This window comes from Schistocerca cancellata, chromosome 7 (assembly GCF_023864275.1).
Source record: "Schistocerca cancellata isolate TAMUIC-IGC-003103 chromosome 7, iqSchCanc2.1, whole genome shotgun sequence".
Lineage (NCBI taxonomy): Eukaryota > Metazoa > Arthropoda > Insecta > Orthoptera > Acrididae > Schistocerca > Schistocerca cancellata.
Window position 1 is genome coordinate 379,477,357 of NC_064632.1, and position 144,179 is coordinate 379,621,535.

The 144,179-nt window shown below is 41.8% G+C and overlaps 2 protein-coding genes across 2 annotated transcripts; one reads left to right on the top strand and one right to left on the bottom strand.

Annotated features, from left to right (window-relative positions):
- Positions 1-12,153: 12,153 nt before the first annotated feature.
- Positions 12,154-27,115, top strand: LOC126092947 (NADH dehydrogenase [ubiquinone] 1 beta subcomplex subunit 3). The gene is made up of 2 exons (XM_049908678.1): positions 12,154-12,318; positions 26,645-27,115. The coding sequence occupies exons 1-2, from the start codon at positions 12,173-12,175 to the stop codon at positions 26,823-26,825; spliced, it is 327 nt and encodes a 108-aa protein (XP_049764635.1). The 5' UTR covers positions 12,154-12,172; the 3' UTR covers positions 26,826-27,115.
- Positions 27,116-27,233: 118 nt separating this feature from the next.
- On the bottom strand, positions 27,234-104,994 carry LOC126092946 (acyloxyacyl hydrolase-like). Its single transcript, XM_049908677.1, has 11 exons — positions 104,679-104,994; positions 104,406-104,562; positions 104,163-104,298; positions 103,807-103,980; positions 100,387-100,650; positions 100,148-100,252; positions 85,414-85,607; positions 85,165-85,337; positions 73,486-73,604; positions 53,590-53,763; positions 27,234-27,478 (listed from the first exon to the last, which is right to left on the bottom strand). The coding sequence occupies exons 1-11, from the start codon at positions 104,761-104,763 to the stop codon at positions 27,350-27,352; spliced, it is 1,710 nt and encodes a 569-aa protein (XP_049764634.1). The 5' UTR covers positions 104,764-104,994; the 3' UTR covers positions 27,234-27,349.
- Between the last annotated feature and the right edge of the window lie 39,185 nt (positions 104,995-144,179).

Sequence of the window (144,179 nt, forward strand, 5' to 3'; positions counted from 1 at the left end):
TCTTATGAAATATCTCTATTTGCATGAGTCCCACTGGAACAGTCTTTGAGTTTGATTAGTGAAAAACTGGATGAGGGATTAGTGAAGCTTTGTCAACATCTGCTGAGATTGGTGTATTTTTTATTTAATGACAACATTTTTTGACAGAGTGTTGGAGAAGCAGTGAATAGCCCTTTATCACTCATAGTTGCCAATTTATTTATGGAGGACTTTGAGGCTAGGTCTTTGAGGACTTCATCTTTGCAACCAATGCACTTTTTGACATGTGCTGATGATATCCTTTACCTTTTATGATACTTCACATCATGACTTCATCCTAGCATTAAATTTACCGTGGAAATCGACAGTGATGAGAAACTTCCAATTTTGGATATCATGTCACTCTGGGATATGGTGTCCATCAAAAGCCAGCACGTACTGACTGGTATCTGCATGCTAATAGCTGCCATGCAACATACCAAAACAATAGCATCCTTCAGACTGTGGTATGCAGGACATATGCTATTTCCGACACATGCAATTTAATACAGGAACTTGCACATTTTATATGTGTGTTTAAGAGAAGATACTCTGGGAAGCAGATTCATCAGACTGTCCATCTTTGTAGGTGCACAAAAAGGAGCATAGATCTGTAGCCTTTAGTCCTTATGATGTCAGTGTATCGTTTAAGATTAAGAATATCGCCGCATCATGAGGCTACAACAACCTGAAAATATGGCAGTAGTGGAACATTATTTAAACAAGGAAGAGGGGATAAAATTTCATGAGACCTTGATAGCTGCTAGGTTTTCCAGTTTTTGGAACAGTACAGTTTGATTCTTGTAAATAAGAAAACAGCAACCAGCTGCAATTGTAATGTTAGTTATTTACACAAATAGCGCAACTGCTGGTTTCAAACTGACGGGATCATCATCAGACTGCTGTTCACATCTGTATGCACATTTGATAAAGTTTGTTGGGCCTTCATTCCCCATTGTGGTGAAAGATTCTTAGTATGGTGGTGCCCTATAGTAAAATATAACTACCAAAAATAATGACTGAACACAATGTAAACAGATCTTTGTGGTTGAGATGTAGTAGTTATATTTTACTTACATTAAAACCCTGTGTCATTATGTTGCAGTGTTTTTTGCTAGTGTTCACGAAATACTGTAAAGTACTGTATACAAAGAACTTGTTCGATTTTATATGTACCACATAAAGCTCCACATACACAACAAAAAGTTTTGGCCACATGAGAGAATGTATACAAAGATGGCAATATCACAAATACAACACTGCCAAATAAATTTTCTCTCAGAGACAATAGGTACATTGATTTACAATAGAAATTTACAAAGAATAAACATTAAATTATAATATTTTACATCAAGTAAGCATTAATTATAAATAAATTAAATACATGTAGAAACCAGTATGGTGGAAAATGTTACTCAAATGATATTATATAAATACTGTGGTATACATAGGAACAAAATAAAGGCCGAGAAATAAGTCTAAGTAACTAAATAAACATTACATTAGTCGATACTATACTAACATATGAAGCCAAGTTGAAAGATTAAATTTATTTGATATTTGTGTTAAAATATAACTGACCAAGCTGTTATACTTTTGTGTAGTGGTTCAATTTGAGTTACTATCTATGCGTTGTTATTGAAGGAGTAGTGTTTATTTCTGTTTCAGATAAGAAAATAGGTGAATGAAATTTTGTAGAAAGGCAGCATTGGCTAAGTCTGTTTGCTGAGAATATGATGTAGTAATTTCCTTCAGTGGACATATATTTCTATGTCTCTGAGTAGATTGGAAATGCTATCTTTCTCAGCACACATGAATGTTGTCTTTAGTGTGTTTTACTCCATGTCTGTTAAGAGTTATGTACACACATCAAGAAAGTTTTGCATCACCTCACTTCCGAGAATTCCGGAACCTGTACAGAAAATTGGATTAGAGATCAAATAAACATCATTTCTGCCATTTTTATTGCTCATGAAAACCACACATTTCATGTTGTACCAGGACACAGCGAGACCTTCAGAGGTGGTGGTCCAGATTGCTGTACACACCGGTACCTCTAATACCCAATAGAACGTCCTCTTGCATTGATGCTTGCCTGTATTCGTCGTGGCATACTATCCACAAGTTCATCAAAGCCCTATTGGTCCAGACTGTCCCGCTCCTCAACAGCTACTCGGCGCACATTCCTCAGAGTGGTTGGTGGGTCATGTCGTCCATAAACAGCCCTTTTCAATCTATCCCAGGCACGTTCGATAGGGTTCATGTCTGGAGAACATGTTGGCCACTCTAGTCGAGCAATGTCGTTATCCTGAAGTAAATCATTCACAAGATGTGCACGATGGGGGCACGAATTGTCGTCCATGATGACGAATGCCTCGTTAATTTGCTGCTGATATGGTTGCACTATCGGTTAGAGGATAGCATTCACGTATCGTACAGCCGTTATGGCGCCTTACATGACCACCAGCGGCGTAGTTGGCCTCCCATAATGCCACCCAAAAACATCAAGGTACCTCAACCTCTTCACCTTGCTGCACTCGCTGGACAGTATGTCTAAGGCGTTCAGCTTGACCAGGTGGCCTCCAAACACATCTCTAACGAACGTCTGGTTGAAGGCATATGCGACACTCAACAATAAAGAGAACGTGATTGCAATTCTAAGTGGTCCATTTGGCATGTTGTTGGGCCCATCTGTACCGCACTGCTTGGTGTTGTCATTGCAAAGCTGGACCTCGCCATGGACGTCAGGAGTGAAGTTGCACATCATGCAGCCCATTGCGCACAGTTTGAGTCGTAACACGACGTCCTGTGGTTGCACGAAAAGCATTATTCAACATGGTGGCTTTGCTGTCAGGGTTCTTCCGAGCCATAATCCGTAGGTAGCGGTCATCCACTACAGTAGTAGCCCTTGGGCGGCCTGAGCAATGCATGCCATCGACAGTTCCTGTCTCTCTGTGTCTCCTCCATGTCCAAATAACATCGCTTTGGTTCACTACCAGACGCCTGGAAACTTCCCTTGTTGAGAGCCCTTCCTGGCACAAAGCAACGATGTGGACCCGATCGAATCGCGGTATTGACCGTCTAGGCATGGTTGAACTATAGACTACATGAGCCATATACCTCCTTCCTGGTGGAATGACTGGAACAGATCGGCTGTCAGACCCTCTCCATCTAATTGGCGTGCTCATGCATGGTTATTTGCATCTTTTGGCAGATTTAGTGACATCTCTGAACAGTCAAAGGGACTTTGTCTGTGATACAATATCCTCAGTCAACGTCTATCTTCAGGAGTTCTGGGAACTGGGGCGATGAAAAACTTTTTTTGATATTTAGACATTACAAATGTAGATTTTGATGGGTGTTCCAAATATGTGGTACAAAAATGTTCTTTGAGCCAAATCTCGAAGCTTCTCCCAGTTTTTCCCATATAGTAGGAGTGGCAACTCTGGCATCAGCGTTTATTTTTGATCTGTTGTATGGCAGTTGTTATTCCTTGAATAGTGGTTGATGTTAGTGGTTTGAGTGGAAGCTTATATGAAGGGCATGCAGTAAGTAAGGCAATATATTTTTTTTCTGAAAGCATGTTGGTTTTATTCAGGATTCCAATAAACCATATTATTCCCTACTCTATTGGCTACAAAACCCCATTTTTCCACACAATCTCCATTCAATGTGTCGGCCTTACACCACCTCCTGGGTGGTCCTGTATGCTGCATGATACCACTCTACTGGTCACGCCAGAGCCAACGTCTTGCTGCATCAATAACCTCCACATCGTCCACATACTGCTTTCCTGCGGAGTGAATCCTTCATTGGGCCATATACCACACAGATGGCCTTCGTTGCTCTTTATCATCTTTCGTTAGGCGATGAGGAATCCAGTGGGCACACATCTTTGAGTACCCAACTATTGGACATCCAGTTAAGCATCGATGTGGTTGTGATCCATCGATAACCTTGAATGACAAAGTCTGCACATTTCAACATTGCAGGAGTCATAGGAGCGTGCAACTGGCCTACATGTTTGCGCGATCTTGTTGTGATAATGACAGACGCCTCATCCAATGACTCACCATGCTTTTGGTTCACAATCAGGTCTCCGCAGACATTCAGCGAGCGCCTGTAAATGTCTGGGATGCTCTGGTTTTCTGCAAAAAGAAATCTAATTACAGCCAGAAAATCTAAGACGGCTCTGGTAGAACAGTGCAGTGAGACTTCAGTCTAAGCTATAAAGCAGATTTATAACAACTCACATAGTGAAGAATGCAAAGTAAGAGTGTGATAAAAGGCATCCTGTGTGTGAAATGTAAATTCTGGTTATAAAATTTTTGAAAACATTATCAGCGATCTTCAAAATTAAAATGTAAAGATTAAAAACAGTCTTGATCGCAACTTTGGAATAACTGCAACGCTGGAATAAGTGCTCCAGCGTCGAGGGTCGGCGCAACTTGCACCACAGAGTCCACCCACCTTTCTGGAGTCTGAAGATGGTTATTAAATAGAATCGAAACCGGTCACTCCAATAAAAATAAAAAGTTGCGATCAAGACTGTTTTTAATCTTTTAACTTCTGGTCACATGAAGAATATGAACATGTGAATCTCAAGTTCATAAATAATAATGTTAGGTGGTCATGTCGTAACTGTATTAGTGATGAATACGATAAATTCGAAAGACGAAATAATAATGTTACTGAATAGTAGCATTGAGGCTCTCATAAAAGAAATAGTAATCTTGAAGCAAGAAAACATGAAACTATTTAATGAAAAACGTTTACAGTTTCGTAGAAACAGTGCTGGAAAATGACCACAAAACAAATTCAAAGTGTTAAAAGTGATGAGCAAACCGAATAAGTAATAATAATGACGAAGATCATATAGAAAGAAATATAAAATACGTTGAAGCTAGAAATAAATATAAGGGGATTGCGGTAACGTACAAAAACATAAGAAGAAAGCATCAAGCAAGTGACAAACAAAGCGCCAGAAACGACTTAATAACTGCCGATTCACTAATTAAAAACGTTGCAGTACCGGATACTAAAATAAATGTCCGCCCAGGTATAAGTATACCTCAATTAAATAATACCTTCAAGAACATGCAAACAAAATGCATTCCCGCAGGTAAACCGCAATGAAAACTATAAAGCTACACTCCTGGAAATTGAAATAAGAACACCGTGAATTCATTGTCCCAGGAAGGGGAAACTTTATTGACACATTCCTGGGGTCAGATACATCACATGATCACACTGACAGAACCACAGGTACATAGACACAGGCAACAGAGCATGCACAATGTCGGCACTAGTACAGTGTATATCCACCTTTCGCAGCAATGCAGGCTGCTATTCTCCCATGGAGACGATCATAGAGATGCTGGATGTAGTCCTGTAGAACGGCTTGCCATGCCATTTCCACCTGGCGCCTCAGTTGGACCAGCGTTCGTGCTGGACGTGCAGACCGCGTGAGACGACGCTTCATCCAGTCCCAAACATGCTCAATGGGGGACAGATCCGGAGATCTTGCTGGCCAGGGTAGTTGACTTACACCTTCTAGAGCACGTTGGGTGGCACGGGATACATGCGGACGTGCATTGTCCTGTTGGAACAGCAAGTTCCCTTCCCGGCCTAGGAATGGTAGAACGATGGGTTCGATGACGGTTTGGATGTACCGTGCACTATTCAGCGTCCCCTCGACGATCACCAGTGGTGTACGGCCAGTGTAGGAGATCGCTCCCCATACCATGATGCCGGGTGTTGGCCCTGTGTGCCTCGGTCGTATGCAGTCCTGATTGTGGCGCTCACCTGCACGGCGCCAAACACGCATACGACCATCATTGGCACCAAGGCAGAAGCGACTCTCATCGCTGAAGACGACACGTCTCCATTCGTCCCTCCATTCACGCCTGTCGCGACACCACTGGAGGCGGGCTGCACGATGTTGGGGCGTGAGCGGAAGACGGCCTAACGGTGTGCGGGACCGTAGCCCAGCTTCATGGAGACGGTTGCGAATGGTCCTCGCCGATACCCCAGGAGCAACAGTGTCCCTAATTTGCTGGGAAGTGGCGGTGCAGTCCCCTACGGCACTGCGTAGAATCCTACGGTCTTGGCGTGCATCCGTGCGTCGCTGCGGTCCGGTCCCAGGTCGACAGGCACGTGCACCTTCCGCCGACCACTGGCGACAACATCGATGTACTGTGGAGACCTCACGCCGCACGTGTTGGGCAATTCGGCGGTACGTCCACCCGGCCTCCCGCATGCCCACTATACGCCCTCGCTCAAAGTCCGTCAACTGCACATACGGTTCACGTCCACGCTGTCGCGGCATGCTACCAGTGTTAAAGACTGCGATGGAGCTCCGTATGCCACGGCAAACTGGCTGACACTGACGGCGGCGGTGCACAAATGCTGCGCAGCTAGCGCCATTCGACGGCCAACACCGCGGTTCCTGGTGTGTCCGCTGTGCCGTGCGTGTGATCATTGCTTGTACAGCCCTCTCGCAGTGTCCGGAGCAAGTATGGTGGGTCTGACACACCGGTGTCAATGTGTTCTTTTTTCCATTTCCAGGAGTGTATTTTCATCCATATGGGGACGAAATCACTTCGAAACAGCAGCGAAGAAGAAATCTAATATGAAGCACGAAATCAAAGCTGGACGGTGAAAAACGTATACCTAGCATCAAAGCTAAGTTTAAGTAGTATCCTGCACGGAATATCAGTAACTGAAAAATACATAAACATGATAAACAATCGCATCAGAGAGCAGTGCAACTGACATGGTGCAGTTTTTGTGGATTCGAATGAACTTGTTAGTGATAAATGTTTTGGGCAAGATGGGATACATCTAAACAGGCTATGTTCAGTTACATTCAGCGATATTTACAGTGATATTTGTAAGATCATACTTAGTTGGGAAACTAGAATGCAGACATGAGGGTGTTAAAATAAATGTAAATAAACAAACAGCATTGCAAAATAGATGCCATTAAGAATATTCAAAAAAGTAACAATACATTATTAATGCACTTGAACAGAAGTTGGTTCAGTTCAAACTATACAAATGACAAGAAACAAAACTTGACGACTTGCAAATCATTTTCTCAGACATACCAAATATCAAAGTTGTGTGCTTGAATGAACACTGGCTCACAAAGGACAGTATCAAAATCTTAAATAATGTTGTTTATTTCAATGTTGCTAGCAGGTTTTGTAGGAGTAATTTAACTCGAGGAGGATCAAGTATAATTGTGGAAAGATCAATGGAATATAAAGCAAGATTTTATTTCGATTCACTTAATGAAGAATGTATATTAGGAAGCTGCTGTGTACAGAATTCCAAGTGCAGAAATAACGAAACAATTTTTGTCGAAATTCCAGTGTTTAGATTTAGGACTTTCCAATCATTGTGCTCTGTTTATGAAGCTACCAAAATCATTAGAACCTTGCTCCAAAATAACCTGCACCATACTCCAGTTCAGCACAGAAAATATGAACTTATTCCATCACAGAATAAAAATGAGGTTGCTACAACCCTGTCTCACTCCCTTTCCAACCACTACTTCCCTTTCATGCCCTTTGACTCTTATAATTGCCATCTTGTTTCTATACAAATTGTAAATAGCCTTTCGTTCCCTTATTTAACCCCTGCCACATTCAGAATTTGAAAGAGAGTATTCCAGTCAACATTGTCAAAAGCTTTTTCTAAGTCTACAAATGCTAGAAACGTAGGTTTGCCTTTCCTTAATCTATATTCTAAGATAAGATGTACAGTCAGTATTGCCTCACGTGTTCGAACATTTCTACAGAATCCAAACTGATCTTCCCCAAGGTCATCTTCTACCAGTTTTTACATTCGTCTGTAAAGAATTTGTGTTAGTACTTTGCAGCTGTGCCTTATTAAACTGAGAGTTCGGTACGTTTCACAGCTGTCAGCACCAGCTTTTTTTAGGATTGAAATTATTATATTCTTCTTGAATTCTGAGGGTATTGCGCCTGTCTCATACAACTTGCTCACCAGATGGAAGAGTTTTCTCATGACTGGCCCTCCCAAGGTTATCAGTAGCTCTAATGGAATGTTGTCTACGACCAGGTACCTGTTTCGACTTAGATCTTTCACAGCTCTGACGAACTCTTCACGCAATATCATATCTCCCGTTTCATCTTCATCTACGTCCTCTTCATTTTCCATAGTATCGCCCTCAAGTACATCGCCCTTGTATAAAGCCCCTATATACTCTTTCTTTCTTCTCTCCCTTCTTTGCTTAGAACTGGTTTTCCATCTAAGCTCTTGATATTCATACAGATGGTTCTCTTTTCTCCAGAGATCTCTTCAATTTTCCTGCAGGCAGCGTCTATATTATCCCTAGTGACATATGCCTCTACATCCTTACATTTGTCCTCTAGCAATCCCTGGTAGCGACAGAGCAATCCAGCTAAAAAACTGGAAATGTTTAGGATATCCATAATCCTACACCAAAATGACAAACATGGTAATTATAGGAATGGCTAAGGAAATGCTGACTGACTATAAAATAACTTCCAGCTGCTTCAATAAACCTTTCAAGGTAACAGTGGGAAGCAGTGGAAGAATGAAACATGACACCATTCAGGTGACATAGTGTGGTTTACTGATGAGTCGAAAACAAAGATATGGGGTAAACACTAGACTAGAGAGAGTAATTACTCTAGTGACTCTGGCCATGGTATTCCAGGCAGAGAACTTGCATAGGTGCTACAAGGATGGTGACATCTAGATTTATTCAGACAGGCGAGCAGCTCAGAAATCTCTATCAATCCCTGCAATGAGATCAAAGATGTTGTAGTCTGCCATGACCCCTTATGACACGGTGGAGCGGTGGTGTAATCAAACCCACACAGCTGGATCACTAGCAGCGCTTAGAGTATTGGACTAAGACCAAAAACATAAATATTGCAAGCTAATGATGCCAAAGCCATTCTTTAAGAGAAGTTCTGAAATCCTAGGATTAAACACAAGACAGATTAAAATCATGGTACTAGCGCCAGTGACTGGGCATGGGAAGTGTAAGAAACATTTGCACATGACAGGTACAGAGAAAGAAGCACTTTAGTGTAGACTACGTGGCTAGGAGGTTGAAACCACATCACATTTAATCTTCAGTCACAGAGCTTTGGAGGCCAAAAGACACAGAAAATGCTGGTCATTAATTCCTGAAAAAACTGTGTCTAATAAAGAACCAGTAAAGGGTCTCCACTACTCTTTGAGATACTGGCTGGCCTTTCTAGAATGACAGGGAGAGAAGCTACGGCCGAGACTAGACCACTGTTGTTTTATCTCCCTGTATATTTCATATTCAAATCATATTAACTCGTTAAACAATGTTCAGAATGCATACATACTTCCTTCCCACCTTATCCATAGTATTTTTTTCTTTCTGTGTATCAAGTAACCTCTGTAGAGCTGACCTCTTCAATCTTAAGGAACAGTTATTTAATGAGAATTGTTTTATCAATTTACGTTCTTATTTACGCACAGTGATAGCTTTTCTTCGTCTGGGTACTGTGATACCTAACAAATTTTTCGTTTTCATATATCAGACCTTTTTTGTTGAAAACACTAATAAAAGAAAAAATGTCTAAATCCTCAGGGAATATGGTTAATATGTCACTTAAACATAGTAAACAATACAATAAAGACAGATTATAATAACTGTAATTAGTTGCCTCTTTATCTCTATCACTATATTCCTTACTCTTAACATTCCAAAAACATTTTTGAGTACCACATATTTCGATAAACGTACTCTCTAGACCAATGGAGCATATATTTGTGGCAATTTCTGTTTAAGTGCTACAGTTTTACTGATGAGATGTGATTCATGTACAACTCTGACTCACAGTTTCAGCACATCTCATATTGGCACAAATTTCTATTTCACACTTAACTATCTACCCGTGAGGATGAGATGTGCGCAGACAGATCATTGCATCTGAACCTGCGTTATTCTCGCCGTGCTCACCATTGTTTCTGATTACTACAGACGTTACTTTACTTCGCTACAAATCGTGTTTCTGTATAGGGTCTTGGTATGTACTCCTCCATTAAAATCATTCTTTCTTCTAGTTTCATAATTGTCAACTCGCTGTTCGAAAATGGGAAAGAAGTAGGGACGATTTCTCACAATGCAATAAGTACGAATATTTTTAGGTATGAATTAAATGTCTCATCTAGTGTGTTCTTGGTAAATGGTCGATGAAATGTTGACAAAATTAAGGCCAATTCCTAATGACTGTCACATCACATGATGTACCATCCCATCAAAACATTGTACAATGCTTGTCAAATAGCAGCATCCACACTGGCTGTCCCGTCACGTCACGTCACAGAACCGTCAAGGTTTCTCGGGAAGGAAGTTTTGCCAGCTGACATCATCTGCCCGCTTTTGATAACGTGATCCCCATGTTAATTTCCTCTCGTTACGGGGTCAGGATCAGATCTTTGTTGTGGTTTTCGTTGTTAATATCAGTTGATTTTTGCTCATTATGCGTTATAAATTGTTTTGTTTCGTTATCTCATTTGTTGAAGTATATAATAAATGAAGTAAGATTAATTGGAGCAGTGAGGCAGCAGTCTGGATTGTACAACATGAGTGTACTAAATTACGTGCTCTCTACTACATTTGGGAAGTAGTTTTTTATACATACCAGTACAGTATTTAATATCTTATAGTGAAATGCATTGCAACGTGGCTCCAACTTAAAGTGAAAAAAAGTACTATGGGCAGAATCAGATTGACTAATAGATGGAATTTATTTGTTAGGCATTTCTAGCGTTTCACAAAGAAATGGATTGAAACTGTTAGCCAATGTGGGTTGTTTCTTTAAATATGTTTGTGGCAGGCTTATTTACTGTTAAGTAATTCCCTGGATTGTGTGTGAAACAGCTTAGCCAGCGTCAGTGGTCAACAATATTTACGTGGTCTCACTGCCTAACCCCAAGACAAGTTCTTGAACTATTAAAAGCCAAATGAAACACGGAAAGGTAACCTACAAATCTCGAAGGGAAAGGTATTGAGGGATGTATGACTATTGCACAAAAATTTGCAGTAGACAAGCAGCTCAACCTCAAACCAATATTTTGCAGAATGTGAAGGCTACTCGTAACACAGTGCATCTTTTAGTAACTCTTGGTCCAGTTTGACGTAACAAATGAAAAAAAATGCTTGGACTTCCTAAAATATAAAACGAAGATTCCTCTTTCTCGAGGTCCTTGTATAATGTGTGAAGTTCCCTTCTGTACCACTTAATGACATTTTTCGGACCCATACTTTTTATGTTGTTTTGCACTTCTGTCTTCCTTCTCTAATACAGAAGCTATCTCTGCAAGCTGTCAACAATTTGAGTCCAAGAAACGTCAATTTCGTACAAATGTGGACTGTAACATCTTCGTACATGAGCTACCATGTTGTGTATGTGGACTTTGCGCGTAAAAACAGTAGAAAACAATCTCGAAAAGATCGTTCCCGCGAAAAAAAAAAAGAACAGCGGAGGACAGCCATGCAAGTTGAGATCACGTGACTTGAATTGACCAAATGTGCCGTGACGTGACCGACCATAGAAAAATCTATGATCTACGTGACGGACAGTGTGAATACACCTTTTGACGGTTCTGTGAGATACGTCCAGTGTCAATTGGCCTTTAACTGTGACATCTGGTTAATATTTATTTTATTTGTTCATACATCTGTAGATACATTTCTTTGTACTATGTCGTTATTATACTTAGATATACATAATAAATTCATAAAACATACATGTATACATTATTTGACACTGAATTACGTGTGGCTGCTACGAGCAGTCAACATTCAAACTGTATAGACAATAAATCATGGATCTGTAAACACCGTGAAGAGCAAAACAAGTGTTAAACTGCATGCGAAAACTTGCGATATCTCTACTGCCACACACATCGACCTATATAAACATACACCTCTGTGCCCACACAGCTGATACCAAAGATAGTAACACTAAGCTACTGCAGGTAGTATCGTTGCACAGGTTGTAGCAGAAATAACAGTAGGTAAAAAATAGAATGATTTCAACGTTCTGATTCAGATTGTTTTTCCATGTGTGATTTGTAAATTTGAAATATCAGAAATTGGTTTGCCATAGCAATGGGCGGAGATCATGGACATGGACACGGACATGGAAAACCATATGAAGTACCGGATTGGCGAATATACAAGGTAGAAGATTGTCCTCAGTTGTTAGCTGTGCAGAAGGCTCTGGCGCAGAAGGGACTTAAGGATCCATGGCTCAGGTAATTCTTACGGTATATTTTTTAAATGAAAATGTTCGATAAAAATATCCGAGTATAACATTTAAGTATTTGGTGTAGACAAACACACACTGCAGGCGACGAAAATATCGTTTTGTGAAGTGAGATGTACTTTTTTTTCTTGTAGTTGCTGGAGTCTTCCCTCTGAAGGCGATAAAAGCCTTTGTACGTTGAAATATTTACCCCGTTTTAATAATTGCACAGCTTGTTATTTTGGCTGTGATTGTACATGTAGGAAAAAAATTAATTGGCTACTGTATCAGTTACGAAACGACGCTATTACGTTATATGTTTGACTTGTTAATTCTCCACTGTTGCTCCATTCTCTATCTCTCTCTTTTTCCAGTTAAAATCCCTGCCCAGGTATTGTAATTTAGATTTCTCATGGTTTTCCCCCAAATTGCTTAAGGCAAATGCTGGAAAGGTTCCATTGAACAGGCATGGATTATTTCCACTTGATTCCTTTAGAGGTGGAGCAATCCACTGCTGATGACTTCATTACTGATGAGACATTAAACTGTAATCTTCATTTCTTCTTTCATGTTTTAAGTTTTTCCAGTGTTTTTTAATATTTTAGAAATTGAATACCATATTGTTTTCACATCTGTTTAGTGAAAATTTTCATCCTGAGAACTGTTGTGCTGTCAACTGTATAAAGCTTCAGAATTTTATTTCACTGTGTTGTCACGCACTTGAACATCTCATCCTAGCAATTTAAGACATAGGTCTGCCTCAGTATCCCAGTTTTTTTCAACACTCAACTTTGTATTGTGTGTGATCCAAATATGTAGTGAATTTTGCAGTTCCAGAAGCTCCAAGTTTTAACTTCATTGGTAAATGTTTTTGTTATTCACTACACTTTTTAATTTTGCTAAACTTTTCATCAGTTCTTCCTGTTTCATAGTGCACATATTTATGCATGTCAGCAAGTTACTGATGTGTACATCATTTTCGTATTTTTAATGATTTATTTCATATTTACTCAAGATTAACTCAATATTGCATGTTACTTACACATCTCATTCTAATTAGTCTACTGCGTAATCTGCGTGCAGTAGCTTATTCAGTATCTTTGCACCAAAGTACACAAATACCCTCTGAGCACAAGAAGGCAAAAGATACATTGAAATTATTTTTGGCTTGTATTCTGACTGTCCAAATCACATTTCATATGAAACTGATTTCTATGATCTGCAACATAAACCTTTAAAGAGTAAATTTACTGGAAAGTGAGTGGGAGAATTCAAAGATCCTTGGGGACCTGTGCGAGATGTTTAGTTTCTTACATTACCTGTGGATGATGATTGTGGAACTCACAGATGTGCAGTTTCTGTCATATTGGCCATTTACATAATTGATTTCAATTTTCATCTTAATCTACAACACATTTGAATGAGTGTAATATAGCTATATGCATATTGTCCATTAAGAAATTCATTTATGGAGTAGGTGTTGTCAACCAGAAGTGATTAAAGTTCATTTTTAAAAGTTTCATTATGTGGCATCAACTTTTATTTGTGGGGGAGGTTGTCTAATATTTCTGATTGCGATCTTTGCAAATTTCTGTGTGAGAGCATGGCTTGGCTATGGATAGTGAGGGCTAAATTTGTTCCTAATATTATATTACGAATGTTGTTTCTATAGAGATTCCTTCTGGGTTGTATGGCCGTGGTCCATGGAACTCTTCTATCCCTGACATTGTATCCAAAGCTGCGTTGGACATCTTCGGAGGTGCTCCTGGTTGTGCTAAGTCTTTCTGTCAGGGATAGAAGAGTTCCATGGACTACGGCTGTACAACCCGGAAGAATTCTCAGTAGCTGAAACATCCGGTCATGAAAGCCTTCATTGTATGGTTGTTACCATCATTTACAAATTGTGCCTGATTCTTTGTATCAAAGGACTGTGTATTGAATGGTTGTTGTTAGCGTGCTTAATTCTTTAAATAGTTGCCTGGACGTAATTTGAGGAAGGATACCAGGTACTATCTTCAGAGCATGTTTCTATGCCATGAATAATTTTTGCCTGTATGTGGAATTGACCCGGAAACTTGGGATACACTGACAGGTACTGAGTGCTTGCTTCATCCAATTGAATAATGATGCGGAATGTGATATCCTGTAAGCAAAAATAAAAAGAGAATACAACACTCACAATGTTTCCTGTATATCTATAATAGTTTTTAAAATGTGTGTTGTGGTCATGCTGATCTATTGTGTGGGTGAGACTGACGTTAGGTTGGAAGGTATGACACTTAAGTTAATGTGGAAATTATTCTGCATGGCATCAATGAATGGAAGTGGGGGAGTCAATTTTTGAATCATCAAATCACTGAAAACGATAATTGGACATGGAACAATTGTTACTGAACTAAAGTGTTTGAGAATATCATGTGATTAAAAGTTCTGATGGTTTGCAAACCCAAGAGTTTTGAACAGTCTGTTTTACATATTTTTCTTCCGTGTGCTATTGCTTTTGAATGTAATCATACAGCTGATAGGTTAGAAAATTTGAAAATGGAAATGGATAGGTTAAAGTTAGATATAGTGGGAATTAGTGAAGTTTGGTGGCAGGAGGAACAAGACTTCTGGTCAGGCGAATACAGTGTTACAAATACAAAATCAAATAGGAGTAATGCAGGAGTGTGTTCAATAATGAATAAAAAAAATAGGAACAAAGTTGACAGGTTGAATTCTGCAAAGAGCTTAACCTAATCATAGCTAACGCTTGGTTTAAGAACCATGAAAGAATGTTGTATACATGTAAGAGGCTTGGAGACATAGGTAGATTATATAATGGTAAGACAGAGATTCAGGAACCAGGTTTTAAATTGTAAGGCATTTCCAGGGGCAGATGTGGACTCTGATGACAATCTTTTAGTTATGAACTGTAGATTAAAACTGAAGAAACTGCAAAAAGGCTGGAATTCAAGGATATCAGACCTGGATAAACTGAAAGAACCAAAGTTTCAGAGAGCATTGGGGTATGATTGACAAGAACAGGGGAAAGAAATATAGTAGAAGAAGAATGGGTAGCTTTGAGAGATGAAATAGTGAAGGTAGCAGAGGATAAAGTAGGTTTATAAGGCAAGGACTGGTAGAAATCCGTGGGTAACAGAAGAGATACTGAATTTAATTGATGAAAGGAGAAGATATAAAAATGCAATAAATGAAGCAGGTGAAAAGGAGTACAAACGCCTCAAAAATGAGATCAACAGGAAGTGCAAAATGACTAAGGAGGGGTGGCTAGAGGACAGATGAAAGGATGTAGAGGCATATACCACTAGGGATATGATAGATACTGTCCACAGGAAAATTAGACACACCTTTGGAGAAAAGTGAACGACTTGTATGAATATCAAGATCTTAGATGGAAAATCAGCCCTAAGCAAAGAAGGGAAAACAGAAAAGTGGAAGGAGTATATAGAGGATCTGTACAAGGGAGATGTACTTGAGGGCAGCATTATGGAAATGGAAGAGGACGTAGATGAATATGAGACAAGAGATAAAATACTATGTGAGGAATTTGACAGAGCACTGAAACACTTAAGTCGAAACAAGGCCCCAAGTGTACATAACATTCTGTTAAAACTACTGACAGCTGTGGGAGAGCCAGCAAGGACAAAACTCTTTCATCTGGTGAGCAAGATGTATGAGGCAGGTGAAATACCTGCAGACTTCAAGAGGAATAGAGTAATTCCAATTCCAAAGAAAGCATGTGCTGATAGTTGTGAAAATTAACAAACTTGCAGTGTAATGAGTCATGAATGAATGCAAAATACTAACATAAATCCTTTACAAAAGAATTGAAAACCTGTTAGAAGCCAACCTCAGGGAAGATCAGTTTGGATTCCAGAGGAATGTAGGAACACGCGAGGCAACACTGTCCCTATGACTTGTCTTAGAAGATAAATTAGGGAAAGCATTTGTAGACTTAAAAGAGAAAGATTTTGACAATATTGACTAGAATACTCTCTTTCAAATTCTGGAGGTGGCAGGGGTAAAATACAAGGAGCAAAAGGCTTTTTAAGTATGTGCAGATACCAGATGGCAGCTATGAGAGTTGGGGGCATGGAAAGGAAGCAGTGGTTGAGAAGGGAGTTAGATAGGGTTGTAGCTTATCCCCGATGTTACTCAATCTGTGTATTGAGCAAGCAGTAAGGGAAACAAAAGAAAAATGTTGTGTAGGAATTAAAATCCATAGAGAAGAAATAAAAACTTTGAGGTTTACCAATGACGTTGTAATTTTGTCAGAGACAGCAAAGGAATTGGAAGAGAAGTTGAACACAATGGACAGTTTCTTGGAAGGAGGATATTAGACAAACATCAATAATAGCAAAATGAGGATAATGTAATGTAGTCAAATTAAATCAGGTGATGCTGAGGGAATTAGACCAGGAAATGACTCATTTAAAGTAGTAGATGAGCTTTGGTATTTGGGAAGCAAAATAACTGATTATGGTCGAAGTAGGAAGGATATAAAATGTAGACTGGCAATGGCAGGAAAAGCATTTCTGAAGAAGAGAAATTTGTTGACGTCAAGTATAGATTTAAGTGTCAGGAAGTCCATTCTGAAAGTATTTTATGGAGTGTAGCCATGTGTCGAAGTGAAGCAGGGACAATAAACAGTTTAGACAACAAGAGTATAGAAGCTTTTGAAATGTGGTGTTACAGAAGAATTCTGAAGATTAGATGGGTAGATCATGTAACTAATGAGGTGGTACTGAATTAAATTGGGGAGAATAGAAATCTGTTGTACAACCTGACTAAAAGAAGGATCAATTGGTAGAACACATTCTGAGGCATCAAGGGGTCACCAGTTAAGTAATGCAGGGAAATGGGGGGGGGGGGGGGTAAAAATCGTAGAGAGAGACTAGGAGATGAATACAGTTAGCAGATTCAGAAGGATGTATGTTGCAGTAGTTCCAGATGAACAGGCTTGCATGGGGTGGAGTAGCATGGAGAGCTGCATCAAACCCGTTTTTGGACTGAAGATAACAACAACAACAGCAACAGCATTGAAACTGCATATTTGCAGAATAAGCAAGTATGAATACAAAATCCACATAGTACAGCATGCTGGCCTCAGAAACTGTGGTGGAATGCCATTTCATTGCTATTGTGCATTAATGATCTCTCAGACAGTGATCTTTTCTTTCGTGTTTTGTTGTGCTTCAGTGCATGAAAGTGCGACACCGATATATAAAAATTCCACTTCCCCAGTGGTGGATTCCATGTAACAGAAAGCGAAGATGTGCTAAATAAATCAATTAACCCGTCTTTGATTCAACAAAATAGATTCATTTAGTGGCAAAATGTACTGAACGGAGCTTCTTCATTAGTTAATCGATGTGTGTTCATTTTTTTACCAAACTGGACCCAATGGAATTTTGTACACAGTTTTTCATTTAGTGTATGACTATTAATGTGTATTTCTGTTTCTAGCAGGTCAGTTTTGCTTTTATGAAATCACAAAATATTTGCTCTTATCAGGTGAAGACTTACCTGTTCACTATGAACCAGTTGTAGGCCTGTACAGCTGTCTACTGAGCTGTGTTGGTAAGGTTGAATATCGACCTTTGATAAGTACATTTTTGTCATCAAAAAACTTTAGCCATAGAACCAACCTGCATTGGCCTTGTCAATAGGAATGTAGTTCAAGCAGCTCAACTGGTTCGCACTGGGGCAACATCCAACATATGTCCCTGTATCGCCCATTGCGATATAGAATGCTGATCATCCCTTGTAACTTGTCTTAAGATACATGACCAGGGAAATTTCATGTCATCTGATGTGCCTAGAAAGCATTTGTTTTATGTAGATGAAGCAAAGCTACACCCATCTCTGTAGTTACTTTCTGGATAAAACTTTTGCATAAAAAATTAAATACCACTGTCTTGGGATTTGCGTGCATTCCCCACCATGCAGTACTTCTCATTCAGTTTTGAGGAAACTATTCAGTAAATAATAATTTATTTTTCCAAACCTTATTGTCTGACATCACGGCTTCGTAATGAACTGGTTTTCTTCTTGTTATTACCAATAGTTACTGTCATTTCTGAGATAAGTAAATCACCAGGCATATTTTGGAAAGCTTGCAGTGAAGTACGTAGTCATGGGGCAGTTTGTTTGATGGGTTTTAGGTCATGGCTGCATATGAACTATAGCTAATATATCAAAATTGTTTTCCATTCATTGGAAAGTATGAGAAAGAGCTATATGTTGGAGATTTTCTGCAATGAGGTTGGTAGCTAGATGCCAAATACAATGTTATTAGCACCAGCGTAGTGTCTCCTGTTTCCCCTTCTCATATGCTGTGATAGAAGCTGAAGTGGGATATGAAAAACTTACCGAAATGAAGAAACTCGGAGTCATCAGCTGATGATTCTGACTAGATATTTTTGTCAATCTATGCTCCCTGATATTAGGAAATTTTGTGCAGTGCATAAGAGAACTGAAAAGTAAATTCACGTTACTTCTGGATGAGCAGCTGGACGAAGCCGATGAGGACATGTTGGGATTTTTCTTGTTGTGGGCTTCTTCCAATTCTTCAGATACACTGTCTATGCACAGTTCACCACCCACTGCTACTCCATTAGTGGTGACAATATCACTTCAAATACGATGGCATTTCTTCTGAATACTCTCCAAGCTGAATCATGCACTACTTTGTGAAATTAAACAGTTGTAAAAGTACTATCTTAGGTTTATTAAGTTGTAACCATTATTTATGCATGTATCACATAAATAAAGTTCCATACTAAGTGGTCTTTCAAAAAGTAAACTTTTCATGGTTACATTTTTAATTTCATTCACACACTTTCACGAACTTACCTTACTGTAATGTGTAGCTACCCAGCAGGAGAAATAGCAAGTAGAAAATATGTACCATGCTTTGTCAGAGGAGCTGATACCAGTTGCTACAAAAAACAGAAACTGTCTAGGCTCTGTAGAATTCAGAATTCTGTAGAATGGAATTTTTCATATTGAGAGGCCTTAAGAGAAACCACACCCATACTATATTTGATATGTGTAGCATTGTATTGGTGCACACAGTACTATATCTTCTCTTCAGAAGAGCTCAAGGTTGCAACTAACCCGACCCCCAAAAACATTCTAAAACCATCAATGAAACTATTAGAAACTCTTCCACAGAAATTCACAGCACCAGTAACTCCATAAGTCATCACCTGTACTTACCTGTACAACCAGTTCCTCTAATCTGTACCAACCCCCCCCCCCCCCCCTCCCCAGACTGCTCACAACTCTTTTATGAGTACATGCTTGGCTACTACATGGCTCGAGTCTTTGCAGCTCTACTTCTCTTTCTGTGCTGCAAGCCTGTACTTCCATTATCCTTGTCCCCCTCTGCCTTTCCATTGGATAGTCTTTCTGGTGTAGAACTTAATTGAACGTGGTGCATGATTCAGTACACTGGTTTTTCCATTTGCCTTTTGGTGCTCTCTACACCGTTTTATTAATAAACAGATAGTCCCTGTTGGGTTTGACCTGCCACCACTTTTCCAAATTTTCCAGAAGTGTGGATTGTGCGGCAAAGGTCACCAAATGTAGTGTATGTTCCACCTCTGTGTCGTTGCACCCCCACACCCTTCCTTTCCAATAAGGTACTATGTCCAAAACCCAGCATGGTAACCATCTTGCAGTGGAGGGGGGGGGGAGAGGTCTTCAAGAACTTGCATAGTAGTAGCTCCTAACCTCGCAAGAATTGCACTGTTGGGGGTCTGAGATACCTCCCCATTCATGCCAAGGAGTGTGTGTCTGTTGTGACTGGGACACAGGGACTCTTGAGCAACAGGTCACTGGTCAGGCAGGTGTTGCTGAGGCTGGGTGGCACCCAGGGGGAGAGACCCCATTTGGAGTGGGTGGTACCATGGTGGATAACTTGCATGTGAGAGTGATATGACCCCAAAATGTTTCCCTCTATGGCTATGCCATGGGAGGAACGTTGGGTTAAGTGATTAGCAGAGAAATATTCCCCCCCCCCCCCCTCCCCCAATAGCTGGTTTGTACAACAAACACAGATGGGGATTATTTTTTCGTCACAAAGGCTTTATTCCTTGTAGAGATTATAGAGGACAAGTTGGGACAGTTGCTGTCATCTCCAAAGTGAAGAGTGGATCAATTGTGATTAAAACAACATCCCTGCCTAGTTATGGGCGTTACTTGCTTGTGACAAGCTGGGTAACATTCTGGTGAATATCACTCCTCATAATAGTCTAAACATGGTTCAAGGCATCAGTCTTCGTCATGCCCTCCTCTTGCAGTCTGGTGATGAGCTACACACCAACTATGAGTGATGGGATGAACACTTTGTCCATCATGTCCATAGGTGGCCAAAGGACAATAAGGTTGCTACCGGGTCCTTCATATTTGTCTTTCAGGGTAATTCATTGTCTATGCATTGTGATGCTAGCACAATCTGTAGGGATTGCAGATGAACGTTCCTTGTGCTCCTCGCCCTTTCTGCATCGGCTGTTGAGAGCACTTCCCCCAGCTCATGAGACTGCACTGTCCTTCAGAGATAAAAAAATACAAGAATATAGGACTCCAGACAGACTGACATACCAGGAGAACAAGAAAAAGTATGAGCATCTACATCATGCACGCATGACATTGTTGTGCACCACAGCTATGATGATGTTGCTGTCTCTGCTGACGGTACTCTCTTCATTATTAATACTACGAGATCTCAGAGCCACTCAATTGTGCTTGCCCCTTGATGGTTGGGGGCTCTCCTCCTGCTGCTTCCCTAATACCCACTTTGGGAGCAATGCCTCTCCACCCACTGTGGATGCAGATTTCCATCCCTTAACTGGAGAAACATCACCCTCATCTGGCTTCTCATGTCAGGAAGAGGTCCCTCGGGATACTCCCCTCCAAGGTTTCTGCTGGCCTGTAACCAAATATCAGCTAGTGGCTGAAGGAGTCACAGGATGCTGGTCGTAGTGCTTGCCACCAAAACCCATATGTTCTGCTTCTGTGGCTGTGGCAACAATCCCAGTGGCCTCTGACATTCCCGATCACACCACACAACATGTCTTAGAACTTGTCTCATGATACCATACCTTCCTAACCAGTGGTAGCAAGTGACAACCAGTGGTAGCAAGTGACCCTGGGACATAACCTGACCTCGTGGTCCGTCCACACCTTCATGACAGCATGATTCTCCAGTAGAATTGTATTGTTTTTTTCCACCACTTGGCCGAGCTACATCATCTCTTAAGCCCTTCTCCTACTTTCTGCATTGCTGTTCAGGAAACTTGGTTTCCAGCAACATGAACCCGTATCCTTTGTGGCTACTGGGGATATTTTAAGAATGATGAACTCTGTATCTAGCGAACTTGAGCCTCTTGATACAACTTTGGAAGCTGTGGCTGTTTGGGTAAGGGCATCTCAGTATTTACCATCTGTAATGTTTATCTCCCTCCCAATGGTGGAGTGTCTCAGAACGTACCGCCTGCATTGGTTTCTCAGCTCCCCCCACGTTACCAAAAACATACTAGCAGTTCTTGACCTCTGTTTCTTGAATATTTATGCCTCCACATACTTCAGTGTGGCACATGGAACTTACTCCGCCATTAATCTTTCTGTTTGCAGCCCTGGTCTTCCCATCCATCCTCTGGAAGGACTGCAGTGACCTGTGTCGTAGTGACCACTGCCCAGTCTTCCTGTCCCTCTCTGTGTCACTCCCCTAGGCACCCACCTACATTAGCTCTTCTCAGTGCCAACTGGTATGCTTTCACCTCCACTGTCCTTCTGCTCTCCCAGGTAAATAGAGGCATTGACAAAGCTGTCCAGAATGTAGTAACAATGGCCATTTTGTCAGCAGGAGACATAGCAATCCCCTATTCTTCAGGATCCCTCCATAGGAAGGTAGTACCTTGGTGGACCACGAAAATTGAGGCCATTAGAGATCGTAAGCAGGCTCTCAATGCCGTTAATGGCATCCATCAGCCAAGTACCTCATTGCATTTAAACTGCTCTGTGTCTGGGTCCACCATTTAAACGACGGAAGCAATAATGCTGGGAATGGTACATTTCAACCATTAGACCATGTACTCTTCCATCAAGGTTTTTGTGAAGATCAGGTGTTCCTATGAATACCAGACCTTTGCAGGTGTAATTGGTATTTCCCCGAACAGTGCTGTTTTCACTGACCCAGACACTGTAGCTGAACATTTTGCTCTGCATTATGCTCAAGCCTCGTATGTTTGAGAACTATCAACCTGCCTGTGATAGCCTTAAAGCGTGGATTGCACTTATCTTTCACTATATGCCATCTGTGGCCCTGTAATACCCACTGCTGATAATTTGGTTTGCCTGGAGTTTGCCATCTGACAGCTTTTGACTGGCGTCATCACCTTATTGCTGTCTTCTTTGACATACGAAAGTTTTATGACATCACATGGTGACACCACATCCTTGCCACCTTACATGAGTGGGGTGTGTGGGATCAAATTCCAGGTTTTGTCCAGAACTTCTTGTTACACCAAACTTTCCATATTAGAGATAGTGCTTCACACAGTAACACCCCCTCAGTATCCAAGAGAGTGGAGTCCAGCAGCACTGTGTATTAAGTGTACCTCTGTTTTTAGTTAAACGGTCTAGCAGCAGCTGTGTGGTCTTTAGTATCAACCTTCTTGTACGCCAACAATTTTTGCTTTTACTATTTCTGGTCTGAAGCTGCCAAGTAATCACAACTAATCCAACTATTCTCTCTCATCCTTGAATATTGCTGTCCTGAAATAGAATGTACTTGGCAGACCTGCAGCTGCTGCTACAGTCGCTATACCCAGCTGTCGTATCCCTGCAAGAAGTGAAAATATGGCCTCAAGACTGCTTTTACCTTTCACCTTAGTATATTACAATCTTCACTCTATCTCCTGGGAGTGTAATGATAGCCGGATTATTCTGGTTGCTCAGTGTTGCTGTTTGTAATTCCCTTCCTGAAATTGCATTTTCTGTTGGAAACATCTATGTACTCTCTTTCCGCTCAGCAACAGTAGTGCCCACCATCCCAATTGGGAGTCCCCAGAGGCTGCACGAAGCAGCATGCTGTTGGCAGATATTCTGGACCAGCCAAACATTGTTTCCCATAACACATGTGAACTTCTAGTCTAGAGTAATCTATTGTCTCAACTGACCATCTTCCATGTGTAATTTGCTTGCTGAACCATATACGATCTGTTTGTACCATGGCTTGGCTGCTTTTTCAAGTTGAGTGGAAACTCTGCTTTTTATTTGTGATCTTTGACAAAAAATTCCACCAGGTTGAGTACCTTTCAAATATCATCTCTGCTGCTGCACATTCCATACCCTGAATGTCTTCCGTCCCCCCGACAGACCACATCCCCTTGGTGGACAGAAGACTGCTGATGTGGGATTCGTGTGCAAAGATGTGCTCTTAGTGTCTTTAAACACTACCTCAGGATGGAGAACTGTGTCTGGTATAAACAGATGCATGCAAAGAGTCTTTGGATCAACAGATAGCAAAAAGAGCCTCTTGGATACACCTTGTTAATTTTCTAAACAAAATCCCTTTTGTGATTTGGGATAAATTTCATAGTGTTTATGGCAACAAGTTTCTTCTAATACATAGCATGGCCATTGCAAACAACATTAGAATGGACCTTGTTGATACCTCCAACAGCTTGGCCGAGCTTTTCAGGTACTTCGAGTTCCGCCCATTACAAACCTGCTTTCCTGCCTCAGAAGTGAGTGGTGGACTCTTTCATTTCTTATAATCACAAATGCTACAGTTTTTTACTGTGAAGGAGCTAGAGAATGTCTCTCCATCATGATATTCCTCTGATCTGAAGCTAAATGACATTAACAATCAAATGTTGTGGCACCTATCTCCTGATGACAAGTGTCTTTTCCTCCATTTGTACCTGGAAGGAAGCCATCATACCACCTGTGCGTAAGCCTAACAAAGAGACATGATCTTTCCCAGCTACCACCCACTTCTCTCACCAGTAGTGTCTGCAATGTGATGAAATGAATGATTAGTATGAGGCTAGTATGGTGGCTCATCACAAAAATTGCTAATAAACATCCAATGTTGAGGCATCACTGTGCAGTTGTCCATCTGATTACACTGTAAACCCAAATCGTGAACAGTTTTCAATGTAAGTGCTAGAAAGTAGTAGCTGTAGTTTTTTGATTTGGAAAAGGCATAGGAGACTTGCTGGAGGACAGGTGTCATTCCTATGTTACACAGATGAAGCTTTGGAGGCAATACGTCCCACTTCATTAGTGAATTTTGAAGACTGGGATTTTCATGTATGCATGGGTCTGGCTTTATCAGACCTTTTATCCAAGGGAATGGGGTACCTCAGAGTTCAGTATTGGGCATAACTTTATTTGGTGCAGTAATCGACTCTGTTATTGACTGTGTCCCACCAGCCCCCCCCCCCCCCCCCCCTCTCTCTCTCTCTCTCTCTCTCTCTCTCTCTCTCTCTCTCTCTCTCTCTCTCATGAATTTCTGACACCAAAAGGAATTTCTCCCTCTGTCCCTACATCATCAGTCCCACTGCTCTTCCGGTCATCAAAACCACTTGGGATTAACACTAGATAGAGACCTAAATTGATTGCCCCATGCATCCTACTTGTCAGCTGGATATGTCCTTCCCTGAATGCCTTGCATGTTCTAAGTCCCACGTCATGGAGAGTGGTCCAGATGGTCCTTCTTAATTTGTATTAGTCCTTTGTCTGATCGAAGCTGGACTACAGAAGCATTACATATTTGTCTGCACAATTGTCCTTTTTTAGACCACCTTAATGCAATTCACCATCACAGAAACAGTTTGGCCACTGGTACATTCTCCACCAGTCCAGTTATGAGCCCCAATGTGGAATTGGCTGAATTACTGCTGTCATTCCAGCATAATGTCCTGCTCTGCAAATACGCTTGCTGATTGTCCTCGGTGTCCAGCAACCCTTCTAATGCTTACTTTTTTTCATTATTACCTTGACAGCCAATATGAGGCGTACTCTGCTTCCATTTTGCTGCCAGAGTTCACTTTAATATCCTACTTTGAAAGCTTCATTTCACATCCTTACCTCTGTGCAGAGGTCCATGCTTATCTTTGACTTACTTTGCTTCCAAAGGAGGCAGCTCTGGCTGGACATTTCTGGAACTTCAAATGCAGTTTGGGGACAGCACCTTAATTTACAGTGATGGTTCTAAGGATGACCATGGCACAGAGTACACCTTTGTTGTTGGTGAAGAAATCTTCTGGTATTATTGTTAGACCAGTGACCAATTTTTACTGCAAAGCTGTTTGCCATTTATCAGACCATCTTGTACATTCATAGAGATGAAATTTCTGAATGTACACATACTGTCCTATAGTACAGCAGATCCAGAAGGGCCTTCACTTGCTCACTGATGCTAATATTAATGTATAATTCATATAGGACTATAAAATATGTCGGGGGATGAGGCGGCACCTGCTGCTGCTGCTACTACGAAACATTCTATCATTTTGGCACAGTCATCTTAATCAGATTAAACCCCTCTCCCTACAGTTCAAGCAACTTCTTCTCGTCCATCTTGTTGTAAGGAGAAATTTTAACTAGGCTGTGTATTGGGCAATGCCTACCTGCAGTCATCTGCTCAGCAGTGACATTGTTCTAGTTTGCTCTCACTGTAATGAACCACTGGAGTGTGCCAATGTCAGTTTTTGGTACACCTTACACTATAATGTGCATTTATCATCACAGCCATCCAAGGTTCTGTAGAACACATTCTATGCTCAACAACATGGGAAAGCAGAATTAATTGTAGCCCTTGGACACTAGTTGTCTAGAAATTCTTCCCAAATGACCTCTTTAAAAAAAGACTAATTGAAACTGTTGATTTTAACTTCTATTGTTTTTTCATTGCCCTTTTCCTGGTTCACTGTCACTATTCATTGTCATTTCATCCACCTACTAATGCCATTTACATTCCTACTGGCATAAAGAACCACAGAGCACTTTCCACAATCAGCCATTTAAAGGCACTATCTGGACACTTATGACCTCAACTTTGAGTGCATAGTGCTGTGATCTCTGGGCGAGATGAATTTCACAACCAGTTTTGAAGAAAAATGTGATACTATATGGTATTCTTTTTCAATAAAAATGACTGACATATATGGAGGCCCAGGGACATTTAACATTCTACAGAATTTTTGGCTCTAACTAGATGCTGATACCTTTGTATTATAAAACTGTGAATTATGTACTTTTGAAATAAAACAAGCTTCAGAACTACTGCTACAACTAAACATTACTATTGTTTACAGGAACGAAGTGTGGCGATTCCTTCCACAAAATTACGGCACAGAAGGACAGAGGCTCAGAACACTTTTATTCAGGGGATTTAAATACGGTTTTGCAGCTTTCTTAGTAACAATTGCAGTTGAGAAAGCTTGGGAGAAGATGCATCCTGGAAGTGGACATGGGCATGGCCATGATCATCATTAAGAAGTATTTTGTGAAGTCTGCAGATACATGATGAACATTAGTGTACATAAGTAGCTTTGTTGCATTGTAGTACTGTGATGATTGTTGTCAGAGGCTTTGACACTGTTTTAAAAACCGTACTACTGTGTTTCAAACAGGATCTCAGTTGTTTCATACTAATTTTGTATGTGTAACAAGCAAAGCATTGGCTGAGATCTACCATCGTGTGGTAGTGTTGGTACAATAATAGTTACAAGTGACTAAAAGATACACTTGAAAACAAAATAAATACTGTCTTGTAATTGTGGTAACATTGCTTTTTACAAATAATAACAAAAATCATGAGTTTTTATAAAATTTCTCAGACAAGATGAATATCTGTCATTGTCTGCCCCAAAGTGGCTTGATCTTTCTGGAAGAAAATTGTGAGTAACTACAGCATAAACAGTCGTTGTTCCAATGTTTCTTTTTGTAGGTTTTTTTTTCCTTCTTTAAGTGAGGTAGTTGCCACAGTATTATTGTCATTGCTCTTGTTGGTCAACTAATTAGTGGCCATTTTGATCACCAAATATTTTTCTGATTCTTTCATTGTGTGGATTGGTTTCACCAAGTGCCTGAGGAAACTTTTTGCTGATGTCCCGCCACAGATTTTCAGCAATCAATGGTTGAGCAATCTGTAAAAACAAATGTTTATGGTGATGCATATTGTCACTTTCTTTTGAAGAAAGGAAGCAAGGTAAAAATTATAGTTCATGCAAAAATCGTGTAAGCACACTACACTTGCCGAAGATATTGGGAAGTCACTCAGATGAACACAAGGTACAAGTAGGAGATATAAAGTTCCAGGATACATTTAATGAACATTGTATTCAAACAGTTTCTTTGGGGATCACCCTTGTTGTTAATAAATGCTCAATGAACATTAGCAACAGACAGACAATGTCTACCACAGATGTACTTACATTCAATACAGAAGGTACTTTGTATGAAAAGAGTTTGTAGAAACAAAGTACTTACCAGACATCAGTATTTCTTAAAAGTTATAACTCATGTCAAAAGATTTCTTGGACACTAGAAACTACTGCAATTTCAGTTCAATATTTCATTTACCCCATTTTGAGGTCAAAATTTACTGATAAAATTAGTATCACCTCTCCAGCAATGATGGATACTGAGCTATGACCATGGGTTTGAATTACTTTTCATTTAATATCTACCTTCATGTTCATAATAGCATTCTACTTACCTTCTGTTGGAAGATACACCAGTACTCCTTGCACTGTAAGTAAACTTGTGCTACAGTGGATGGTATTACAAAGAGTTTCTGTAATATGATGATCAATGGCGGTTGCACGCAGGTGATGATGCAACACAATGAGCCTTGGCAGCAGATCAGGAGATAAGACCGTGTCAGTCAAGATGTGGATGGTACGGAGGAAAGTTCAGTGTGTTCTGTAGCTTGCTAAATTAGAATCCATAACCAACTTTAAACATAAATATTGTTGTGTGTACCATGAAGAGCCACCACATAGAAGTAATGTTAATTGTTGAGATAAGCAATTTGTTCGACAAAACACATTCTGATGGGGTAAGTGCCAAGTCTGTAGAAGCTATACGGGATAGCTAGCTAAGGATCCCCAAAAACCCTGCGTGCATGTGTCCAAGTGATATATGCAAATGATTAGAGTTTGTTACAGATATGCTTCATGAGATCAACTAAAATATTTATGAAGAAGATTTTGCTCATCACTGTCAAAAGATGAGCTTGATGTAACACTCCTAAGGTGAACCTGTGATGTGCCATGATACACTTATAATCCCACTTTTTGCGGGGCAGTCTGTGATGTCAAACTATCCCCTTGACATGTTGCAATTCTATGCACTGCCATAATTTGCAAAAGGTGTCACCCTTCAACAAGCCAGCACTCCTCCACACTATGGGAACAATGTTCACAGATATCTGGATACAAAATTTCCCCAGCAGTGGACAGAAATGAGTGATTTTAAGTCATGGACAGTAAGATTCCCAGACCTAACACCACTACACTTAAACTGTTGGAGTTATTTGAAGTAACAAGTTTTTACACTAGATACCGTTACATTTGTGTGGGACAAACTACAATATCATTTAGTGGTGTGTAGGGAGAAAAATGGAAGACACACTGAACTGCATTGAACAGGTATGCACACTTGGAGAGTTTCCCTTTCATTTCCATCTTGTTTCACGTACTTTCATTGCTTTTCTGTGACCATTTAAAACTACACCATTACTGTTTGGGCACACTATATATCTGCAGTGGAGAGTAGTGCTACTGACAGAAAAGAGCATAGTTTTACAAACTGTGAAGTAAAATTTGCATCAGTTTGTGTTCTGTCAATGGGTTTTTGTTAAAGTGTTAACTCATGATTTAAATGTTATTATTATTGTGCAGGGAAAAATTCACTTTACTTTGTGGCCAGTTTTGTGTTACCTTTTGACAGCTTATTTTTCAGTATTACATTAAAAATGAAAACATGTTAACTCATATTTACTAAATGTCATACATCACATTTATATTATTGGAAAGAATAAGAAACTTCCAAATACCATATTTACTCGAATTTAAGCCGCATTTTTTTTTTTTTTTTTTGTAATCAAAAAAACTGCCTGCGGCTTAGAATAGAGTGCAAAGTAAGCAGTTCTGAAAAATGTTGATAGATGCCACCACAACTAACTTCTGCCGTCGAAAAAATGTAGCGCTACACAGGCTTGCTTTGCAGGCACAAAGATAAATACTGACGCCAAAACCTCTGCGTCAGTAAATGAATTAAAAAAAAGGTGGAAGACGAGCTTTTTTTCCTCCGCCCCGAGTTTCGACCACTGCATTTTCCTACATTATCCAACGAAGTAAATACAAATTCCGTATTGTTCATCTTCTAATGTAGCAGCATTTCAATGTGCTACGAAAATCCGACTGGCAAGACTGTTTGGGATGTTTGCCAATATGGCCAACTCTACTTTCTGAATTTTTTCCTACCTATGAGAAGACATGGTTGCTAATAGGAACTTTTATGAATTGTGAATCACGTGCAGTATTCTCTTCACCATAAGAATAATACGAATATAAACATTTTGCCATGTATTATTTCATGTTTGCTGCTATCTCATTTAAATCCTGTCTGCATAATAAACTATGAAACTAGAGTGAGACAACAGCAAACGCGGAAGAATATACATACCATGTCATGTTTATATTCATATTATTCTTATGCCTAGTGGTGATACAGTCATAAATGAAACGGCAATTGAATAGATTTTTAAATCTAGGATGACTCTAATTTCTGTGCAGAATGTAATGTACTAAAAAGGCGTCTGCAAAATCTTCTATCATACGCAGTCTATTTTTGGTTCTTGTTGATCATAATCAAAGAAAGCAGCAGTGTAAGTAACAACAAATAGTCTCATGCCACTGTTTTGCTAATGAGACGATTCCTCCCTCCCCCCCCCCCCTTTTTTTAAATTGTAAGCGGCGGTAGCGTGCATGAAAGAAAGCCATGCCGCAAGCGGCGACAGGCTGTAAACACTCATTATCAGAATGAGACAAACAATGCATGACACAGTACAGTAATTAATTTTCAGCTTAGAGTGACGTAAACACCCTATAACAAAGAGAACAGCACTTATCAGATCAAAGAAAAATAAGCAATCAATTCAAACCAGACGAAGCACGTGAAACAGGAAGGGTACCCGTATAAAAACGGACGGAGCGCCTGACGCATAGCAATGTCTACCTGGTAAAGCTTAACTGCTAATCTTACGACTCGAACCAAACTACTATAGCTGTATCGTCATTCATTCAACCTGAATTGCCTCATATTACAATGGACCAACTTTGTTTTGATTTGGAGGTGCGGCCTAAAACTTCTCTCCCCCCTTGAATTTCGAGTCTCATTTTTCAGGTGCGGCTTAGATTCGAGTAAATGCAGTAAATCTAATCAATAAAAGAAAAAAAAAATAGCTCTTCTACCTATGATAGTGAGTTTCTTAGAAGGAAGCTCACATCCAAGAGATTATATAGCCATTTGGTCTACATATTGGAACTAGCTGAGAAACCCAGCATTGCCTAGGTATTTACTCCAGTCTCCTGTTAGTCCATCTCCTGCTTTGGCCCCCTTCTCTTTTTCACCGCCTCCTCCCCCATCTCTCTGCCTATTACCTCTCTCTTTATCCACCTCTGTACCCCCCCTTCCTCTCCCTCACCCCTCTTTCTTTATCCACCTCTCCCCATCTCCTGCCTGTCCACATCATCACTCACCCCAATAGGAGGCTGGTAATTCGTGTCCAAAAGTATTTATTCCCAGATCATAACTGGCATGTGTGCTAAAATTTGACTATCATTTCAGTACCTTTGCTCACACATGCAGCACATGCCAAATGTATTTCGCACATGTTTGAACACAAGTTTCATAAGTATGTCGTGTAAATTTTGCCCTGCAGTTAAAGTTCACATATGATGTGTCAAAATATAATAGAGGTTGACGTCTATTCACAAAATCTTTATTATTGAAATATACAGTTTAGGATTGTACTTAAATGTAATCCAGCATGCGTATGGCCCCCATTTAAACGACGAACAAAATTTTACATTACGGCTCAGTATGTAGACACTGGGATGGCTGCCACTTTGCTATGGATATTTTCTTTCAAATGCTACAGAAAAGTCTGATTATTGACACACACTTTAGATTTGACATAACCCCATAAGAAAAAAAAAATGCAAGGGGGTAGATTTGTCACCTCTATTGCAGATCAATTTGCAGGGAAAATTTCACTAACTTGGAGCATAAACTTTTGGATGTGTTTGCTATGGCTCCGTCTTGCTGAACCATCAGGGTGTATACAGTCCGGGAGATCCGGTAAAAACCCGGGAATTTTTTCATCTGGGAAAAACCCGGGATTTTTTAGAATTCCGAGATTTTTCATTGTTTTAGATTTCAGTTAAATTTTTGTAGGTTTGACGTGTAAGATCTGATATGCTGACAAAGAACTTTAGCCCACTACTCCTGAATAATACTGCAGCAATGAACCATAAATCAGAGAATAACACCAAAATAAAAGTTTAGTTGCATAGAAAATGGGTAATTTACACAATGCACAGACCAGTTTGCTGACACCAAAAAGTGTCAAAGGCTTTAGGTCAAAGATTATGCAGTACGTCCGTAACAACTAATGTGCATTCGATGTGCGAGACGTCACAATTGTTTACAGTTCTGACAGGTCACTGGAAAAAATTGCGAATAGTGGCTTGAGAAGTGTTACTTTCAAAGTAAATTTCCACGCAAGATGATTTATGTTACGTGTGAGACTGTGCAGTGAATTTCTTAAATCACAGGGCGTCATAGCTCTCATTCAAAACGGAACACTTTGAGTATCAGCCATTTGAAAAATTTCGGGCCCAGAAGATAAGCCACTTATGCCACTATTTAAAATTTTACCGGCACATTTGTATATGATATGACCTAACATGTAACACATGCTAAACAAAAGACCGAGCTTCAAGTTAGTTTTCATATTTAATGTTGTTCTTTCATAGATAAAAAATTTTACAATCAATGGCAAAAAGTATAATTGACCTTCAAAAAAAGTGCATAATGTGTTACTGAGCAATGTCACAAGTCTCTTTATGCCAGAACATTTCGACTTTTCTATAGTATAGAAAAGACTAAGTGTTCTGGCATGAAGAGCAATACCAGTTCGCTTCTTTGCCGGTGAAATGTCTCTTTGTCTCCGAACAGCTCCAACTAATCCTATAAATGGACAACAGAAGGCAGCATCAGTCAAGCAGCGACAGGTAGCGGGACATCCGTACCTTGCTCTCGTAAGAAATTAGTCCAGTTTTGGAGCAAAAACCTGTGTCAAGCACAGCTACTACTCTAAAATTTGCTTCCAGTAAGGACAAGTATGTCTTTTACTTCTTCTATTCCTCAATTTTTCTGATTTTATTATTTTTATTTAAATAAAAAAGCTTGCGATTTAATCGTTGTTAAAGACCTTTTATTATTCTAAAACGAAAGAAAGTAATTAGATATTTTTTCTGTAAAATATTGTGCATTTTTACAGTCTTTTCTTTTCGGATTTTCGTGTTCCTAAATTTTACATCTGGTCTTTATTTTCATACTTAATTTCTTAAATTAGATTTATTTTTCAAATATTTTTGAGTCACGATAGTTATTGTATGAAATGTATATTTAAACATATTGGGAGTCAGCAGTTTAAAATAAATAACGCTATCATATTCATTTGTTTTAAAAACATTTTATTAAAGAAACATTTTAATTATTATTAGACAATACAAAAAATAATTTAGAAGAAAGTACCAGGTTTAACAATAAATACTGTAATTTAGGAATTGACTTTGGAGATGTGTGCGAGAGCATCGATTCATTCTGTAATAGATTCTCGCTCTATCTGAGCGTTTTGAATGGTCCCCTCAAGTTTTGCCTTATTCTCTTTAAGCTGTTTTATTTCTGCATCAACAATCTTCCTTTTAGTCAGATGATCCATTTTTCTGGATGACCCGTCATTTCGATTTTTGTGGTCTTCAGCATATCGATCTCGTGAGTTTCTTACAGAGTGTATAAGGAACTTTGTTATAAGCACTCCATGGACTCTGCCATGTGTCTTGACGTCGTACACCAGTCTTCTGCTCACTACAGATTGTTCCCTCCTATTCTCGAAGAGGTACTCTTTGTTCTCCGAGAATCCTCGCTCCGCAGCTGCTTGACTGTGCAACAAAGTGAGCGCGATTTCCATTGCCTTCTGCAGCTCGTGGCACATTGCATACTGGTTCTTGAGACATTTCATCCAGAACTTATCCAGCCGGTGCTCGTTTTTGTTGAATGTTTTGAATTTTGCTTTGCAGTTCTTCTTTACAACACAAGCGTATTGCACTTCTGCTTTATCGGCACATCCATCATCTATCTAATTGCTCTTCACCAAAATCTGTAGAAAGGAATGAAATCGTATGGCACGCTATTGTGGGATCAAAGCAGCTTACAGCTTTTGTCAACCTAAGGTGTAGGGGAGATTTCTCCATCAACTTTGACACGAGCTTGATCATTCCTCTTCTGCATTCGTTCCAGAACTTAGTGATTTTAGAGCCTGTGAGAGACCTGCACTTCCTGAACTCATTCTTGACGGTGAACCCAATCTTGACGTGGTTCACACCCAAAAGATTGGATTCTTTGTCCAAATTAACTGATGGCGAGATCTTTGTCGGCTGGACAAATCATGTCATCGTTGTCTCCATTATCTCTGTCAAAGCAGAGTGGAGGAACAGTGCTAGTGGCCAGTCGGATTGGAAATCCTTTAGGAAAGGTGTCAAGTCTCCAGCAAGAGTCTTGAAAAAGGCAATTTTCGGACTGAGTAGCTTGTCCTTGAGGTGATCCTCCACTACTCTGTAGCTAGCACATTTTAGTTTGTTTTTTTCTTCCAGCTTAGCAACAAATATTCGTAGAAACAGAAGCATTACTAGAGCTTGCTCAGCAACTTCCACATTCTCCAGCCATCGGATCGTGCAAAACTTTAAAGGAAAGAGTTCAGATTCCGTTGTCGAAATATACAGAGCTCTTGTGGCACGGACATCCTTAAAAAGATTGTACAAGGCACATAAAAACTGAATTATCATCCACTGTGTTTCCTGAATTGTGGACTTGAAGGCGCCGTGAACAACGTGAAGCCTACACGTTCCAATTTCCAATAAAACGGTGTCTACTCAAACAATATCTTAAAAAAAAAAATTTAAGTTCCCTTAAGAACGCGAAGTTGATGTTAGGACCGTCGATCGATACTTGTAAAAGTTTTTTCATTGCTTCGCCGGGAATTTTTTTTCTTGAAGGACTCGAGTAGCTTAGCTGCCGTCGAACTGCCTAGAAAAGCCGATGCGTAGTAACAGGTGCACACTAGATTTTTTTTAATGTCCCAATAACCCACTAAAATGTCCATTTGGATTCTTTTGCACACCTTGTTCAAGGATTTGTCAAAACAAACAACAATCTGTGATGCGTTTACAAGATCAGCTTTAATTTCAGACTCAAAGAAGGGAGCTAGTCCATATTGCACGATATAACCGATTTTGTCCTTTCGTAAACGCATGCTCTTGGCCACTTCACTGTCTCTGGGAGCATTGCAGGGAAAAGTAACAAGTCATTCGCAGAACTACGCAGTGACTTGTGTGAAACGATGCACTCCAAACACCACAATATTTCCGCCTTTGTTACTTCGTCCTTTGTCATCGGATCAATTCCTCTATCCCTGGGTTTTGACATTGCAGTGACATCCTTCTGCGGAGGCGCAACAATTCCAGTGGCCAACGCCATTGTTGTTGACCCAGCTGAGTCCCCAGATGTGGTAGTGGAAGTAGAATCTGTCTGCTGGGTTGAAGTGGTCACCGCCGGTCAGGTGTAGACATACAAACTTGCTGTGCTTCTCATGGCAGCTGCTTTCGCGACATGCTTCTTGGATTTTGTCATGGGACTTGTAAGAGCCGATCTTCCCATAGTACGGATGTTAATGGGGTCCCTGGACAAAATCCACATTTAGTATTATAAAGGCCAGTGGGTACTTTCACCAAGCAGTCCTTGAATGCTGGACCTGAAAGCCAGCTATCTTGAAAACCAATGGACATGGCGCAGTTGCAGTGATTGTTGGTGGGCAACCTGTATTGGAGAAAGAGGAACGATGGATGTAAATAAGGCTGCGCCTCATTATTAAGCATAATGAAATATGACACAATGAGTGTTACCTATCTTGTCAGTTTATAAAACTTTGCCCCGCACGTGTGCAGAACTGAATTCAATAGTTGAGCCGAGCACGCTGACTACTGACAGATTGTGTGATTTGAAAAGCGAGCAAGGCATGTTTGACAACACTGCCTCTGCCAAGCAACAATCAGCATTAATTATGATATTATTAGTAGCGCTGAGTTTGTTGACCCTTTAAGAAACTATGAATGACAAGACTTGTCAACCAGTCTTACTCCAGTAATCTGTTGCAAGTTTCTAGCTAATTTCACCTCCATTATAAAGACGAAAGATATTAAGGCCACCGCACTTATCGAGCAAAGTTCTGAAGGCTTCGTCACCTTTTCGTTCTAGCTTATTCCTTACTATAGGTCTCTCTCTCTCTCTCTCTCTCTCTCTCTCTCTCTCTCTCTCTCTCTCTCTCTCTGTCTGTTGCTATTGGTTATTTGGTCTCATCTCCCATCCACAATTTCTAAGTTATGATGTCTGCCAGTTACGAACGGCTTGACCTCCCAGTTACTTTACAGCTGAGGCGCTCTACTGTACATAAAATTTCTGAAGTGCTTCAGGACTTGGAAGACATTCTGTTGTACATATACCAATTTTAATTTAATGCCTAGATTGTGTACCAGCGTACATGTTGATTTACCTGTAGAGGGATGATTTACCCGCTTAATTTTCAAATAGGTTTTAATTGACATCCAGTATATTGATAACATCGCTTTTTATGTATCCCTCTGTACCTAGAAATGTAATAAATGCTGTTCAGCTGTTATTGTTGTCTTCACATTGTTTTCTTGCTGTTCTTTGACGTACTTGCAAGCCCCCTCTCCATATTTGTCTGCTAATCAAGTTCACAGTAAAGGAAACACTCTGGATGATAATTCAGTTTGTACATGCCTTGTGAAACCTATTTAAGGATTTGCATTCCAGAGTAGCTCTGTATATTTGGACCACGAAATCGGAACGGTTGCCCTTAAATTTTTGCGTGATCCGATGGCTGGAGAACTTAGTTGTTGCCGAGTGCACTCTAGTAACTGCTTCTGTATCTGTGAATGTCTGTTGCAAAGATAGAGCACAAAAACAACCCAAAACATGCTAGCTACACGGTAGTCCATGATCATCTGAAGAACATGCTGCTTGCCTCAATAAACTCATATTTCAAGACTCTTGCTCCAGACTTTTCTTCTTTAATTATTGACCAACTTACATAATGTTTTTGTTTACCACTTATCTGCCAGCTAGCATTTTCCTGTAATACTGTCTCGAAGTTGTTTTTTTTCCTTTTTTTTTTCTCTCTTTACATATACCAAGTTATCAGTGGGTGTTTTATTATGGCGTTTCACGGTATTGGGATTCTGAGCAGGCATGTAATGATGTCAGCTGCTGAAAGCGATGGCTTGTCTTTCGTGTGATCAATTGCTGGCTTGGATATCTCACCTCGCCTCCCCACTTCATCCAGTCACTGGGTCGTTTTGCATTGACCAGCTGACGCCGTGGTGACTGCTCCTATTCTGTCCCACCCTTCACTGCCACTCCAGTCCCACTCAGGCAGAACGCAGAATGCTCGCAAAGATCCCCAGACCTTGTTGTGTGCACTCGCGGCCTTATGTCAGCGGGTGTTTAAATGTTGTACAGTATATTCGGCATTTCGAATAAAAACAATGTAAAAGTTGTTGCATCGCTCTTCGAGAAAACATGCCACAGACTACAGCTAAGTATAAACTTCACTTTGTAAAGGTTCTCCTAAATCACTGCAGCCATGATCACAAAATAAAAATTAAATAAATTGTGTTATTGGAAAATGGCTTATGGAAAGCTTAGGGGTTTTATACTTCCAAGTACTTTAGGAAACAAAATCCAGCAAAGAACGTGTTTTGGAAAGATGTTTGATTCACATCGGCATTTGAACTGCATGTTTGCGTAATACGAAGGTAGATGTATTTCATACATCAACTACAGCAGTTTAGTTTCCAAAGCATTCTTAGGTTCCTGCCTAACCATGCCCTCTGGAAAAAACAAAAAACATTGTTAATGCCCAAGTTCAGCTTTTCATGAAGATATAGTGTACTTATATTACTTTAACCCATTAACCTTTCGTCTTTGTATAGTCGCACTGCTTAACAATGATGCTGCTAGTGGTTGATTACATAATATGGCTTATGCTCTGAACGAGGCGCACGAGAAAGGCAGGCCACGGTGTGTACGTCACAAAGGACGGCCTGAGCTCGCTCGTTCCCGTAACTCAGCGGGCAAAATGCATTTTTAAATCTGTTACCTCGCAACTGAGTGCGTGCATACTAATGAGAATTGCATCTTGTACTGGAATCTGTTATTATGAAGTCTTACTGATTACTGTTCGTACAACAAAATTTAAAATCAATTCTCGATAGAAATGGTATAACTGCTCGTTTATAGCATTTAGTCTCTTCTTCGTAACAGTTCTCCTTTCATAGAAGGTGTGGTGCCTTTAACCAACTGATAATAATTTTGACATGATTTTAATTGCCAAATTTAAGCCTCTTAGTAGGCCCACGGACTTCCTATCATTGTAGGACTAATAATAGTGGATTCCAATAGACGATGCAATTCTCGTTCATACATACACATCTAGTTAAGAGTTGACCAGTGTACAAACGCACTTTGCTGAGTTGAGCGAGCTTAGCCTACCTTCGTAACGTACGCACCGCGGCCTGTCTTTCTTGTAGGCCTCGTGCTCTGAATAACTGCTGTCATTCGCTAGCGAGATCACGTGACATGAGCTATGACTGGCTGACAAAAGTGCATCGCTCAACACAATCTCTAAAATAGAGCTTCGGAAGCTACCGAGCTGTAATTTATGTATATACTTTTGCAATACGAAAATAAACTCTGTGCATATTGTCTTGCATCAAACATCTTTCCAAACACATTGTTTTTCCTGGATTTCTTATCCTAAAGTGCTGGGACGTCCTCCACTGGTATAAGACCTTTACGATTCAAAGGACTGATAGGTTTTACATCTCTGAGAGAAAGTATTCTGTTGCTTAACATGGATGTATTTTCACCTGCTTTATATGTAATTTCATCCGGGAATTTTTTTTCTTGTCCACGTGGACACCCTGACCATGTTCTTTGGTTATAAGTAGGGAAGTTTTGCAATTCAGGCACCAAAAAGTTATCTAACATCATCACATAATGTTCTGAACTCACTGTAACTGCATGACCACTCTCATCTCACAAAGTACAGATCAGTTGTTCCTTGAGATGATGTCAAAGTAACTTTCGGCAAATGAATGCCTATATCATGCTTCTGTTTATATAAATTTTTTTTTTGCCCTCTAGTAGTGGTGACAGTTTTGCTAATTGACATGACCGTTCAGGTGAAAATAGCCTCGTCAGAGAACAAGGCATTGTTAAATGAAGGGCACTCAGTCACATCATTAAAAAATTACAGCTTATGTCTGGCATCCTGAGGTTTTAATTCCTGCACCAATTGGATTCTGAAAGGGTGCAGTTTAAGGTCTTTGCAATTTGATCAGTGTTGAACCAGTCTCACCAAACGTTTTGATCCATTTCCAGATAAGAGGAATGCTTAGATCATTTACATTATGAAATCCACAATCACTGTAAAATTTGCTCCGTGCTATAGTCGCCAAATCAGTTTTTGTAAAATTCTCTCACACAGAATGTGCAGTCTGCTCCTGAGAAGCAGTCTGTATAGACTAAATTCCTAAAAGCCACACAAACAATGAACATACCCCCACTCTCCTCTGATTTGTTGGGCATGCACGGAGAGCTCTTAAATTGTAAACTTTCTTTTGAGACACCCTATACAATGATACCATTCACAGGTACATCCAGTGGTATGTGCCTACTGCCTGCATCTAATTCTATTTACAACATATTTTACAAAGATGTAATAAATTACAATGTCTCGAATCTCAAGTGTTTATAATGTCATATCCCTTGAACTGTTATATATATAGAGGGAAACATTCCATGATGTGACTTACCAAACGAAAGCACTGGCAGGTTGATAGACACACATACACACAAAATTCAAGCTTTCGCAACCAACGGTTGCTTCATCAGGAAAGAGGGAGGGAGGGAGAGGGTAAGGAGTCATTCCAATCACGAGAGCGGAAAGACTTACCTTAGGGGGGAAGAAAAGGACAGGTATACACTCTCGCACGCACACACATTTGTAAAGGCAAAGAGTTTGGGCAGAGATGTCAGTCGAGGCGGATGTACAGAGGCAAAGATGTTGTTGAAAGACAGGTGAGGTATGAGCGGCGGCAACTTGAAATTAGCAGAGGTTGAGGCCTGGCGGACAACGAGAAGAGAGGATATACTGAAGGGCAAGTTCCCATCTCCGGAGTTCTGACAGGTTGGTGTTAGTGGGAAGTATCCATATAACACGGACGGTGTAACATTGTGCCAAGATGTGCTGGCTGTGCACCAAGGCATGTTTAGCCACAGGGTGATCCTCATTACCAACAAACACTGTCTGCCTGTGTCCATTCATGTGAATGGACAGTTTGTTGCTGGTCATTCCCACATAGAAAGCTTCACAGTGTAGGCAAGTCAGTTGGTAAATCACGTGGGTGCTTTCACATGTGGCTCTGCCTTTGATCGTGTACACCTTCTGGGTTACAGGACTGGAGTAGGTGGTGGTGGGTGAGTGCATGGGACAGGTTTTACACCGCGGGCGGTTATAAGAGTAGGAGCCACAGGGTAGGGAATGTGGTTTGGGGATTTCATATGGATGAACCAAGAGGTTACGAAGGTTAGGTGGATGGCGGAAAGACACTCTTGGTGGAGTGGGGAGGATTTCATGAAGGATGGATCTCATTTCAGGGCAGGATTTGAGGAAGTCGTATCCCTGCTGGAGAGCCACATTCAGAGTCTGATCCAGTCCCGGAAAGTATCCTGTCACAAGTGGGGCACTTTCGGGGTTCTTCTGTGGGAGGTCCTGGGTTTGAGGGGATGAGGAAATGGCTCTGGTTGTTTCCTTCTGTACCAGGTTGGGAGGGTAGTTGTGGGATGCGAAAGCTGTTTTCAGGCTGTTGGTGTAATGGTTCAGGGATTCCGGACTGGAGCAGATTCGTTTGCCACGAAGACCTAGGCTGTAAGGAAGGGACCGTTTGATGTGGAATGGGTGGCAGCTGTCATAATGGGGTTACTGTTGCTTGTTGGTGGGTTTGATGTGGACGGACGTGTGAAGCTGGCCATTGGAAACATGGAGGTCAATGTCAAGGAAAGTGGAATGGGATTTGGAGTAGGACCAGGTGAATCTGATGGAACCTTAATAAAAGTCCTCAATCTTTCCTCTCCCGTATCCACTGTTCACAGCATCCTCCTACAGGCCAACCGCAAATTAGAACAGCATGCCACCCTCAACCTCAAAAAACTATCCAATCTCCTGGTTTCCCACCTCCGGAAAGGCAATTTACTCACCCTTCACAACCTTTCTAGCAAACCTCAACCTCCTCTCATTGCACACAGACCCAGTCTCTCCCATCTACTCAATCTCTCACTTCCAGCTCCACTCCCCCCAAAACCTCAAAATTCCAATCAACACAATCTGGAACCACCACACCCTAATTCAGTAGTTAACCTTTCCTCCAAACCTCTCTCCCAATCCGAAACCTCTGTCCTATCCAAAGGCCTCACCTTCAGCCCCACTCCCAGATTCAACCAAACAGCCCTCGTCAAAGATTTACTGTCCTACACTCGTACTCTCTGCTGGAAATATCACTTTGCCACGAAGAAAAATGATCCTAATCCTACTCCTAATGTTCCAACTCCCCAAGACACTATCCAAATTGAACCCTGCCTGGAACAGTTCCGTCCTCCGTCACAGCAGGACCCACCTCCTCTTCCTCAAAATCACCCTCTCCAAATCTTCCAGCCTTGCCTCTCAATCCTTCTTAAAAAAACCTTAATCCTACTCCCAACATCACCATTGCTGAAGCCCCAGGCTATCTGTGATCTGAAGGCTGACCGATCCATCGTCATTCGTCCGGTGGACAAGGGTTCCACAACCGTGGTACTTGATCATGGTGAGTATGTGGCTGAGTGACTGCGTCAGCTTTCAGACAACACTACATACAAAGTTTGCCAAGGTAATCCCATTCCTGATGTCCAGGCAGAGCTTCAAGGAATGCTCAGAACTTTAGCCCCCCTACAAAACCTTTCACCTGACTCCATCAACCTCCTGACCCTACCGACATCCCGCACCCCTACCTTCTACCTTCTTCCTAAAATTCACAAACCCAATCATCCCGGCTGCCCCATTGTAGCTGGTTACCAAGCCCCCAGAGAACGTATCTCTACCTACGTAGATCAACACCTTCAACCCATTACATGCAGTCTCCCATCCTTCAGCAAAGACACCAACCACTTTCTCGAACGCCTGGAACCCTCACCCAATCTGTTACCCCCGGAAACCATCCTTGTAACCATTGATGCCACTTCCTTATACACAAATATCCCGCACGTCCAGGGCCTCGCTGCGATGGAGCACTTCCTTTCACGCCGATCACCTGCCACCCTACCTAAAACCTCTTTCCTCATTACCTTAGCCAGCTTCATCCTGACCCACAACTTCTTCACTTTTGAAGGCCAGATATACCAACAATTAAAGGGAACAGCCATGGGTACCAGGATGCCCCCCTCGTACGCCAACCTATTCATGGGTCACTTAGAGGAAGCCTTCTTGGTTACCCAGGCCTGCCAACCCAAAGTTTGGTACAGATTTATTGATGACATCTTCATGATCTGGACTCACAGTGAAGAAGAACTCCAGAATTTCCTCTCCAACCTCAACTCCTTTGGTTCCATCAGATTCACCTGGTCCACTTTCCTTGACATTGACCTCCATCTGTCCAATGGCCAGCTTCACACGTCCGTCCACATCAAACCCACCAACAAGCAACAGTAACCCCATTATAACAGCTGCCACCCATTCCACATCAAACGATCCCTTCCTTACAGCCTAGGTCTTCTTGGCAAACGAATCTGCTCCAGTCCGGAATCCCTGAACCATTACACCAACAACCTGAAAACAGCTTTTGCATCCCTTAACTACCCTCCCGACCTGGTACAGAAGCAAATAACCAGAGCCACTTCCTCATCCCCTCAAACCCAGAACGTCCCACAGAACCACCCCAAAAGTGCCCCACTTGTGACAGGATACTTTCCGGGACTGGATCAGACTCTGAATGTGGCTCTCCAGCAGGGATACGACTTCCTCAAATCCTGCCCTGAAATGAGATCCATCCTTCATGAAATCCTCCCCACTCCACCAAGAGTGTCTTTTTGCCATCCACCTAACCTTCGTAACCTCTTAGTTCATCCCTATGAAATCCCCAAACCACCTTCCCTACCCTGTGGCATCTACCCTTGTAACCGCCCCCCCCCCCCCCGGTGTAAAACCTGTCCCATACACCATCCCACCACCACCTACTCCAGTCCTGTAACCCGGAAGGTGTACATGATCAAAGGCAGAGCCACGTGTGAAAGCACCCACGTGATTTACCAACTGACTGCCTACACTGTGAAGCTTTCTATGTGGGAATGACCAGCAACAAACTGTCCATTCGCATGAATGGACACAGGCAGACAGTTTTTGTTGGTAATGAGGATCACCCGTGGCTAAACATGCCTTGGTGCACGGCCAGCACATCTTGGCACAGTGTTATACCATCCGTGTTATCTGGATACTTCCCAGTAACACCAACCTATCAGAACTCCGGAGATGGGGACTTGCCCTTCAGTATATCCCCTCGTCTCGTTATCCGCCAGGCCTCAACCTCCGCTAATTTCAAGTTGCTGCCGCTCATATCTCACTTGTCTTTCAACAACATCTGCGCCTCTGTACTTCCGCCTCGACTGACATCTCTGCCCAAACTCTTTGCCTTTACAAGTGTCTGCTTGTGTCTGTGTATGTGCGGATGGATATGTGTGTGTGTGCGCGAGTGTATACCTGTCCTTTTTTCCCCCTAAGGTAAGTCTTTCCGCTCCCGGATTGGAATGACTCCTTACCCTCTCCCTTAAAACCCACATCCTTTCGTCTTTCCCTCTCCTTCCCTCTTTCCCGATGAAGCAACCATTGGTTGCGAAAGCTTGAATTTTGTGTGTATGATTGTGTGTGTGTGTGTGTGTGTGTGTGTGTGTGTGTGTGTGTGTGTGTGTGTGTGTGTCTGTGTCTGTCAACCTGCGTGCAAGAAGTATTGCAAATAGATAGTAGCAACAAAGTAATTTAAATGTTTTGTATGATACACTAGTTTTTCATGTATTCTGTGTTTATAGCAGTTAAAGAGATATACAAGTTCTGTACAATGATGGAACTTTCCATATTCAGTGGTGTGAGTACTGTCTGCAAATGTGTCATACATACCATTACTAGTAAAGAAGTAGTAAATTAAAATGTCATGATTTATGTGGCAGCTCTACTGCATTAACAGAAAAAAATGCAGTAAGCAATAAACATTTTTCCTTTCATCATTTTGTAGGGGTTGGCAGTGAGAAAAAGTGTTGTAAAGATTTGAAATTATGAGTATAGTTTGTTGCAAGTCTCCAAGTGCTCTCATTCTCAAACAATGGTAACTGAAGTATGGATATTCTCGCATTGGGAGCAACACTGCCTTTTCACCTCCTACCTGTTTAATAGGTGGATGATTCTTACCCCCACAGTGATTCTTCCATACATTTTTATAATTCGTATGGATGTGGAAGACAATGCCTTCATCCCAACAACTGAGAATTTTGGGTTATAGAGTTCCACTACCTGCAGACATATGGCAGTGTCAACATTTCTGCAGAAAAGGAAAGCTGCTTCTCCACTCAATTTGGAAAGAATTAGTATCCTTGCAGAATATCAACACCTCCTGAGACCTGCCATTTCAGGCATGTGTGTCACTCTTTCCCATGTTCTCACTAACAGGGTCTGTCATCCTAGGGTTGAAACCAGAACTTAAGGCTGTAAATGTGGTCTTGTATGGATCTATGTCCATGATAGTCGTCATCCTAATTTGAAGGTGTGACCCAGGGTGTTTACATGGTTCCTCCGCCTGTGCCTGTAGTATTCCTCTTCCTGTGGCTCAGAACTTGTTCATTTCATCAGCAAAAACTGACTTTCTCACACTAATGATGCCTTGTTCAAGCAATTTTAACTTGTAGTAGTTCACTGTTCACACATTTTCAAAATAGTCCACTTTCCATCATATTTATTATCTATGCTCTTTGACTTAATATTGCATAGTTAAAGTTCTCCTGAAATTCAGCTCCCATGCCATTCCCAGCACTTAACTTTGTTGGTCTCCACAATCGTTCCTAAAGAGGTGACACATTTGTTGATATATTTACATTGTCCATCGATGAAACAGTGTGGAAAAACAATACCAAATGGTGTATTCATGCTATACAAATTGTCAACACAATTTCAGGTCACTCAGTTCAATACTGAACAGTGAAAGTCATGATGAACGTGCCAGTCTTACAAAAAGTGTGAATATAGTGTTAGCAGTTTCACTGGTAGAAGTAATTCTGAATGGACATTCTTTGTGAAGGTTGTTCGGTAAAATTTAGACACTGCTGGGAAACTGGAAGACCAGGAATAATATCATATAAACAAAACATCAGAATTTATTTGCTTCAAAAAGTATATACGAACAGATAAAGTAGTTAGGAGGCAGTAAATATAATCTTGTTTTATGAACTGCATTTTGTTTGTTTTTTTTTTTTTTTTTTTTTTTTTTTTTTTTTTTTTTTTTAGGCCAAATAATGACAAAATACTGCGTTTTTCTCCCTCAGGACAGCTGATTTTTGCTTATTGAAAATTTTCTTCTTAAAATGAAAACTGCTTCATATACGTTGTTGTTGTGGTGGTGGTGGTCTTCAGTCCCGAGATTGGTTTGATGCAGCTCTCCATGCTACTCTATCCTGTGCAAGCTTCATCCTTCTGAATCTGTTCAGTGTATTCATCTCTTGGTCTCCCTCTACGATTTTTACCCTCCACGCAGCCCTCCAATACTAAATTAGTGATCCCTTGATGCCTCAGAACATGTCCTACCAACGGATCCCTTCTTCCAGTCAAGTTGTGCCACAAATTCTTCTTGTCCCCAATTCTACTCAATACCTCCTCATTAGTTACGTGATCTACCCATCTTATCTTCAGCATTCTTCTGTAGCACCACATTTTGAAAGCTTCTATTCTCTTCTTGTCCAAACTACTTGTCGTCCATGTTTCACTTCCATACATGGCTACACTCCATACAAATACTTTCAGGAACGACTTCCTGACACTTAAATCTATACTCGATGTTAACAAATTTCTCTTCTTCAGAAACGCTTTCCTTGCCATTGCCAGTCTACATTTTATATCCTCTCTACTTCGACCATCATCAGTTATTTTGCTCCCCAAATAGCAAAACTCCTTTACTACTTTAAGTGTCTCATTTCCTAATCTAATACCCTCAACATCACCCGACTTAATTCGACTACATTCCATGATCCTCGTTTTGCTTTTGTTGATGTTCATCTTATACCCTCCTTTCAAGATACTGTCCATTCCGTTCAATTGCTCTTCCAAGTCCTTTGCTGTCATCGGCAAACCTAGAAGTTTTATTTCTTCTCCATGGATTTTAATACTTACTCCGAATTTTTCTTTTGTTTCCTTCACTGCTTGCTCCATTATACACATTGAATAACATCGAGGAGAGGCTACAACCCTGTCTCACTCCCTTCCCAACCACTGCTTGCCTTTCATGTCCCTCGACTCTTATAACTGCCATCTGGTTTCTGTACAAATTGTAAATGACCTTTTGGTCCCTGTATTTTACCCCTGCCACCTTCAGAATTTGAAAGAGAGTATTCCTGTCTACATTGTCAAAAGCTTTCTCTAAGCCTACAAATGCTAGAAATGTAGGTTTGCCTTTCCTTAATCTAGCTTCTAAAATAAGTCGTAGGGTCAGTGTTGCCTCACGTGTCCCAGCATTTCTACGGAATCCAAACTGATCTTCCTCGAGGTCGGCTTCTACTAGTTTTTCCATTCGTCTGTAAAGAATTCGTGTTAGTATTTTGCAACTGTGGCTTATTAAACTGATTGTTCGGTAATTTTCACATCTGTTAACACCTGCTTTTTTTGGGATTGGAATTATTATATTCTTCTTGAAGTCTGAGGGTATTTCGCCTGTTTCAGACATCTTGCTACCCAGATGGTAGAGTTTTGTCAGGAATCACTCTCCCAAGGCTGTCAGTAGTTCTAATGGAATGTTGTTTACTCCCGGGGCCTTGTTTCGACTTAGGTCTTTCAGTGCTCTGTCAAACTCTTCAGGGTATCATCTCCCCCATTTCATCTTCATCTTCCATTTCCATAATATTGTCCTCAAGTACATCGCCCTTCTATAGACCCTCTATATACTCCTTCCACCTTTCTGCTTTCCCTTCTTTGCTTAGAACTGGGTTTCCATCTGAGCTCTTGATATTCGTACAAATGGTTCTCTTTTCTCCAAAGGTCTCTTTAATTTTCCTGTAGGCAGTATCTATCTTACCCCTGGTGAGATAAGCCTTTATATCCTTACATTTGTCCTCTAGCCATCCCTGCTTAGCTATTTTGCACTTCCTGTCGATCTCATTTATTAGACATTTGTATTTCATTTTGCCTGCTTCATTTACTGCATTTTTATATTTTCTCCTTTCATCAATGAAATGCAATATTTCTTCTGTTACCTAAGGATTTCTACTAGCCCTCGTCTTTTTACCTTCTTGATCCTCTGCTGCCTTCACTACTTCATCCCTCATAGCTACCCATTCTTCTTCTACTGTATTTCTTTCCCCCATTCCTGTCAATTGTTCCCTAATGCTCTCCCTGAAGCTCTCTACAACCTCTGGTTCTTTCAATTTATCTAGGTCCCATCTCCTTGAATTCCCACCTTTCTGCAGTTTCTGCAGTTTTAATCTACAGTTCATAACCAATAGATTGTGGTCAGAGTCCACATCAGCCCCTGGAAATGTCTTACAACTTAAAACCTGGTTCCTAAATCTCTGTCTTACCATTATATAATCTTGATGGTGTTAGGACAGCAACCAGCCACAAATTTACTTTGTCTTAACACCATCAACATTTGTCTTCAAACAACAGCCACAGTCTCCATCATGTCATCATATGATCTATCTGAAACCTGTCACTATCTCCAGGCTTCTTCCATGTATACAACCTTCTGTTATGATTCTTGAACCAAGTGTTAGCTATGATTAAGTTGTGCTGTGTGCAAAATTCTACCAGGCGGCTTCCTCTTTCATTTCTTACTCCCAATCCATATTCACCTACTACGTTTACTTCCCTCCCTTTTCCTACTGCTGAATTCCAGTCAGCCATGACTATTAAATTTTTGTCTCCCTTCACTATCTGGATAATTTCTTTTATTTCATCATACATTTCTTCAATTTCCTCGTCTCTGCAGAGCTAGTTGGCATATAAACTTGTACTACTGTAGTAGGCGTGGGCCTCGTGTCTACCTTGGCTACAATTATGCGGTCACTATGCTGTTTGTAGTAGCTTACCTGGACTCCTATTTTTTTTCGAATTCATTATTAAACCTACACCTGCATTGCCTCTATTTGATTTTGTATTTATAATCCTGTACTCGCCTGACCAAAAGTCGTGTTCCTTCTGCCACCGAACTTCTAATTCCCACTATATCTAACTTTAACCTATCCATTTCCCTTTTTAAATTTTCTAACCTACCTCCCCGATTAAGGGATCTGACATTCCACGCTCAGATCCGTAGAATGCCAGTTTTCTTTCTCCTGATAACATCCTCTTGAGCAGTCCCCGCCTAAAGATCCAAATGGGGGACTATTTTACCTCCAGAATATTTAACCAAGAGGATGCCATCATCATTTAACCATACAGTAAAGCTGCGTGCCCTCGGGAAAAATTACGGCTGTAGTTCCCCCTTGCTTTCAGCCGTTCGCAGTACCAGCACAGCAAGGCCGTTTTGGTTAGTGTTACAAGGCCAGATCAGTCAATCATCCAGACTGTTGCCCCTGCAACTACTGAAAAGGCTGATGCCCCTCTTCAGGAACCACACGTTTGTCTGGCCTCTCAACAGATACCCCTCCGTTGTGGTTGGACCTACGGTACAGCTATCTGTATCGCTGAGGCACGCAAGCCTCCCCACCAACAGCAAGGTCCATGGTTCATCTATACATAATCTTTATTACTATGTATTGTAAAACAATTTTCTTTGACTTTTTTCGCAAGCAAAAATATCACTTGTGCTACGCAATAAAATGTAGTATTAAGAAGTTATAGCTTTGCAAAATCCAGGAGTACTGCGCAACCGAGTACGATGACAAAAAAGTTAATTTGCAATGCTAGCAAATAATGTCTGTGTTAGAACTTCCTTCCTGAGAAACTTTGACAGTTTCAATGTTGCCATTTGAAATGAATTGTGTTGTTTCGACATTTCGTTTTTTTGATGCCCTCAGTACAACTGCCTTCAATTGTGAAACTGACAGTGATATGATACAGCCACAAAAAGCCATATGGAACTACCATGTATTACTGTTAATTTACTGGCACAGAATACTAGTCTATCTTCCAATAATGTGAAAATGTCACATTGTCAATATCTAATGTAATAGAGAAGTCCATTAAATCAGCCAGTTTCCCATCATCATCTCAATTGGATTCTCATAAACAATGGTAGAATTTGTTCATCTAGCAAGCAAATGTTACCACCTTCATCACAGAAGTCCAGTATTTCCTTGTCTTGTGTCTTCCGACATTGAATCTACAGTATCAGTTCTTTAAGGGTATGCTGAATAGTCAATTTAATATTGGAAATAACTGAGAACTCAGATTTACTATATTTATATGCAGGAAATGAAGTCACATTATTGTAAAACTAATTATGGATCCCATTGTGGTTGCCTCTTTGAGGTGAGGGCTCGATATCATCAGATGGGGACTGCTGGTTAGTGGTCGCAAGCAGCAGCTGTTGCTATCAGCTGCTTGCCTGCCTGTCTTAACCAGCAGTCTTCATCTGATATCAAGCTGTTGCCTGGAAGAAATATTGCCAGATAAACAGAATGACCTCCATGCCAACCAACGCGGATTCCAAAAACATTGATCATGGGAGACCCATCTTGCACTTTCCTCACAACATACTAAAAACCTTGGATCAGGGCAATAAGACAGATGCAGTATTTATCAATATCAAAAAAGCATTTGACTCTTATCAGCGAACCCTTGGTAAGTGCCAGAGCCAGGCTTGTGATCAGAGCCATCATAGAGGTTGTCGAGATGGCAGCTAATGCAGCAGTGTAAGCAGCATGTGTGGATACAATGGTTAAAGGGTTACCTACCACAGCTGCAGCAGAGGTTCTAAGTGATCATCAACAAATGACAAGCTACAGTCAGGTACATTTGTTTTCCTGAATGAAGACAATGTGCTACCCATCTTGTGGCAGTCAGAGGTCATTGGTTGCACATAGTAATTTGAACCCAACTTGTGGTGACAGCACACAGCAAGTAAGGCTACCTGGGTTTCCACACAATGGGACAGCCACACAAGGGCAGAATGAGGGGAGGTGGGTTATGACTGTCAAACTATGCAGATGTACCTGTAATTGTCTCACAATGCAATGTTAAATATACAGTCCACTTTTATCAACCATAAAGAGCGAGGCAGTGCAGAAACACAATTTCCGTGTCTGCTTAAAACCATGAATCAAGGTAGTCTGGCAGATGCAGATGCCTTGATTTCCAAAATGCATTTCACTCAGTACTGCAACTACTTATTATTAGAAGTACAATTGTACAGGGTATCAAGCCATATTTTACTGGATTTTTTTTTTTCTTTTTTTTCTCAAGAGACACAGCAAGTTATCTTCGGTGGAGAGTCATCACAGATGTAGAAATTACTTATGAGTATGCCCCAGGGAAGTGTTGGGGCCCTGGCTGTTTATGTTGCATATTTATGACCATGTGGACATATTAACAGCTCAGACTTTCCACAAATTATGCAGTTATATGTAATGTACCGTGTGAAATAAGCTGCATACATATTTAACCAGATCTAGATAATATTTCAGAGTGTTGCGAAGATTGGCAACTCCACAACATTAAAAAAAGTATCCTGTAATTATATCAGATTCACAGTTGGAACTGATCAACATGTACATAGAACTGGGTGTAGCACTTCATAGGAATATGACATGGAGTGGTCTCATAGGCTCAGTTGTGGTAAATTAGGTGGCAGTCTTTGGTTTACTGGTAGAATATTGTAGAGTGCAATCAGTCTACAAAGAAAATTGGTTACAAATAACATGTGTGACTTGTCCTAGAATATGGATCCAGAATATTAGACATAAACCAAATTTGACTAATATGGAATATTTTAATGTCTTCAGAGAAGGGATCACAAATGGTCACAGGTTTGTTTGACCAGTGTGTGTCACAGATGCTAAGAAACTGAACTGGTAAGACTCTTGAAGATGATGAAAACCATCCAGAGAAGGCCTGTTCACAAAGTTTCAAGAACCGGCTTTGAATTGTGGTGCTAGGAATATACACTGATCAAAAGTATCCAGACACTTGGCTGCAAGTTCGTGGCACCCTCCATTGGTAATGCTGGAATTCAATATGGTGTTGGCCCACCCTTAGCCTTGGTGACAGCTTCCACTCTCGCAGGCATACATTCAATCAGGTGCTGGAAGATTTCTTGGGGAATGGCAGCCCATTCTTCACAGAGTGCTGCACTGAGGAGAGGTATCAATGTCAGTTGATGAGGCCTGACATGAAGTCATTGTTCCAAAACATTCCAAAGATGTTTTATAGGATTCAGTTCAGGACTCTGTGCAGACCAGTCCATTACAGGGATGTTATTGTTGTATAACCACTCCGCCACAGGCCGTACATTATGAACAGGTGCTCAATCGTATTGAAAGGTGCAACTGCCATTCCCAAATTGCTTTTCAACAGTGGGAAGCAAGAAGGAACTTAAAACATCAATGTAGGCCTGTGCTGTGATAGTGCCACGCGAAACAAGGGGTGTAAGCCCTCTCCATGAAAACCATGACCACACCATAACACCACCCCCTCTGAATTTTACTGTTGGCACTACACACACTGGCAAATGATATTCAATGGGCTTTCGTCATACTCTCACCCTGCCACTGGATCACCACATTGTGTACTCTGATTCGTCACTCCACAAGACTTTTTCCACTGATCAATCGTCCAATTTTTACGCTTCTTACACCATGCAAGGTGTCATTTGGCATTTACCGGCGTGATGTGTGGCTTATGAGCTGCCGCTCGACCGTGAAATCGAAGTTTTCTCACCTCCCGCCTAATTGTCATAGTACTTGCAGTGGATCCTGATGCGGTTTGGAAGTCCTGTGTGATGGTCTGAATAGATGTTTGCCTGTTACACATTACGACCCTCTTCAACTGTTGGCAGTCTCCGTCAGTCAATAGACGAGGTCGGCCTGTAAACTTTTGTGCTGTAAGTGTCCCTTCACATTTCCACTTCACTATCACATCAAAAACAATGGATCTAGGGATGCTCAGGAGTGTGGGAATCTCATGTACAGACATATGACAGAAGTGACACCTTATCACCTGCCCACGTTCGAAGTCCATGAGTTCCGCAGAGCACCCCATTCTACTCTCTCACTATGTCTAATGACTGCTTAGGTCACTGATATGGAGTACCTGGCAGTGGGTGGCAGCAGAATGCACCCAATATGAAAATAGTATGTTTCTGGCGGTGTCCGGATACTATTGATCACTTAGTATACCACAACCCCCTACATATCACTGTAATAGGATCGCGAGGACAAGATTAGATTAATTGCAGCATGCACTGAGGCATGTACAAGGTCATTCATTCTGTGCTCCATACATGAATGGAACAGGTAAAAATTCTAACAGGTACAATGGGATGCACTCTTTGCTATGGATTTCATCGTAGTTTCCGAGTATAGATGTAGATGAGATCCAGTGGTGATCCCAAGGGCCATATATTGAACGTTTTTCACCAGGAAAGTCGGAAGATTTGGCGATACAAATTACTTTTTAATTTGGTCTGTTACTCAGTGCAACTTATGATACAACTACATTGATTTATTTCAACTATAAAACAAGTTGCATGCTTAACCTGGCAAGTTTCTGAACAAGTTTACAGAACACTGCCATAGCTTTTTAATGAAAAGAACAAAATGATCTGTGCAATTGCAGAAATTATAAACAAAGCAAAGTGGCGGTTAATATTTTTTTCACTTTTTTAATCAGCCCAATGTGTAACTATGGGCAACCGATAGAGAAAAGACTGACTTACTTTGGGGTTTTCCAGTTCTTGCAAATTTACTTACAGTTCCAGGTGCTGCAATAAAGACTAGCTTAGTTTCATTTACACATTTCAAATACTTAAGCTCTTTATTCACTGAAATTAAGTTCAACTCAAAAATGTTACTCCTTTTTCTTGTTTTATTTGTTGCTACAGCAAACTATATTATAAATAAGTGGTTTATCAGTATGTGCAAGGGCGTATCAGTTAAATATGATGGTTACAACATACATTTCCATAGCTGTAAAAGATCAAGTTATTTGTGTACTATGAAGATATGCAAGTCTCAAGAGCATAATTATCAGACTTTAGAATGAGTTTTGTATTCCTTAGCAGTTCTGTTGAAGTTTGCAAATGTGTACACTTGTGCAGTTGGCTAGCAAGTCAATTTTAACATTATGCAGAAGTTCATCTAAGCAGAATTTATAAAGCCATTGTTTACATAGCAACTGAAATGCTGCAGCTACACTTCTTTTATTGGTGATGGTTGAGTAAAAAGTAATGCAAGGGAACTTCATGGACTCTAACACCAATAAGCAGTAACTAATTTGAAATGAACACTCATTGGTGTGTGTGTGTGTGTGTGTGTGTGTGTGTGTGTGTGTGTGTGTGTGTGTGTGTGTCAAAAACATTCTTCTCAAAACCATAAAATATCTTACCTGATTGGGATGAAAACTGTCAACTGGATCCAAAAGCTGCCATACTTGGTTTCCTTTCTCAGTCCATTCTTTGAATACTTGATGTATAGGATTTTCCAGATAAAACACCTCAAAAGATGAAAACTTCTGCTCTTTTGCTATGTTTTCTAGAACATCAGACAGTTCTTGTGCCCTCTGAAAAATTATCAATTTTATCATACATCTCCAATCTGTAGAGAAATGTCACAATAGTTTATAACATCTTATTTTACAGATACCTCTTGAAAACAATTTCGGTAACTAAAAGTAGTGAAAGAATGAACTTAATTTTTCTTAAATGCTATATTTAAACTTTTGGAATTTGACCACAGAAATGGAATTTTTCAATCATGAAAGTCGTAAAACAGAGTGTCGTCAGAAATGAACTTGTGACAACAAGAACTAATCTGTGGAATTGTCATACGAGACTAAAGCAGCGTTAATTCACACTACTGAATGCTTACAATACAGGTGGGCAGAGTGTGAGAATGTCCAATTTATGAGAAGGGCCCAAAGCTTATTGCAGCCAGCTGAAATGAAATCAGCAACATGTGTTTATTTTGGCAAAAATTTATGCCAGAGTTTTTCATACACAGATCAGCAGTTTCAGGTGAAAGGAACAAATGTATCGTGACTGGTAAAAACAATGAAATTACTGACAGCTTGGGATGATAGTGCTTGAACTGGGCCGGCCGCGGTGGCCGTGCGGTTCTAGGCGCTTCAGTCCGGAACTGCGGGACTGCTACGGTTGCAGGTTCGAATCCTGCCTCAGGCGTGGATGTGTGTGATGTCCTTAGGTTAGTTAGGTTTAAGTAGTTCTAAGTTCTAGGGGACTGATGACCTAAGATGTTAACTCCCATAGTGCTCAGAGCCATTTGAACCATTTTTTGCTTGAACTGGTCCCTCTTGTAAGAAGCTGAATGGTGTAGGGGTAAGACAATCACATATGGCCACATTACAAAAACGGCAACAAGCTAATTTCCCTCAGAAGCATATTATTTTGATCATGTTGGAATGTTCCATGAAAGAGGTATCTACTACAGCCTGCTCTTATTTTACTGCATGTAATATTAGTAGTTACACACACCAGAACAATTGTAGGTATCTACAGTACAAAAATGTGTACTAATATGATGTATGATAGCTAAAAGGTAAGAGTTGTTCTTGAATGAGTCTGGATTAATTATACCAGAGTCTATCTCTCACACTGAGTTGGACCTTCTGCCTGGTTTGCTGGAGAATTTCATTCCATAATTGCAAACAGTACTGTGCTCACCTTTCTTGAGATTTCCTGCCATGCCCATGGCCACCATCATCACAGAATTTGCCTCCATTTACATAACCTTTTTTTTTTTTTTTAGAGAAAAATATCCACACAATCATTTACTAAAAATAAGTGGCAATTTAAGAGTTTCCATTTGAGGGCATTGCCACAACGTAGCATGATTCTGATGTGGTATATAAGCACAAACACACAGACAAGGAATTAATGTGGCATTCACGTCTTTCTGACATGCATGCTGTAAATTCAGAATTGTGAACAATGGTGATATTACAAAATACATCCAAACTGAACCAGTATTGTTATTTTTTACTTGACTGGAAGAAACACAAGCTGACACGCATCACAGAATGAAGAAAGCATATGGGGCAGCATATCTGTCAAAAACCCTCATTGTGGAATGTTGTGCAAAGAGGTGCCGTTGCTTCATCATCGCACACATCTTCCTATCGCAAATCTCATATTGCAGAAGTTATGCCAAATAAAGTGAGACACACTCAACGACCCACCCTATAGGTCCGATCTCTCCCTATGCGATTATCACAATTTCGGTCCCATAAAGAAAACCCTTGAAAGGCAACAATTCCTATTCAATGCAGGTGGAGTTACAAACTTCTTCAAGCAGCAAGAGACTGTTTTACCAGACCACTACCTTCAACCTGGTACATTGATGCCCTCAATGCTTGTGGCAATTTTGCCTTACTGCCATACCAAGTATAGATTGCACAGCCTTGTATTGGAAATTTTTTGATCATCTCTTATATACTTTGCACTCGTGTGATGGAAGTGATAGGACTGTTCATTAATGAAACTTTCAAAGGGTTTGTTCTATAACATGTGCACTACAAATTGGGCTTGTGTAGTAATATGACATTAAAACTTTGTACTTTCCTCCCTCCTCCCAGTTATAATCATAACCAAATAAGTAAGGGCATGTCAGCAAGATGACAAGCTGTGCTTTGCAGTTATAGATTTGAATTACTTAATGTTTTATCTTTACACTGTCACCATGTGTGTCTTCTTAATTTCACATTACTATCAGTTTTGTTTTGGCTCTTCTTCTTCCTTGCTCTAGTTCATGTCACAGCAATGCATATGGTCTTTGCATGGCTCAGGATGTAGGTGAGATTTATTACAGGAACCTATCTATGTAGGTTGGCCTGATTATGTGAATACTGACATGCAGTGAATTGTTCCAGAGTCTCAATAGAATTCACTCCATGTATTTTCCAAATCATTCAAGAGGTAAAATTCCCCATATAATGAAGTCACAATTTTATTCAGGCAGATGCAAAAATTATTTTGGAAGCCGCCCAAACTGCTAATAGCTGTTCCAATTTATTAAAAATATGTGTCATTTAATGTCACATAAATGAGATACTTAAGCCAATGTTAATAGATTTTTATTTGATTTCTTCTGGAAATTTTAATATAAATCTTACAGAATGAGTAGCTTCAAAATATCAGCTGGAACTAACCTGGCTTAATATAGGTCTGTTCAGTAGAATGTACATCTTGTTTTAATTTACATGGGACATTCTGTTTTGTCATCACAGCACAGTGATAAAGCAGCATTTGAATGGCAACAAGTGCAGAAAACACACTGGAAGCTTGGCTCACTAGCGTCAGATGCTGATAGTCAGCTACTGTCCCCTGACACTTTGTGGCTGCAGGTATGTGACGAGACAGGTAGGAGCTTACTAATGAGTTAAGGCTGAAATGACAAGCTCAAACTAAAAGATATTTGAGCAGAAGTTGTGTTGTAGGTCTTGGTCACACCAAGGTATACACTCTCAACCAGATCATTATGACCACCTACCTAACAGCAGATATGTCCACCTTTGGCACGGTAACAGCGGCAATCTGTTGTGGCACGAAGGCAATGAGGCCTTGGTAGGTCGCTGGACACAGATGGCACCACATCTGCGACCCGCGCACACGCACACGCGCGTCACCTAGCTCCCGATAATTCCAGGGAGGGGGTGATGAGCTCAGACACCACATTCAATCCCATCCCAGATGTGTTTGATCGGGTTCAGATCTGGCGAGTTGGGGGGGGGGAGGGGGCAACACATCAACTGGAACTCATCACTGTGTTCCTTGAACCACTACATTGTACTCCTGGCATTGTGACATGAAACATTATCTTGATGGAAAATGCCACTGTTGTTGGGAAACATGATAATCATGAAGGAGTGTAGGTGGTCTGCAAACAGTATAATCTTGGTGCCTTGTTCAAGCTCCACTGGACACATGGATGCCCATATGAAAGTTCCTGAGAACATAATGGAGTTGCCACCAGCTTGTCTCCACCCCATTTATAGTGTCAAGGAGCTGTTCCCCTGGAAGACAATGGATTCATGCCCTCCAAGTGGCATGATGAAGAACGCTCTGCCACTGCGCAACATTCAGTGATGATGCTGAGATGTTAATGTTGGCATGTGCATGGGTCGTCTGCTGTGGAGGCCCATCGTTAGGGGTGTTCGGTGCACTATGTGTTCACACACTTGTACTCTGTTTAGCATTAAAGTCTGATGTTAGTTTCACCACAGTTCACTGCCTGTCCTGTTTTACCAGTCTGCCCGGCTTATGATGTCTGGAAGTAATGTGTGGTTTTACCACTTGGTGAAATCACTCGGCTTAGCGCTCCTCAAACACCTGAAAAATTGTACCAAGCCTCCAGGCCATAAAAATCTGCCCTCAGTCAAATGCAGATAGCTCATGCGCCTTTCTCCTCAGTTGCTAGGTAACTTTCAGGACTGTGTTGCTCCTTTGCCATGCATTCTGTCATGCTAGTGTCCTCCTGGCCATGCTGCTGAGTCCTGTTCCCACTCTGCCAGTGGTGATGCCTAAGGGACACCATCTGCTGGCAGACAGAAACACAGAGACCATTGGAGGGAATGTAGGAACTAGTGTGCTGAGGTACAGAGACTGCAGCCTTGGCAGTAGCATCAGCAGGCTCATTTCCTGTAATACCCACATAAACATCACAGTGGCTCCACCAAGAGTGAGCAAGTGACAGCCAGATGTACTGCATAGTCGGATACTGAGCGAAGAGCTCTGCTGTAAATACTGAGCAGTGATCCAGAAGCTGATACCAAAACATGTCAGTGCCAATAATGAAGACACAACCGACACCACAGTCAGTCTGAGAGCGATCAGTGTACACAAAGGTACTATAGTGAAGTCCCTGTGAAGGACGTGAAACTAAAGGTGATAGAGCGAACTGGAATAGTGTCCTTAAGGAGCCAGTGAAGTCCAAGGTGAACACAGGGTGCTGAAGCAAGAACCGAAAGTGAACTCCAGGAGGGGACGTGCCCCATACCGGCATTCAATGGAATCATTCAAGAAGGACGCATACAATGGATGACCATGCATGGCAGACAAATGGCATGCATATCTGTCGAGGAGAAAGTCACAATGGTAGGACAGCGGTAATTCAGCAGCTTCTGCATGCGGGCTCTCAATCGAGCTAGTGTAAAAGGCGCCAGTGGCCAAATGGATTCCACAATGGTGGATATTATTAAGATGGCATAAGAGGGACGGACGTGTCAATGTGTAAACTAAACACCCATTGTCCCATTTTGAACGGACAAGGGACTGGTACAATTGGAGGACTGTGGTACAATCTGCTCCCTAGGAAGTACCACTGAGGACACGTAGAACATTTACAGTGAGCTGCCAGGTAAGACACATGGGAGGACCAAGAAAGTTTCCTATCATGCATGAGCCCCAGGAATTTCATATTTTCAAGAGCAACAGGCCCAAGATGTAAAGACAGTTGAAGAAACAACTGTGCCATCAGAAATTCATAAAAAATGGTTTTGTCAGTGGAGAAATGAAATCCATTATCAATGTTCTATGAACGAAGGCAATCGCGACTTCTCTGAAGTCGCTGCTCAATGAGACAAGTCCGTGGATAACTGCAATAGATGGCAAACATCGTCAATGAAAAGGGAACAGGAGACGTCCGGAAGAAGACAGGTCATGATAGGGTTAGTGGCGATAGCAAAGAGGACGACGCTCAGGACGAAACCCAGAGGCTCACTGTTTTCCGGGATAAAGCGTGTCTGACAAGGCAGAACCCACATGTACCTTGAAAACTTGGTCTTTTAAAAGTTCCTGAAGGAAATGGGGCAGGCCGCCATGGGAGGCCCCACGTGCACATAGTATGGAGGGTACCGGTCCTCCAGCAGGTGTTGTAGGCTTTCTCCAAATCGAGTAACATGGGCACAGTCTGGGATGTCTGCAGAAAACCATTCATGACATGGGTGGATACAGTGATGAGGTGGTCAACTGCAGAAGGGCGCACTCAAAACCCAGACTGTGCAGTGGTTAGTAAATTGTGAGACTCACGCCACCATACCAGCCAGGCATCAGTGATACAGCTGGTGAGAGAAACAGGGCTGTAGTTAGTAGGAAGATGTTTGTCCTTCCTGGGCTTAGGTATGGGTATGACAGTAGCTTCATTCCAGTGTCTGGGAAATGTACCCTCTGCCCACATGCTGTTGTACGCATTAAGCAGAAAGTGCCTGCCCACAAGAGAAAGGTGCTGCAACATCTGAATGTAAACACCTTCTGGCCCTGGGGTGGAGGATTGGGATGAAGCATGATATAGCTCCCTCTAGTAAAGGCAGCATAGTAGTAATCATGATTCTGAGAAGAGAAGAGTGTTACTCGAGCCACCTCCACTCGTTTCCAATGGAGGAAGGCAGGGTGATTGTGGGAGGAGCTCGAAATGTCCGTAAAATGGCGGCTCAAGGTGTTGGAGATAGGCAGTAGGTTCCACTATGACACTGTCTTATACTGTCAGGCTGGAAATTGGGGGAATGTATCCTGGTCCAAGAGAGCTGCTGGTGGTTGGCCCTCACCATGGAAGGTGGAATGGAACTGTTGAAAGAACTACTGAATGAAATCCAGCTAGCTTTCCTGCTATCACAAAGATTGCGACGACACTATGCACACAGCTGTTCATAATTAATGCAATTTACTTTCTTAGGAACATGGTTAAAAATGTGGAGAGAAAATCTCCGTGCAGGAATTGCATCGCGGCATGCCTCAGTTCACCAAGGGACCGGGACAGGATGTGGTAAAGAGGAAGTGTGACGACTGGAATGTTCTGTGGCAGTAAGGATAACATTTATAAGATATTCCACCTGGTCATCACAACTGAGGAAAAGTTGTTCATCAAATGTTGCCAGGGAGGAGTAAAGTCTCCAGTCGGCCTTACTAAGCTGCCATTTGGGTGTGCACATAGGTGGGGTAGGAGTCAGCAAATGGATAGCTCACAGGAAATGGTCACTCGAGTATGTGTCAGAGAGAACGGACCACACAAGATGTTGGGCAAGCTGGGTAGTGCAGAAGAATAGGTGCAAATGGGAATAGGTGTGTGAAGAGTCTGAAAGGAACACGGGTGCTCCTGTGTTAAGGCAGAGGCGGTCAAGTTGATTGAGAAAAGCAGCCAAGAGGGCTCATCTCGGACAGGTTCTGGGATAACCCCAAACAGGATGAAGTGTGTTGAAGTCAATGAGAAGCAGAAAGGGGAGGCAGCTGTCCAATAAGCTGGAGAAAGTCTGCCCTGGTGACAACGAATGATGGAAGGATGTAAATAGCACAAAGAGAAAAGTTCAAGTTAGGAAGGCAGTTTGTCAGTTGACTATGAACATCACACATCACCCCATATGAGCAGCACGACTATGACTCCCCTATGAGATGGAATGCCATCCTCAGGGGAAAGGTCAAAACGGTCTGGGAAGAAATCCGAAGGCTCAAAGCGGTTGTGAGGCCAAAATTTTTTTGATTCTTGAAGGCAGAGAACAAGCAGATGCTGTGATTCCAAGAGCACCAGTAAATCCTCTTTGTTGGATCGAAAGCACAAACGTTCCATTGAAGGAGAGCCATAATGAGGAAAGACGAGGATGGAAAAAATGAAGGAATGTCACCGTGGTAATTATTGAGTGCCAGCCTTCAGAGACTCACTGCTACAGAGTGCAGAGGCTGGAGAATCCTGCCATCTGAGATCTACAAAGGCGTCGGCACTCTTCCTCTGTCGATCTGCAGAGCAGTGCAGAAAAATGGTTTGCAGGGTGCACTGGCGACATGGTGTTTGGCGAGGCAATGGTATTGCATGGCGACACTGTCAAAGAGGATCTCCGATTTGGCAACAGAGAAGACCGTTTGACTTCGTGGAGCCTTTCCGGTTGTCAGAGAAAGACAAGGAGACGGCACGACCATGGGATCAGGGATTTGTCCGAAATTTTGTGTGGTGAAAGAGGACCCCTAACACCTCACGCGGTTAAAATATTAGGACGCACTACCTGGAAAATCCCGGGAAAAATTGATCCAAAGTTTCTTAGGTGTCCTGTGAGTATAAAATGTTAGTCCACTGCTGAGCCACCGTCTGGCCTAGATGGTTAGGGCTCGAACTTTTACGCCAGAGGTCTCGGGTTTGACTCCTCCTCCGGCACTTTTTTTTTCTGTTTCAATTTCTCTTGTTATTCCACCAATTATTCAGAAAGTTGCCCAAACCTACATTATCTTTAACAAATTAGTTACATTATTGAATAAAAATTATTTTCTTTTTGTCCAACAACACAATTCATGGCGGTGGGTTTTCCATTTTTCATTGTAAAGTATATGAGGAGAAACATTGGGTTTTTAATCAGAATAACAAAGTCTATTGGGAAACATTCAATTTTTATACATATAATAATTATAAACAAGAACCACAGTGGTAATTATCGTAAAAACAAACAAAGCAATAATTTTTCCAACATCTTGCGCAACATATAAAAGCGGATTTTTTTACAATCACAGGGCATTTGCAATAAATCTGTACAAAGACATGCCCCATTAACATTTACGAAAACGTTTTGAGTTTGTGATAATTTTGAGGCAAACCAGGCATATTGAATCATGTCTCAGGATATTGGTGACGATAATTGATGGTGAATTATAGAATGAATTTTTATACCATCTTCCTGGGAATGAATTTCACGATTCTCCTGTAACAATGCGCTGCAATTTTGCAAGCGCTTTTTGAAATTTTTAACTTGCCTGTAAAAGTAAACATCACAAGGTTGCACCAAAGAAGTGCTCTTTGGAGGTATGACTTTTACAGACCAAGTTGGCATACTTTTGTCATCTTGAAAAATTGCATCATATATCTTCGGATTCATTTGACCTCCCCAAGAGTCAATGAGAAATAAATATTTATTCTCCCCGATATAAGATTTTAAACATTTCCGAAGAAAATCCATGTATAAAACTGTTGTTAATTTTCCGGACTTCGATGATATTATGATGACGTTCATATAAGTATTGGCATAGCCATCTATTACTTTGGGAATACGAGGTCCGAAATGACCGGTCGCTTCTTGTAAGCATATGAAGACATGTGGGAGCAGTTTTCCGGATAATGTTATTGAATATTGTGCGGTGTACAATTGCGTCACTTTATTCAAATCCAACTTTTTCACGAAAACTGTTTTACTCCCTTTTTCAGTGAGAGTCCTGCTGAAAACAAATTGATATTGGCATCCTGAAACAATAGTATTTTTAATATTAAATAATATTTGAATGTGTATGTAAATATCTTTTTTCTATAATTAAATTTGAATTGATATATTTTACATCGGTAAAAACATTTTGTACGCAGAAAACATGTACTTACCTGTTTGGTCAGTATTTATCACATAATCCTCATGGTATTGAGGGATTAAACGGCACATCTGCCAACGAAAGGTCTCGCCTGGATGTCCTCCATTGACGCCACTTCTTTTTTCGAAACCAGTTTTGTGATCTTGCGTTGTGAAATTCTGTGCTTCTGTTTAAATGCCGTGACCCATCGATCAGACGCCTTGAATTTGAAATTGATGAATTGTGCAGCCACAGCCAATGCTCATTGCTCTAAATTTCTTGTCGTGACTTGCTGATATTGCTGTCTTGCTTTCACACAACGGTCGTAGGTCCACGAATCTATCGCCTCAAATTTATCCATTCACGTACCACCACTTTTAATATCTTTCTCCCATTGTGAAAGATATTCTTTTCTCTTCAATTGGCGGCATCCTTTTTTTTTGCAATGTCACCAAGGACCATGTCGGGTGTGCTTTAGCAATATTCACGACTTCGTAGGCAATGGGAATCATGTCACTTTTAAATCTTTTCGGTGATGGTTTATATTCGTCTGGAGACGAATAACTTTGCGGCACTTCGAACTGTTGGTCGTTTTCCTCACATTCTTCACAATCCTCATGAGCATAAATTAATTCCTCTTCAGTTACGAATGTTTTTTCACCCAAAAGTTCCAGTGTACTGTTATAAAGTTCTCCGGCCAATAACATAGCATCGTGAGAAATTTCTTCCGAAGATGTCGATGCAATTAAATTATTTTCCATCAACAGCTTTTCATAATACACCACTGCGTCCTTCAATCGTTATTCTGATAGATCACTATGAATGGATTCTTCAGGAATTTCTTCTCCTATTCCAGATGAGCCAGCAACTTCTTCAATTGACAAGTTTAACCTGAGATCGGAATAACACGATAAAATTTGAAACAGGCACGTCTGTTCATGACGAAATCGAAAAACAAACTGTATACTTCTCACGGCTCGCGCACAGTCCTAGGCGCAGACGACCATTATAATCCCACGGGGACCCTTACAAAGCCCCTTTAAACCTTGAAACCCTATAAAACGAAATAGAACAACGAGCACGAATATTTTTCCGTGAATGAAAAACTTTACGTTCTTGAGCTAAAATAATGTTTTAAAAATAAAGTAGGTTTGAGAAACTTTTTGAATAATTAGTGGAATAACAAAAGAAAATGAAACAGAAGGGAAAAAATGCTGGGGAGGAATCGAGCCCGAGACCTCTGGCGTAAGAGTCCGAGCCCAGACCATGTAGGCCAGACGGCGTCTCGGCAATGGACTAACATTTTATATTCGTACGGCACCTAAGAAACTTTAGATCAGTTTTTCTTGGGATTTTCCGAGTAGTGCGTCCTAATGTTTTAACCACGTGAGGTGTTAGGGGGTCCTCTTTCACCACACAAAGTTTCGGAATAATCCCCAACCCCACGGTCGTGCCGTCTCCTTGTCAGAAGTATGTTGGCTGGAGGGATGTAGGAAGTATTCATGGGAGTATAGCAGCCAGATGTGTAGCAGATGACTTCACCCAAGGAGGCGAATGTTTGGTGGCTTGTTTCACAGCTGGATGAGGAGACAGCGATGCTACCATGACAATGGGCGATTTCATAACCTCAGTGCTCAATATGAGGTTGCACGTCTGTGTGGCCACGTCCTTCATGGTGCTAGATGTAGCAAGAACAACACTGTAAGTGTCAGATGGTAGAATGCAGGGTTTGTGACTAGCCTAAAGCTTGTGAGCGATCAGGTAGGGCACTTTTTCCTTCATCCGGATCTCCTGGACATGGGACAGTCTGAAGAGGAGGCAGCATGGTCGTTATTGCAGTTGATACAGCAGGGAGATGGAGGCACACAACCGCCCTCATGTGCATTTCTACCGTAGATTACACATTTGTCCGTGTGTCAACAAGAAATTCAAGTGGGGCTAAAACAATGACACTGCTAGCAGCACATAGGGTTTGGAATGTACGGACGGACTGTCATAACTTCATAGCCTGCTTTGATCTCGGATGGAAGCACCACTCTATCAAAGGTGAGAAAAAGTGTGTGTGTGTGTGTGTGTGTGTGTGTGTGTGTGTGTGTGTGTGTGTGTGGGCATGCGCGCACACCATGAATGCATTTACCTTTTTCATCACCCGATGGGTGGCAGTGACACCCTGATCAAAGATTTATGTTTGGATTTCTGCCTTGCTCAGACCATTGTGCAGTGTAGTGTAAATAAAACCATGGGAAGAATTCAGAGTTCTATGGCCCTCAACACAAACAGGATAGCCATGGAAAGCAAAGTGGCAAGCAGTTGCTGTATTTGAGAATCAGAAGCAGTCTCCAAAAGCAAAGTGCTATTGCATAAACAAGAGCAGGATTTCACAGGGCCAGCAGTTGCATCATCATCTTTCTGAATTAGAAATGGATTTACTGTTGCCATGGACTGATCACCTTCAGTACGTGAAATCACAAGGAACCATGGTGCAGCTGGGAGGGTCTTTGAATCGGGAACTTCACTCCGTTTACATTTGGTAGATATGGACTGCAAACATGATCATTGGCTCACTGTGAGTAAATCTCCCATGACTGCCAGCATCTCCAATGGCGTGCTCCTTCGAACTGCCTTACGTGATTGTTCATACATCAGGTCATACCCCTGGAACACCTGAAAGAGGGACCAATTGGCAATTTGGGAAGGTAGAAGCTCAGGCAATTACCTATCACTGGGCCTAGCCCGTACCAGGGGTTACATCCAAACCATACCAGTCAACCTGTGGCTGGGAATTACGTGTTACCCTGTCACCTGTTACCCATCAGACCTGGGGCTGACTTTCGGAAGCCTGCAGGGAGGAACAAGAAAAAGTGGAGAGAGAGGAAAAAAAGAAATGAAAAATCAGTGGTGAGACTCTTCTTATGTCAGCTATGGAAATGCAGAACATTCCCAAAAACACCCCAGAAATGTTCCCCAATGGAGGGGAAAAAGAACAGCAAGAGGATAGGCATGCAACACGGAAGGGAAAATATGCTAAAATGGCTGGGGCCCCATGGTAGCCAAGCACGAACCTGCCAAAGTGCAGCGAGCCCCCTGTGTTGACAGTTCCTCATGGTCATTACTGAAGACAGTCAGTCCTTTGCTACAGTAAATACATTTATTATTCTGAAAGGTGTTGATGCAATTGCTGACCCATGAAATCTTGCTCTCGTTAAGCAATGGTACTTTGCTTTTGGAGACTACTTCTGATTCTCAAGCCCAACAACTGCTTCAGCTTTGCTCCTCCACAGCTGTTCTGTTCATATGGAGGGTGATGTTATTTACACTAAGTTGCTTGATGGGCTGACCGAGACAGAAATCCGAACATACTTACCTGATCAAGGTGTTATTGAAGATCAAGCAGGCTATGTCTGAACTTAATGTGCTGCTTCCAGTGTCGTCATTACAATCACACTTGAATGTCTGTCGACAACTGACCAAGTGTGTAACCTGTGGTAGGGATGCTCACAGGGGTGACTGTCCACCTCCTTCTCCCTGCTGCATCAATTTCAATGTCAACCATGCCGCCTCCTCCCTAGATTGTCCCATGTATCTGATGAGTGGGCCATCCAGGAGATACGGGTGGAGGAAAAAGTGCCTACGCTGTTGCTCACAAGCTGCTGGTTAGTCAGGAACCCTGTGTTTTCCCATCAGGCACTTTCAGTACAGTTCTTGCTACATCTCTTTTCATCAAGGACATGGCCATGCAGACATGCCAACTCAGATTCAGCACCGTGGTTGTAAAATCGCCCAGTGTCATCACAGCATCCCTGTCTCCTTCTCCTCCAGCTGTGAAACAAGCAACCAAACTTTTGCCTCACAGGCTGAAGTCACCTGCTACACAACTGGGCAGGCTGGAGAGGGCAGAAGGAATACCCCTGCAAAGATTATTTGTGTCCCTCCAGCCAAAAAAACCTTCTGAATCATCACTTACACCTCAAAAACTCCAAGAAATCAAAGGCAAACAGTCTTCTCCTTGGTTCTCTTTAATGATATCACCACTTTATTCCCTCAACCAGCCAACCTCCGTGTTGTCGGTGTGAACCGCCAATCATTTTCTGTCCTCTACTCCACAGACCAATAGAGGTAGAGTGCTGATGCCTCTGTAGATCTCAGGGAGCAGGATCTTCTGGCCTTTGTGGCCTGTAGCAGTGAGTCTTCTAAGCCTGGCACTCAGCAACTGCTGAGTGCCTCTCCTCCAATGGAACGTCTGCGTCCTTTGATTCAACAGAGGAATTACACCTGCTCTTGGAATCGCAGTGTCCACTTGTTCTCTGCATCCAAGAAACACAATTGTGTCCTCATGACTGCTCTGACCTCTCACATTTATTTCAGGCCCGTTTTAACTTTCTCCCTGAGGATGGCATTCCATCTCATGGGGGAGTCATGTTGCTCGTATGGGATGAGGTTCACAATCTAACCATCTCCCTGACCACCTGGCTGCAAGCTGTTGCAGTCCGCAATTTTCAATCCTCACTTTACTTTTTCCCTTTGTACCATTTACATTCCTTTGTTCTTGGGTGTCACCTGGGCAGACCTACTCCAGCTTGTTGGGCAACCCCCCACCCCTTTTGCTGCTTGGTGACTTCAATGTGGACCATCCCTTTGGAGGTTCTCCCAGTGCCTGTCTGGGAGGTGCCTTCTTGGATGACCTTCTCAATCAACTTAACCTCATTTGTCGTAACATGAGAGCACCCATGTTCCCTTCAGACTTCACACACACATATCCTCACTTGGACCTCTCCTTCTGCACTGCCCAGCTTGCCCGTCGTCTCGAGTTCTCTGTTCTCTCTGACATGTACTCGAGCAATCATTTCCCATGTGCTATACATCTGCTGACTCCTACCCCATGTACGCGCACACCCAAATGGCATCTTTATAAGGCTGACTGGAGGCTTCACTCCTCCCTGGAGACCTTCGATGAACATTTCCCCAGTTACGATGACCAGGTAGAATATCTTATGAGCATTATGCTTACTGCCACAGAACATTCCATTCCTCACACTTCATCTTTACCGTGCTGTGTCCTGGTCTCTTGGTGGACTGAGGCATTCCAAGATGCAATTTGCACACGGAGACATGCTCTCTGCATTTGTTATAAACTCTTGTGTGTGCAGTGTTGTTGCATTCTCAGGTAGCAAAAAAGCTAGCTGGATTTCATTTACTAGTTCTTTTAACAGTTCCATTCCTTCTTCCGTCATGTGGGCTAACCTCCAACAGCTCTCTGGGACCAAACTCCATTCCTCAATTTCTGGCCTGACCATAGCAGATGATGTCAATGTGGACCCTATTGCCATCTCCAACACCTTGGGCCATTATTTTGTTGAGATTTCGAATCTCCTCCCACTATCAACCTGCCTTCCTCCATCAGAAATAAGTGGAGGCAGCTCAAGTGATACTCTTCTCCTCAGAATCCTGAGTCCAACGATGCTGCCTTTACTATGAGGGAACTAGATCATACTCTCACTTCATCCTGATCCTCTTTGATGTTCACATTCAGGTGTTGCAAAACATTTCATCTGTGGGCAAGCACTTTCTCCTTCTGATGTATCACAGCATCTGGGAAGAGGGCTCATTTCCCAGATGTTAGCACGAAACCACTGTCATACCCATACCTAAGCCCAGTAAGGACAAATAGCTTTCTTCCAGCTACCACCCCACTTCTCTCACCAGCTGTCTTTGCAAGGCGATGGAACGTATGATTCATGCCCAGTTGGTATGGTGGTTTGAGTCTCACAATTTACTAATCACTGCAGAATGTGAATTTCGAGTGCACCTTCTGCAACTGACTATCTCATCACTTTGTAAACTCATGTCATGAATGTTTTTCCGATTTGGAGAAGGCCTATGACACCTGTTGGAGAACTGGTGTCCTCCATACTTTCTATATATGTGTAGCTTCCGAGGTTGCAAGCTCCGTTTCCTTTGTGAACTTTTAAAAGAGTTTTCAAAGTACATATTAGATCTGCCTTGTCAGACACATTTATCCAGGAAAACGGTGTACCTCAGAGTTCTGTTCTGAGCATCATCCTCTTTGCTATTGTCATTAACCCTATTATGGCCTTCCTCATACCAGGCACCTCTGGCTTCCTTTTCATTGACAATTTTGGCACCTATTGCAGTTCCCCACACACTTGTTTCCTTGAGCAACATCTTTAGCATTGTCTCAATCGACCTTTACTCTTAGAGCATCAACAATGCCTTTCGTTTTTCCACTGACAAAACTGTTCGAATGAATTTCTGGTGGTGCATTTGGTTTCTTCCAATGTCTTTACATCTTGGGCATGTTGCTCTTCCATTCGTTGAAACTAAGAGATTCCATTGATCTTCCCATGTGTCTTACCTGGCCACCCTCTGTATGCAGCCCCTCAATGGCCTGTGTGTCCTCAGTGGTACATCCTGGGGAATGAATTAGACCACCCTCCTCTGTCTGTACTGGTCCCTTGTCCATTCGAAACTAGACTATGGGAGTTAGTTTATACATCTGCACATCCATCCTTATTATGCCGTCTGTTTGGCCACCCATCTTATGCCTCCTTTGATCATCAGTGTGGGGGACAACCCTCTTCTGTTACCTCCTGAGTTTGCTTTCAGCTGTTGCTCTGGCAGCTTAACTCCATGCTACCTACCACTATTCCAATGGGTATGAGCCCTTCACACTTTGGCTTTATGCTGCAGCCCATGTTGTCCTTGGACTTCATTTGCTTCCGCAGGACACTACTCCAGACTCAGTCTATCGCTGTAAGTTTCTCGACCTCCATATGGAACTTTGCGATAGTAACTTTGTGTACATTGATGGCTCTCAGACTGACTGTGATGTCGGGTGTGCCTTCGTCATTGGCACTGATGATTTTTGGTTTTGGCTTCTAGAACACTACTTGGTATTTACAGCAGAGCTCTTCACCCTTTATCAGGCCACTCAGTACATCTGTTGACACAGGCTTTTCAATTGTGTCATCTGCTCCAACTCTCTGTGCCCTTCAGAGCCTCTGTGTGCCATACACATTCCATCCCTTGTGGAAGGGGTCCAAGAAAGCTTTCACTTGTTCACTCTTGATGGAGCCGCTGTGATGTTTATGTGGGTCCCTGGTCATGTCGTTCTGACGGGAAACAACTCCACTGACACTTCAGCTAACACTGCAGTCCTTGTGCCTCGGCCCGCTAGTTCTGCCATTCCCTCCATTGATCTCTCTGGTGCCGTCACTTCGGCATCACCACTGGTTTTCCTTTCATGGAAACATGCTCTGGGAAATTGGACTTCTCCAAGCAGCTTGGCCAACTTCCTCTTGGCCCTCTCGCCACAAGGATATCATTTTAACAAGGCTGCTTATTGGGCACTGCCATTTTTTAAGTGGTGATCCCCCACCACTTTGTGCTCACTATCCTCAACCTTTGATGGTTCACCATTTCCTGATGGAATGCCCTTTTTATAACCACTTACGTTCTCATTTATGTTTACCATGTGAGTTATCGGCCATTTTAGCGAATGATTAATGGGCTGTTGACCAAGGTGTTTTTTGTTTTATCTGTTGTAGCAATATAGCAAAGGGCATTTAATCTTTAGTTCAGGACCTTCCTCGAAGTCCATTTTCAGCTGTCTTTCCTTCCACCGATAGGGCTTAATGTGTAGTCATGTTTAATTCCTTTTTTGTCTTCATGTTCTACAGTTCTGACAAGGGTGCCATAATCTTCCATCTATTGTTCACAATAACCAAAAGCTTTTATGAAAAATTTGAGAGGAGTGAAGATTACAATACACTTTCTGGTTTACTTAGCTTTTGGTATAGAGTTGGCTCCAGTTCTTCTTGGCTATGGGTCTGATTCTTGAAGCTGAAATTCTCACAATTTAGGTCCTCGTAGTTGAATTGATCTAAATAAATTTGAGGATTGTTGTTGCAAAATTTTTGTCTTTTCATTAATATATTTTGTCACATTGACAAAGCCGAAATTTCACTGTTTACTCAAAATTCAAAAAGATGTCCAGTCATGTCAGAGGCATGCTTACTACTACAACACTCTGTGGTAATAAGCATATCCCGAAGGGTTTACAGTTTTTCTTAACAAATGAATTTATATTAATTTCAATTATTATTTCATAAATGAATCCAGAAATAAACATAGTAAACAGTACTAGATTGCATAATTAATGATAGAAATTTTAAGTGTGCCAAATAATTCATAATTTCAAACATTTTTTAAAAAAAAGTAATTTTAACTGGACATTGGGAGCTAGTACTTATTGAGAATAAAGTAATTCCTTTTCATAAATTTTAATTTGAAATATAACATACTGTGTATAAAATTATTTGGAGTTTTTAGAAAACCAGCTGAGATAATACTGACCTGTCAAAAATTCGAAAAATAATACAGATATCAACAACTACTGCTGAGGAAAAGTAATGCTAGTGGAGGATGTCTCATTACAGTGGATGTGACCCTAAACTAATACAAAATACAAATAAAAACTGTCAGTGGAATTCCTGAGGTCATCCAATGTGTGAGGAGGGTTATTGTGACAGTACACTTTAAAGTCGCTCGGTCTTGACTATAGGACTGGACACTATGTTGGACGATCCTGTCCTGTGTTCCGATACTCCACGAACCTCAAATTATTCTTGATAATTATGAAAGATGTCCAGCATCCATATATCACACTGGCCCAAAACATGACCACCTCCCTGCAAACTTGGGGGACTGCATGGTTGAGACATGGAGTGATACTTGTCTGCCACCAAACTCTTCCATGACCATCAGATGTCAGGCAACTGCAGCATTCATAGGTCAGAGAAACCAACTCAATTGATCCAGGTGTTCCCTTGTTCACCTTCTTCATCTATCATGGTGCTACCTATTTATGACATGAAGACAGTTATGTAATGTCTGGATAAGCAGCCCTCCCAGTCGGTTGCAGAATGAAAGTGCACAGTCCTGTTTAATTTTACTCGGTGTACCTTTCAACCAAAACACGTAGGCGGCGATTAATATCAGAAACTGTTGATGAGGGGGTGACCACTATGTGATGGATCTTCAATGTTTTGTCTCATTATAATGATTCACTGTTCAGATGAGCTCATTGTGGAGCACAAGAATATGTCAGATAACTTCTTGTGCTTACAACCATTCTTGCCCCAATGTCATGATGTGTACACAGTCCAAGCTTGAATGACACTTCAAGGCATGGCGACGGTCTGAACTATAACTCAAGCTGCTTTGTCCCATTCACAACTGAAGAAACTTCACTGAGAATGCAGGTTTACTTTAACCTTTTGGTGTTGTTCCCAATTACAACCATTGTGTGGGAATTTCCTGTGGTCAACAGAATATTCAGAAAAAGATTCTGATCAATATAACACAAATTATGCAAGACTCAAGGTGTATGCTGTTTAGAATTCCAGTTCTGAAGGAAATGTTCATTAAGAGATGTATGGTAAAAATCCTCTAACACATGACTGAGTTTCCTTAACAGTTCTTCCTGTTACACTGTATCCTACATGACAGACAGATCAACAAAAGCAACACTACTGATCTCCGTTTCCTCAAATCCACTCCCTGTATCATGAACAAAGTTTAAGAATAGCACACAGCAGGATTACCCATATCTCAAACCAGAGTAGACTGGGATAAGCAGCCACCAAGATTCAGTTGAGTCATCTGTTTCAAAAACTTAAATGTGTGACAAGTTAGAGATGTGAATACTCTTTGGTTCATTGATCTCCTTTATCAGTTTAATAAGTACAACATATGCTTATTCAAAAGTGTTCTGGGATAAAGCCCTTAATTTTCTCATAATAAATGACATTCAAACAGCAGTAGTAACGGATTTTGTTACCTTCAAGTGCATGAATATATTCTTTAAGCAATGTTTCATCATAATTCTTATATCCAGAACACTAAAATCAGAAATAGCCGGTAACAGCTATAGATAAAGATGCATGTCATACAAAAAATGTTTACCCGACACATAATCTCACATTTTGGCTGATAATCCTTGGCCCACAGACTCGCCAGATTTATCCATCTATGACTTCATTCCATGACTTGACCTGAACTCTTTAAATCTATATTGCAAACCTCTTACAGTAGATGAGCTGAATGTTAATATGTGCGACACATAATTTTGGTAAGTAGTTCTTAATTCTTGCACTGGAAGTCATATATTCTCCAAGTCGGCTTTAGACAATTAAGATTCCTCTCTTCTTCTTCTTCTTCTTTCTTTCTTTCTTTCTTTTTTTTTTTTTGTGAAATGTTAGGCTCCATTATTACTCTACATCTTGAGGAACAACCTTGGAGTTGGTACATTTCCAGCTAAATTTCATTTTTTGCAAACTTTGCATATCATTCTATCACTGTGGTCTACATCCAAGTAGAACTGCAACATGCAAGTATTTAACATACAGATTTAAATGTGTGTCTGTGTATACTGAACACTACGCACTCAAGAGGTATCACAAATCCTGGAATTTTATCTCTAAGCTTTTTTTTTATCATTTTACGCAGTATGTCAACACATTATTATGTGAGAATGATGATACAAAAGCCAGAGTTGATGATGATGATGATTGGTTTGTGGGGCATTCAACTGCATGGTCATGAGCACCTGTACAAAGTCCCAATTTCTACACAGCCCATTTTCTTTTCACAATCAAATCTAGTCACTCTCTCAAATGATTATGTTGGTGAAATGATGAGGACAACACAAACACCCAGTCCCCAGGCAGAGAAAATACCCAACCTGGCCAGGAATAGAACCCAGGGCCCTGTGATCCTGAGGCATCAACACTAGCCACTAGACCAAGAGCTGCGGATAAATGCCAGAGTGAAAGAACTTTTACTTTAAAAGTTCAAATTGTTGCCAATTCAAATACTATATTTTTATTTTCAGTCACATTGCACTGCATATGTTCAGGATGAGCAAAATTCTCTCTTACCTGTGAAGTGATTTGCCTCAGTGTTTCATTTGATGTCATCCAGCCAACACAAGGTCCAATTTCCATGCATGTGAACCACTTATACACATCACGGTAACGAATGTCACGTCTGAACTTGCCTAAAAGGGAGAAAGATGTTAATGAACCTTTTGGTGTTGTTCCCAATTACATCAATTGTTCTATTTTACTTGGCACCGATGATTCACTTATAGGTCTCAAGGTAACTAAGAAGTAAGGAGCTACACTACTAGCCACTGGAGACCCTACTTCCTTCAGTGTATATAATTATGTGGACTGCTATGGTGGGTTTTGGTAAGCCCCACAAAAATTAACTCTCATTGAGTTACATTAAGTTTCAATTAAAAACTACCCAACCTGAGACTTCCGAAAATTTTTAGTGATTCCTGTATCTATAAACATCTGCAGTTTTATCATCAGTCTTATGCCTACATAATGAGCCCGACAGTCACAGAAGCACTGCTAGTTAAATACAAAGTTTTAGCAGAAAAATGACATTTGCAGTTTGGAGAAAGAAAAAGGTTCTTTCCTGTACATTTAGACAGTATACTTGAGGAAGTATTATGTGGTTGATACACCTACATCTACATCATACTCCGCAAGTCACCTAACACTGTGTGGTGTAGGGTATTTTGGGTACCACTTACTGATCCCACTGTCCCTGTTGCAATCACGAAGAGCATATAGGAAGGATGATTGTAAGTCCCTGTATTACCTCTAACTTCTTGAATTTTCTTGGCCACTGGATTCTGATGAGGATCTCTGTAATGCTCTCACATCAACTAAATGATCCCATGACAAAACGTGTCACTTTTCATTCGATCTCTTAACAGTCCTACCTGGTAAGGATCCCAGACTGATGAACAGTACTTAAGAATTGGCTGCACAAGCAATTTGTAAGCAACTTCCTTTGTGTATGAGTTACATCTCTCTATGATCCTTCCAGAAATCTGTCTAGCACGTGCTTTTTCCAACTATTTGTTATATATGGTCCTTCCTCTCAAGGTCGCTCTGGACAGTTACTCCTAGTTATTGTGCGGTATATACTGTTTCCAGCAATTTGTCATCAATAGTGTAGTTGTACAGTAATGGATTTATTTTCCTATGTAAGTGCAATGCGTTACATTTAATTACTACGTTACATTCATGGTCAGCTGCCAGAGCCTGCACCATTCATCAGCCTCCTGCACATCATTCTCCAAATGGATACTGTCTTCTAGCATTGCTACTTTTTTATACGCAATTCCACAGTCTGTGAACAGTCTCAAAGAGCTTCTGCCTCATTTACATAAACTGTAAACAGTAATGTTCTTATCATACTTCCTTGAGGTACTCCAGAAATTACGTTTACATTTGTTGATTTTCTTCTGTTAGTATTGAGTTCTATCTGCAGTGAAGTATTTAATCCATTCGCAAATCTGGCCCGACATTTTCCGCAATTTTTATTTTTTTATTTTTTTCGTGAAACTGTGTCAAATACATTACTGTAGTTAAGGAACATGGCATCAACCCAAGTGCCATTGTTTACAGTGCTGCAGACCTCGTGGAGGAACAAAGCAAGCTGAGTTTCACTAGATCTCTGTATCTTTGTTTGTTTTTAGAGGAGTTTTCATCCTCCAAAATTGACAGTTCTTGAGCATAAAACATGTTCCATAATTCAGCAACAGATTGACATAAAAATATAGGCCTGTGGTTATGTGCAGCTGTTCTAGACCCTTCTTGAAAACAGGAACGTCTTGCACTTTTTTTCCAGCCACTAGGAGTGTTTCATTGCTCCAGCAATCACCTGTAAACTGCTGCTAGAAGGAGAGCAATTTCTTCTACACGATCTTTGTATGATCTTATAGGTATCTCGTATGGCTTCAATGCCTTTCCACTACTAAGCGGTTGTAGTTGCTTTTCTCTTCCGCAATGAATTATCTCAATAGCTGCTATTTCAATGTTCATACGATGACCGAAAAAGGGACCATGTTATGGTCTTCCATGGTGAAACAATTTAGGAAGACCAAATTTACTGTTTTGGCCTTCTCTCTGTCATCTTCTATTTTGGTGCCAGAATGATCACTGAGTGAATGAATAGGGAATTTCACTGCTTACTGATTTTACACAAGACCAGAACCTGTTAAGATTTTCACTTAAGTCTTGTTGACAAAATTTTACTTCCGAAGTCATTGAACTCATTGCTCTCTTTATACTTGTTCAGATTTTGTTTGTCTGCTAAATTTTGACTTCTCTCAAACCTGTGATGAAGCTCTCTTTGTTAACACAGCAGTTTTCTCACACTGATATTAAACCAAGGTGGGTCTTTCCCATCTCTTATGATCTGTTCAGAACATATTTGTCTAAAGCATATCGAGTGAGGCTTTCAAATTATTTCCATTTGTACTCCACATCTTCATCCTCAGCAATGAGTATTTGATGCTGACTACTCAGATACTCAGCAATTTCTATCCTGTTTGCTAAGCACAGATATTTTCCTACCTTCTTTTTAACAGTCATTGATAACTTCCTCTATAGTAACTGATTCGATAAGTTAAGCTCTGTTTGTTGCTAGGAAGTCTGAGACATTATCTTCAAAAGTTGGTTCTCTAATTAACTGATCAAAGTAATTTTCACACAACATATTCAGAATAATGTCACACAAATCCCTGTCTCTGGTAGCAGCTTTGATTACTATTTCTGACCAATCATTGATGCTTAACTTCACTCAGATTAATTCGCATTCAGAATCCATAATAACTTCCCTAGATATTATCAAATTTTTTACTGTGATAAATAATCCACTACCATTAATGACTGACCTATCCTTACACTAAATATTCCAAGCTGAACTTAGGATTTGTTGCTATTCACTGCTGCTTTCAACTTACTTTCTGTTCCCAACACTATCTGTGCATTGTAACTTTCAATAAGCAATACTAATTCTGGGACCTTTCCTTGGATGCTCCTGCAGTTTACCAGTGAGCATTCTCTGATAACATTGTGGCTGATGTAACTTCGATTTTGGCAGGCAATTCACCTCCCATTCCAAGACCATTAAAAAGAAAACCATGTGGATGCCACACATTATTCGCTACCCTAGTAGCCCTTTCTTGCATGTAGGGAATGCCTGATCTATTAAGCAGAACCCCACAATTTTCCTCCCAATAGTGGAGGCTGAGGAATTCACATCACATACCATTGCAGAGTCATCACATTCTCCTCCAAATCAGTGGACCAGTCAACCCTTGGGATGATGCTGTAGTCAGCTTAGCCTGCACCCCACACTTTATGCTAGTTGTCTTCACCAAATTACCTGTCGACCAAAAGGAACTGGGGATAGCCTCATAATCTTGGCGGGGAGTGTCTTTCGTGGTGACATGTGCCACTATTTGCGGTCGGGGTCGGTTGAACACACTGCGCTCAATAGATGCCAGCAGAACCTCTTCCATATCACAGACGAGAGACCCCCGACAAACATAATGAGTGCACACGGGCAATCTTTCCCACCCTGCTTGTTATTTCCCTAAGGGGCTCCATTACCTGCCTAATGTAGTAGCGCTCTATGGCTAGCATACCAGCCCTCTGCACTTGTCTGGAGTGGGCAGGAGAATCGACCGTTGGCTCAACAGGAGTAGTATGGAATTAATACCATAAAATCTTTTTCTATGACTGTTATAGGGGCAGAGCCTGTTCAAGGATCAAGTTTCACAAGCTATAATCCATTCATTATAAGAATAAACTTGATGTAAACATAGCAATATGTATTCTTCCACATTTGCTGGAACCTCATTGGATTTCTGTTTCTCGTGGGGCTGCAGCCAAGTTGTCTCGAGTACTGCCAAGCATGATAATAAGGGTACGTTTTGTGCTGTGTGTTATGCGTATATCGACTTAGGGATAATATGAGACAACTGCTTTACTGGCGCGTTTAACTTGGACAGCACTGGCCAGTCAGCTTTTAGCAGAAGCAGAAACAAATAATACACTGCAAATCTCCCACAATATTCTCCTTAGATGACTCGACGAAAACTGCAACACATTATCATTTTTCACTAACGTACTATTGCATTTAAAAACAAGAATGATGAAAATTCATGACTTAACCACAGGGCAATTTTTCTGCATAAAGCTGTGTGTAATGTAAGAGAGTACTTGAAGGATCTCACTGTATAGTTGATTATTGATGCCACTGAAGGTATTACTTACAGTCAGTCATCTGGTAATCTGTTAGCTCCTTCCTTATCCGAATCCGAGAAATACATTTCATTTCTGAAAGTGTCACCTGCTACGTTGATAATGAGCCTATCAACAACAGAATCCACGAAGCCACAGCATTTTCTCTTCTTCTTTTATATCGAGCCGTTCCACATACCGCCAGCATTCGGCAGTGATGTGTGAATAAGCTGCGTAGTTTAGTTCCAGTACGTCTGACAGCTCAACAGTATTGTTACTTCTTGTAACAAATCCCACAGCTTGGCTCCAGATCAGTTCTGTTGGGTTCATATTGTAATGGAACAGCAGCAAATGTAAAACTGCAGCATTTGTATGCTGTGAAACATGATTGTTTTTTATGTTTCTACGATATTTATCTACCTCTGTGGTATAAAACGATGTACACAATCTAAATAAAGAGGATTTGGTTTTTCATTTTTACCTTAGAAATTAAATTGTTATGGTTTCTTAATTTAAACAACATTTATGAACAGTCTTTCATAAAACATCGATAATTAAGAATTTGTATTTGAAACAGAAACAGGAATTTTGCATCAAATTGTAATTAGAACAAGACAACATGCATTATTCATATAAAATAATGATGAGTTTTATAATTACAAGACATAGGTATTTCAAATTGAATTAGAAAAAAATGATACTGGGGAGATTTGAATCAACGCATGAATATCTGCATTTTGTTCACATTCCATTACACTACCTAATGCGCCACAAGTTCAATGTGGGTTTCTTTACCATCAAATCTAGGAAAACTTCAAAGACTATTATCTCTGTAAATTTATGAAAAATATTAATAACAGTCTATTTCTTGGCACTTTTTAACAATGTTCCATGCATGTATTTCACTATGGAACAGAAAGCAGCCTGAGCCATTTTCATAAAGCACATTAACAGTGTGACAATCAGAGTACAACACTAAAGAGGCTGTGATTGTACACGATTTTTGAAATAAAAATGGTGTAGCTAAAGCATGATTAAGAAAACCATTGATGGCTGTTAATACAATTGAATATCTTAATGTTTCATTACAGTTCACTTCAGCATACAACTTAGTAATAAGATATCCAATACACAAGTAGGACCTAAAATTTTCCCGGCGTATTTCTTCTTCTAATAATTTATTAGAAGTAGGACCTACTTTAAAGAGTGTAACAACACCAGCATACCTCTGCTGTGGCTTGTGACCAATCATCGTGTTTGTGTTTGTTTGCATCTGGTTTATTCTTATGATGAACGGATTACACTGCTTGGGGAAACAAGCTCAGAGGAGTGCAAGATGTGTCACAGCTTTAAACTTTCTGCACAGGCCATATCACAATTAGTAGTGGCAGCTTATGGCAACAGCCTTACAAGGTTTCTAAAGTACAAGATTAGTATCACAATTATTAGCAAACCCTGATATGGTGGAAGATATATGAGAGGAAGATGGTGATGGGGGGAGGGAGGGGGACACCAAATGGTTAGTTGCCTGAGTTGAAAAATGTTCTCGAACTGGCTCTGTACAGCAGCACAAAAGTGTAAGAGTTAAAACAGTAAACCTATTTTCCAGTTCTAAATTTCAAGCAGGATTTTAATAGTTGGTAACAATTTTACAATGTGGTTATTTTAAAATGTTACCAATAAAACTGTGAACATTTCACCCCTGCGTTAAAGAGTGGTGAGCGAACAACGGTGATACGATTGTCAAGGATCAGTCTAATGTCATAGTGTCATATTTGCTTGTTTCACTCTTACAGCTGTGAAGTTTAATGTGTTTTTTGTGATGGTAATGTTGCCACTGCTATATTTATGATGGATGATGAAGCAAACATAAATATTACATAAATAAGTGAGAACAATTAGTGCTATAATTTTTTTTGAAACCATCACAAGCAGACACACATGTCCTCAGTTGGAGCAAATACTAGTATTGCTAGTTGCCAGGAGAGAGTATCTGTAGCATGGGACACAGGGAGCAAATTGCTGACACCAGTAAGTCTTCGCTACATAATCTGTGCATAGAATCATACAAGCCCCTCCACAGCTACTGACATCCAGACTGAAATGGCAAAAAAAATAAATAAATAAATAAATAAATAAATAATGTTCTTTGTAGCTTACTTTTGACCAGTCACGGAAAATGCTAATACACATTACAATGTCTAATATGTATGTAAGTTCATACAGATAAACATCACTGCCCACCTCACGCGAACTGCTGGAAAAAGGCTTCGTAGATCATTCAGCTATATTCTGCTCCATGTTTTCTAATGTTATTGAATACCTTTCAGAATTCAACAAAGAACAATCTTGGTCCATCTGTCATCCATTTGCCTAGCTACATTTTCGAACCATCTTCATTACAGTCATAATTATGAATATTTCCAATCTGCTCCCTAATCCATACTGTACTTTGCTGTATCATTAGCTATTCCCAACATCCCTCTTTTCATTGCTCCCTAAGCAATCCTCAGTTTTCCAGTAGTTTTTGCACACAAATTCCACATCTTACTGCTGTAATTAAAAACTAACCAGACATTTTGGAAACTTAGTTTTAAAAACCCTACTGGGTTTAATAAAAGCAGCCCAAACATTTTTACTTTTCTGTTTATTTCTTTCACTCTTCACCCACTCATTGTCTTCAATTGCACTAAATACACAACTCATTAATTGGCTCTAGGACTTCATTGTTAATCCATACTATTTTCTTTTCAGTGAATTATTTATAACTTTAGTCTCATTGTAATTACTTTCAAAGCCACTCTCAATCTTGTTCTATTAAGTTCTCCCTTTAGACTGGATTTTTAGTTCCATTAGAGGCAAACAGTACAAGTCAGCATCATAAAGAAGGTGGTCCACATGGTTAACCCATAGTCCTCATTTTTCCCCCGTTTCGGGATCTGAAAGATGTTCTTGGATATATAGAATCTCTTTGCCCAACTCCTCATTTATTTTTTAATATCTAGCTATCCTTATTGAACTGTAGCTACAGTTTCCTTTTTTTCAATACAGTAAGGTAATAGTTTTAGTTATGACATCTTGCTGATCTGGTTTGAATTTTGTCCAATGTCGGTGTTAACGCCAGACATGGTCAACGACAGTGAAGCTGCTGTCACATTTTCAGCATTGTTTGAAATGATCGGTCAAGCTGCACCACTTCCTTCAACACCACCTAGGAACAAAGCCTACACACGTGAGCTGAGTAGGCTTTGTCCCTAGGTGGCACTGCTTCCTTAGATAGTCAGTGGAATACACTTTGTTGCCTGCACCATTACTGTTTCCGTAACTATCCTATGAGGTGCAAGGTTTGGTTCGTATATCTCAGTGCATCCTTATAGCGATGCCTATAATTATAGACTTTGCGAGGAAGACTTGACTGCAGTGTGAAGCAGTTCTTGATTAGTGCATACATCAAGACAGCAGTGGTCCGTCAACTGGTGGAGAGGAAGGAGATCCTCCAAAGGCAAAAATGAGGAGGTATGATGATAACTATTTATTGCTAGGCTTCACAACAAATTAACGGGAAAACCAATTTTTTTTTCCAGGAAACTAAACATTTTATTATTTACCCAGAAGAACTTTGCTAGAATGACGAATGTGACGCTAAGGCCCTTTTAGCCTCTTATCAGTTTTCTTATAGAATTGCTAAATGCAAGAAACCAAACACAGCTACAGAAACTCTGGTTTTACGAGCAGCAATTGATATAGTATCAACAATGTTTGGCAACTCATTTGCTCAACAGTTGGAAAGTATTCCTATCTCTAATGACACAGTGTGTAGAAAATTTTTTGACATTACTGAATATTTTCTTGAGCAGTGGACAAAGCAACTGACATTCATAAAGATGCTCATTTGATTACTTGGTTTGTTTCATTAATGAATTTAACATTTGAGCAGAATTTCTTTTCTGCGAGCCAATACTGAAAACAGCTACAGCTGAAAACCTTTTTGATATGCTCAATACTTTTTAAAATCAAAACGTTATATCATGGAATAGATTCACTGGAGTATGCACAGATGGAGCTTGATCAATGTCTGAAATTCATGGTGGATTGCAAGCAAAAGTTATAGCTGTAGCTCCTGATGCTTTATGGACTCACTGCACAATTCGTTGGGAGGCTCTGGCCACTAAAGAACCTAGCCCAGCCCTTCATGCAGTTCTGCAAACGGTTATATGAACAGTTAATATTTTTAAGGCAAAATCTATAAATTAGAGGCTTTCTAAAGTGCTATGTGACGAGATGGGTGCTGAACACTGTCACTCTTTTTTAGTAATTTTCAATGGCTGTCAAGGGGTAAAGTAGTGAAAAGAATGTTTGAACTGGGAAATGAGGTACTCTGTTTTCTGAAGGGGAGAAGTTACTCTTCTGCACACTGTTTCAACAACAAAGACTTTTTACTTAAAATGGTTTACCTCAATGATAGTTTTGAGAAACTAAATGTTCTTAACACTTCACTTCAAGGTAATTAGGCAACTGTTCTATCTTGGAATGAAAAGATGAAGGTGTTCATTAAGAAATTAGAGCTGTTGCAAAACTGAATGGAGTATGGCATACTAAATATGGTCCCTACTATAGTGCCACTGTTAGAGGATACAGATAATCTAATATTTACAACGGTGATAAAAGCTTGCTTTCATCATCATCTTGCAACATTTAAAGTTCACTTCAAGAAATATTTAAGCAATGATTTTGATAAATTTAATTGTATTAAAAATCCATTCAGAAATGCTCCTGGACCGTCATTTCTAAATAAAGAAGAGCAAGAACAACTTATTGAACTTACTTGTGATACTTTACTGAAGAGTAAATTTAATGGTGTCTTTGTTGGAGGTTTGGATATATATTAGCAAAGACTTCCCTACGCTAAACCAAAATGCAGTGAAGATCCTGATTCCTTTTGCAACAACATACTTGTGAGAGAATGGCTTTTCAGCTTTGCCAGCTATGAAGTCTACTACCATTCAAAGCTAAATGTAATCAAAGCACTTCAAAGAAGTGGCTGTTTCTGCTATTCCTCCATGTCTTAAGAAACTTTGCTCTCAAAAGCAAGGACATCCGTCACACTGATTTTTTAATTTGAATTTTTATTGCTCTTTTAATTCTTGTTTGCTGAATTGTAAATAATGTTCATTTCACAGTTTTTTAATAAATGAAAATGTGATAAGGATAACGAATTTGTTCCATACTTTCATTATAATAAGTCACAATATTTTTTGGTTTCTGCTGTGTAAAATCCTTTTAAATTGAGTTTGGTAAACATAAGAAGGAAAAAATATAAAATATGACTATTTTTATCAATAACAATAGGCTGGGGGGTCCTGATACTATTTTTTCTACTGAAGAGGGGGGGAGGGGCTTGAAAAAAGTTTGATAACCACTTCTCTACAGTAAAATATATGACAGTTGTTCTTACAAAATCACAAGTGAAAAAGTACTGGTGACACTTTGAAAAACTATGCCAGTAATCAACCACTAGCTAAATTTGGACCTAGGGCCACTGCATCCTATGTTATGAGATGTAAAGAAACTAAATCACATGTGATGGTTTTGGCAATTGTATATGAAGTGAATCTGCACTGCATTACAATAATTGTAAACTGATCAAAACTTTATGAAAGACTAATAAGGAAACTTTTAAAAAAATCAAGAAATAGCAAAAGATGATGCTGTACAAAATAAGAAAATCCACAGTGGAAGACAGCTACTGAAGAGAAACCAAAATTTCAAACAGACAATAACAGGAGCATGACAGAATATGCTGAATTAAACAAAATTATCTGTAAGCACCTTTGAGAGATCGTGAGAAGGTACAATAAGAAACTGGCGAAAGAAGCAAAAGATAACAATAAAAGCAAGAAGAAAAAAAAAGTTAATTTATTGGATAGACTCGCAGTATATCTGTTCAGACTGGCGAAGACATAACACAGAGAAAACTGTCTTACTAGCATTCCTAATTTTTTGTAATGTTCACATAGTTCCAAAGAATAATAATCAGGAACAATGGTAGTACACAACGAAAATGACATCCCACCATTAATGGCAGATGAGATATGTACCAGTAATTGAGGTACAAATAAAGTTAAGACACGTGGGGATGATATTTCAGTCGAAATATAGTACAAGCTGGAAGAAAAGTAGTACAAAATGAAACACAACATTGTTTACAGGATAAAATTTTTTGGTAGCTTATCGGAATTCAAACATGGAACGCTGCCCTTCACGTGCTGTCTCCCAGTCCGAACCCACAGTTTCACTTCTGCCAGTACTTTTTCAAACGTTTTTACATATTTTATGTGTAAAATAGACAAACAAGACATCGTCAACAGTGAACCCATTAGTTTTATTTCTATAATTTACTAGATATTCGCAAAAATTATCACCACCCGCATATCAGGTAAAGGAAAAAAAAATCACTTTTTATGTGGCTGTGTCACAATGGACCATTTTCAAAACACAAATAAAATTACAATACAAATTATCACTCTGTCTGGAATTAATATATTTTGGAAAGCTTAGTACTGAGACTTGTAATGTAGAGTTCTGGTGGAATGTAAATAATTTTAGGAGGAAGAAAGGTAACAATTCACCAAATAGTGAAGGTACCAAGTCGCTGAAAGGCACGTAAACAGGACTAAGAACTTTGCTAGCTTTTGGATAAATCTCTTCCCCACTTCCATTAGATTTCCTCTGAATGGTGACTAATTTAGAATTTTAGGAGTAGATTTAGTGACCCAAGAAAAATTCTCACCAGCTTTAGAGGAGGCTTTCAGATCCTTCAACGGGGTAAATTAAGGAAAAGTGGAACATATTGCAAACACTTTTTTGTGATTATGAAATTATTTAGCTCCAGTGCAGCTGAAAATATGTTCCAGAAATACTGATACAATGTGCGTAGCTTACAATTTGTGTGTTAACAGTTTACATAGTGAAACTTTGTGTGAGAGCATTCAAGAGATGGATGAGATTTTGTAAATTTTATTTTTATTTGTTTCTTTTTTTTTTCCATCCCAACCTAAGCCGCGGGCTTCACTAGAGATCAGTCCATGAGCACATTTACTTTTCTTCCCACACTCCACACCAAAAATTAATCAATTTCCATCTTCTGCTGAAAGAAATAATGAAATTCAGTGATACTCATTGGCTATCCAGGAGAGCAGTGAGCTGATCACAAGCCCCTCTGTACCTGCATCTGGTGATGCCTAAGGGCGAGAATGATATGGCGGCTGGTTAGTACTGCTGGGCCTTCAAGGCCTGTTTGGATGGTGTTTGTTCATTTGTTTTACCACATACTATCATCGAATTGGCTGTTGCCATTGGAAACAAACTGCCAACAGCAGCATGCAACGGAAGAGCATGGTAAACTGTTTGCGTATTTTAGCCCCTGTCATTCCTTACACAGTGGTCTATCTTCCAAACTTCAGTTCAATAAATAACTGAGCATTTTGTCCTGGGAGCAAATCATACCTAAAGGATGGAACCTATTGGCCATCTCTGGATAGATGAAACTCCCATCAACCAATCCAATTAGAAGTACATGACTTCCTTTGGGAAGCATAGTGTCCAGTGCACTCAGCACTTCCATTACATTCTTCCGGTACTCTTCTGGAGTTGTCATATTGGATATAGTGTCCGCATGACTGAAAATCAAATCACGACAAAATTAAAACAGTTTTCCAGTCCATATAACAATCAAACTTTGAATCATCAACTTACTTGTTACAGACATCATTTCCAAACAAACCGTATATAACAAGTGCTGGTTTGTCCCTGTTCTTGTTACGAGCAATGCTTTTCACACGCTTTACAGCATCAAAGCTGGAATCTCCATTACGACAAATATTTTGATAATCCCTGTGGTTACACAGATTGCGATCTCTTAGCCTCAGATAGATGGAATCTGTCCGACCCTGAAATAATTCATTACTTAATTAGTAGAGACTCTGAGACAAGATATACAAAGAAAATATACAGCATAGAGTCAGTGAAGGAAACCATGATACAAATTTCAGCTGATAATCAAAACTGAACAGTTTTCACAAAATGTTTTGGATGTAGGGCAGTTTCACATATTGAAATATCTGTACACTGTTATCCAAAATGCAGACACCGTCCCTCCCCTTAAGCACTTTCTATCCCTTTACTCATTCAACATCACCCACAAAGCTTTCCCTGTCAGAATGTACAACTTGATTCTTACCCATAATTGGACCCATTACCGTATTTACTCGAATCTAAGCCGCACTTTTTTTCCGGTTTTTGTAATCCAAAAAACCGCCTGCGGCTTAGAATCGAGTGCAAAGTAAGCAGAAGTTCTGAAAAATGTTGGTACGTGCCGCCACAACTAACTTCTGCTGTCGAATATATGTAGCGCTACACATGCATGCTTTGCAGGCACAAAGATAAATACTGGCGCCAAAACCTCTGCGTCAGTAAATAAATTTAAAAAAAAGTGGAAGACGAGCTTTTTTTCTCTGCCCCGAGTTTCGACCACTGCATTTTCATACATTATCCAACAAAGTGAATACAAATTCCGTATTGTTCATCTTCGAAAGTAGCAGCATTTCAATGTACTACGAAAATCCGACTGGCAAGACTTTTTTTGGATGCTTGTCAATAAGGCCAACTCTACGTTCTGAATTTTTTCCTACCTGTGAGAGGAGATGGTTGCTAATAGGAACTTTTATGAATTGTGAATCACATGAAGTATTCTCTTCACCATAAGAATAATACGAATATAAACATTTTGCCATATATTCTTTGCTATTGCTATCTCATTTAAATCCTGTCTGCCTAATAAACTATGAAACTAGAGTGAGACAACAGCAATCACAGAAGAATATACATAGCACATCATGTTTATATTCGTATTATTCTTATGCCTAATGGTGATACAGTCAGAAATGAAGCACGGCAATTGACTAGATTTTTAAATCTAAGATGACTAATTTCCGTGCAGAATGTAACGTACTAAAGAGGCGTCTGCAAAGATTTTCAAATGGAGAAAATTTTTCGCTAAACTCTCGTTCAGAAATCTTCTATCATACGCAGTCTATTATTTGGTGCTTGATCATTATCAAAGAAAGCATCAATGCAAGTAACAACAAATAGCAGTCTCTTGCCATTGTTTCGCTAATGAGACGATTCCTCTCTCTTTTTTTTTTTTATTGTAAGCAGCGGTAGCGCGCACAAAAACAAGCCATGCCGCGAGCGGCGACAGGTCGTAAACACTCATTATCAGAATGCAACAAACAGTGCATGACACAGTACAGTAATGCATTTTCAGCTTAGAGTGACTCAAACACCTATAACAAAGAGAACAGCACTTATCAGATCAAAGAAAAATAAGCAATCAATTCACACCAGACGAAGCTCGTGAAAAAGGAAGGGTACCCATATAAATACGGACGGAGCGCCTGACGCATAGCAATGACTACCTGGTAAAGCTTAACTGCTAAGCTTACTACTCAAACCAAACTACTGTAGCTGTATCGTCATTCATTCGACCTAAATTGTGTCTCCTATTACAATGGACCAACTTTGTTTCGATTTGGAGGTGTGGCCTAAAACTTTTCTCTCCCCTTGAATTTCGAGCCTCAAATTTCAGGTGCGGCTTAGATTCGGGGAAATTTTTTTTCCTTGATTTTGAATCTCATTTTTCAGGTGCGGCTTAGATTCGAGTAAATACGGTATTTACATCTAGCATAGAAAAGGCCAACAATTCTTTTCAAAGCACAACCCTTACATTAACTAGAGAAGACACACAAATTAAAGTTCGCTGAGCTTAGGCAAACATCAGAGCACAATAATCAAGGTGGTACGGTAAAAGGAAGGAAGATAGGGTTTAATGTCCAGTCGATGATGAGATATTTACAAATATGTAACAAATTCATAATGGCGAAGGAAATTTGATGTGACCTTTCCAAGCAACCATCCCACCATTTGGTTGGTTGGATTAAAGGGGAAAGGGGGGGGGGGGGGGGGGACCAAACTACGAGGCCATCAGTCCCTTGTTCCGAATAAAACAATTCCACAAGTGTGAGAATAAAACAAACGAGACTGCCAACACAAATTGGAATGAAAGGAAAACTCACAAGAACAATGAAGGGCAACAAACTTGTAAATGGACAAAAGAGGGACAAGAAAACCACAGAAACGCAAGAAATGGGATGAAGAGCGTTAAACAACAAAGCAGATGACCATGGCTGGCTGACCATGAGAATAAAGAGGAGAAACCAGCCACTCTGCAACACATTAAAACCTCCACCCTAAAAGCACTAGGGTGGGGGATACAGTGGGACAAAGGACATGCTCTAAAACTTAGATCAAATGATAAAACCCACCCTCACAAATAAAATGTAAAACTAAATCGGCCAATGAGGCACTGTCAGATAAAATTAGTGGCAACGAGTCCTGTAACCCAAGATTCTGTTGCTGAGCAGTCAAAGCGGGACAGTGTACCACAAGATGGTCACTGTCAACCAGGCACCGCACCAACACTGAGGTGGGTCTTCAAGGCACAGGAGATAACTGTGAGTCACCCAAGCACGGTCAATGTGGAGCCGGCAAAGGACAACTGATTCCCTGCGAGAGGCCCGCATGCAATACTTCCACACATTTGTAGTATCCTTAATAACACGCAGTTTGTTATGCGTAGTGTTATGACTGTTATGCCATTCCATCTCCCAAAGCCTAAAAACCCCGAGGCACAAGTCAGAACACAGGTCAGGTTCAGACATGACCATCTCCAGAAGCAGTTTCTGCATAGCCTGTTTGGCCAGCCTGTCGGCAAGTTCGTTGCCTGGGATTCCGACGTGACCTGGGGTCCAGACACATACTACTGAATGACTGGACCATTCCATCACATAGATGAACTCCTGGATGGTCGCTACCAAAGGATGACAAGGGTAGCACTGGTCGATAGCTTGTAGGCTGCTCAAGGAGTCAGTACACAGCAGAAATGACTCACATGGGCATGAGCGAATATGCTCAAGAGCACAAAATATGGCCGCCAGCCCTGCAGTGAAAACACTGCAGCCATTGGGTAAGAAGTGCTGTTCTATATGTCCTCTGTGAATACAGGCAAAGAAAGTGTGACCATCGGCCATCGAGCAGTCAGTGTAAACCACTTCATGGTCCCGGTACATGTCAAGAATCGAGAGGAAGTGACAGCAGAGAGTTGCAGGGCTAACTGAGCCCTTAGGGTCACGTGAAAGGTGTAGGCGAAGCCGTGGCCTAGGTGTACACCATGGAGGTGTACGTGAGTGGAGGGGAGGACTCCAGTTCAGACAGAAGGGATTGCATGCAAACCGCAATGTCAGCCCTGACCTAGGCTGCCGATGCGGGAGACAGGCTGCGTGGGTGGGAAAAGGAGACAGTAATTCGGATGTGCAGGAGAACTATGAACATTTACTACGTAACTGGCGAGCAGTTGTGCATGCCTAACCTACAATGGAGGGACTCTGGCCTCCACCAGGATACTGGCAAGGCAGGATTGAACAAGGGCTCTGTAGAGCTGCAGAGCGTAGAGTGATCTGCACCCCAGTTGGTGTTGTTCAGGCAGCGGAGGGCATTGAAGTGCTGCCAGAATTTAAGCTTAATCTGACGAAGGCGAGGTAGCCAAGTCAACAGGGCATCAAAAATTAGTCCTAAGAATTGATATGCCTCCACTACAGTGAGTGGATTGTCAGTAAGATAAAGTTCTCATTCCGGATGAACAGTATGACGCTGACAGAAGTTCATGACACACGACTTCGCAGCTGAAAACTGGAAGCCATGAGCCCATGACTCCGCCTTGTGAATGGCTCCCTGTAGACGCCGCTCAGCAACACCAGTACCAGAGGAACAGTAAGAAATGTAGAAGTCATCCGCATACAGAGAAGGCATGACGGATGGCCCTACAGCTTCCACTAGACCGTTAATGGCCATTAAAAGAGAGAGATACTCAATATAGAGCCCTGTGGGACTCCATTCTCCTCTATATGGATGGAATTATGGGAGGCACCAACTTGGACATGGAAACTATGAAGCCTCAAGAAGTTTTGGATAAAATACAGGATTGGGCCTCAGATCCCCACTCGTATAATGTGCCAAGGATATGATGTCGCCAGGTCGTGTCATACGCTTTTCGTAAATCAAAAAAGATGGCAATAAGGTGTTGGCGTATGAAAAAGGCTGTCAGGATGGCAAACTCAAGGGACAAAAGATTATCAGTGGCAGAGCGACCCTGGCGGAAGCCGCCCTGACATGAAGCCAGTAGGCCAAGTGACTCCAGGACCCAACGCAACTGCCGACACACCATACGTTCCAGCAGCTTACAAAGAACGTTGGAGAGGTTGAAGAGCTGATAGCTATCCACATCAAGTGGGTTTTTACCGGTTTTAAGAAAGCATCAGTATGATGGTGCTCTCCCATCATTGCGACTGAAAGATGCTATCACACAAGATCTGCTTGAAGATGACGAGGAGATGTCGCTTGTAGTCATATGAGAGATGTTTAACCACCCGACCATGGGTCCAATATGGCCCAGGAGCTGTGTTGGGGCAATGTGCAAGGGCACTGAGGAGCTCCCACTCCGTAAATGGGGCGTTATAGGGTTCACTGTGGCATGTAGCGAACGAGAGGACTTCCCTTTCCTTACGCCATTTGAGGGTGCGAAAGGCTGGGGGGTAGTTCTCCGATGCATAGGCTCGAGCATAGTGCTCAGCAATCGCATTTGCATCGGTAGACAACATGCCATTGGTGTTAATGCCAGGGACACTTGTTGGAGTCTGGTACCCAAAAAGACATCTGATCTTCGTCCAGACTTGGGAAAGTAACGTTTGGCATCCAATGGTCGAGACGTATCTCTACCAACACTCCTGCTTCCGTTGTTTGATAAGATCACGAATATGGGCACAAAGCCGTTTAAAGGCTATGAGGTGCTCCAGAGAAGGATGCCGCTTATACCACTGTAGAGCTCGCCAATGCTCCTTAATTGCTTCAGCGACTTCCGGCGACCACCACGCGACTGCCTTTCACCGTGGACACCCTAATGAGTGAGGGATCACATTTTCTGCCACACTTGCTCAACCATCACACCGATGTTACCGTGTGGGGGAGATTCAATGGTGACAGAAGAAGTGAAAGTTCCCCAGTCCGCATTGTTTAAAGCCCATCTGGGCAGGTGCCTGTGTGCCCGACGCTGGGGCAGTGACAGGAAGATGAGGAAGTGGTCACTACCCCACAGGTCATCATGAGCTCTCCAGTGGCACAGACAAAGATATCCAGACAGGCAACCTCCATAAGGGCCTGTTGACGTGGACAGGGGTGTGGGACGGGGGGTTACAGCAGTTCTGTCAGATGACACGGGATGGCGCTGGGGTGCGAAACTGCTCGGACAGCGGGCAGCAGGTAACTGCACACGAGGCCGTGGCAGTGGAAATCCCCACCACCACTTCCCCTCAAATGCCGGCACAGGGCACCATCCAGTTCTGAGACATTTAGTCGCTGCCGCCAGTTGCAGCTGTATGCAGAATTATGCAACAGAATTGTCTTGTGACACTATGTTGTAACGTCTGTTATAGAAGGCCAGTTTTCAGCATAAAATCTAGTTATGAATATTGGCTCATCACGGCTCCCTATTAGAGAATCAGCCAGCTGCTACAGCCAAAATTGCGCACAGCGGAGAAGCGCAAAATTTTGTTGCGGCGCTCCTTTCCATTATTTGTTAGAAGTATTTTCCAACATTGCTTATTTCAAAAGGTCTGTCTTCACGTACTGTGAAGAACTTGTCTCAGGCTTTGCTGCCTCAGGTAGGGCCCATAGTGTCTGCGCAGAACTGCTCCGATCTGCGCAATACGTCACCGTCGAGAAGCTCGGCACAGTTCGCGCACACTGTTACGTGTTGAAGCGATTAAGTTTCATGTTGTTGCTGTTTATTTTTGCTTCTTTCGAGTTTGTTCGTTATGTTTGACATTAATAATGTCGAATTGTCCTACGGCTGTGTGTGAAAACTGTAATCAGAAGACTAAAAGGCAGTAGTATTACTTGTCATAAGTTCCCTCGAACTCCTGAAACATTTGCTCAGTGGGTTCAGCTCTGTAGCAGTAGTGACAGCATTAACATTAAAAATGCTACTGCCTGTAGCAAAAACTTTAGAGAGGACGTTTGTTTACAGTATCTATAAGCTGAATTAAAGAAACTTCAACCAAAATAGGTTTTAAAGCCGACTGCAAATTCTATAAGCTTGTGAAACTTGTAAACGTGCACTTAACATGCTAGAAAAAGTAGATCAAAGCATAGAATCAGAGAAAGGTATTATCGAGGATGAAATTAAAAAAACTTAATGAAGAATTATCACCATTGAGGGAAAACAATTCAGTGTTTAATTTGCTTTTCGTTCTCAGTATATTGCTATCCGCTATTACTGTTTCACGCGTTAAGCAAAGAGAGGAAGTAATGCAAAGCATTAAGTATCTATACAGTGCTGACGACTAAAGTACACAAAAGGTTTGCTAAAAGCACTTCACGAGTAAGCAAAAAACAAGCTTAAGTGAAGCAGAAAATTTGTGTGTGTTGAGCATTTGATGAAATGATTGGCATATGCTACGACTAACAAAGTGACGCCATATATGGACCACATAGCCAGGTACAGGTTGTGAGACCTGAGTTTCTCCTGGCGTATACAACTTTCAAATAATTTCCGGGAATTCAGCCAGGTAACACTTTCAGCAGTTTGCCTTGAAAATGGCGGGGTGTTCTCCCGCCGAAATATCGGCGGTCGCTGAAAGTGTTACCTGGCTGAATTCCCGGAAGTTATTTGAAAGGTACAGGTTGTTATTGCATGTGGTTTATATGGAGCCTGGAAGCAGTCTGTATACTGCTGGTCACGAAAGAGACGCAAAAATACATCACTGGATGTATTTCTTCCAGATCCGACTCCATAGAGCAATCACTTGGACATCATAGTGACAAGATAATAGTAATATCAAAAGGTCCTATAAGCTCTGCGGCAACTGAGGAACTATCTCGTCCTAGCTTAATCGTCTCTTCAAACGCAGCTCTTTGTGTAAAGAAGCAGATGTGATAAAAACCTGCCAAAACTTTTAATCGGAAGCTTCAAACTATTTCTCAAGAGATCTCCGCAATTTACACTAAGTTCATTACTGTACCTACATCCGGATAAGGCACCTAACACGTCAGCAAAGACAACGAGGGCTAAACAGCTGCAGAAAGGAGCACACACATGGAGAGCTTCCGCAGTTCATTCCATATGGGATTAAGGTATTTAATTTGTTGTTGTTGAATTGTTGAAGTACGGCAATCAATACTGAAGCTTCACAGTCATCAAACGCAAAAACGACAAGTAAATGGAATTCTATCGTTTCCTTTCTACTTAATATCTGCACGAAAAAAATGTTATACACTATTGCTGATTGTGACGAAAAAACTGCGTTTAGAAACTGAAAGCTCTTATGATTGTTGCGTTTCCTGTACTATTAAAAATGTGTAATACTTAATAACAACTGAAGGATGCCAAGTTATAACTTATCTCATAGAAAATGTTAAACAATAGAATGTATATGTCAAGGTGATCCATAATACGTAGTTATACATCTGTCATTACTAGAAAGACAGTATGATAATTTCATTGCCATGGGAAGCAGTAAGTCCCTGTGTAGGTAAGCTTCAATCGAACTCATATCTTATTACATCGCCCTTCAGTTTAGTAAATTAATGGTGGCTTAAGCGGAATACGGCCATGCGCGAACGTGAAAAACCATCTCTTCTCGACAGTGACATCACGCGGAAGTGCTCGCTGCCGAAAGCGTTGGCCCAAATTTTCTATGTAAGTATTGCTTGTTGCTGCCTACACAGATGCGGCTACCCTCTCTCGGTCTCACCCCTCTGTCACCCCACCTTGCTACCCTTGACGTCTGGGAGGCCGTTGCCGAAGCGCCTCTAGCATGATCTCCCGAAACTAAGCAGGCGACACGCCTGACATCTACTGTCGTCTAACGGAACTACGAGCACACCCCCGGGACAGTGGTTTAGGGGGGGCTTCCTCTCTGTATATGTTACTCTGTGCCAGTGGATAGAGGGGAGAAGGACAGGACTGCAAACCGAGAGATCAATGGCCGAATATGCGCCATGTGCCACCCGTATTTAAGAGGCAGAGGTTGAGTTGTGACAGTAAATTTTCGACATCTCTGCCTCAGCCAGTAAACATAGTGCCACCCCACAAGGGGTTATGAGTGTTAAAATCTCCCAAAAGTAGGAAAGGTTTAGACAGCTGATCAACCAGTGCAGCCAATGTGTTCAGGGGTGCTGCACCATCTGGAGGAAGATGTACATTGCAGACAGTTATTTCCTGTGTCATCCTTATCCTGACAGCCACAGCTTCAAGATGGGTTTGAAGTGGCACAGATTCACTGCATACGGAGTTGAGGACATAGACGCAAACTTCACCCGACACTCAATTATAGTTGCTAAGGTTCCTGTAACATCCCTTACAGCGTGCAGAGCAGGGTTTCGCATTGCCGAGAACCAGTTTTCCTGGAGGGCAATGCAGAAAGCAAGTGTAAAGCTTAACAGTTGCTGTGGCTCAGCCAGGCGGTAGAAAAAACTGCCGCAATTCCACTGGAGGATGACATGATGGTGAGGCTGGGAAGGCATGGAATATTCAATGAGGCAGTTAATGCCTCAGGGTCACCTGCTGCCACCGATTTATTTCCTGAGCAGTCTGTATCCATGGTGGCTGAGGGTCTGGTGAGATCTAGGTCCTCAGCGAACGCCAGAATCTCCACCTCATCCTCATAAGCAAACTTTCTAGGTAGCGGTAGTGTGGGTGCCACCGCAAGTCCTTTGGTCTTGGGGGTCTTCTTTTTGGATTTCTCTTGCTGCTCCTTGGGTTTCTCTGGATGGGAGAGCTTGACTGATTCAGTCTGCAGGACTGAGATGATAGTGAAGCCCTACGACCAGCTACTTTTGGGCACTTCAGCCACTGGCGGGAGTCATCTTTCCCACTAGTGGAAACCTGGGAAGGGAGTGACCCAAGGGTCACTAGCAAGAAGTGCCAAGAAGACTTACACTTCTCCGGCTGAGAAGTCGGGACTGGTGTACCTGATTGGGGGGGGGGGGGGGGGGCAGTGCTTCCGAGGTAGGTGGTGTGGGAGCAACTGGGAGAGAAGTGCCCTCCACCATCAAGGGGACAGGTGTCTGGCTCGGAGAGTCCACCGGAATTCGCAGAACGGATGGGGCCAGAACTGTTCTCATCATGGCAGCATAGCTACAGGATGAAGACGCTCAAATTTCCAGTTAGCCTCAGTGTAGGTCAGTCGGTCCAGGGTCTTGTATGCCATGATTTTCCTTTCACGCTGTAAAATCCTGCAGTCTGGCGAGCAACGGGAATGATGCTCTCTGCAGATGACACGGATGGGAGGCGGGGCATATGGAGTATTGGGATGTGACAGACGTCCACAATCTCGACATGTGATGCTGGAAGTACAGCGGCAAGACGTATGGCCAAACTTCTAGCACTTAAAGCACCACATAGGGGGGAGGGATAAATGGCTTTACATCATGGTGGTAGACCACCACTTTGACCTTCTCATGAAATGTGTCACTCTTGAAGGCCAAGATGAAGGCACCAGTGGCAACCTGATTATCCCTCAGACCCTGATGGACGCGCCGGACAAAATGAATGCTTCGTCACTAAGTTGGCATGCTGCTCGTCGTCAGACTGCAGAAGAAGGTCCCTGTGGAATATAATATCCTGGACCATATTTAAGCGCTTATGGGGCGTGATGGTAACGGAAACATCCCGCAGCTTGTCACAAGTGAGTAATGTCCGTGACTGGACAGAGGATTCTGTCTTTATCAAGACTAACCATGACCGCATTTTGGACAAGCCCTCCACCTATCCAAACCTGTTCTCTAAATGGTCTACAAAAGACGGTGGCTTCATCGAAACAAAGGTGTCCCTATCAGTTCTCGTACGTACGAAGTACCTGGGTGAATAACGTTCGCTGCCATCCTTAGCCTGGCGTTCCTCCCATGGTGTGGCCAGGGAAGGGAATTATTTAGGGTTGAACTTCCTTGCATTGTACTGAGACTTAGAATGCTTAGAGACTGCTGGTGTTTGATCACCAGCAAGTGATGATGTGGTACGCTTCATCCGCCCTAGTGGCACACACTCCGACCAGGGGCCCTCCCCATGGGTGCCACCCAGCCGCAGCAAAGGCCGCTTGGCAGGATGGCCATTGCCGGGAATCCCGATGCCCCAGGCTGAGAGGCATCTCCTTCTTGGCATAAGTGGGGAGTTAACGGCACAGGCATCAGTAAAGCGATCCCTTTGTTATCAGGGGGCTATAACCAACAGGGTTGTGGTATACACCACTTCTAACAAACACCAAACAACGCGCTCCAGAACGTGACCGCCAAATACATCGCTGGCCGCACTTCTCTGGGCGGCCCGCTGCTCCCATTGCTGGCCGTTTTCACACACACGCTCCCTTATGTGGCCGAGAAATACATCGCTGGTCACACTTCTCCGGGCGGCTCGCGGCTACCATCGCTGGCCGCCTTCGCGCGCGTGCGTTTGTCGGCACACAGCAATTGGCTACACCAGGAAACATTCCGATTGGTTTTCCCTGGAAAACAGTGACCCCAGCCAACGGCTCCATTAACTAGCAAGCCTTATATAAACCCGGCTGCTGCCGCAAACAACAGTTCTCATCGGGAAGTGCAGTACGCCGTGTTCCAGCTGCTTGTGGATGACTCGCCGCACCACTTGAGGTTACCTGGCTGCTCGGCGGAAAATCTTGCGACTTCACTTGGAGAGACTGAACTTCACTGGACTTGGAATAATTACGGAACGTGCACCCCATCATGCACATTCGGACATTGGTATAAACAAACTTTAATTCTGCATTATTTCTGAGTGTGAGCCTGGGTAGACGCTTGGCTAACATAATTGTTAAAAAGTGATTTGTGATTTAATAAACCAGACTGAAGAGGTTATTGTGTTATTCCTGGTTATAACAAGGGTAGATGGCAGCCCCACCACAACGGACTAGCTACCGTGCTGGACATCAGGTGTAAACAAGTCCATGGTCATCGTCGGCGCAGAAAGCGACACTGCATAGTGCATGGTGGAAAACGCACCCAGGAAGGTGTCCTCACCCAAGAGATGGAGGACGAGCGAGACTGCAACGCGACGACGAGAAAGCGGGCTACAGAACTGAACTGAACGATGCACCATGTAAGGCGCCCTTCCCCAAATGGCTGGCTATTTGGAAAAATTTTGAAGACTGGAGGTCAGACCCTACAGGGACCATCACATAAAGGCGGAAATGTGAGAGACTCTTAGTCACCTCTTACGACAGGCAGGAATACCTTGGGCCTATTCTTACCCCCAGACTTGCAGGGGGGGGGGGGGGGGGGGCAGCAGCATTTGGCTTACATGATTTACAGAAATCACAAAAAACCTAAATCTGGATGGACAGACTGGGATTTCAAGTGCTCATATTCAAAATACTAGTTCAGTGTATTACGATTCCACTGCCTCACTCAGTGGTAATTAGTTGCTTACATTGAGACATGTGGGTAACAGTGTTTTGAAAAATAATCGTCACTGTTTCTCAACTTTGAAAAAGGAGATTCATTTTCATTCACCAAACACTGACACTTTCAAGCAAAAGTTTGCAGTTAAATCTTCGGTATTCTTGTAACGCAGTCTCTTCCTCTAATCGCCACAATACCATTATCCACAGATTTATGATTCACATTTCCTTAGTCTTAACTCATTGTTTTTTTTTATGGAATAGAAAGAAGTAATTTATGAAAATAAAACATCTGCAGATGGGTGGCAGCTATTCCCTTGAGCTTGAATAGCGTTGACTTTCTTTCCAGTTTCAAGAACGAACATCTTTTTGATTGTTTTCTTGGACCCTGTTGGTGTCTTTTTCCAAAATTTCCAGTGAACATAATGAGCCACTGATTCACAATAGGTGTGAGTTTTCCGTGGATTTTATTTTGCTTATCCTAGTATTGTCATTTCAGACAAGGCTGTTTTTGTGTCTTGTACTACCTGTCTTTCATATTAAGATAACTTTACTTTCACTTCAAAACATTTTAAGCAACCAAACTAAAATTTGTGCACCTATTCTGAAGTAAAAAATATTCTGTTTTCTGTTTCTTTTACTTAATTGTTGGTTCTGACTTGCGTCCTCAAAAGCTTTGCTGAATAGCTCTTAACTGCTGCATCTACTCCAGTATGCCTTTACTGAGGCTAAACTCACTCTATGGTTTCCAAAATATCCTAAAACATGCACCCCTTCTTCACAAGCTTTCCTCTCAGAGTGTTTTACAGAATTTGAAATCATGAACTATCTCATTAAACAAATATTTGGTTTCCTGTTTAATGTACATAATTATAAGAGACAGTCATAGGGAAAAAGTAAATAAACTGTTTATTAATTCAAAAGTAATGATCATAACTGTTAATACATTTATCTCACTGTGAAACAAAATGGTCAGTGCCTTCCTGGAGAAATAATGTGATTGCTTAGGGAACAACAAATTTACTCTAGTGTACACCTCTTCATCCCAGCAAATAAGACAGCCACAAATGTCTACGGTAGTTTTGGGGCTCCAAAAAATGTATAAATTGCATGCGGAATGATCAGGACTGAGTAGAAGATATGTAAGGGCTTCCCAGTGAAATTTCTGCAGCATAGTTGAAATATTCTTGGTAACATATGACCCTACAACAGAATGATGTCTTCTGTCAACATTCCTGGGTTTTTGGACTTGACAGAAAGCTTTAATTTGTGCAGAATGACCATGGTTGATTGTGCGTTAATTGTAGCGGTGAGTCCTAGAAAGTCAATGAGCAGCAGTCTCTTGCATTTTGTGATACAGATGATCATGACTTCCTGAGGCTGGCATGTCTGTAGTTTCGACAACACTGCAGAAGTTTCACTGGGAATGCCTTACACATTCTCTAAGGAGTTCCAAACTCTCCCGATGCAATTTCCACATTTTTGGAACCATGAAGAGTGACATTCATATCCATTGATATGCTTTGGATGAAGAGGTGCATGTTTGGGTACAATCATGGCTCCATATGCAACCACAAACATTTGTCCATGAAGAGACTGGCTGTCTTGTCTCACTGTAGGATAAATGCATTAACAGTTATGGTGATTACTTTTGAAGTAATAGATATTGCACTTATCTTTTTCCATCTACTTTGTTTGCATTTGACTATACCTTATACTTCATCCATAAATAATGGCAATTTTTTTCTTTGACAACAAGATGCCCTGTTCGGTGGGCATATAAGGAATTCCAGAAACTACTGAAGTACGGTCTCAAGTTGTTATCATCATTCTCCTATGAAGCAATTTAGTTTCCCTATAGTGTAATGCAGAATTATTTTAAAGGTGAAGGCAGTAACATCAAGAGAGAAGGAGCTACACTGCACTGCAGAAGTTTTGCTGGGATGCCGTTACATATCCTCCATAAATTTCTGATATCTCTCTCTTCCCCTCTCATTGCAAATGACAAGGAAAAAAAAATACAAATCAGATTACACAACTGTGATAGCAAAACCAACTCTTCTATATGGGAGTGAATGACAGACTCTTCACTAAAATGAAAGTCAAAGTAAAGAGAGCAAAGAGAGATTTTTCTCTTATGAAGTGAGAAGTGGAAATATAAGAAACAATGGCATATGGAAGAAATTGCACATGTGTAAACATAATGATCTAAATGGCATCATCATGGTGTCAGGATGCCAGAGAAATAGGTTACCGCATCAAGTGCTCCAACATCAAAGCTAAGAAAGGAGAGGTTTTGAAAGATAAGTAATACCTTGAGGGATTGAACAGTGTTGTATTTCCAGAATACGAGCATCATAAAAAGTATTACTGTATGGTGGTGAGTAATGCTCTAGCTTCATTGGATAATGATGGGAAAGAAAATTGGACTTTGCCTCATCAGATAAATCATTTAGGCAACCCACAGATCAGCTCAACCTAGATAATCAGATCAGATGGGATATGAAACTCCACTTTTCTTGATGTCAGATCAATGTCCCAAACATACTGTTCCCTATGCACTTCATTTTGTAACTGAAAACCACTATACGCAGCTGTGTTCTGCTTTGTAAAGATTATTAGCTGTACCACAAGACTTCTTTTAATGATAAGCTGCAATGATAGAAACATTTACTGATTAAACAGTTACATTTAATGGTTTCTGTGGTTTATTTAAAAACTGTTACTAATGTTAAAGTAATCTACAAAGTGTATTTATATGGTTTCTATTTATCAAATGACAATGAAATTCATGCACAGACCTCTCATTTTGCACACATAAAAAAACAAGAACTAAAGAATATTAGGAACTACCTAAATTCAGGGTCAAAAAATTAAAACTCCTTTTCGAAGTTCTATAAACATACCTTTATAAGAAGCGGTTCTGTAGTGTTTGTAAACCCTGTGGCATATCCTAAATGTGGCCAGTCTAGCTCATCTAGAAGATGTTCTGTGTAATTATGAAGAACATACTGAAATGAAAGGAAAAAACAACAAATTTATTAAATGCTTGAATGTGAGTTGTAAATCTATTCAAAACAAAGGAAAATAAAAAGCAATAATTTGAGCAACAGTTTGAAATGAGTACTCAATTCATTTTACTTACATTTGAGATCAACAGTGGATTCATCCAAGCTTCTGGGAAATGGAAGTGTGCTGAAACTGAGTCTCCAATTATAATCAATCCTCTTGAACCTGTCTCTTTACAAAATTCATCCTCATATGGTTTTCCACTCTTCTGATCTATGCCCCAGATGCCATTGCAGTTATAGTCTGCTGCTGTGTCTCCATTTTCTGGTTCACGGCCAGGGTATGCTAACGGGTTCCAGTCTTCACAGTCTCTGCCCCTCCAATGGTAGCCTCTAGCTGTCTGTAATAACCAGCTGTTTCTAACTTACATTACAACAAATAACTCTGTTTTAACTTTTAACAATAATAATCAACTTTTGAAAATGTAATGTAATTGGATAGACAAAAAGTTTACTGCCAGGATTAGGCATTGCAGTACGCTGTCAGACAGCTTCAAAATAAAAACCATAGCCCAGAAAGGGGGTGGACTGTCACAAATTTTATTTAACCTGGTTTTGGACAAGGTAGTGAGACAGTGGTGACAACTAAATAGTAACATGAAGATCAAACATGTGCAAACAGGATAGAAGGTCAAACATAATGCAACATTGACTGCCTGGCATTCACAGATGACATGCCACTCTTACATGAGACAGAAGAAGAGGTAAAGACAGCACTAAAAAGTCTAGCCGAAACAGCAGGAAAGGTCAGACTGAAGATTACATATAAAAAGACCAAGACATTGAACACTGAGTCTGGCTGAAAGATAGATGGCCAAGAGGTTGAGAACGTCAACAGTTCTCGTTATTTGGGGGAGAAGATAACTGGTGGCATACAGAGCAACAGTAGTGCAGTAGACAGGGCACAGCTTTTGCAGAAGCTTCGGTATGGGGTGAACACAACATATGGCAAGAAAAATCTATCATGAAATGCCAGACTGCGACATGACACAGCAACTGTAAGAAATGCTGCCCTGTATGCATCAGAAACGAGCACACCCAGCAAGAGAGCTTGTATATAGTTGGAGGAGGAGGAGGAGCAGAAAATTTTGAGAGACATGTGGGGCACCAGAAAACATGGGGATATCTGGATACACAGAACATAACAGGAACTGTATGAAAATATTGAACCCATATCGAACTAGATACGAAGAGGAGATTAAGATTTGTTGGGCACATCGTGAGGATTTATGAGGAGAGGTTGACTAAGAAGATATGGAATGCACAATGTCATACGGGAAACAACTGGGCAAAGGAGGTCAGAGATGACTGAAAGGACAGAATCAGCAGGCAGTAGTACAGGACAGAGAAGTACAAAGGGTCGGTGGATGGTCACAGATGGCCGCACACCAAAATCAAAGTTGTCTTAACAGAAGAAGAAAGAAGCAGAGTAAGTGAGAGAATGGAGAGGTATTGGGAAGAAAGAAGATGTGAAAAAGAAGCCACATGTGATCCTGAAGGGTCCTAACGAAGCAGAAGAAGAAAATGTCTACTCACAAAGTGGCGGCAGCAGAACACACATATTGAAAACTGCATTTTTGGAGTCGGTGGGACCTCTCCTGGGAGGCTGGAGGAAGGGAAGGAAGAGTTGCGAACGAAAAGAACTGATGAGGTTTAGAAAATGGGGAGAGTTCAGAAAAGTCACCCAGCAGGTGCAAGACTACTCCAATCCATCCAACCACCCAGCACTTGCTATTCCAGTCCTATCACAGGCTTATCTTACCCCATCAAAGGCCAGGCCACCCACAAAAGCAGCCATGTTGCATACCAGCTGTGCTGCAACCATTTTAACCTACAAATTTTATATTGGTGTGACTACCAACCAGCTGTCCACCAGGATGAATGGTCACTATGAAACTGTGGCCAAGAGCAATGGAGATCACCCTATGGCACGACATGCAGCTGAACATAACAGGCTTGATTTTAATGGCTGATTCACAACTCTGGCCATCTGGATCCTCCCCTCCAATATCAGCTTTTCTAAACTGTGCAGATGGGAGTTATTCTTACAACAAATTCTCCCTCTCAAAATTATCCCAGCCACAACCTACAGTAACCTACTGCAGTTTATGCCCCTTCTGTCCTATCACCTCTTCCCTTTCCTTTACCCCTCCCCCCCTCCTACTGTATGCTGCCCTCTGCCAATGCATCCACCTGTCCTTTCCTCTCCCTGCTCCTCTCGTTTTCCGTTCATTTCCCCGCTCTCCCCCACCTCCCGATGCTTTGCCTTGCAGTCTCATCAGGCTGCCATCTAGTCCCTGCTCGCCCTGTCAGACAGCGTTCTTCTCTCACTCCACCCATAGCCTGTTATCCATCCCCCCCACCTTGGTCCAGATTGCTTTTCAAATGACAACTGCATTCTGGTTACAGCTGCTAGTCATAGCAGTCATGTATACGTGAGGGGGGTGTGTGTGTGTGTGGGGGGGGGGGGGGGGGGGTGCTGAGAAGGCTTTGGCCAAAAACTATAATGTGTACCAGTCAACAGGTCGTCTTTATGGTAAGTAGGAATCAATCATCTTCCTAATATTGATGATATTCCAACACAGAGTGTACTTAATCATTTCTACTAGCTTCACTACATGATATAGTTAAGAATAATTAAAAAATTGCATACTGGGCTCCAGAGCTCTCCAATGTAACAATGCTTGAGACAGTTCCATTCTGTTAGAAGTTTGGCCAGTGTAAGCAGCTTGTAACTGTCTCCAAGATATTAAGGATCCTTAATCCATAGAGAAAAATTCACAATATCCATAAAGAAAACAATTTTAACTGTTTCTGTGATCCAATTTAATGACAGAAACATAAATGTAATGCTGGCAAATATTTCTGCATTAGACACAATGGCTATTACCTGGCATAAACCGTTCTTGACAAAAATTTGTAAATAGAGACCAAAATAGAAACACACCAAACAGCTAAAATATTTATACTTCAAACACAAAAGGAAAGGAGGGGCAGTCTGTCATACCATATTTTCATCAATTATGCTTATGAATAAAGTAACAAAACACACATGTTGCAGTTATTTTTAGGTTGCATGTGCTGCTATTTTGCTCAGTTCATAATATGTTATGATGTCTTCTGTTATTCTTATATTGTGATGTGAATCCAAATATTTTATGGAAATTGACAATGACCACACAAGCCTTCTTTGTGTCAGGTATGAATCAGTACTCTACATAGCCCCTGTTAATTTAGGTGCTGCTGTATAATATATGGAATCTTGGTAAAATAAAAGGATTTAAATTAATATTCCAGTCGGGATATGTAAGTTCCCTTACTTAAAAAAACCCGAATACACGAAAAATTACCTGAAGGGTATTTGTTACCATACCATACACTAGGCTTAAACTGGATCATATAATTAATCTGCAGATTAGTGCATTGTGGTATGCTGGAACAAAGCAGTCTAACAGACTATCATAGCAAAACTTCCATGGTGGAAAATTCATACTTACATTGACTATACTGAAGCGGTCACCATCTAGATCAATAGCAGGCTCTGTTTTCATCCATGTTTTATTGAACATATCACATATCTGTTTTATTCCAGGAATATGACATAAAGCAATTCCTAATCTCTCTAAATGTTGCTGATATTCTTTCCCCCTTCCGTTTTGTGCTGTTACTTTCTGGAATAATTGTACAAAATTATCATCATCATTATCATTGTTTGCTGACATTTTGCTGTGCAGTAGTGTCGTTGAGAGATCAAAATTCCTATAACGTAACAAATATTCAAGCAATTATACAAACTAAGCCATTTCTTTTATTTTGGGAGGGCAATGCTGCACAATACTGATGAAACACCTACCTTTATCTGATGCACTGTATTCCTAAAATTCGACAATGGCCTTGGGAACAAATGACAAAAACCAGTATTTTCTTCAGTGTAGCACACATCAATACCATAGCAAAAGACATCTGGTGTAAAATATTTGGAAACTTCCCTGAAAGCAAAATAAGAAAAGTATGAACTGAAGGCAGTAGTCTTCCCAAATGACAAAACAAGCTAAATATTTCTGACAACTGTACCTCTCTCTATGGGCTGCCTTACCTATTTACTAAGAGTGGCCACACAAGTTTAACAATGTCCCTACAGTAATCGTTTCCCGGCGAAGGCAACATATCACAAACTCGTAACGAACCAGCTAAGAGGCTTTCATTGTGGATTTCTGCTAACTGGTCTGCGAGACCAAATACGATGGTACAAGCTGCTACCGAAAATGAGATTATGCGTAACAGAACAAACAAGACATGCAATATGACAAGTGATTTAAGGAATAGTAATGGATTTTTGTTTTGCGATTGTAGTGCTTCACGTACTTACCAGCACAAGACAAACCTCCATTAACACCTCTAGCTTCGCAACCACTCACTAGGAGTATAAGAAATGCAGCAGCGCAAAAAAACATTATGAAGCTGACTAGTTAGATGATATCAGGGAAAATCTGGTTGGCTGCCAATCACTTCAAGATAATTATGTTATCGTCACAAATCTGAGAGCCATAACGAAAACTTCGTAAGAGAGAACATCACAACACACAAAGCCAAATGTCTACCACCCTATGCACAACATTATGGGGTGACGGTCATACATTTCTTTTTAAACCCGTCCTTTTAATCGTGTATTGGTCGATAGCATAGAACACCAAGATATGTCGATAAAAGGAATATCGATCTTTTATACCAATTGTACTGTTGGTCGAGAGTGCTAGTGTTCGATAACGAGCCTATCGACCTATCATTTCATCACGTCAGGACAGAAGGTAAGATCGATCGTAGGATCTCTCTCCCGTACCTGTAACAGCACTTTCGGATTGTTACAGACAGAGATTAGTGAACACAACATAGAAAAAGGGAGCTACGACATACGACTCTAAAAAATCTTGGAGAAAGAAGAGTATAAAAAGTAAATACACAAACCCACCGTATCTCACTTCGCTGTTATGGGTGAACATCGTACAACATTAAATATGCTAGCAGCCAATTTTCATCATTGCCATTCATTTCAAACCTAACATGTGATGAATATCATTCCTTCGATGGTACGAGGTGCATTCAAGTTCTAAGGTCTCCGATTTTTTTTTCTAATTAACTACTCACCTGAAATCGATGAAACTGGCGTTACTTCTCGACGTAATCGCCCTGCAGACGTACACATTTTTCACAACGCTGACGCCATGATTCCATGGCAGCGGCGAAGGCTTCTTTAGGAGTCTGTTTTGACCACTGGAAAATCGCTGAGGCAATAGCAGCACGGCTGGTGAATGTGCGGCCACAATTTTCATTGTTGGAAAAAGCCAAAAGTCACTAGGAGCTAGGTCAGGTGAGTAGGGAGCATGAGGAATCACTTCAAAGTTGTTATCACGAAGAAACTGTTGCGTGACGTTAGCTCGATGTGCGGGTGCGTTGTCTTGGTGAAACAGCACACGCACAGCCCTTCCCGGACGTTTTTGTTGCAGTGCAGGAAGGAATTTGTTCTTCAAAACATTTTCGTAGGATGCACCTGTTACCGTAGTGCCCTTTGGAACGCAATGGGTAAGGATTACGCCCTCGCTGTCCCAGAACATGGACACCATCATTTTTTCAGCACTGGCGGTTACCCGAATTTTTTTTGGTGGCGGTGAATCTGTGTGCTTCCATTGAGCTGACTGGCGCTTTGTTTCTGGATTGAAAAATGGCATCCACATCTCATCCATTGTCACAACCGACGAAAAGAAACTCCCATTTGTGCTGTCGTTGCACGTCAACATTGCTTGGCAACATGCCACACGGGCAGCCATGTGGTCGTCCGTCAGCATTCGTGGCACCCACCTGGATGACACTTTTCGCATTTTCAGGTCGTCATGCAGGATTGTGTGCACAGAACCCACAGAAATGCCAACTCTGGAGGCGATCTGTTCAACAGTCATTCGGCGATCCCCCAAAACAATTCTCTCCACTATTTCGATCATGTCGTCAGACCGGCTTGTTTCGGTTTGTTGTCACACGATGTTCTGCCTTCATTAAACTCTCGCACCCACAAACGCACTTTCGACACATCCGTAACTCCATCACCACATGTCTCCTTCAACTGTCGATGAATTTCAATTGGTTTCACACCACGCAAATTCAGAAAACGAATGATTGCACGCTGTTCAAGTAAGGAAAACGTCGCCATTTTAAGTATTTAAAACAGTTCTCATTCTCGCCGCTGGCGGTAAAATTCCATCTGCCGTATGGTGCTGCCATCTCTGGGACGTATTGACAATGAACACGGCCTCATTTTAAAACAATGCACATGTTTCTATCTCTTTCCAGTCTGGAGAAAAAAAATCGGAGGCCTTAGAACTTGAATGCACCTCGTACAAGCTGCAGTCGAACTGGCAGATTAAGCGTAGCTGAATAAAGGAAACCTGCAATCTGATAAGTGATTTCTGGAATAATGTCTAGATTTTTGTTTTGCTTTTGTACCGCTCCATGTTCAGTCAGTCGACAAAACGAAACTGTTCGAAAGGCCTTGAGTACCGGTACCTTCGGTACAGTTCGCACTAGTGGTAACACTCGCAACGGCGGCAACACCACATGTAACACACTTGAAGCAGTGTGTTTTTTTGTTACTTTGTATAATTACCGCATATACTGCTGGAAAAAATGCAACACGGTGAAGGACTGTGTTAAGTCGCACCAGGTACGTATGTACAAACTGAGGGGTTGCGGTATTATTGATTCATTTGCCACGGCCGTGGCGACCAGATGGCGCTTCATGCGCCCACTGTTTTGACTCTACATGCAGAAACTGGGCTGAATTTATTGGCGAACATTGTTTGCAACATTCATTGTAGAGTACAACCATGCCCTACCGAAGAGTACATACTCTTGTTGAATAGTTTCAAGTCGTTTGAACCTGCAGCAAGCTGGTTGGACGAATCGAAGGATTGATGCACGTCTTGGCCACAATGTATCGGTGGTGTGTCGCTGCTTTCAACAATGGTCTGTGAACAATTCCCGTATATACGAGGGTTGGAACTTTAATAGTGGCCACTATTTATTTACAGCTCGTGCAAAACAGGTCATGCAGAAAGTGTCAGCACTTCTGTCTCTAAGCTGGTCATAGGTTGTGTGTCAAAAATGAACAGCATAGTGACAGAAGTGATGACACTGTCTGCAGGATCTGACCTCATTTTGCAGGACAGTGCTCAAGCATGTACAGTGCAAGCTGTTACTGATTTGTTTGACTGATGGGGCTGCTAAGTGCTATACCACCTAATGCACTCCCCTGATTTAAACCCTTATGAGTTCGACTCGATTTCTTAACTGAAGGAAACACTTCACGGCATTCGCTTCAGAACTGCTACAAATTCGTCGGGGAATAGACCGCGCCACTAGAACTGTCAACACAACTGGCACTGCTAAGAGTATCCTACGACTTCCACACCACTGGCAGTGGGTTATACACAATGCTTCAAAATGGTTCAAATGGCTCTGAGCACTATGGGACTTAACATCTGAGGTCATCAGTCCCCTAGAACTTAGAACTACTTAAACCTAACTAACCTAAGGACATCACACACATCCATGCCCGAGGCAGGATTCGAACCTGCGACCGTAGCGGTCACGCGGTTCCAGACTAAAGCGCTTAGAACCACACGGCCACACCGGCCGGCATACACAATGCTGGTGACTGCTTTGAAGGTCAGTAAAACTTTAAAACATGTATCTATTTTGTGTGAGCTGTAAATAAATAGTTGCCACTATTAAAGTTCAAACCTTAGTACCGTATAAATCAGGTTCCGGACGTTTGAATAGCACAGTTGCATGTCAAAATCGACTCATTATACGAATCGCGGTGGCCGGCAGTACATCATCCAGGGACGAAATCCGGGCAGGTGTTGCACCTGCATTGTCATTAGGGACCATTGGGAACCGTCTGCTTGCTGTAGGACTTAGAACAAGAGTGAATCTGGCCAGGCTACCACGACACCACCAAGCACTTCTACTTTGGCGCCGCTAAAGAGTCGACTGGAGAGTGGAGTGGCACTCTTTTGTCTCCAATTGTGAGAACAGGTTCTGTCTGTACGCGAGAGATGGACATAGATGTATGGCATAGACCTGGTGAGCTGCCTATTCCAGAGAGCATTGGCCCACGACATGCAGGTCCCATCCCTGTGTTCTTGGTGGTGGGGGGGGGGGGGGGGAATCATTTACAACTTATGGTTACATCTGGTGTTTTTGCAGGGGAATGTAACCAGTGCCACAGAGTTGTACAGGCTGTTATCCCCGTACTACTGCCACTTCTCTAACAGGAAGGTCATGAACCTTTTCAGCAGAACAGTGCAGCAGTGGATGCCACTACGCAACATGTTCTTTGTAGTGTACAAATAGTGCCCTGGCTAGCAAGATCAACAGATCTCTCTCCAAGTGAACATGTATGGGTCTTGATGGAGCGGGAATTTACTCGTTCTCCAGGGTCTGCAAGAGCCATTGCCGAATTTCAGCAAAATGCGCAAGATATTTGGGACAATCTATTACAGGATGCGATTTGGCACCTTTGCATGCGAGGATACACGCCTAAGTTGCTCCGAGAGGTTGGTACACAGTGGATCGAAGCAACTGTTTGGGCACTCTTTACTGTGAGTGTGCTTAATTTGGTCTGAATTTATGGTGTACTCTTACAATGATAAGCTACCTGTCTCCTCACTTGTCAACAAAATGACCTTGTCCTTCAGGCTGCTGTATTTTTTCGGCAGAGTGTTATACATTTATAACGCTTACTTTTATCTATTTGAAACATTACGGTGCTTCTACTTCGAATAAATCAGAGTAAATCGGTATTGTTTTCTGGTAACTACATGGCAGTGTCTGAGTCTCCAAAATTTCGCAGAAGTAATTAGGGTTCACATCCCTTCGATACCATACTTTCTTTTACATTTTATTATTTGTTAACATGTTGCGAGCGTAACACGAATATAGCTGAAGTATGCAGAACATTGTAACACATTGTACCACAGACAAATATATGACAGTCATTTACTGTCAGGATGTCTCAGCATACACAGGTCAGGAGAGAGATGGAGTCTTGGCACTTGTGTAGTATGATGATTTCAGTGTGTATGTGAAGGAGCAGCCAGGTGTGGCGTTCAATCTCACTACGCCCAGAAATGGGTGAGGCAGTGGTGTGAGACAGGTAAGTGAATGGCTTTGAAGGTTGCACTAAAAACGTAATGCGTTAGTTCGCACCGGTGTGGAAGGTCCGTTTTTAGAGTCCAACTGAAACTGAGACAAATTTCCCTGGATTCTCACAAACCGTTCACAACTACTTATGGAATGCTGACCTTAGAACCCACAGGGCTGCTAATAAAGAGGTTCTGTCTGATGATCACAAACTTTATAGGCTTGCAATCACTGAACTGAATACAGACCTGACTGGCACCATGTGATCTTTACACATGAGTTAGTAGTTACCTCAGAGAATGGTGGTCCACTAATGGTCTACAAGACATTTGGGGTAAGTCTCGACTCATAGTACACAGCGCAACGTTCGCATGTTTGGTGCCTCATAGTCTCATGCTGGGGGTGAGTGTCATCAGATGCGGCAGGGAGACTTCATCGAATTTATGATCGTCTCACAACAGATCAGTATGTAAGCCTGACGTCGACCTGATTGATTGGCCTGTTCGAACGCTGGACTTGAATTCCATTAAACATTCGTGGGCAAAAATGAAATGTCACATGAACTGACACTGACTGATGCGGATCTCATGCACATCTGACAAACTGTGAGACCTAATATTGGGTACAAGGGAGAGTCTCGCAGAAGGTGAGACATATTTTCAGAGACTGACCGCCTTTGTGCCTCGTCAGATGAGGCAGGTAATTGATCCCAATGATGGATGGACCTCCTACTAGCCTCATCACTGAATGTGAAACTTCCTTTGTCTCACATTAGTCCACTTTGCATTACAACATTTGAGGTACCTATGTTTGTTAATTTTGGGAATCTATGTGGAAACATTATACTTTAAATTTTATTGATGTGATTCGTGCTACTTAATACACGTCAATCTGAGAAAAAGAAGAACCGACAGTTCGGTTTGAATCGAAAAAAAATGGCTCTGAGCACTATGGGACTTAACATCTATGGTCATCAGTCCCCTAGAACTTAGAACTACTTAAACCTAACTAACCTAAGGACATCACACAACACCCAGCCATCACGAGGCAGAGAAAATCCCTGACCGGGCCGGGAATCGAACCCGGGAACCCGGGCGTGGGAAGCGAGAACGCTACCGCACGACCACGAGATGTGGGCTTTGAATCGAAATAGAAATGGTGTCCTAACATGAGAAAGTTAGGATAAATACTTAATGTGTTGTTTGAGGCTTTCCCGACGGACATGTATATATGGTTCTCGCGCGAGACGTCGGATGTCGTAGTGAAAACTCCACAATATTTCATCAGCGCAACTGGCCGACACATTCAGGTGCGACGGACACACTGCTAAGGCATGACTAGGGCCTCCTGTTTATGCCAGTCTTAAGGCATGACTAGGGCCTCCTGTTTATGCCAGTCTTAGGCAGGAAGTGTGCATGAGTGGAGGCGCCAAATTCGATGGCCAGTAGCGACGATATCAACCGATAGCTGGAAGGACAGCAACGCCACCTACAGGATGAAGAACCAAAGACTTTGGCGCACGCGCGGAGGCTGCCGCTGCTGCTGTGCGCTCCCATCCGCCGCACCATCGTCCTCTGTCGGAAGCCGCAAGCAAAAATGCGCGTCCGCGTTGGCGCGTGACCATCCTCCCGTTGTCAACAGAATATTTATGTTGCTGGCGAATCGTCATTCGTCGTATGACCAACAGTACTCCTCTCTGCTCGATGCGACTTCAATATGGCCACTGCTGGATCGCAAGCTGTACTGAGCTGAAAGCCCGTGTCTCTGTTTACAAGATTCGTCGAGCTACGTATTTCCACTGCTTTCTTAATAACACTGTCCCAGTACGAACTCGTCGATGCAAGAATTTTGGCGTGTTGATAATTCATAGAATGGCCTGTACAGAGACAATGCTCGATCACTGCAGACTTCTCTGGTTGCTCCAGACGAGTGTAGCGTCGGTGTTCAGTACATGTCTCTTCTACAGTGCGACAAGTTTGTCCGATGTACGACATGGCGCAGCTACAAGGAATCTCGTAAACACCGGGTCTTCTTAGGCCAGGGCTGTCCTTAGATGAGCCCAAGAAAGCTCTAAGTTTTGCCGGCGGACGAAAGACACATTTAACTTTATGCCTCTTCAATAATCTACCTATTTTTGAACAGACACCGCCGATGTATGGCAAGATGACTATTCCCCTTTGTTCTTCGCCTTCCAGTTCCTCATGTTGGGTAACCCGCTCCAGGCGTAAGGCTCGGCGAATCTCCCGTTCGGAATATCCATTTTGTTGGTCATGCCTTAGCAGTGTGTCCGTCGCACCTGAAGATGTCGGCCAGTTGCGCTGATGAAATATTGTGGAGTTTTCACTATGACATCCGACGTCTCGCCCGAGGACCATATATACAAAATACTTAATATTGACCAATATAAGAACTGATAAACCCTGAAATAGTAATATCCTCTTCCGTACTGCCTCTCCAAAATTTTCTGCATTTATTGTGCTAAAGAAGTGCAGTCAGAACACACACACAAGCTCTTTTTAAAGTTAACATTACTTGGAGAACAAAACTTTTGAACTCATTGCTCAAATTTGCCCATATCTCTGTGTTAAATTTCAGATTATACATCCAGTATCTTCTTTAGATTGTACCCCGTTAAAAACTTACGTAATAGTGACTTTTACATAACTTTCCTGAAAGAAAAACACTCTTTCCACATCATTATGAACTATAGTGCACAATTATCCATGCAACATGTAATTTACTAACTAACCTGACTTCAGTATATGTTTGTCTTTCCCTAAGAGGTGCGGCGGTACGTGCACACTTGTATGTCAGACTTCTGGTGTATTGGGAAGTCATTTTCTCTGAGTAAATACTGTTACATGGGAAGAGTTGTGTTTTCAAGAGGCAGTTTACAGATTTTCCATTGTCACTGCTCTCATGCAAACCGCTCCAAACAACCTCACATCAAGAAACCAGGATACTTCTTGACCTAGGTTATTTGCCACCAGGTTTCTGTTTCTTGGGCAATAATGCTTTTCAGATAGTCCCGTGAATTACACACAAGAGGCTGCATTTCAAGTGTGGAATGAGGTCATGAGTAGATGATGTGGACACGGGTTTCTCTTTCTTCGTCAGTCACACAAATGTGACATAACGCCCATCAATTATTAGCACAAGAGGGTCATAAGAAGATGGCTTCAGAAAGTTCACAGAATTGTCAAACCGCTTAGGAAAATTCATTATAGCGAATTAAAGAGTACTTTCTGAAGTATAAAATCATATGACTATTGTCGCAACAGTTGCTCATCATCAGATATCAAAGCCTGACAAGTACATACACTCAAAAAACTTGAAAGCCCATATTTTTAAAATTAAGGATTCTTCATAGTGTATAGCTCTATAATGGTCTTATTGCCACTGCTCTATGTCTCAGGTGCTGTGAGAACTAACTACTTTACAACAGAGCTGAACACTTGTTTAGTCTCACATGAGCGAACTGCTAGACAATAGGCATCTTTGCTCTGTATTCAAAATCATTTTCAGTAGTGACAGAATCTTCCAGGTAAATTAAAAACGATGTCAAAATCAGAACTTGGTCATTTTCTCATTTTGCAATAAGGCAAGGCACAGTGCATTCCATAAGCTGGTGTCTGCAGTTTCACACCCACAGACCACCGAAATTCGTTGAAAATTAGGGAGAAACGAACCATAATGTCCGTTAGCAAACCATGCTCCACGCTTGTCCTTTCAATTGGAAGGTCTTGCAGTTTCCTATCTGCTTATCTCTTCTGAATCATTACACACATCCAGCCGGACATTCACACTGGACTCGCATTCGGGAGGACGATGGCTCAATCCCGTCTCCAACCATCCTGATTTAGGTTTTCCGTGATTTCCCTAAATCGTTTCAGGCAAATGCCGGGATGGTTCCTTTGAAAGGGCACGGCCGATTTCCTTCCCCATTCTTCCCTAACCTGAGCTTGCGCTCCGTCTCTAATGACCTCGTTGTCGACAGGACGGTAAACAACACTAACCTATGAAACTTCCTGGAAGATTAAAACTGTGAGCCCGACCGAGACTCGAACTCGGGACCTTTGCACTTCGCGGGCAAGTGCTCTACCATCTGAGCTACCAAAGCACGACTCACGCCCGGTACTCACAGCTTTACTTCTGCCAGTACCTTGTCTCCTACCTTCCAAACTTTACAGAAGCTCTCCTGCAATATCCTTTCTTTCAGGAGTGCTAGTTCTGCAAGGTTCGCAGGAGAGCTTCTGTAAAGTTTGGAAGGTAGGAGACGAGGTACTGGCAGAAGTAAAGCTGTGAGTACCGGGCATGAGTCGTGCTTCGGTAGCTCAGATGGTAGAGCACTTGCCCGCAAAAGGCAAAGGTCCCGAGTTCGAGTCTCGGTGGGGCACACAGTTTTAATCTGCTAGGAAGTTTCATATCAGCGCACACTCCGCTGCAGAGTGAAAATCTCATTCTGGGAACACTAACCTAACCTAATCCGTCCAGCCGGATTTAATAAATATTGTCTGAAAAATTTAAACGTCTTATTCAGATCAATACGCTGAAAACGTGAACTTTTTTCCTTATCATATTTGTAATTTTACTTAGAGGCTAAAATTTGGGAGCTCATCGTTAAACATTTATTCAATCTTACTCAGTTTCATCCTCATGGTTTGGAAGTTAGCCTGTGGTCGCGTGTGGGTGTACCTACAGTTGCGTAGGGCGAGAGAAGAGCTCTGACAGTTGACGCGGACTTGGCGCACGTGCTTCGCGCATCCACGACGACCAATCAAATCGTGAGCTTTAGTTTACGTTTCCGTGGCAACGCCCCAGTGTTGCCGTAGTGCTAGGCGACCGCTGCTGGCTCGCTGCCCGTTCGTGTCGAATAGTGGCAACTGTGCTGCCAGCTGTTAGAGCTCTTCTCTCGACGTACGAAGTATAACCACAGTCTTACATAACAGTCGCGACACTCAATGCTGTGAGAGTTGTTACCGAATGACAGATGGAGCGACACTAGTGCTCCAAGCGGCGAATAACGTGAACGTCAGACGCGTCGTAAGCATAATGTTTGTTTTGCATCCATTTCCTGCGTAATTTACGAAATATTTGAGTTATTTCCTTGCCTCCAAGGGTTGGTATAGTATCAGAAGGCATATATGTTTCTAAAAATGATTCTAAAATAAGAGCAAGTATGGATAAAAACCATGAATCGAGTGGCAAGCTACAACACATTCGTGAAGAAACACTTGTGACGTTGGATAGAATTGCAGCTTACCACGTTGATATCAAACGAATATAAACACACAGATTCATACATAAGAAGCACAGACATGTACCTCTACATGCAAAAGCGATGGACCGCTCATTTATCGTTCTGTAGATCTACTGTTTTTGTCATTGTCGCTTGTTGCCACAAGTACGCCCTTCATTTTATAGTATTCTAAGTGGGACAAGCAAGTGCGAACAATGGGAGAAATATGTTGAAAACATTACAATGAGCTGATTACATTACATTTCACGCAAAACCAAATATTTGAATAATTTTCAAACAATCTGTCAATGAACAAGGTGCTAACAAAATAATGTCATCACACGAAGGAAGCAAGGAAAATTAAGTGACTAACAACAGAAGTGAATGAAATACATATCAAACATTACGTTTTTGTAAGACACTGTTGACTGCACTTAATCTAACCACTTTATCCTCAAAGCAGGTCTGTGTTGACGATTCACACGAATATGACACTGATACATGGAGAGTTGAACTGGCTGCTTCTGTGTCATAGGATTGTTTTGCAGCTTTAGGTGGATTGTCGAATCTTTATGGTAGTCCCCTCTTCATCGTCAGTTGAGGTGGCTTATTTGGGATGTCAAACAGTGTGGGCACTGCATTCCACACGAGTTTATTATTGTCTGTGTTCATGAACTGGTTTTGTTATTATGCAGGTAAACTGGGTCTTTTTTTCATAAGGTGTTCTCGTCTGCTATTAATTAGCCATTTTCTGCTCCTAAACCGAAACATTAATCATTAATACACATGTAGTTTGCAAGTGAATCCTGACGATACATTTAGTACGATTATGTCATATACCACTTAGGAAACCTAAAAAAGACAGCTGTGGTGAGTTCTTCTTGTTGTTGTTGCAATTTATTGCGCTACAAACGCTCCCGCTTGTAAAAATCATTGTAGAACTCAAAATAAACAACCACAACTCGCTTTTACGATCATGCCGAACTCACAGTTTAAGCTACTTGCCGCTTGGGGCGCTGCTGGCGCGGCAGGCAACAAAAACGAGGTGAAGTGTCGCGACTGGGCAAACTGAAACACGTAAATGTTTCGAAACAAATGAAACAGTACAATGTAATGTTTCGATACGCTGTTTCGAAACAGTGAAACAGTTTGTGTTTTGTAATCTAATAAACCTACACATTTTATCATCTTGAATGTCTACTGTATAAGTATGTCCATATAAACACAAATGAGGTGCGAGAGCGCTAATCATAACGCAGAAAGTATGAAACTATCACTTTCTTTGCAGTTTAGTATTTCCTGCAGCAAATGCGCTGCTTTTGTGTCATGTGACTTTCATACTTTTCAATTGGCTGAAGACATAAGAACCACCACGAACGGAACTGGAGGTGGGAGCAAACTGCAGAAACAACAGATATTCTACTGGGATTCCCACATTCCATTAGTATGGCTAATATACCCATTCTGCTAATTTCCATGCACACAAAGGGAATCATTGTGGATAATAGACACAGTGACTATAGACTCACAAATAACGCCAAATAATTCGAATAAATAACAAAATATAACAGAAAAAAAATTTTGTGTTTCAAGGTGTTTCGAACCGTTACTATAAATTTACGATGCTTCCCGTTCACCATTACATTATCAGTGATATGTCAAACAGATTGCTTGCAATTATACCTACATCAAATTTATGTACATGTCTAATAACTGTCACTCTACGCCTTTTTTTATTTAAAATGTTGTAGTCTTACTTGCGTTTCTTAATATGATTACTGTATATGAACAGAGAAGCGTATGTTATAAAAAAAAAGTGTAATTTAACAATGATTTTCACATATTTATTATTTTGAATGCGAATAGTATGCGTTGTTTTATTGTTTGGTTAGTGTTTATAAAGCAGATGTTACGCCATTTCGGAATAGGACAGTCAGCTAGAAACGAAGCAGGTGGACTGAAACAGTCTTATTTTGAAACAACGATACAGTTTCTGTGTCTGGCTCGAGATCCGAGACAGGGGCGGAATGAAACACCACTGTTTCGAAACAGTGAACCATAGCCGTTCCGAAACACTGAAACAGTTCCAGGTATCGATACACTGTATCGAAACTTAGAAACAGTGGCCAAGTCTAGTCGCGACTGTTACGTTAGACTATGGTATAACGAACATGCACATTAGGACCAGAGTGAAGCTCTGATGCATACCATACTCGAGAGAGCGCATATGAAATGTACACAAGGAAACGCTGAATTAATTTGGTCCCCATGCAACCTGTCTTGAGTCAGCTTAACTTTACATAAATTTAATTAAGAGATTGTTTATTATTTCCCCTTCAAAGTAATGACGGATGGAATGAAGGGGTATTGTGTAGTTCAACAGAGAAATTGTGACCTAGAGTATTATAATAAGATTTATGGACTCAAAGACAAAGATGAGCATGAAATTCAAATATGAGCTGTAAGAGAATCATAAACGCCCTGAGTTACTGACAAATTTACCTACAAAATTAGACAGAGGCACTGGCAAAATCCAATAGAGGACCTATCTGTACAGATTAATGTGAGACACACATATATCACTAGGGCCACAATAAGATGTAAATTAATTATAATCGAAATTAACTTGTCAGTGATCAAACTCCACCACCTTATTCCCAATGAAAGGAAAGCGGTGCTAAGTGCATCCATCCACTGTGAAATCAAAACTACTGCGCTTCCCTGCTAGCGGGAGCAGTGTGTACTACGACAAGCAGAAAATTTCGGCCTGTAGACGATGACTGCGATTCGTGGTAGAATGCGCTGTGATGAGGCTGATTGTGTTCGACGTAGAATGCTCCAAAGTGAACCACAAAACTCTGTTTGTCTGTGTGGCCGGACAGGTAAGACTCTAATGAAGTACATAAGGATAAGTAACGACCGACTCTACTGCGTTCCCTTCGCCACAGCTGCTCCATATTTTCAGCTCTGTTACGCTAGTAACAAGCCGGTAGTGGAACAACAATAGTTTTTCCGCCAGTCATAGCTATTAAACAAAAGCAACATGTCTCCCATTACAAAATTATGACACCGTACTAGTCAATGACAGCTCTTCCCACCAACCTCTACGGAGACCATAATTCTGAGCTGGTGTAAGAGTCAACCCTCCAATCGCAGCCTCCACGAGAGCAGGAGATGTCTGTGTGGAAAGCTCTCGGACGTGGGACACTAACGGACTAAATTAATAACCGTGCTTACGTGAAGGGCCACAGAGCCCCCCTCCCCCTCCGCCCGCTTCCATGAAGCCCCAGCAGACAATGTCATACGCCTTAGCATTTATGTTCCAGCATCTATCTCAATCTTTGGCCCACGTAAAACAGCGTCTGGGGCGTCCTCTAGCAGCCGATTGCTAAATTCAGAAGGCAAACCGTAGGCGACAGTCTTAGGTACTTATCCTACAGCTGGTAATCTCGTCCACCCCCAGCCTGTTCACCATTGGGCCAGTGTGGGTATTATGCAGGCTAGCCGCATTTCTGGAAACAGTCAGCTTTCTCCCTTCGCCAAACACACTCAAAGCTGGCACCCGAAACCTCCATAGTGGTCGCAAAATGGAAGAAGAACTGGTTAAAAAAGTAATATCCGTCACCCAAGCAAATTATTTCCCTTACATACTAGTACAGAGCATCCAAACAATGATTAACATAGGTCATTACATATTAGAGGCAGTTTGTACATATGAAGAATCAAACATAATAAGGGAAAGTACTGGTGTGATGCGTCTACTACCATTTGTGGATGGGCCACAATGCCTGCCATCTTACATTTACCTCACAGCAGTGAGAGATTAGTGGCTCAGGACGCATTCAGATGTCCATAGCACTGTAGAAAAATCCAAGCGGCGCACATATGCATATCCAACAGCAACTGGGTAACTGTGTAGTAAGATGATTAGTAAATCCTAGAATTAACTGGTGAAATCTAAGACTTACTACCACAGTGTGGTAAAATTCCGAAATTTCTTATTATATGCATAGATTTCGAACTTTTACCAAGAGACGTTAGTAAATCTTAGGATGTACCCATACCAGCTGGTAAAACCGTTTTCACTGGAAAAAAAATTGCTTAGCATTTTATTGAAATAGTTTGTATTTATTGCAGATTTATGTACTTTTAACATTCTTGCATTCCAATGTGATTATAAAGAGCAGCCGCGCGCGATTAGCCGAGCGGTCTAAGGCGCTGCAGTCATGGACTGTGCGGCTAGTGCCGGCGGAGGTTCGAGTCCTCCCTGGGGCATGGGAGTGCGTGTTTGTCCTTCGGATAATTTAGTTTAAGTAGTGTGTAAGCTTAGGGGACTGATGACCTTAGCAGTTAAGTCCCATAAGATTTCACACACATTTGAACATTTTATAATGAGCCATATTCCATATTAGTAAAAAATGTTACGTTGTGAACGTTAATTTTTGTTACAACAAGGTTGACTACTGTGGCATTTCGAATTACATCATACGGAAGACGATTTACACAAGCATGATTTCGTTGAACACTTTTTTAAGCAATTGCACTTTTTGAACCCTTGTCCTCCAACAAAAGATCGTTTGGCAACCACTTCCTGTAGACTAATTTCTTCTCTTGCTACTTTTTCGACGTTGATAAAATTTTCCTTACGCAATGTAAATTGGTTCCTTGTGTACAATGACTTCAGTTTACCAGCTTTGGTATCAAGTTCATAAAATTCGTCGTCCTGAATATTTATCACTACTGCAATTATAGATTTTGCTTCCATTTTTGCCCTGTCTATATCCGGTGCTTTAATTCTCATAGTCTGTCCAACTGAGGGTTTTGGAATTTTGTTGCATGAGGCTGCTTTCATTTTCTTTGCCTGCAATTGAAAACCTTCTTTGGCAGCTTCTCGGATCCGTTTCACTTTATTAACACTGTTGGAACTTGTCAGTGTCCCGTCACAACCATCATCTGGTGCCAGTTTCTCGTTGTTAACTGTCGTGAAATCCTATGTCCATGGTGCTTCCTCACCTGCTGCAGCCGCACTTTCTACCTCCGTTCCTTTTGTTCCAGTACATCATTCACTGGCATCAATTCCTTGGGCGTTGTTTTTAATTTTCTGTGAGTCAGTGGAAGTAGTGTTTAACATTGTTTCCAAGTCTTCTTGAGTGTTTATGTTTTTTTATTGAATCACGTGGAGCAACTGAGGTCGCAATGCCCATTTTCATTGGAACCCCAAACATGGCTCCATATGGTGAACATATGATCCCTTCATAACAAACCCTATTTTTCATTGCTTGCACAAAACTCAACCCTTCAGACCGATTTGAAGTTTCATTTGTTTACATCAAAGTTGATAACATATTTTCGATGTCTTGATTTGCTCTTTCGACTGATCCCTGAGACTGACTGTGCTTCGGCTTCCCGTGGACTATCTTTATATCACTCCACAACCCACATAAACTTTGAATGACTTGGTTACAAAACTCTCTACCATTTTCAGAATGAAGGCTACGTGGTGCACCAAAGGTGGTAAAAATGTCCAAAAGATGATATGCTAGCCGCGCGGGATTAGCCGAGCAGTCTGGGCGGTGCAGTCATGGACTGCGCGTCTGGTCCCGGCGGAGGTTCGAATCCTCCCTCGGGCATGGGTGTGTGTGTTTGTCCTTAGGATAATTTAGGTTAAGTAGTGTGTAAGCTTAGGGACTAATGACCTCAGCAGTTAAGTCCCATAAGATTTCACACACATTTGAACATTTGATGATATGCTACTTCATCAGCCCTTTTCGAAGTTAGTGCGCGGAGGATAACAAATTTTGTCAAATGATCTTGGTATACAAGTATGAACTTCGATTTATTGTATGGATTTGCCTGCACGCAGATTAAGTCAATTTGGCATCGTAAACTCATTTCACTGGGTTTGATAGGTTTCACTACATCATCCCTTTTCAATGTTTGTTTGCTTTTTCTGACATGGTTCACATAATATCAAATAAGTAACTATTGATTCGACACTCACAGTCTTGTACTTACGGTTCTGTTCAACAGTCATTCGTGTTCGGCCACCACGGCCTGAGTCAATGAGGGTCTCATGCAGTACGTTAAACAGTTCATCAAAACGAACGTAATAACGAATTTCTTCTTTTTCAGCAGACACTCGTGCTATGAGGTTCTCTTCACCTCCGATGTTGAGAATATCATCCCGCTTCAAACGTCTGTGGTAAACAGATTTTTATTGGAAACGATTTTTGCATTTTTCGCTTCACTTAACAGAATATTATATTGATCAGCAGTTACATAAAAATTTTTGTCCTTCTCTTTATTCACTGATTCACTTAAAAGCTCGTAAAATTTGTTACGCATAACATCTCTCGTTCTGATGCAAAGCTGCAGAAGAGAGAGCACTAAAACGAGTCGCAAAAATGACCGTACGCACGATGCTACACAGCGGTGAGCGGACTGAGAACTCATCATTACCAACAAACAAACTTATCTGAACTCAAAATTGGCAACAATGAAACTTGTCTGAACCTGCACGACGGAGGCGGGAGTCTTAGATCCAGCTTTTACCAGTATGCATTGATAAACACTAAGATTTACCAATGTCTCTTGGTAAAAGTTCGAAATCTATGCATATAATGAGAAATTTCAGACTTTCATCACACCACGATGGTAAACCTTAGGTTTCACTGGTTAATTCTAGGATTTACCAATTATCTTACTTTTACAGTAACATAATATATACGCTCACAGCAGCGAAGAGATTAACTGTGTCCCTGTCAGCCCGAGTATCACATGTTACTACAAACAGCAAATTTTGGCGAGTAGACGATGGCTGCGATTCATGGCCAGGGGCGCTGCAATGAGGCTGATGGCATCCAAGGTGGAAAGCTTCAGACTCTAACAAACAACTCCCGACAAAGTGTAGAAGAGTAAGTAACGATCGACTCCTTCAACGATCACGAGGGCGCTCCTCTGTTCCCTTGGTCACAGCTATGCCGAAGCTTTTGCTCAGTTGCGCTAGTGAACAGCCAATGACGGTCCAATAATAATTTTTCCACCAGTCATGAGTATTAAACAAAAATAGCAAATGTCCCATTACAAAGTTATGCCACCATAACCGTCAATGGGAGCTCTTCCCGCCAATCTCTACGGCGGCTGTAATCAAGAGATGACGTAAGGCTCAATCCTCCAATCACAGCCTCCACAAGACGTCTGTGCAGTAAGCCCTTGGGTGTGAGACTCAAACAGATTATGCTAATTACAGGGCCTACATGCGACGCCACAGTGACAAACCATCCATCGAGATGCACGCCCATTTCCATGGAGCTCCAGCAGACAGTGCCAGAGGTAAAATTGGACGATATCCCTCAGTCTGTTTTTAATGGGAAAAACCAGTAAATAAGAACATTGCTGATGTCAAAAAAATGGTTCAAATGGCTCTGAGCACTATGGGACTCAACATCTCAGGTCATAAGTCCCCTAGAACGTAGAACTACTTAAACCTAACTAACCTAAGGACATCACACACACCCATGCCCGAGGCAGGATTCGAACCTGCGACCGTAGCAGTCCCGCGGTTCCGGACTGCAGCGCCAGAACCGCTAGACCACCGCGGCCGGCTTGCTGATGTCGACAAAGTAGTCAAAACAAATCACAATTTAAGCAACAAACAAAGTGCTGATGCCACTTTGGATCTTATAACAGAAGATTAACAAAATAAAATATTTTCCTCACAAGTCCCTCTCTAGAGAAAGTCCACCAAAGAATAGATGGAAACAAAACTACTAGAGAGTGATCAGTGCAGCATTACCACAAAGCTGTCCATGGAGGCCAGACCACCGTTACATGACACTCTTGAGTCACAGTCCGAAACTACCACTCTTGAGGATCTGGGACTACCAGCAGATGAGGCATGTGACTATTGACGCCAGGTTAGCAGATCCCTACGTGTCCTGGCGGCGTGTCGAACTGCCTTCTGGCTGGCGGTGCACCAGCTTATAAGGCCAGTTGGGGCCAGGATGGATCTTCTTGGAATACTTTCGATCATGTGAGTAGTGTAAGAAAATAGTCCATTGTTGATCGCGATTTATGGCGCTCCTGTCGATCCACAGTGCTCGGGTAGCAGGCCCTGGCGGCCGTTGGCTGAAGCTGTGTTTTCGTTTCCGGCAGCGGCCTCTGTCGTGCTTTAAACATTTGCTTTGGTTTCACTCGCTGTGATGAAGGCATCCCGCATATCTGTTCTGTCATGCGGGATGCCGCGGTCGCAGGCGGACGGGACGGACGCTACGTGCCATGTTTTAGGCTGTAGCGTTTGCCCTCCGTTCTCTCTCTCAAAAGACGCTATTTCAGACAACAACATTCGCCCTCGTAAAACTGTGTCTGGGGCGTCTGTTAGCCGCCGATTGCTAACATCAGAAGACGAGCCACGGGCGACGGTCGTACGTATCTATCGTGTGGCCAGTAATCTCGTCCAGCCCAAGTCTATTCACCACTGGGCTGGTGCAGTTATTGTGTAGGCCAGCTGCATTTCTAGGAATCCATCCGCTTTCTCCCCTCGCCGACCACGCTCAAAGTTGACAGTCGAAACCTCCGCAGCGCTCGCAAGGAGGAAGAAATGGTTCAAAAAATGATATCTGTCACACATGCAAATTTCTATCCTTGCCAGCCAGTACTGAGTATCTGATCACTGATTTGGTTAACGATGTATGTCTATCGCATATTAAAGGCAATCTACATGTGTGAAAAATCAGACACAATAAAGGAGAGCGGACTGGCGTGATAGGTCTACTACCATGTGTAGGAGGGCCAGAAGGTCCTCCATCTTACATATACTCCCGTCTCACATTAGATTTTTTTGCCGCATGTCCCTTACTTAGGAAAGAAATGGTAGTGTGGCACAATACAAAGAAAAATCTGTCTAACATAATGTGTCAAGGCAAATCTGATGGAACGGAAAGGCCAACACAATATTAAAATTTTGCCAGTTCTCTGTCAATATATATTTAGTGGTAACACAGGTACGTCCTCTGGGTCACCCCTAGAAATCCATACACACTCTCACACATACACACGTATACTGGGCTCCAGGCCGAGAGCCAGTTGTACATTGCAAGTGTGTATCATTGGGTCTTGCTATGCTTACGGTGTCTCACACAAAAAAACAGACAACGAAGAAACCTCATGTGTGCCCAGGGCAAACCGAGTTATTCACCACGCAAGGTCGCACCTACGGTTGAACGAATTTGCCACACCCATTCTTGACTCAGTACGAAAATTATTCAACAAATTCTTTGGATATGACCTGAAGTCCAAACACCATCATGCATGCTTAGAAGAGGTATGAAGCAGCTGTCATTCCGCACTCACGCTCGTATCAAGGACAAAAGAACAAATCTTACAGATTTGTTTTGGTGCACTGCTGTCCCATTCTGTCTGATACTTCTGTAACCCATTTATATGTATAGACAAAACTTTCTCTTTGACAAGTTAATTTGAACCTGATTGTTTTCGAAATTGAGAGTGATCGTGAATTTTAGTGCTCCCGAATAAAAGGGCAAAAGGACTGCTACTGAGCTTGACATTTACATTTGAGTGCGTAATTTGAAAAGAAAAGTAATCGCCACTAGTTTTATTCGTGGTAAAAACCGAATTTTTTCTATTAGTTACTTTCTCCTATGTTTTAAATACGAGTTCCAAGAGAGATAAAATTTTCCTAGAAGTATGATTTATCCAAAATAACTTACTCCTCAAAATAATAATATTCTCTCACTCCTATGAAACGAATGCCCTTAAAATAACGTGGCTTAATTGTGTTTAAAGCTGTGAGAGGTTTGTGATACTGTTTTTGTTATCTCGCACAAATACACTGCCGGAAAAAATAAGTTCACCGTTTCAGAGGTTACCAATTCACTCAAGATCTATTGTTGTAACAGGCATATGGAGTAAATGAAATGATTACATTTACAGATCAATAGTACAAGCGATTGTGAGGTTCTGACCGATGCTGCAAAGCCCATGTTAGTACGTGGTGTAGCCTCCATGGTCGGCAACGCAGGCGCTGACTCTGGCAGCTAAGCGATCGTACAGATGACGAATACTGTCCTGGGATACATTATGCCATGCCTGCTCGACTTCTTCACGTAATTCTGTAAGAGTTGTTGGCTGACGAGTCGCACGAGTCACTTCTCGTCCCTCCATATCACATACGTGCTCGACTGGAGACAAGTCTGTAGATCACGCTGGCCACAGAAGTTGCTGCACGTTTTGCAGAGCACGTTGAGTTGTTAGCGACGTCACACTAAGCGGCCCATAGCCGACGCAGCAGTCCACGGACACCTCCGTACAGACGCTCCTGATGCTAACGATCTTCTGTCCGTCATACAAAAAGGAGCGAACTATAATTCGAACCAAAGACCAAATTATATATATTTTTGTAAACAGCATAAAGGTTCATAACGAAATACCGATTACATATACGGGCAGGAATAGGTTCTAGAACTCCTCTGAAAAGTGTTTATCTTCAGTACCAGAATGAACATCAAATTGTCAGGTTTTCTAAATAGAAAAGCACTTTGTTAGTAACAGACAGCAATAATGAGACTTGCAGTTGGTGATTTCTACGTGGAAAAGGAAATAAGCTGTAGAGAGATTGAAAATGGTAAGTAAAGAGAGCCTCAGCCTTTTGCTCACATTCTTACATATAATGCACTTGGTTGTTTTTCATTTCCTTACCTTTCATAACATTTTTAATATTGTTTCAAGAAGTGTATCTTCAATAGCAGAGTGAACTTCAAACTGTCAGGCTTTTCTTAAAGGAAAGAGCAGTCCCTTAGTATCACAGTGCAAGACAGAAGCTTGTGTTCAGTGATGTCTATGTTAAAAGGAGAATATTTGATATCTATCTTTTGTTTCCATTCTTTATTACTGGGGATACACTTGTAAAAATTCTTGAAAAGAGCTGTCACCATGAACATATGAGTAAATTCACAATAGTCATGTGTTTTATGAGATAAAGCGAACTCTTGTTACCTTATTGTAAGCGAAAGTTGTGAGGGTTTTGATGTGTATGACAGTGTTTAAGATAATTTACTTTCAGTGTAATAGCTTGAAAATGTTAAGTCCTGCTGTCAGTTGGCATTTGTCACCACCTGTATGCGAGTTTTAAAGCTAAATAGTGTTCTGACAATTATAAAATAGTGGCAAAGTTCCTCAATCGATTAAACTTATTCCTGCCCGTATATGTAATCGGTATTTCGTTATGAACCTTTATGCTGTTTACAAGAATATATATAATTTGGTCTTTGGTTCGAATTATAGTTCGCTCCTTTCTGTATGACGGACAGAAGATCGTTAGCATCAGGCGCGTCTGTACGGAGGTGTCCGTGGACTGCTGCGTCGGCTATGGGCCGCTTAGTGTGACGTCACTAACACTGCTGGGCGGCCTTGCTATACCGGGGGTGTCGGTTTGGGCGAGCATTATTCTGTTGGAACAATACATCACCCTCCTATTGCAAGAATGGCAAAAGAACTGGTCTAACAACATTCTACACTCCTGGAAATTGAAATAAGAACACCGTGAATTCATTGTCCCAGGAAGGGGAAACCTTATTGACACATTCCTGGGGTCAAATACATCACATGATCACACTGACAGAACCACAGGCACATAGACACAGGCAACAGAGCATGCACAATGTCGGCACTAGTACAGTGTATATCCACCTTTCGCAGAAATGCAGGCTGCTATTCTCCCATGGAGACGATCGTAGAGATGCTGGATGTAGTCCTGTGGAACGGCTTGCCATGCCATTTCCACCTGGCGCCTCAGTTGGACCAGCGTTCGTGCTGGACGTGCAGACCGCGTGAGACGACGCTTCATCCAGTCCCAAACATGCTCAATGGGGGACAGATCCGGAGATCTTGCTGGCCAGGGTAGTTGACTTACACCTTCTAGAGCACGTTGGGTGGCACGGGATACATGCGGACGTGCATTGTCCTGTTGGAACAGCAAGTTCCCTTGCCGGTCTAGGAATGGTAGAACGATGGGTTCGATGACGGTTTGGATGTACCGTGCACTATTCAGTGTCCCCTCGACGATCACCAGTGGTGTACGGCCAGTGTTGGAGATCGCTCCCCACACCATGATGCCGGGTGTTGGCCCTGTGTGCCTCGGTCGTATGCAGTCCTGATTGTGGCGCTCACCTGCACGGCGCCAAACACGCATACGACCATCATTGGCACCAAGGCAGAAGCGACTCTCATCGCTGAAGACGACACGTCTCCATTCGTCCCTCCATTCACGCCTGTCGCGACACCACTGGAGGCGGGCTGCACGATGTTGGGGCGTGAGCGGAAGACGGCCTAACGGTGTGCGGGACCGTAGCCCAGCTTCATGGAGACGGTTGCGAATGGTCCTCGCCGATACCCCAGGAGCAACAGTGTCCCTAATGTGCTGGGAAGTGGCGGTGCGGTCCCCTACGGTACTGCGTAGGATCCTACGGTCTTGGCGTGCATCCGTGCGTCGCTGCGGTCCGGTCCCAGGTCGACGGGCACGTGCACCTTCCGCCGACCACTGGCGACAACATCGATGTACTGTGGAGACCTCACGCCCCACGTGTTGAGCAATTCGGCGGTACGTCCACCCGGCCTCCCGCATGCCCACTATACGCCCTCGCTCAAAGTCCGTCAACTGCACATACGGTTCACGTCCACGCTGTCGCGGCATGCTACCAGTGTTAAAGACTGCGATGGAGCTCCGTATGCCACGGCAAACTGGCTGACACTGACGGCGGCGGTGCACAAATGCTGCGCAGCTAGCGCCATTCGACGGCCAACACCGCGGTTCCTGGTGTGTCCGCTGTGCCGTGCGTCTGATCATTGCTTGTACAGCCCTCTCGCAGTGTCCGGAGCAAGTATGGTGGGTCTGACACACCGGTGTCAATGTGTTCTTTTTTCCATTTCCAGGAGTGTATATGTACCGAGCGCTGGTTAGTGCCCCTCCAAAAACACCAGACGTGTTCCAAGTTCTAGATTATCGCACCCCAGGCCATAAGGTCTGGCATGGGCATGTGTGTCTTGGATGAATGCACTCTATGAGACAGTGATCACCAGGTCTACGTCGTAAGCTCAAACGACCATCACTTACGTGCAGGCAGAATCTGCTCTCATCGCTGAAGACCACAGCACTCCATTCCATCTTCCAAGTGATCCTCTGACGGCAACAGTCGACCCTTGCCCGTCGATGTGAAACTTCTTTATTTAAATGAGTGTGTCTGTACTTAAATTGCAGAATGACTGAGAAAATAAAACTACTACGATATCTGATTCTGAAACTGGTGAGTAAAACTGAACGTACTGAACCTACTTTCTCTTTACCTTTTCCTATCATGTCAACACTGGCGCACAATATTCTATCGCAACGCAATCTGACTGCTCAAAAAATTACAACCTGACTTCAAATGATTTATTCAAAAGAACTGCCCTGACTAAAAAGAAATCCTAACAATAACCTATACATTTCATTAAGCACATACCTAACAAAAATCTTCATTATGCGAACTACTGCAATACAGTGAGCGTGAATACTGCCAGCTAAATAAAAGACTCTAACTACTAAAGTCACTAACTACTAATAGGAATGTGGTTAGCAAAGGAAAGATTTTGTTGCAAACCGAATAATGTATTTTTTATCTTAATAATGTGACATCCAGTTCAGACACGAGTATAAATCGTCATTGACATCTAGTACAAAGGTATATAATTATGAATAATCTTCAGTCTCCAAGTCGAACATGTACAGATTGTTAGCCTACGCTAACACTTCAGGCCTCTACCCTCCATCAATGCTAACCTCTCACATCTAACATCCATTACTGCTGGCTGTTCACCTCCAACTGCCCAACAGTACTTCCATCACTGCTGGAGACTAACTTCCAACTGCCCAATATTACTGCCGATTAACTTCCAACAACGATCCAACCGGCCACAGAGTGTCTTACAAAGAAAGCGCAGTCAGAGATCTAATGCAAAGCGCTACACAGCGCTGCCAACACAGAAGCATCCCACTTACAGATGCTGTGGCGTGAGTGGAAGACGGGCTAGAGATGTGCGTTTCTGTAGTTCCATCGCTAATAATTCGTTCGCAACCGTTCGTGTTGACATGTATGGGCTCACTAGCCCTCTTATCTGTGCTGTGGTACTGTACGATCTGCCACAGCTGCCCTTACAGTATGACGATCCGGCCGGGCGTCTGTGATGCTTGGACGTCCTGAACGTTGTCTACTGGTGTTATAATATTCACCTGACCACTGATACTAGCACTGTCGCACAACTGACACATTACGTTCAGCTTGTGTGGCAGTTCTCCGAAAGGACCATCCCACCACTCGGAAGACACAATTTAACCAATTTCAGACTCGCTCACTTGGCTGTATAAAGCATGAGTGGTTCTTCGTGGAACTGTTGCCTGCTTGCTACACATGTCTGCGCCACACTGATCCTTCTGGCTATGAGCATTCTCTATTAACAGGTAGACACGGATGACCCACTGGTAGCTATGCTACTACGCTATCTGTTGGCGCACGGCGTCGAAACCATTATCATACATCTACTATACTCCAGGTGGCATATGCCGTCATTTTATCAAAATCGATGCCCCTTTTCACACTGACTCTCCTTTTGAAACCCCAACGCCCTGTCCGGCGTCACTGGATACGGAGATGGAGAGGCATGTGGTCAGCACACCGCTCTCCCGGCCGTATGTCAGTTTCCGAGTCCGGAGCCCCTACTTCTCAATCAAGTAGCTCCTCAGAATGCCTCACAAGGGCTGAGTCCTCCCCTCTTGTCAACAGCACTCAGCAGACAGGATGGTCACCCATCCAAGTGCTAGCCCTGCCCGACTGCACTTAACTTCAGTGATCTGACTGGAACCGGTGTTACCACTGCAGCAAGGCCGTTGGCAAAAAAAAAAAAAAAAAAAAAAAAAAAAAAAAAAAAAAAAAAAAAACACATGGTCAGTTCAAAAGATAAAAGAAACATGTTTTCCTTTCAAGTGAGGCAGAAAATTGTATATCATTGTGAGATTCTTGGGGCTGTCAGTGTGAAAGAACCGTATAGAGCATCATGCCCGAGTACAAGGAACTTGTTCATCTAGTGTTCGCAAAGAGCTCGACAGCACAGATACAGTCGTGAGACATACATGGCTTTCGGTATTGGAAGAACTTTGTGACAAGATCTTCAGATCTAGTTTTGTTGGATGACAACGATATCAATCTCCAGTTGATAAACTATGCAGGATGATCATTAATAAAACCCACAAACTGCAATGACGATTCCTGACTGAAGAAGTGGGAAGAAAGGTCCAATGAACTGTTGTAAGTGGGCTGTTTATGTTTTCTTATTGGCAACGTTACGTAGCGCTCTGTATGAAAATCACTAGCTGTGCTGTGTGCAGTCTGTGGCTAGTTTGCATTGTTGTCTGCCATTGTAGTGTTGGGCAGCGGCAGCTGGATGTGAATAGCGCGTAGCGTTCAGTGTTGCCAATTTAGCGACTTTGTCGCTAGAAATGGCGACTTTTGCCATCGTCTTAGTGACAAAAAAAACTTTTTAGCGACAAAAATTATTTAGCGACTTATCTGGCGACTTTTGGAGTACTAACGACTTTTGAAGTACAAATCGAAACTATTTTGGGCCAGTATTTTCATTAACAAAACTAAGATTTTAACTATAGAATGGGTACTATGCTGACTTTGTTCTAGATTTACTAAGTTAAATGAAGTTCTTAGCAGATCATGTAGCATTGTTCAGCATTTGGTAAACCTGAATGTGGGAATTACCTACAGAGTAAGAAAACCTTGACTATAGAACAATTCATTATTGATTACCCACTAGCCTGTTATCGTCGATAGCGTATCGATCTATAATTCTCAACTTTTGAACACTTTTTCGAAGTGACAAAAAACATACGTAATATTAAGTATAATAAAATACATTTCTGTCCAGCAACCTCTATATTTTCGAAATGTTAACTCGCAGTCAAATTATTACCACATGCACAACGGTAACGCAAGAACAATTCGGTGGGGGTATTTCAGACATTATTACGTTTTAAATAATGAACAATAGGACTGATATCGAGTTACCAAGTGAGTAGATTGTTTCACGACCTCTAGTTCGCCTGAGTTTTAATGTATTTTCAGTGATTATAAATTGGTGAAACTTACGTTGTGGTGGCTTACATAATGGATTTACCGCAGAAGAAGAAGCAGTACGCTCAAAAATATCGGGATGCGTGGGAAGCAGAACCTGAATTCAATGGGTGGATGAAACCAGTCATTGGAGACTTATCCAAGGCAAGATGTCAAGTGTGTGCAACAGAGTTTTATGCTAAATTGTGTGATATTAGAAAGCATTCGAAAACTATTAAGCATAAAAGAATGATTAAAAAAAACACAAACCACCTTACCTGTGAAAATTGTTCCGAAAACTACAGTTAGAATAGCAAGCAGAGAGGAAGGCACGCCCTTTCTTTCTTTATTGCTGAACATTATTCTATTTTTGGCTGTAGATCATTTAGGAATACTGTGAAAGAAGGTGTTTTCCGGTGATGAGGTCGCTAAAAACATGCAATTACATCGTGCAAAGTGCACTAACATTATAACTGAAGTTTTGGCTCCATATTTTACACAATCATTGGTGTGTACTAATAGATGAATCCACAGATGTATCAATATCTAAAATGCTAGGTATCGCTATACGCCGGCCAGGGTGGCCGAGCGGTTCTAGGCGCTACAGTCTAGAAACGCGCGAACGCTACGGTCGCACGTTCGAATCCTGCCTCGGGCATGGATGTGTGTGATGTCCTTAGGTCAGTTAGGTTTAAGTAGTTCTAAGTTCTAGGGGACTGATGACCTCAGCAGTTAAGTCCCATAGTGCTCAGAGCCATTTGAACCATTTATCGTTATACGGTACTATAGTGTAAACAACCAAACTATTAGATCAGCATTTCCCAAACTCGCTGTGGTAGAAACTGCAGATGCAAGAAATCTGGCTGCTGTTCTTGTGAATTCTTTGAAAGATCTCAAACCTCCAATCGTTAATATGGTAGGAATTGGCACAGATAATGCTTCTGCAATGGCTGGAATAAACAATGGGATTTTCGAACAACTCAGGAGAAATATGGTTTGAAGCATTTAGTATTGATCCGTTGCATTGTCACTCTCTTCAGTTTGCAGTTTCGCACGCCTCAGTGAATACCATACCTACAAACATAGAGTTTCTTGTACGGGAAACCTGCAATTGGTTCTCCATTTCACCCAAAAGACAAGAGAAATATAAAAAGGTTTATGAGACAATAAAATGTGGAAAACAGCCACTAAAAATTTTGAAGGTCTGTGCAACACGTTGGCTTTCAATTGAACCAGCAATACGAAGAATTCTGCAGCAGTGGGAAGAACTAAAGCTACATATTTCACTTGTCATGGTTCAAGACAATTGTTACAATGGCGATCTTTTGTACAAGATGTATTGTGACGACTCAAATCATCTTTACATTTTTTACCTTAAACATGCCTTAAAAGACGTACAAATAGCAATAAAAGCTTTTGAAGGAGAAGACAATGACCCCACTAAATTACTAGATACACTTGTATTTCTCATGCAGTCACTCGGACAAAACGTAGTTTTTCTAACTGTTTGTTTGTTGACAACACCAGTTCCAAGCGAATGTATGTTCGCAAATCTGAACCTTGGCTTTATGTCTGAACAGAAATTGTCTGAGTCAAGTTTGTCTGAAGAAAATAAAGTTTATTTGAAGAAGAGATGCATTCAGTTTAGTCTGAAACTCATAAAAGAAATTCAACAAAGACTGCCAAGTAACGTTACGATCCTGAAAAAATGTCAATGCTGAATGTTGCAGTAACACTAAAAGTGAATAAAAATAATGCTGTAGCGGATGTAGCCAAAGAATTGGGCTTTAGTGGCGATTTCATAGACGGTATGCTGCAAGAATGGCATAATATCAACTTCATTATGTGGAATAACACTGCTAACACTGTTCGATTTTGGAGTGAGGTTTTGCAGTATAAAAATGCCGCAGGGGAGAATCCTTTTTCTTTGATTTCACAACTAGCAATGACTGTTATATGCCTACCGCATTCAAATGCAGAAGTGGAAAGAATATTCAGTTCTATGAACATTATAAAAACTAAACAACGTAACAGATTATCATTAAAGACAATTAATGCTTTGATCATATTGAGAGACCAGCTGAAGAAACAAATTAAAGATTGTGCATCTTTTGACATACCGTCAGACGTATTGGAGCTTATTGGAACGAACAAAAGTTACTCTTTTGCGACAAAACCAGTCGAACTGCAGCATCATCTTTTGAGCGACGTTCAACCCTCTACATCAACTACAGTTCTGTCAGAGCATGGAGTTATTCGATCTTCTGAGTGACGACGATGAAAAGCTCACATACCACTACGTGTACGTTTTGTAACCTAATTTGAGCTCTTGCTTTTTTTTGTTGCAAATATAGTTGTATATTTCTAGTATATTTGACTACTGTGATTGAAACAACAATTTATGTGTTGCGTCAATTATGATAACATGTTTAATTAAACGTTAGCGTATTTTATATGTATGTTGTTGCAAGCGATGCTTCATTTAATTAAGACAATATAGCAATTACGTATGAGACAATTTTTATTAATATTTTATTACCCCCCCCCCCCTCACTGGCTTATTGCACCATTCACAGCGCGAAATTTTCAGTACATCCCTAGTAAAATCAGTTTTAGCGACTTTCTAGCGACTTTTGGTATTGAATCTAGCTACTCGGGTTTTTTAGAGTTGGCAACACTGGTAGCGTTGCGCAGTTGGAGGTGAGCCGCCATCAGTGGTGGATGTGGGGAGAGAGATGGCGGAGTTTTGAAATTTGTAAGACTGGATGTCAATTATGATTATTAAGATAAATACATTGTTTGTTCTCCATTAAAATCTTTCATTTGCTGACTATGCCTATCAGTAGTTAGTGCCTTCAGTAGTTTGAATCTTTTATTTAGCTGGCAGTAGTGGCGCTCGCTGTATTGCAGTAGTTCGAGTAATGAAGATTTTTGTGAGGTAAGTGATTTGTGAAAGGTATAGTTTAATGTTAGTCAGGGCCATTCTTTTGTAGGGATTTTTGATAGTCGGATTGCGTTGCGCTAAAAATATTGTGTGTCAGTTTAAGCACAGTCTTGTATAATTTTTCTAAAGGGGTTGTTTCATACTGTGTCCGGAAATGCATTCCTCTGACCACGTGCCATGTGTTCCTTACGTGTTGCAGGCTGTGTGATTGACTCAGAGTACTGTAAGCGGCAGAATGGTCCGGTATGCATGTCGGGAACAAGCCGAGATGGTGTTTGTGTACGGCCTAGCAGACGGAAAAGGTCGAGAGACAGAACTCAGTCCCCCAGATCTGGTTTTCGTACATTCTGCCGCTTTCCTGCACATTCGTCAAGAGCCCATGATCACACAAATGGCTTCAAATGTTGTGTGATTCCGTCTGCTTGGCCGTACACAAACACAACCTCGGCATGTTCTCGACATGAATACCGGACCATTCTGCTGCTTACAGTACGCTGCGTCAGTCACACAGACTGCAACGCGCAAGGAACACACGGCACGTTGCATGGGGGCTTAATTAAAATGAAAGGACTAATATTAACGAATAAATGCACCATACTGTTCTCTTGTGTTGGCGAGTTCGCCATGTTAACAATTTCATTATTCTGTCTATCCATCATTCTTGCCTTCTTCATCGATCGCGTAATCATTTACAAAACATACAAAACTCGTCACTATACGAAAAATACACACAATATAACACTTTAACACCAACAGTACCATTCACACGAAATTCTTCCCTACAAACGATTAACGGACAATTAAAACCTTCACAATTGCACAAAATTGTCAAACCCGTATACGACACATCAAAAATTAAATTCTACAAAAATACCATCAGAAGAATGACAAGACAGCTACAAACGTTTAATTAAAAAATCTGCACGTGCAATATAGATTACAATTACTAAACTACAAATTACTACAACAATACTACTGTCCTCTATTTTTATCATCAAAAGAATTCCAAGGGACGATCAGAAGCAGCGGTCGCCACGTGCATGGGGGCTTAATTGAAAAGAAAGGTCACCACGTGCATGGGGGCTTAATTAAAAAGAAAGGACTAATATTAACGAATAAATGCAATAATTTTAGTAGCTGTGTGACCGGTTACGAAGTCTCGTAACCGGTTGGCCCTGACTAGTATTAGCATGCAATCTGACTGCATAAAATAAAAATAAAGAATGACAAGGAATTTCCATTAACACAATTGATTAATTAAGTCTCCTGCAACTATAAAAGCTACAAAACAACAAAGCACAAGTGTAACTGTTCTGTGTGTGGTAGTGTGACTCAAATATATTAAACGCCATTTACAATGAACTAATTGAAAAACCAGAAATACTATAATTGCACATAGAAACCAGAATTACAAGTCTAATAAATGAACACGAGCCAGATGCTTTGTTGACTGTACCTGTGAGCAAGAGGGATTGTCATTAAACAAAACTGTAATACATTTCTACCTCATTATATATTGACGAAAATATTCCATTACACCAGCATCATAAATCAAAAGCCCATCTCCTTTCTCAAATATATTCTGAGAATTGCAACTTCTTCCCTCTATACATTACACCAGCCGAACAGTGTCTACTCTCTCGCCCAACAGAACAATTGTCCTCGAAATCCTCTGAACAACCACTGCCCAGTGGAGGCGGCGGAATAATAATCTTTGGCGCAATCTCTAGCGCTGTGACACAGTGTAGCCACCTTTCAACATGGCCAGAGAAACTGTCATACGTCAGCGCTTTCTACTGTGGCAACGATGCGTTTCTGGACGCATGTTCAAAGGGACTTGTTTCCTCCACTTCCAGTCAGGAATCCGTCCTTGTACTTTGTCGGTTTTATTAATGTTCACCCTGAATAATCAAGCTGCAGTCGTCAGTAGATAATCAGTTCTCTTCAGCAAGGCTTACCAATGTGCTGAAATACGCCTCATACAAATCAGGATTTTTAGAGGATCACCTGCAAAAATTTGAAATACTGCTGAATTTTGTTTTATATTGTGTTCTCTGAGATATTTAGTAAGTGAAGAAATTTCGTTCATTTTGTTTGCATGGTGTAAACCAAACGTAATGTTTGAAGCATTTACTTAGAGATTATCATTTTGTAATGATTTTATATCCATAATTATGCGTTGCTTATTATATTCAATTAACAAAATACACGAATGTGAAACAGTAAAATAAAAAATGAATGTAAAACGTGAAATAATTTAAAACATAAAACAAATACAACTAAAATAAATAACTAGGCTAATATGAATGTATAGGTATTTTAATTACGTATGTTGAAAATAGTCTCACAGCACACTGTGCACAACTTATTTCCCAAAAATAGTATTTCATAAGACAGCTTTATTACACATGGCTGTATGTAGCATGAAGGCTTCTTTAATTTATGTTATAATAAAACTTTTCATTTTTCAAAATTATTTAATGTTGATGGGGTATATTGCAAAATTCAATCATACAGTTTTCAAGAACGTTCTTACGTATCAACTTTTAGATGAGAAACATTTTTTATGTGGTTTAGTTTCGAAGGTATTCCTTCCGATCCTCATGTGCCAAATTTCCTTTCAGGGTATGTTTTAGCCCTTAAAAGTGAAATTGGGCACAAACAAAAAAGTTCGTAGTCCATTATTTTACACCATCTACGCACGCGACAAGTTTCATCAAGTTCGTTTATTGACACTTGGTAATGTTCCCTTGTTAGTCATTTTCCTGGCGAACAATTTTGTTTCCCCGACTGCACGTACCAGTAAAAGATAAACCTGCATTTTACCTCTCGCTCCGCAACCACTCAATAGACTCCTCTTCCGAAGCGTCAAACATGCCTGCTTTTTCCTGATACACCCTACAGTATGTGCTACTCGATCGCAGATACAAAACAGTGTGTGGTACATTTACGAATACATTTTGCAAAGTCTGGTTGTACTATAAGCTCCACAGATTCAAGGAGCACGTGAACAAATTATAGAAGACGAGAAGCTCCGAGAATATATTAATATGTCACCTTGAGCGGAGAAATGAACTAATGGTGCGCAGCGCTAGTGGATCGTCAGCAGCCCCACCACAATGTGAGGAAGTCAAATGCCGCCACGTTAACAAATGGACACAAATAATCGCCATAAGCTAAATAAACGCCGGAAATAACAATAGAATGGTAGGGATTACCGATAGGTGAAGTCCTAAGCAACTAGGCTAATAGCCTAGATGGAAGCAGCCGAGGTGTAGTTGTATTTTGTTCTGGTCATCCACCCTTTACTTCAATGAATATTTATGTGAATAGCGATATGTGTCCACTTTAGATTAGGAACTACTTCTTGCAATACACATCCACACTTATTTTTATTTTGTCAATCGATTTCGGTCACAAACCGACCATCCTCGGGCCATAAAGAACGTGTTTTAACAGTGCATCTCAATTAGAAGACACAATATGTGATTAGTTGTTTTAAGCCAGAAAAACCGGAGCATTTCAAGATTTTGATTAAATTTTGCAGTTGTGGAATCTACAGTTAAATACTTTTTTTGCGGACCACGGATTGTCAGACTGTGACCGAGATGTATAAAAATAAAAAAATAAGTACAGCTGTGTACTGCAAGATGCAGTTTCTAACCTTAGCTAAAGCTGTTCAGCACCGCTTACGCAAAATATTTCCACTTTATATAGCGTTTCGACCAGAACATAATTCAAGGAGTGTTTAGAGTGTCATCTACAGACTCGTAAATCGCATTTAAAAACAAATGAAGTTCGCTTGACAACGATATCTGGTTCCATTCTCTAGCGCCTATTTCAACACCTAGTGTCATGAACCACCCTTTTTTCACACGCTCTGTACACCCTCTGTATCTATGTGGGCTTCTTTACTCAGTTAACTTCAGGACACACTGTTCACTACCTGATCAAAAGTATCTGGACACCTCTGTGTAATGCGGAATTCATCACTTGATGTCACGAGAAAGGCCCGCCACTATAAAAGGAGACTGAGTGTATTGTATTCGAAGTTAACGATGCGGAAGAGTGAAGACCGGCGTGATTGAGAAGCGAGGGAAGCGGTGGATCGTCATCCGGCGGAGCTTGCTTCGTTGGTTGGTTGGTTGGTTGGTTTTGGGGAAGGAGACCAGACAGCGAGGTCATCGGTCTCATCGGATTAGGGAAGGATGAGGAAGGAAGTCGGCCGTGCCCTTTGAAAGCAACCATCCCGGCATTTGCCTGGAGCGATTTAGGGAAATCACAGCTTGCTTCGTCGGCAGCCCCATAGTGCCCACTTTTACGACGACCCGGCGCTCGAATTTGGTTGACGATTTGGACGTGACTTCTCTAATGCGGCTCATCACCTCGTCACCGCTGGACAGCAACTTCCTCATGATATGGTGTTGCTTTCCGCCTTGTGTACGTCACCTCCTGTCGGCAGTACCTCGCGGAAGCCTATTCCTGCTTCTGCTGCCGGCTGCTCTGTTGTGACGTCGTCTGCTGCCGGCGTTCATGCTGAAGATCAGTCCGCTGCCTTGGACACGCTCCCTGAGGCAAATCTCGCTTTCTTGATGGGATTTCTACCTGAGGGAGAGCGCTCGGAAGAATAAATGGAAGTGGTGCAGAGCGCCCTCAAGCATCTGCCTTCCTATACAGAGGACGATTCCTCCTTCCAGTCTGCCGCCATTGCTTTTGCTTGTTTCCGCTGCTACGACCCCAAGAAGAAGACAGCTGGCATATTCGCCAAGGCGTTCAAGGTGTCGTAGATGCCATCCCAGGAAAATGGTTTCATTATTCCTTAAGTGCAAGCATACCGCTGGGATCGCTGTGCTGGACCAGACGCTGTCCTCCAGACAACCAATCGCTTTGAAGACATCTCAGACCCAGTTGGCAGATGATGGACACTCGCCCACCCCAGCCCCTTGGTGTAGACATCGTAGGCTGGTCCCGGTGGAGGTTCGAGTCCTCCCTCAGGTATGGGTGTGTGTGTTTGTCCTTAGGATAATTTAGGTTAAGTAGTGTGTAAGCTTAGGGACTGATGACCTTAGCAGTTAAGTACCATAAGATTTCACACACATTTGAACATTTAGACGTCGTAACGCCGCACTGATAATGTCATCGGTTTCCCCCCCCCCCCCAACCTTCTGGGAAAAATAGCTCAGTCTTTGCTATGCTGTTGATAAGGATCTCCTTATTTTGGTGTTATTCTATAGTAAATTGGCGGGTAAAGCTCAACCTGTGCTGAGTTGTTGGTGTGGAAGGACAAAGGGTAGCTTTTTCCTCTATTTTTGGGTGTTATCCTCCTAAAAGTTTTTCTTGATCATGTGCTTACGTTGAGGTGTGGAGACAGACTGGCTTACTTCACATTACCGCCACCAAAGGGTACAGGGAAAAGCAACCTACCATCCTCTACCTAGAAGTTGACAGAAACGCACAATTCTTTTGTTGGAGTTTCAGTCGATCGGCAACATTTAAGTCAGCCACGTGTTTGCCAGTCCTTCCTGAAAGAATAGAATGTCTCTGTTCCACCTGCTACAGGTTTCTACAAGCTAGGGGCCGCTACCCGCTTCGTTCTGAGAAATACGCTTCGTGATCTTTGTGAGAGAGACTGGAAGCGCTTGTAGTTCTTTGTCGGCGTTTCAAGTGGTCGGTGGCACTTACGTGTGCTGGTGTCCTATGACTGCTGGATGTAAAGAGGATATTTTCGCTATTAGTCTAGCACTAGAGAGTTGCTCCAAGAAGTCTAGCCAGTAGCCCTAGGTGGGAAGGATGGATAATACTAACAGGACAGCAAACTATCACTGAAGTGCTGGGGGTTGGTCTCCTGCTGATTTACACATAGATACCTGCTGGTAAGGATGCAAGGATGGATAATAATACTAGGACAGCAACCCACTGTCACAATGCTCCAATTTTTTTTCCTTTATTAGAATTTCATTCCCCTGCCCCTATGGGCCAGAGGAGGGCTGACAGTGTCACAGTCCACCTCTCTTCAGCCAAATAGCTTTAACAAAAATACAAAGCGAACTCTTACATAAAAAGGGGGGTAAAAGAAAAATACAGTAAATGGAGATGGTGGGAGTTAAAATATACACTAATACAGGGACATTCGGGTCAATTAAAAAGTCAACATAAAGTTAAAAGAAAACAGCTGACAATTTGTTGGATACTTAAAATCAGTGGAGTCAAACACAAGTTAAAAGTCGGCCACAGCATAAAAATAACACAGAGTGAGACATTTAAAAAACAAAACCACTGGAAATGACCGAACACTCACAAAAAAGAAAAACCTCTGGTAGGGGCCTGTCGAAGGACTGGAGGTAAGAGAGGAGGAAAAAAGAGGGGAGAGGGGATGGGGGTGGGAGGAAGAGAAAAAGGGGGGACAGGGGGCGCACCAAGAGGCAGGAGACGGTCAGGGTAGGAGATGAAGAGGGAAGACAAGGCAGGAGGGAGTGCAGAGACACTGAAATGGAGCACAGGAGAGGGAGGGGCCATAGGAGGGGGGAAAGCCGCTCAGGAGAAGGGAGGGGGAGAACTGGGAGCCCTGAGGAGGAGGCAGGAGGAAGGTGGGGTTAGAGTTGGTAGGAGGGGTAGACGTCAGGGTGAAGCTCATCATCTGGGAGAGGTAGATGCTGGAAGTTGCGTTGGGAAAGGAGGTGGAGGGTGTGGAGATGGAGAGAGGCCGGGACACAATGGTAAAGGTGCGGTAACGGGTCGGGGGTGGAGAGGAAGGGAGACACCAGGGGGTGAGGGGGATCGAGTCAGCGGACAATAAACAGGATGCAGATGTGTTCAAGGAAAAGGAGAGGGTGGGGAAAGGGGATGAGGTCGTAGAGGATGCGTGTGGGGCGATGGAAGGCGGATGCGGAAGGCAAGGCAGAGTGTGTGGTGTTTGAGAATTTGGAGGGCCTTGTAGAACCTGGGATGAACCCAGTGTTCCTTTTTTTGTTATTTTAATACCTTACAAAAGGTAGGCTGGCAGCAGCCTATCTGCGCCACTCTTCAGCCACAGAATAACAGAAAAACAAACAAACATGAATTGTAAAAACAGGAGAGGAGACATACATAAGAAATGAAATGAGGGCATTCGTGGAAGGCACTGGCTGTACAAGTAAGTTCAGCAGTGCACACAAACGGAGATGAACACACTGATGAGATGGGGGGGGGGGAGGCGTCTGCCACTGGATGCAGGGGACGGGCAGGGGGGAAGGAGGGTAGCCGAGTAGTTCTAGGCGCTTCAGTCCAGAACTGCACTGGTGCTAAGGTCGCAGGTTTGAATCCGCCTCAGGCATGGATGTGTGTGATGTCCTTATGTTAGTTAGTCTAACGGACTGATGACCTCAAATGTTAAGTCCCATAGTGCCTAGAGCCATTTGAACCATTTTTTGGAGAAGGAGGGGGGAAGTAGCTAATGGGAGATAGGAAGGGAGAGGGGAGGGGAGAGGGTAGGGGAGAGGGTAGGATTATTTGGGGAAAGCCCAGGGAGGGGGGTAGGAGATGGGAAACTGGGAGCAAGGAGGTGGGGGGGAGAAAGGAGGGGAAGGAGGGAGAGAGGGAGCCGTGCAGGAAAGGGGAAGGAAAAGAAGTGGAGGATTAGATCTGATACCAAGGGTATAAGGAAGGAACGAGGACATCTTCAGGAAGGGGGAGTTGGCGGAAGCCACATCAATCAATGGTATGGAGAGTGTGAAAATGGAGAGCAGGGGGGTATGCAAGAGTACAGGTGTGGCAGCGGGTTGGGGTGGGATAGGATGGGAGAGAGAAGCAGGTGGGGAGGATCAAGCTTGTGGGAGGTGTAAAGGATCTGTATCCGTTCGAAGAAAGGTAGGAGGTGCAGGAAAGGAATCAGGTTGTGAAGGATCTGCGTGGAGGATGGGAGATGGATGCGATAAGTGAGGCATAGCACATGGCTTTCAAAGATTTGAAGGGACTTACAGTAGGTGGGCATAACAAAGGATGGGGCAGATGAGGGACTTATAAGTGTGGAGGATTGTGGAGGGGTTCAGATCCCATGTTCGGCTGGAGAGGAGTTTGAGGAGACGGAGACAGGTTTGTGCCTTGGCTTGGACTGTCTGGAGATTGGGGGGGGGGGGGGTCCAGGAAAGGTGGCGGCCGAAGGTGACGCCAAGGTACTTGAGGTTGGGGGTGAGCCAGTGCTCCTACAAATCTACGCTCCCTATGTACAAGTGTCATGTAGCAACAGTTTTGGCGAATGAAATATAGTTATATCTATTTACGAGTTGCGAGTCACATCGTAGCCAACAGAAACGTGGGAAATACATCGCACAGTGTTTTCTGTAAGTGTACTACTCATTATCTTAGTTGAACACGACATCTCAAGACGAAAAACTGACCAGTCACTTCCAGCCTAGTTCAGCGCCATGTACCGAGTGTATTGTGTACCTGAAGAGCCGACTGCCCGGTTGTGACAGGCTAAGCCCCAGCTTCCGTTCATCCGAGCCCTCCTGACCACGCCTGCCGCTGGTCGCAGACTGGCGTCACTAATTCCTAGCACACTGTGAGACACGCAGCCACGGCTTGGACATAGAGTTCTAACTGCAATTCCATCTGTGACATAGACTCCCCAACTTAAAAAATCCACTCCACCCAATCCCAGACGAGGATATTGTTGTCCATACATCTCTAATTTCTCATGCGAAATGTAGATTCCTCCCTTTTATGAACATTATTGTCGAAGACGGAAGAAATCGCGGCATACACGCGTTTTCACATCGCTAATTTATCGATATTGTTGATTCTTAGTGTGAAAATCCTGTACAACAGTGTGGCATAGGCTATATTTGCTCTAAGTAGTCTCTCATCCAGCAAAAATATCTGCTCATACCAGCTTAATATCTGCTACGTTCTAGATCACAGCACTAGAATGTGAAACTCATCTGTGGCTCATGACGAAGTGCTAAAAAAATGCTCTACCTCTGTCACAGGATGCCTCATAACTTACAAACTCTCTTAAGGTTGGCAAATGCCTCGTCACAAAGTCTCTTAAGGTAGCCAAACAACAGCACAGTGGAGTTGGAAAAATCCGGTTAACACTAAGTATCATTATAAATTCGGTAATTTAGCTGATTTTATTACGATGGTCATCTCTCCCTGTGCAGGTAGGAAATTGAAATTTCGTTAAAAGATCTCGCCGCAGCGAAAAAACGCCTGATTAGTGCTCCAACACGCGAATCATATCCGTGGCACTCTCGTTCTCGCCACCACCCTCCCGGCGGTACGTCATTGATATCAAATTGACTGACTAATTAAATAAATTGCTTATAAGAGTCCCTTTGCAAGGTGAGTAATGTTTTGCCTGCAGTCGCATTAAACTCCCCAGGTAACTTAAAAGGGATGTTCTGGAGGAAAGGCGATGTTCTTTTCGAGGATTACTATCGAGAACAATGTCGAGAAACGACGTTTGAAGCTGACGCAAGGTATACTCCGCCACGAACCGTACGATGGCTTGCGAAGAATGCATATACATATAGATGTAAAATTAGTAGATGTAGAATTAGTTTGCCTATTAAGATGTCAGTCCATCCATTTATAGATACACACGGAATAATGTTGTCTCTTATTTATCGAGAAATCAAAAGACGGACCTTCTGCTGATGATTGTCTCTCAGTAAAAACCTACGTATTAGCCTCTTATTTTCTCACCGCAGTCATTTAGGGAGACGTATGTGAAAGGCTGTAATATGTTTGCCCACAACACTTGGAAGAAGCTGTAGAGAGCTCCTCGCTCAGCTCTCATTTTGTCGGAGTGTAGCTTACCCGCCATATGTTCATGTATCTTCCAGTCTTTGATGTAGAGCATTTGAATCCACTCGATTTTGACGAGTAAGAGATGTCCCACGCCAAGTCACAGATCCATGTTAACTCTCTCGAAATTCCGTCACTTTCCGACAGCACTGTTCCATTAGTTAGAAGGCTGGGTAGTTTTCTTCCCATCACCGACATGTAGTCACGAGACGTACATGGGAAGGAATGATACGGTTGCTCACAACGAGAAAAACAGCGTATCACATATGTTCATTCCAGCAGCTAAGAGCCATGGCTGCCCTGCACTTCCTATTTATCTGGCTCCTATAGTATGTAAATCGGAGAAAGACGAAGGTAATGAGAAGTAGTAGAAATGAGAACAGCGAGAAACGTAACATCAGGATTGATGGTCACGAAGTCAATGATGTTATGGAATTCTGCTACCTAGGCAGTAAAATAACCAATGACAGACGGAGCAAGGAGGACATCAAAAGCAGACTCGCTATGGCAAAAAAGGCATTTCTGGCCAAGAGAAGT

Bases quoted from the DNA above. Each gene is read 5' to 3' on its own strand.
- LOC126092947 (XM_049908678.1), top strand. From the start codon at position 12,173: ATGGGCGGAGATCATGGACATGGACACGGACATGGAAAACCATATGAA. The intron at 12,319-26,644 runs GTAATTCTTACG...TATTGTTTACAG, and splicing joins CTTAAGGATCCATGGCTCAG to GAACGAAGTGTGGCGATTCC.
- LOC126092946 (XM_049908677.1), bottom strand. From the start codon at position 104,763: ATGTTTTTTTGCGCTGCTGCATTTCTTATACTCCTAGTGAGTGGTTGC. The intron at 103,981-104,162 runs GTAGGTGTTTCA...CAATTATTCCAG, and splicing joins ATACAGTGCATCAGATAAAG to AAAGTAACAGCACAAAACGG. The intron at 85,338-85,413 runs GTAAGTTGATGA...TTTGATTTTCAG, and splicing joins GGAAATGATGTCTGTAACAA to TCATGCGGACACTATATCCA.